The 125995-nt window shown below is 51.5% G+C and overlaps 3 protein-coding genes across 9 annotated transcripts; 1 reads left to right on the top strand and 2 right to left on the bottom strand.

The window, feature by feature from the left end:
- Nucleotides 1-11632: 11632 nt before the first annotated feature.
- Nucleotides 11633-53812, bottom strand: UBE3B (ubiquitin protein ligase E3B). 6 transcript variants are annotated; one of them, XM_041003489.1, is made up of 27 exons: nucleotides 50615-50961; nucleotides 48360-48540; nucleotides 48100-48220; nucleotides 46618-46677; nucleotides 46129-46233; nucleotides 42354-42450; nucleotides 40890-40975; nucleotides 39892-39974; nucleotides 37078-37183; nucleotides 36637-36757; nucleotides 35451-35628; nucleotides 32810-32988; nucleotides 31345-31512; nucleotides 29752-29923; nucleotides 28915-29033; nucleotides 27884-27998; nucleotides 27101-27200; nucleotides 25426-25545; nucleotides 22462-22638; nucleotides 22237-22347; nucleotides 20941-21078; nucleotides 20638-20703; nucleotides 19878-19936; nucleotides 16722-16904; nucleotides 16196-16307; nucleotides 14199-14291; nucleotides 11633-13462 (listed from the first exon to the last, which is right to left on the bottom strand). In XM_041003489.1, exons 2-27 carry the CDS (start codon nucleotides 48518-48520, stop codon nucleotides 13271-13273), a joined length of 3222 nt encoding a protein of 1073 aa, XP_040859423.1. In that variant the 5' UTR covers nucleotides 48521-48540; nucleotides 50615-50961; the 3' UTR covers nucleotides 11633-13270. The 6 variants fall into 6 exon arrangements, with proteins under 6 accessions (XP_040859423.1, XP_040859425.1, XP_040859420.1 ...); XM_041003486.1 differs by lacking the exon at nucleotides 11633-13462 and adding an exon at nucleotides 53370-53812 and having other exon boundaries at nucleotides 13487-14291; nucleotides 50615-50836; XM_041003487.1 differs by lacking the exon at nucleotides 11633-13462 and adding an exon at nucleotides 53370-53812 and having other exon boundaries at nucleotides 13487-14291; nucleotides 50615-50690.
- Nucleotides 53813-54071: 259 nt separating this feature from the next.
- Nucleotides 54072-78339, top strand: KCTD10 (potassium channel tetramerization domain containing 10). Of its 2 annotated transcripts, none has more exons than XM_041003599.1 (7): nucleotides 54072-54195; nucleotides 59695-59908; nucleotides 66872-67041; nucleotides 69752-69838; nucleotides 70129-70181; nucleotides 71277-71472; nucleotides 75697-78339. In XM_041003599.1, the coding sequence occupies exons 1-7, from the start codon at nucleotides 54193-54195 to the stop codon at nucleotides 75919-75921; spliced, it is 948 nt and encodes a 315-aa protein (XP_040859533.1). In that variant the 5' UTR covers nucleotides 54072-54192; the 3' UTR covers nucleotides 75922-78339. The 2 variants fall into 2 exon arrangements, with proteins under 2 accessions (XP_040859533.1, XP_040859532.1); XM_041003598.1 differs by having other exon boundaries at nucleotides 54162-54195; nucleotides 69749-69838.
- A 568-nt stretch (nucleotides 78340-78907) lies between these two features.
- On the bottom strand, nucleotides 78908-122148 carry MYO1H (myosin IH). The gene is made up of 31 exons (XM_041003596.1): nucleotides 122023-122148; nucleotides 120360-120475; nucleotides 117227-117425; nucleotides 116342-116422; nucleotides 112774-112953; nucleotides 110011-110109; nucleotides 108907-109020; nucleotides 108544-108615; nucleotides 108049-108168; nucleotides 105608-105675; nucleotides 104389-104494; nucleotides 103089-103169; nucleotides 101411-101502; nucleotides 99323-99417; nucleotides 97674-97720; nucleotides 95817-95897; nucleotides 95116-95221; nucleotides 93162-93279; nucleotides 88110-88223; nucleotides 87104-87180; nucleotides 85512-85580; nucleotides 84596-84680; nucleotides 83903-84062; nucleotides 82826-82909; nucleotides 81708-81801; nucleotides 81462-81517; nucleotides 80822-80957; nucleotides 80461-80531; nucleotides 80205-80302; nucleotides 79256-79379; nucleotides 78908-78931 (listed from the first exon to the last, which is right to left on the bottom strand). The coding sequence occupies exons 1-31, from the start codon at nucleotides 122146-122148 to the stop codon at nucleotides 78908-78910; spliced, it is 3093 nt and encodes a 1030-aa protein (XP_040859530.1).
- Nucleotides 122149-125995: the final 3847 nt, after the last annotated feature.

Genomic DNA, 125995 nt, shown 5'->3' with positions numbered 1-125995 from the left:
CTCATGGCCCGCGGTAGGGAATGTGGGGCCAGGGGAGCTCACCATGGCCATAGCTCACTGTGTATCTGCTTAGCTGTTATTATTAATTTTATTAGAAAGTCAGATATACAGAAAGGAGGAGAGACAGAGAAGAAGATCTTCTGTCGCTTATTACACAAGTGGCTGCAATGGCCAGAGCTGCGCTAATCCAAAGCCAGGAGCCAAGAGCCTCTTCCTGATCTCCAATGTGAGTGCAGGGTCCCAAGGCTTTGGGCCGTCCTCAACTGCTTTCCCAGGCCACAAGCAGGGAGCTAGCTGGGAAGTGGAGCTGCCAGGATTAGAACCGGCACTCATATGGGATCCCAGCGCATGCAAGGTGAGGACATTAGCTGCAAGCTACCGTATCCGGTCTAAGTGTTATTATTTTTTAATGATTTTTTTTAAAAGAGAAGGGCAGATTTTTTTAATAGAAGAGAGAAGGAGACACAGAAAGATCTTCCATCTGCTGGTTCACTTGCCAATGACAGCTGGAGCTGAGCCGATCTAAAGCCAGGCGTGCAGGTTACTTTTGGCACTCGAACACTATAACCATCAAGTGCCTCATTGCCCCACCCTTGTCCCTAGCAGGCTTCCCAGAACAGACAAGATCTCACAACACTGATGCCCTCAGCCAGTGTTGACCCAAGCTCCAGTCCCTGAGCTGCCTGCTCCCCAGGCTTCATCTCGTTTGAATCTCCCCACCACCCCAGAGGAGGCATCTACCTGCCTTGCTTCCCACAAGGCTCAGAGAGGGGGCCAGGACATGGCCTTGAGACTGCTGGCCAAGTGCTCCTTGCTTCCCACCCCTCCGCCACTTGACAGTCATTTTCATCACATCCTTGGCTGCTGTGATCAGCGCCAGCCACTAATAGATCCTGCTGTCACATTCCTCAGCCTAGTTTCCCTTAACTGATACTTCATGGCTATTGTTAATGTGCATTTTTCACTGAGTAATTTCCACAGCCCGAACTTGTAACACTTCCCAGTGACAAACGTCTCCCCATTCCAAGTCCTCCCCCACCCCCCGCCTCACCCCCGTCAGGCACAATGTCACCCTCACGTCCCGCCCAGCCCCTTCCCACAGCCCATCCGGCTTTATGACTGCAGCGTCCCAGGAATCACTGCTGAACCTGTAAGGATCCGGATGCATTTCAAGTTTAATTGAATAAGAGTCTTTGTATAATAAATTCCCCGTGACTGCTACATAAATCAGCACTTGGAAGGATTTGTGGCGCATCCGTTCCCTCTCACGGCACCCCATGGATTTGTGCTGTTGATGCAGGACCTGGGCTGGCCCTGGCTTGATGACTGCAAGGAGGGCTAAACTCACGTCTGCAGTCCAGCTGTGGGCAGCGGCTGGAGTGGGAGAGCGGGACAGACTTCATGGCCTTGGCCTGCAAGATGTGTGTGCTAAGCCCAAGTAGAGGCAGGGGACAGGCAGCTGGGGCCGAGCCAGGAGCTTTGGAATCCAGCCTTGGATTCTGGCACTCTGCAGATCTGAAGGCGTCTGAAGCCATGCTTGGTTGTCTTTGGGATGTGGGTAGAAGTTCTGTGCATGCTCTTCCCCAGATTAATCCAGGTGTGCACCTGCTCATGGGCGTGTAAACTTCCCGAGGAAGTCCAGGGGACACCTAGAGAGGGATCTCTCACTGAACACAACCCAGGCAGGCTGGACATGTGGGGACTCTGTAAGCAGTTATCAGCATCTGTTCCATGGTAGCAGTGGAGGCACAGGGAGGCAGCTCTTTAACCAGTGTCACACAATGCCAGACTCGGATTGAACCTGGACTTGCCTAGCCCTGGCTCATTCCTCCCTTTATCCCCGGTAAGGGGTGGGGCCCATGACCTGCCGACGTTTCCCTGTGGGCAGCCAGCAGAGACAAGATGAGAACCTTGATCTTCAGACTCCCATGGGGTGGCCGTCCTGGGATGGCAAGGCAATGAGGCAGGACTTCTTTCTTCGGGGGACAGAAGAGGGTGCCATAAGCCTGGGAGGATGCCAGCCAGCTATGGTTGTAGGTAACAGCCTTGCAAGGAAGGCAGAGAAACAGGTGCCGGCTCAGGGCAGCACAGGGGTGAAGGCAGACTAGAAAATGGACTAAATAAACAGATATGAAGGTGTCCAGCCCACTCAGGTCCCAGGGGTCGGCAAGGTGACTTCTGTCTCCCACCAGCCCCGCAGGTCCTTGGGCCCTCGTCCCCAGCCATCTGCAGCAACCTCCAGGGCCTCCCCCAGGTGGCACGTGCCTTTATTTATGATCACCTTGGAAGGGTCGAGCAGACATATGTTGCTAAGGGTCGTTTATTCTTGTTCCTAGAATTTATGACTTCACCTCGATTACACACTGTCAAAACGGGAAGGATCGGCCCCAAAGTCTCTTCCCGCATGACCGCCTCCGACGGGCATACATCTGTTAACTCCGTAGGAGCTGTACAGGGAAATCAGCCCCGTGATAACTCAGGAGCGCACGGGCCCCGCCACGAGCTGGGAGCGGCGGGGCCTTGAGAAGAGACAGCCAGGCAAGACCGGAGCACAGGGAGGGGGCTGGGATCCGCATGCTTGGTGGCCTCAGGACCGGGCCAAGTCTGGCCACTGGCCTCTCACCACCTGCCTGGGAGTTGGGGAACAACTTCTTCAATTTCCACAGCCCACAGGGGGTCCAGCCACAGATTCCAGCAGCTGGGGAGTGGGCCAAGCCTGCGGCTCTGCACCTGGCAAGGTTAGCGGGTACAGGGGTGTTAGGGATAACGGCGACAGGGCTGAACTTTCAGAAGGGCAGTCTGGTCACGGGGATGAAATGTGTGTCTCTAACCGTCCTGCAGTCCTGGGTCTGTGACATTCTTGCAAGGAAAGACATACATGGGTGGCACTGTAAACGTTTCTTGCCTTGCAGTGTTGCTCATTAGAGTGGAAAACTGGAATCCAACATCTAACGGGAAGCTAGATAATTGAATAATTAAAAAAAATTTACTAATAAGGGGTTATATGAGATAGGAAGCTGTTGAAAATGATGGATCCTGTGTAGTTAGTACTATGGAAAATTGTTCACTATTGTTAACTGCGGGAAGTGGGGAGGGAAGCACAACATAACCAGGGATAAGTAAACTTCAAAAAGTTCATGGAAAATGAAATAAAAAGATAAACTGTGGGCCCAGTGCAATAGCCCAGTGGCTAAATCCTTGCCTTGCATGTGTCAGGATCCCACATGGGTGCCTGTTCATGTCCTAGCTGCTCTACTTCCCATCCAACTCCATACTTGTGGCTTGGAAAAGCAGTGGAGGATGGTCCAAAGCCTTGGGACCTTGTACCTACATGGGAGACCCGAAAGAAGTTCCTGGCTTCTGGTTTCAGATCAGCTCAGCTCTAGCCATTGCATGCTAGATTCACTTGAGGAGTGAATCAACGGACAGACGATCTGCCTTTCTGTCTCTCCTCTTCTCTGTATATCTGACTTTCCAATAAAAAAAATTAAATACCTCTTTGAAAACATTTATTTATTTATTTAATTGGAAAGATAGACTTACAGAAAGAAGGAGAAAGAAAGATCTTCCATCCATGGCAGGAGCTGTATTGATCCGAAGCCAGGAGCCAGGAGCTTCTTCCAAGTCTTCCATATAGTTGCAGAGTCCCAAGGCTTCAGGTCATCCTCTACTGCTTTCCCAGGACACAAACAGGGAACTGGGTTGGGAAGTGGAGTAGCCGGGACATGAACTGGTGCCCATATGGGTTGCAGGTGCTTGGAGGTGGTGGATTAGCCAATTGAACCATTCTGCTCATCTCAAGTAGGCACCCAACTACTCACGGTGACACCTGCTACCTTCCTGGGGCTGCCTTGCCAGGGATTTGGACTTGAAATCCAGAGCTGGGACTTGAACCCCAGGCACTCTAGTGTGGGGGGGCTAGGGCAGGGCTGGGACATGAACCTCCTAATCAGTGGGGTTTAGCACCTGCCTGGGGAGTTTGGATCGAGTCTGACAAAGGCCTGTATAACAAATATGCATTGAAATAGAAAAGGAACTGAAGGCTGTTGTCTCAGCTGTAGGTTCCATCCCCACTTCCTCTGGGAAGGTTGTGGACAAGAGAGAAGCCCCTTGGACCCTGGAGTCCCCATGCCACCCCAGCCACGTTCCTACCACCCGTGGGGAAGCTGCCCTCCAACAGGCCTAGCTGTGGAGTCCCTGAGGTCCAGGAGCTTAGAGAGCATGCTCTGTGTGTAGCCTCTGCCAGGAATCCAGTCTGCATCAGAATGCTTGGCTCCTGTTGAATGGCCATCCAGGCCTGCTCCGGGGCACGTGGCCAGCTTTTCACCACACTGCTGAGCATCCTGGCTCCTTCTTTCTCTTTCGGGGATTGCAGCAACTTCCTCTCACTCAGGGTTTTGGGAGTAGACAAAGGAGCATCCTTTTGCTTACGCTGTGCAGATTCTCAACCTAGCTTGTCACCATCGCTTTCTTTGGACATCCCGGGACCCCCTGAGGACAGAGTGATGAGCCCAGTGTTTCGCTGTGAGCAAGTGGCAAAGCCAGCACTCAGTTTTGGTTTTCCATATCCAGATCCTACTCCTTCCTCACCTCCTTGGTTCTGTTGAGTGCAGAGAAAGGCTGAGGAGGTGCCAATTCCAGCAGATTGTCTGCCAGGTTGTGTTTAGGAGAAACCCGGAGGCTGGGGTCCAGATTCTACAGGGAAGGGGCTTGGTAATCCATTAGTAATGTCTGCCACGGCCTTAGAGGCAGGTGATGAAATGAGTGGCATGCATCTGACATTTTTGGTATCCTAGGACACAGCACTTAGAGATCTCATAGGGAATGGGGCTGTGGGGAAAGTGAGGGACTCCAATCAGTCTGAGAAGGGGCACACAATTTTCCCCAAACCCAACAGCAGCTCTCCCAGCCTTCCCCACCCCACCCTGCTGCAGGAGAATCTGCAGAAGGATTTCTCAGAGCTTCCAGGTGGCACATCAGGGTTATAAGTTTTTGAGAGCCAAAGCCATATAAATCTTGCTAATTCATTGGTCCACCCTGATGAGCTCAGCACCATAAGTCAGCATCTGTAATTAACATCCCGCATTGAAGCACATAGAGCTAAGACAAATGGCAATGAGACAAGACAGCCATCCCGGCTGCACCCCTCCAGCCCCCTCCCCTCTGAGAAGCTGTGGTCCCAGGAGCTGCTTCCTGCTGACAGACTGTCGCCCTTCATGCCTGCAACAGCTGGAAACAGGAGCCAGGAACTCCACTGGTGTCTCCCACATGGGTGGCAGGGACTCAGGCCCTTGCGCTCCTGTGCTCCCTTTCAGGTGATGTATTGGCAGGGAGCTGGACCAGAGGTTCAGTGGACTCCAACCAGGTACTCTGACACCAGATGTAGGTGTCCCAAGTGGTGGTTTATGCCCCTCCACCACAACACCCACCCACAGAAATGACCTACTGGCCTTCCCATCTGCCTTCTGTCTTTCCCCAAGACAGACTGAATCCCAGTGCCTGCATCAGGGCTTGGCATACAGTACCTGCTCAACCAAGCGTCTTGACTGTAAGATGTCACTGCTTTACTCGGGCCCCTTTCCCTCCTCAGGTCCTCTGTGAAATTCCTGGAAACTGTGCACTGAGCCAGGAGGGCATGTGACTGGTCAGAGTGGGTTAATTCGGTGTCTGGAAGAGCCCCGACTTCAGTCCTTGCCTCTCAGGTCCCTGAACTGTCCTGGCTCTCATTCTGCGTGTGCTTCCAGCCCGTGACACCTGCCCATGGATTCTTCTTCTGTCTAAATGACATCGAGCTGGCTTCTGTTGCTTGCCATTCAAACACCACGGCCGGTAAAGATGACCCCGGATGGCAGTTGTAGTCAGGCAATCCCCAACTATCCAACTTTGAAGCCTGAAGACTACTGGGACGAGCCACGAGGGACGAGTATTAGGGCAAAGAAGACAGGAGGCAGAAACATACTCCATCACGTTCAGGGTCATTTTTAAGATGTTTGGGGGCTAAGTCGCAAGGCATCCATAATGGTGACACTTGTGCCCATCTGCCTGTCTGTCCTCTCTCTGCCATGGGCCAGGATGGAACAGGTTCTCAGGTGTAAGGAAGCAGCCAGGCTGGAGCTGGGAGTGGGCACAGACCTGCTGGGCCTCAGCTGGGGAGAGATTCTAGTGATGAACTGAAAAGGTGGGGGAAGGAGGGAGGAGGAAAGGAAGGGGCAGAGTCCCTGAGCTTCCTGCCGCCTCCCACCTTCCTTGACCTGTTGGGGACTGCCAAAGGATCAGGGAGGGGCTTGGGGTTCAGGCATGCCCCCAAGCCTAGCCTTGCCTTTGAGCAAAGTCACTGGGGCCTGCCTGGCTGTGGCTATGTCACCTCTCGTGGACTGCCAGGAGTCTGGGAGGCCAGAGAACTAGGGTTCTCAACAAGTCCTTTAAAATCCTCTGTGTGTGTGTGTGCGTGAGCTGGGGGAGCAGGTGTATGGAGAAGCAGTCAAGATGCCCCTTGGGATGCTCGCCTCGCACATTAAAATGCCTGGGTTCAAGTCCCAGCTGCTCTCCTGATTCCAGGGCACACCACGGGCAGGTAAGGGCTCCAGTGCCTGGATCCCTGCCAGTCGTGTGGGAGGTCGGGGTGGAGCTCCTGGCTTCTGGCTTTGGCCTTGCCCAGCCCTGGCTTATGTGGACATCTGGGGAGTGAACCAACAGATAGGAGATCTCAATCTCTTCTCTTCCTCTCTGCTGTGTATCTTTCCAATAAAACAGAATAAATCAAAATGAACAAATCTTTTATTTTTAAATAACACGGGGACATTGGTAATATGGGTGGAAGGTTATCAGTTTTGAGCAGCCCCCAGCAAGGGCCACCTGGGTGGGGTTGAACCGAAGGTGTGGCAGACTGGGGACAGGGACACAGCCGTCCCCATGGTTTCGTTCAGGCCCAGGAGCCTCTCCTACTCACCCCTGCATCCTCACACCATGTGAGGGATTTGGAGGGAGGCCAACGAGTGTGTGTGACTCCTGGTCCTGCCACTGACTGCCTCGGGACGTTGGGCAAGTAGAAAACTGCCTCTGAGCCTTCATTTTCCTGCCTGTAAAGTGGGCGCAATGGGGTGGCCCAAGACATGGAGAACAGAGACCACAGCAGGGTCTGTGCCCTTTCTCCCAGCATCAGTAATGACTCCTTCCCCATCAGATAGTGAGCGCTGGGGCGCGGGGTGGTCCATCTTGCTCCATCCAGGGACACTTGCCTAGCCAGTTGCACAGGAAATGCCTGGCATCTGTCCATTGGGTGAATGAGTGTAAACTTCCTGGCATTCTGCCTTCTCGGGCTGGCTCCCAGCTGGGACACCTGTCAGCTGCCCAGCCCATCTGGCACCATCTGCATGTGATGGTGACAGATCACCTGGCAACTGCCATGCTGAGCCTCTTACTGTCCCACACAATTGTCCTTCATGGGATGGGGGCAGGCCAGGGAGGGTGAACACGGCCAGCCCCTGGAGTGAGAGGGCCATGCAGCTGGTGTTAGCTCAAGTGCTCAGAGCAGGCAATGCTGTCCTGCTCACAAAGTGCCACTATGTCCCCAACCAGGCTCTCAGTGCCCCCAACTCCAAGACCTTCCTCCTGCAACCCTATTCTGTCCTTCTGTTTTAAAGATTTATTTATTTATTTTAAGATTTATTTATTTTTATTGGAAAGTCAGATTTACAGAGAGAAGGAAAAACAAAGAGAAAGATCTTCCTCCTGCTGGTTCATTCCCCAACAGCCGGAGCTAAGCTGATCTGAGGCCAGGAGCCAGGAGCTTCTTCTGGGTCTCCCACATGGGTACAGGGTCCCAAGGCTTTGGGCCGACCTCCACTGCTTTCCCAGGCCACAAGCAGGGAGCAGGAAGGGAAGTAGAGCAGCCAGGTTACAAACCGGTACCCATATGGGATCCTGGTGTATCCAAGATGAGAACTTTAGCCACTAGGCTACTGCACTGAGCCCTTACTTATTTAAAGGGCAACATTACAGAAGAGAGGAAGTGACTGAGAGAAGGAAATCTTCTAGCTTGGCACTTCATCCTGGTCTCCCAAGTGGAGCAGGGGCCCACGTACCTGGTCCATTCTCCGCTGCTTCTCAGGTGCATCCTCAGGGAACCGGATTGGAAGTGGGGCGTCCAGAACTTGAACCGGTGCTCTGGTGCAGGATACTTGAGTGGCAGGCCATTCCTTACTCTGCAGCGCTGCTGTGTGGGCCACTGTGAGCCCTTCCTTTGCCCCTAAGCACTGTTTGGCCTATGCCAATGAAGATGCTGGTTAAGGTTTGGTTCATAATGCCAAAGTTAGGCCAGGCCAAAGCCAGGAGAGACAGAGGGAGAGAAATCTTCTGGCCTGGAACTCCATCTAGGCCTCCTACATGAATGCAGAGGCCCATCTTGTGCTGCTGTGCTAGGCATATTAGCATGGAGCTGGACGGGAAGTAGAGCAGCTGGGCCTAGGACTGATGTCCACATGGGCTGTCCGGCTCTACAAGTGGAAGCTTAACCTACTATCCCACAGCGCCAGCCCCATAAATAAGTAAATCTTAAGGGAGGTGAGCAAGTTCTAACCCCAGTACCTGTGCCTGTGACTGAAAACAAGTCTTTACAGATGTGATTATGGGGAAGATCTCAAGATGAGATAATCTGGATGAGTCTGGGCCTGACAGCCAGCACAGGAAAACACAAGGAAGCACAGCAAGGCAGGAGGTCAAGTGCGGACGGAAGCTGAGAAGGGAGGGATGCAACTCTGAGCTGAGCCATGCCAGGAACCATCAGAAACTGGCGGGACAGGGCAGTGCCTTGCCTGGACTCCTTTCTAGTAGCTTCCCTTCCTATACTGGTGGGCTGAAGGCCAAGAACACGGAGCTTCCAGAATATTGAGATATTATATTTTTTAAAAGATTTATTTATTTTTATGGGAAAGGCAGATTTACAGAGAGAAGGATCTTTTATTCATTGGTTCACTCCCCAAGTGGCCGCAACAGCCAGAGCTGAGCCAATCCAAAGCCAGGAGCCAGGAGCTTCTTCTGGGTCTCCCATGCAGGTGCAGGGTCCCAAGACTTTGGGCCATCCTCGACTGCCTTTCCAGGCCATAATCAGGGAGCTGGATGGGAAGTGGAGCAGTCAGCACAGGAACTGGCTCCTATATGGGATCCTGGTGTTTATAGGGGTGGACTAGTCGGTTGAGCTATTGCACTGGGCCCAATATTGAGGTTTTCAACAACTGCCTGACATCCAGACAAATGTTTGGCTTTATTCAACGGCCACTGAACCTTGCCCCCAAAGGGCCAAACTTAGAAAGGGAGATGAGGAGCAGGCAGTTGGCTGGGTGACCCTAACTGAAGTAAGGCTGACACACCCCTAGTTACAGAGCTGGGCAGAGTCAAGGAGCAGAAGCCCTCAGCCACAGGTTCTGTTGGGGTGAGAAACGCGGGGTGCATCTTCACAAGGTTTCCCTGCACGTCCAGCAGCAGGCTCCCACAGTCTGTAAAGTGATACATCTTGCCAAAGTGCATGCTGCCTGAGCCTCTGAGTAGACAAACTGGAAGGAAACAGCTGCTAGGCTGCCCCTGGCAGAAGATGCTGCAATGTTTATGGAACAGAGCAAGGCTGCAATTTGGGGCCATAGATGCCTGTAAGAGATGGCTTATAAAGTGTCTATGACGCCCCCAGGCAAGGACCTTGACTGACAGAGTTAAGTCCAGAGAGAATGTCAAGTTGGTCCGAGAGACAGAGTGATGTCAGTTATGCCAGCCACAAGTGTAAGCGAGCCACGGTTTTCAAGGTCAAATTCCTGCTGCTCATGGCAACACTGGGGAGGGCTGCCACCCCAATCTCACAGCAGAGGACACCATGGTTCCAGGAAGCTAGGGCAGAGCTGGGACAGGAACTCCTGCACCCCGGGAACCTGCTGGACTCAGGCGCCATCTGTCAAGCACGGGCTCTCAACTAACATCAGGTGCAACAGATGGCAGGCCCCACCTGAGCTAACCCTCTGCCTGGAGCCCTCCATTCCCCCTGGACAACCGCCACAGTTAGTGCTGGAGAGGGCTGTTGGAAGGCCATGCTCTGCAGACAGCCTGGCCACACTGGCCCAACCCAGGCTTCTTACAGCAGTCCTGGATTTAACAGGTTAACCGAGTTTAAAGACAACCCGTCTGTTTATGCCCTTTCACACACTCTCAGCTGTGAGACACCTGCACACAGCCAGGCTGGAAGCCTCGCTGCTGCCAGCAAGCAGCACAGGAGACCAGCGCTCGCTTGACTGTGCACCACAGACATTCCCAGGCACGTGCCAGTTCTGTCAGCACAGTCCTGTCAGGGCCAGGTGCATAGCCAGCCAGCAGCACAGCCACAGCAGATAGAGTGGGTCTAACGCCAAGCTCAGACTCCCGACCAGCTTCCTGTACATGCAGACCCTGGGAGGCACAGGCAACTGTGCTGAGTGGTCAGGTTCCTCCCATCCATCCAAGAGACTTGGGTTGAGGTCCTGGCTTTGGAATGGCTGCTGTGGGCATTTGGAGGAAATAAATCAGTGGTTGGAAGCCAGCTCTTGTCTCTTTCCCTTTCAAAACAAAAACCTGTATTTTCATTCTAATCATTTTAGAAAAGCTCTAATTATTTTTCCCACTTAGGTATGCTTTTGGGCCTGATGTGAAGGCTTAATTAGCTAACCTTCTGCCTCCAAGTGCTGGGATCCCATATGGGCATGTCAAAGCTCCAGTTTTCTTTCAGCTCCCTGATTGCGGCCTAGGAAAGCAGCAGAAGATGGTTCAAAGACTTGGGACCCTGCACCTGCATGGGAGACCCAGAAGAAGCTCCTGGTTCCTTTAGGTTGGCACAGCTGCCAATCTTTCTCTTTCCTTCTCTCTGTAAATCTACCTTTTGCATAAAAATAAATAAATAAATCTTTAAAAAAAAGGCACACTTTTTCTGCAGTGATCACTGGTAAGTAGAAGCCAGATGCCACAGACCAAGGCTTTCTTTGTCCAGATGGATGGCGCCACACTGGAGGTTCCCAAAGCACACGGTGCGGGGCTTGAGGGGTGGGGTTTGGCAGTGTTTTCCCTTCAGGGTGCTAACCCCTCACGTGAGGAAGCCCACCAGCACAGACTCCTGCATGCCACGGAGTGTCCGTGGTCTGGATTTTCCCAGGGACAGGTCATGCTCTGGTCTACAGGTGCTCCACTCTGGGAGAAGGAAAGCCACGGGGAGCAGAATTGGAAGGAATGGCAGGTGTGGGACAGGTGGGCTCTTGAGGGCAACTGGGGCTGGTAGGACAGAGCGAGGGGGCTGCATGTCCTGTGACAAAGGCGGCAGGCAAGGTCCTCACTCGGGTGAATTACCTGGCTTTTTCTCTCCAGCAGATGCTGATCACTTTCTGTTGACTGTCCAACAGGGACTGCAGAGACACACGCCCCGGCTGGGGGTGCTTCTGTGGGGAAAGCATGAGGGAGCCCCCAGAGTGCTTCTCTGTCAGGTGCTGCTTCTGGATGCACCCATAACCCCAGGGTCAGCAACTGTAGCCTCTAGCTGGAGAGGTGTGGCTGCCTGGCATGTGGCCCTGTGCCAGGCCCTCGAGCCACCCAGGCGACATGTCAAGACAAGAAGCTAAACAGTCACTGGTGCCAAAGTACAAATTTAATCAAGCCGCTGACCGCACCTCCAGCAGGAAGACAGGGAGACGGAGGATCCTGCGACTCTTCTGAGCCATCAAGAGCCACTGTGGTGTCAGCGAACACCAGCTACCAAAGCACAGATTCAGCACAGGATCTCTCTGCTGTTGGAAAGAAGTCCTGGGCAAGAAGACAGCAGGGGTGGGGTCGTGGGGGAGATGCTGGGGCTTGTGAGCCACCCTCCCTGGACCTGCGCTGGCTCCTGTTGTCAGGGGATACACACATTAGGACGGGACCCCTTGCCCCTCCACCCTGACCCTGTGTAGGTCCCAGCATTTATGTACAAACTAGCTCAGTGCACACACATCTGGAAGAAGTCTTCAAAGGCGTCAAGGGGTTAGAGAAAGTGCAAAGTCCACAGATCAGAGGTACTGGCAGATCTTAAATAATTAGCAAATTCCTGTCTTGTAGTTGCTCACCAGCTTTGTGTCTGAGTCCTCCCTGCCCCAAGAAGGCTCAGGCCCAGACCTGGCTGAATCTATCCAGAGGAGGCTGTGCAGGGATGGATGGGTCTTGCCTGCTTTGCTGCCAACATGCAGGTTCTTGGTGGATGGTACGCTGTGGTTTTGAAGAAAGCTGTGGGCCTGAAGCTGGCACCACCAGGTAAAGGTGTGGCCAGGCACCCCTATCCTGGTGTGGTGGGTGTGGGGTGCACACAGGGGCATGAGGACATGGCATGGAGTGGATGGCCATCAGTGCTGGCTGCTGGGAGAGTCTCAAGAGAAAGGTCTCCTGAGCAAGGGAAAGAAGGAGGGCACAAATCCCATTTCCTCAGCCTCAGGAGCCTCTTCGGACAAAGAGCTCCTGGGTTCCCAGTGCTGGGGCAGGCTTGGCAGCTAGACCTGTGGAGTCATTGCCACGCAGGACAGGGAGCCCAGCCGAGTGCATGTTTTCTCGGGAGACCCCAAGAAGGATAAGGGGCAGCTGCCACCACATTGTGCACACAGAGCTATTCTGCTGGCTGCATGAAGGCCCAAGAGGGGACCCAGCCAGGGAGAGCTCCAAAGAGAGAGGACAGGGAATGTAGGGCAGGCCTCATGGCTTCAAGATCTCCTGGCATCTGTCTGTGCGGCCCAGGATGGAGGCAGAGGCTGCCGGCTGCATAGAGGTTTGGCAAGGCCTGACCTGAGTGAAGCAGTTTCAGAAACAGAAGAAAGGGGTTGCATGTGGAGGGCATATTGGGTGTGTGCATGGCCTGTTGTCACAGCCTCTTGGGGAGCCTGGAGTCCCTGGACTTGGCTCTCTCACTCAGAGGGCTGAGGGTGGACACACTCTCAGAAGTCCCAGCCATCCAAAAAGGCAGCCTCTCTGCTGTGGCTGGGCCTAGCTCCAGGGGCCCTCCGACCGGTGGGTGGGGTGGTGGTGGTTGCAGGAACAGGGGACCAGTGTGGGTGGAACCTGGAGCTTTATTTTCAGCAGCCCCTGCCTGTGGGCACCACCTGGAGGGTGTGGGTAGTGTCGGCACCTGCGTACAAACTTCTGCAGGCCAATAGGAGAGTCTCATGGCTGTAGAGAGGGGGTCGGGCACTGAGGCCACCTGGCCTGATGGTTGCACCACCACCAGGAGCCCTGCAGGGGCCGGGTGCTAGGAGAGCTCAAAGCCCGTGTTCATGCTGATGGCATAGCGCAGCTTCTCCCGGAGCACGCTCTTCTTGCTGTAGTTGGGCAGCTTGAGCAGGTTGAAGCAGGTGGAGGAGGTGGGCAGCCGGCCACCCGGCTCCCGCTTGCGGATAGTGAAGAAGCCCCGAAGGACGCTGCCCAGGGTGTCCCCAGTGTCCTGAAAACACACGCGGCAGCCTTGGGTTGGGAGAGCCCGGTCCTCTGAGCATGTGATGCCCAAGGGCATCCCTTGCTCATGACCAAGGGCCTGGCAGCTGGAACAGAGAGCAGCCTCTGCTCCCAAGCTGGCCACAGGTGGCATGTCGAGGCAGCTCCATCCGGGTCACAGCTGGTGCAGGGCTAAGCAGTGTTTTAGGGGCAGGGAACTGTCAGGCTCTTCTAGGCACCAAACATGGTGTGGTACCTCACCAGTACCACAGATGTGGCAAAGAAAATGGGTCACTGTCCCTGTCTGGATGGAGGCTGATGACCGGTTGTGTCCTGCATGACCAGCTCAGGCTGGTGGGGTGAGAGGAAACCATGCCCAGAGGCCCAGGGTTTGTGTGGGGGTTGGGGATGGGTCGCTCGTGCACCTGCAATGGGTCTGCCAGGCAATTACATCCCTGAGCCATCCAAGCTGCACTCTCCTCTCTGTCCTCCCTTCCCCAAACCTCAGACCTGAAGCTCAGACCTGGATGGCCCAGCAGCTTCTAAAAACAGCACATCCGTGTCCCCATTCCTATCAAGTGACTCTGTCCAGAGGAGGTCAAGAGGAATGGGCCTCCCCAAGACAGGGCAGCACAGTCATGGGGCTGGAGGGAGCCCAGCTGCACCCCTTTGCTGAGACAAAAAGAGGGCATGGCTGCTGACAGCCCAGAGGGAAGTGGGACGCACTGCCCGAGCCCCGCAGGTACCTGATCATCCGATACTTCCACGCAGCGGATGGAGAAGGGAGGCTTGAGGTAGGCGAATCCCAGCAGTGGTGGCCTGGAGCAGCTCGTCACAAACTGCAAGGCAACCCGGGGTCAGCAGAAAGGGAACACACTCTGCTCCCACAGCTGCGCCAAACACTTCTGCTTTCTCAGGCCCCCAAGGGGGTTCGCATCTGGCCAGAGATGGAGCTGCTCTTAGCACACTGACAAAACCCAGGCCCCTTGGGCTAACCAGGGCAGAGGCAGCAGGCCACACTCCCTGGCTTTCTCTGGGAACTGCTGGTCTTCTCTGAACCTGCTGTTCTCCTAAGCATGCTAGCTTATGTCTGGGCAAGGGCATCTGATCAACCCAGATGTGCTTCCTTCCCTGGGAGAACCAGGGGTCTGCTACCTACACACTTAGTGACACTGTCTAAATTCAGCAGCCAGTGAAGGGAATGCTATTGGTTCTATGATGTTATCGTTGGCTCTGAGATTCCCGAGACCATCCTAAGATACGGTGCATGTATCAGGCTGCAGCAAAGTTCTCACAGAGAGTAGGGGCCCTAAGAGTCCCACTTGAATGGTCTTTATCACAGCTGCCCAGCAGCACTTATCTGGGTGCTTGCCCGGGTGAGAACTCCTGTTGGTCTAGCTTTCAGAGTGAGGAGAGGGCCATAGGTTCCCAGCTGGGCCACTTCAGGCCTGTGTCTGCTCTCAGCGTCCAGGGATGGGGAAGCAGAGGGCACAGGGAGCTCTCAGATGCTGCACCGTCCTTCCTGCCAGCAGTAGCAGCACACGAGGGCGGCCATGCTCCCCAGAGGCCAAGAGGCCCCCAACCTACCTCATAGTGCCTGAGTTTGAGAACAGGCACCAGCTTCCTGCTTATGCACACCCTGGTAGGCAGCAGATGATGGCTCAAGGAGCTGGATCCCTGCCACCTAGATGGAGGGCTTGGTCCAGTGGTGGGTGCTGTGAGCATTTTGGGAATGTATTAGGGAATGAAAGCTCTCTGTCTCATACATGAATGACAACAACTGACTAATGCAGCAGAGTCACACTCATTCCTGTGCAAGAGTTACCCACCCACCTGGTTGGGCCTGTCTGCAGCCAGAGAACAAGGTCAGGATGTGACAAGAGAGGCTCCCCAAAGGCGTGTGTGCATGTGCTGCACAGGATATACTCTGGCTTGCCTCTTCTTCTAGAGGTACGAGGGGGTTCACAGGTTGCAAAGCCTGGATGCATTCTCCCTAGATCTACTTCTGCTGGCCCACTCTGAACCCTGAGGGTGTCAAGAGCATTTCTGCACCTGCTGGACCGGAGCAGGGTGAAAAGACATGGAGAGGATAGACCAGCTGCCAGTTCAGTGGAGGTGACACTGTCCGTGCCATCTTGGCTGTGCAGAGCCACACCATTCAGGAAACCTCAGCGCCCAAAGGCAGGCATTTCAAGGCAACAAATTAGCCCCAAGCTGGTTAAGTATGAAACAGGTGGTGAAACACTGATTCTGGTCTTGTAGTGGACTGGGAGAATATTTACAACTCTAGAGCCCACACCAGGGGTCAGGCTAATGCTCGCTACTCTGTCCAACACTACAAGATGAACAAGCCAGTTTCACATCGAGGCAGGCTCTGGCAGGCAGGGAACGCAACACTCTAAACACAGGTTGTTTCATAGTGAAAGGGAAGAGAGGTGGCCAACTGGGCTGGCATTGGAGAGGGGTGGCTGGACTATGGTGCCCACGGGGCACACTTGCCTGTGCAGGGTTGGTCCTGCCATCAGCAGCACAGGCCAGGGGCTCAGCTTCTCCCTGTGCCTCTCTCTGGTTACTGCTCAGCCCACCAGGGAGGTCACCCATGGTGGAGGATTTGTAGAGGACATGAGGCCTTCCAGGTAATTTCATTCTCTCCAGTGTGAACTACCATATTGCCCGGCCGCTTAGGTCTATGGGAACGCCCACGCACCTGGCGGCGCATGTGCAGGTAACACACACACAGTACCTTCAGGAACATGGCTCTCTCGTTAGGCGTGAAGTCGGAGGCCAGGATATCCCAGAGCCAGATGATGACCCTGTGGCTCCCGTGAAAACCGCCGTAGTACACGGTGTGCTTCCTGAAAGCAAGGCAGATGGCAGGAGGAACAATGTGTGGATATGGGGTGCTCCAGCTGGCTCCCATGGGCCCCAGGGAGAGTAGGAGAGAGGGGCTGGGTGCTGCTCAAAATGTTCCTTCAGTCACACTCTGGCTTTAGTAACTGCATCTCCCCAGAAGCAACATGCGTGGACAGTCCAAGCGCTGGCCTTGTGGATTGCAAGCAGGGGCTGACACCGTGTCCTGTGACACCATTTCTCAGAGCTCCAACACCTGCTTCCACATGGCGCCTCTAGCTAGGCGAGTGGTGGGGCTTTGGTTCCAAGCCAACCAACCCAAAGTCGGGCAAGACAGAGCCCAATGCGGCCAAGCTACCCCAGGGAACCTGGCTGGGAGACCTAAGGGTTTTACCCTCCCTTCCCCACCTGGCCCTTACTTTAAATCTTCCAGGTCAATTTCAGCATTGTCGCCAGAGATGAGCCGCTGCAGCTCAGGGGTCGAGAACATTCGGATCCACTCGGGTCTGATGACAGAGCGGAACCCGCTAATGAGTGCAGCTGTCTGGTTTTTAATTTGAGTGTGCATTCGAAAATGAGCCATCAGATGGATGTAGCTAATTCTGTGATCAACAAAGAAGAGAAAACAACGGAAATGAGTGGGCTGAGGCCGGCAGCTACCATAGCACTGAGAAGCTCAGCCTCATTATTTCTGAACCATTTTGCTGAAAAAGAAAAAAAAAAAATCCCAAGTAGTATTTCATGGGGACAACAACGCCAGCTCCTGATGGCTGATGGTACCCTGTGAAACAGCCGGTGCTCCACAGCCCCGAGGAACAGCACCGGGATTGCGTCCCACACTGTCCCAGGAACGAAGGCGAGGCATTCTCTGGGGGAGGAAGCAGGCCTCCCTCTCAGCACATGTCCCGCTTTTCAGCTTTTCCTTCAGCTCATCCTTCTGGACATAAGCCAGTTAACAACTGATCCACTACACTAGGAGCTTAGATACTGCGCCCTGTGAACCTTCGATTAAAACCTTGCTCATCTGGACCAAGAGTTGGACACCTCGAGAGGCAGCCCAGGCAGATGTGTTTAACCATGTGGCTGGGCTCATGTTGGGCTTCCATGGGAAATCAGAGTCACCAATATGGGTTGTCAGCAGTGTGTCCACTCTGCTTGCAGGAACCCTGCATTCTCCTCCACAACCTGACCATAGTCAACACCTGTTGGAATCTAGCATTGCTAACACTGCTCACCTCTTTGTAAACCCACAGAAATGGAGCCTGGTTCTTACAGATTCTGAATTACTACAAATACCCCAGATGTTTTGATCTAAGTCACTAACCTTGACAAATTTCCCTTTTTAAGAAACATCCCATAGTCAATCTGGATATTAATATATTCAGACAGGAAATTTGCCGTTATTGCTATTCCTTTTCTGTGTTCTTTTAAAAAGGATTATTCATTTCTTTAAAAGGCAGTGACAGAGAGAAAGTGAGACAGAGAAATCTTCCAGTTGCTAATTCACTTCCCAAATGCTCCTAAGACTCAGCCAAGGCTGCGTGAGACTGCAGGTAAGAGCTTGGAATTCCATTCTGGTCTCCCACGCGGGTGGCAGGAACCCAGCTAGTGGGATTATCATCTGCTGCCTCCCAGACACATCAGAAGGAAGCTAGACAGAGGGGAAGAGCAGCAGCGGGGGTTCCAACAGGTGCCTGGATGCGGTCCAGGCTGCAGGTGTCCTGAGTGGTGGCTCAACCCTCCGCGTTGCAGCGTTTGTCCCTCCTGTGTTCTCAGCACCAACAATGCTCTCATTTTTAGTTTTTATGAGGTGAGGCAGAATGAAGGCACTTCCAAGAGGCAGGGAGGGAAAAAAGTGGGAAACTTCAGAATCCAGGAAGTTCATGCCTGTTCAACCAAGGTTCATGCCCTAAGGAAGGGAACAGGTGTTGCTAGGCCTGGGGTTGGTCTGCAGCCTGAGGACTTGGGTCCTCACACAAAGGTTTTATGCTAAGGACATCTGACAGTGTGTGGAATGCTAGGTGTTGAGGCAGGCAGGCCTCTCCCTCCAGCACCAGCCCACTTTCTTGGGCTGTTATCCACACAGAGCTCCTGCCATCACCGGCAGGCGGCAGCACATGGCAGAAGTGACCTCCCTGGGGTGGGAACAGCTATCAGACATGTCATGTACCCAATGATAACCATCACAGATCTCTTTTATGGAGCCTCATTCTGAGTTGAACAGTCCTGATGATGCCCACACTGCCCCATGTCTACCTGCTCTGGGAAGGGTCCCAGATCCTATGCCGGCTGTGCCAGGATGTGCCCTACCATCTCCAAGCCTGGCTACTCTCTACCGCCCAGGCAGCCTTGCCTAATTTGTGGACTTCTCAAACTAATGCCCTGCTGCCTAGGGGGAAAGCAGAGAGATTCTAACAAAGAGGAAAACAGGGTCTCCTCTCTGCAGACCACAGGCTTGCTGAACTCCCCGACCCGGGTGGGCCAGCCTTCTCAGGCATGCAGGATTGTAGCACATGGCTGATCCAAGCGACTCCCCAGTGGCACTGTGCCCTCTCTTGTCACTCGAGAAACCAATGCTCTCATGAACAGATCGGGGAGGCTCAGCCAAGCTCAGTGCCAGAAGACACACAGATGGACCAAAAAGAGCCACTGCCGTCTTCTCCTGTGAGCTGTCCTATAGCTTTCATCGGGAAAGGACAGAGCCGGGTGGAGCTGGGACACTGAAAAGTTCTGCTTTTAGGGATGGGAAAGGCTGAGAGAGTGCTAGAACTCGCTGTGCAAGCTGCTGGAGCCCCTGGCCTCCTCTGAACCCTCATACCTGCTGCTCCGAACTTCTGAACCTTCTCAAGAACAGTGCTTAAGAGAACTGTCCTGGGCTGGCACGGTGGCACAGCTTGCTAATCCACCTGTAGTACCAGCATCCCATTTGGGTGCTGGTCGTGTCCTGGTTTCTCCTTTTGATCCAGCTTCCTGCTGACAGACTGGGAAAGCAGCCAATGCTTGGGTCCCTTCACCCATGTGGGAGATCTGGAAGAAGCTGCAGGTTCTCAGCTTCAGACTGGCCCAGTTCTGCCTGTTACAGAAACTGGGGAATGAACAAGCCTATGGAAGATCTCTCTCTGTCTCTCCCTCTCTCTCTGTCATTCTGACAAGCAAAAGAAGTCTAAAAAAAGAAAAAAGCAGCCAGACAACTGTCAGGTGCCATCACACTAGTGATTGGCCCTTCCAAGGTGTCTCTTCACCACTGTGCCCTTGACCTTCAGGATAGTGGATCTGCAATTATGGCTGTTGTGACATCCCAAGAACACTACAGCATGGGGGCCTGTGACCTCGGAAGTGTTACTGCAAACCACCACCCCACCAACCACCACCACCAACAAAAAAATTTCTAAATTGTCAATTCTTATTTTGCAAATTGAAATTGATGCCATTTCAGTCTCTGAATTATTACTAGTCAATTCCATTACTCTGTGGCCTCTACTTCAGTCTGTCTTAATCAGTGCCCCACGCAGGCCTGCAGGGATGGACAAAGTCTCCTCAGGCAGTGACCTTAAGAACCGAATGGCTGTACTCACTTATTTTCATTTGTGACAGGGATGGTTTTTCCTCCAGGAATCAGTTCATGACACACAAGCTGGTGGGGGAGAGGGGGCATCATTAAGCACAGAAGATCGGGGTGGCAGGGGGTTGGGGGTAACAGAGCTTCCTATAGAGGCGAGGGCCCAGCACCCATCAACCTGACATGGAGGGAACCAAGAGGGACTGTGTTCTGGAATCATAATTCCTCATGACAAAACTGAGGCGGGAGCGGCAACAAGCCCATCTTGGACCATCCATTTGAAGGGTTTCTTCTCAGCCCTTTTTTCCCAGAGATTTGTTATTCAGGCTCTGGGATGCCATCGGGGAGGAGTGGGCAGGGCATTAGCATGGAGGGCAATGGCAGGTAGCGAAGGCAGCGCTGCTACGCTCACCACGTGACCTGGTGCATGGAAGACTGTGGTGACCTGTGAGTTACTGAGAAGTGAGAATAGGCAGCTGACTGCCCTTCCAAGTTCCAGGATGGCCCTCAGAACCCATTAGTACTGCTGGGGCAGTGGTGGAGGGCAGATGAGAGAAGAGCCAGGAAGGAATGGGGCTCCATGCTCCCAGGGGCTCTCCTGCCTGCTCCACCCTGAGGGCCGTGGGCATAAGTGCAGGACTCCAAGGAATCAAGGGTCCTGAGGACAGCAGTGACACGGACAGACTCTCAGTGCGCAGCTCAGTCCCTCTCGGCGGGCAGCACAAGAGCTCCTTGGTGGTGTGGGAGAAGCAGAAAGGGCTCAGGTGGAGACCTACCTGGCCCATAACGTCCTCGTCGTAAGACAGCGTCAGGCCCAGGTCAGAGATGTCTCCGTCGTAGCGCTGATGGACAGAGAAGGGGGAGAAGTTGGAGCGCGGGAGCGCCATAACCTCAGAGGTGGCCTTTGGCGGGGTGCTGTGTGGGCAGGGCTGATAATGGGCTGACTGGGTGGTTGAGGGGTGGGTCAGAGTGCCCAGAAGGGATGGTGGGAAGGGAGAGGGCAGATCCATTCAGGGTGCCACGGAGCTCCCCAGCTGCCCATGGCTCCGAGTTCACACCTGTACTCCGGCCACACTGACCTTGATGGAGGTGAGGTTTTTATAGAACTCCGAGTCCAGAGAAGGAAGCTCGTCCACGGAGCTGTAGAAGACACTGTGGTGGTGCCCGAGCAGCTGGCTCAGGAAGAAGGAGGCGAAGGGCACGTCCACTACGATGCCCTGCAGCAGGAGAGGTAATGCTGGCAATCCCGCTGTCTGGGGTCTGGGCTGCAGTGCTGGCACCAAGTGCCCCCTAACCCCAGCCCCAAGAGTCCCGAGACATGTCTTAAGGCTCATGCTGTCACCTGCTGCCTCCCAGGGTGTAAACAGACCGGAAGCTGGAATCAGCAGAGCCTGGACACAAACCCAGGCTCTCTGACGGGAGGCATCCAAAGTGGCTGCTGACAGCCCCTGGTCTTGCAAGAACGAGAGGGGCTGAGAAAGTATCTCTAACTTGTAGACAAGAAACAGAGGCACAGAATATGAGCCCAGGCCACACAACACACAGGGCAGAAGCAGCACTGGGGAGCATGTGGGCAGGGACTGAGGGTACATCTGATGTCACCAGGGCTTGGGACTGAGGCCAGAGAGAGACCACAGTGGATTAGTCCAGAGGCAAAGCAGTTGCCCTGTGAACCCACGCTGTCTTAGCAGCCCAGGTGCTGACATTTTCTGCTGGGAGGGCCCCCTGGGGGTAGGCTGTTCAGGCACCACACTTGGGGAGTCTCTTCTGGCTTGTGATGGTGTGCCTCACTGTAGGGCGTGGCAGAGACCAAAGAACAGCAGCTCAGATACTCAACAATGGTGAGGATGAGGGCTCCGATTCACCCAGGGTGGGCAGCTACCAGGCCCCGGAGCCCACTTACCACCCACAGCTACCCAGTCCCTCACACACAGGAGAGAATAGGACCCATGGGAATGTGCAAATTGCATGGCTGCCCAGGGAGGTATCTGTCCTGGCCTCCCTGCTCTGATCAGTGAAGCAGCAGGTGCCTTCAACTTCCCCAGGAGCCCTTGCTCAGGTAACAAGACATTCTGAGACTACCAGAGCCCAAAGGTCATTACTGTCCTACAATAGGGACCAAGCTCCAGTGTGGTCAGCTTCTAGCACTTAACAATCAAGCCCATGGGACAAGTGATTGCTCCCAGCCTCTCCCATCCTTGAACAACCATGTCACAGGGCTGAGAGCCCTAAGGGAGGAGACCCAGGCCAGGCATCTAGCATCAATGTCTAACATGGCCTGGGTGCTGTCCCTGTCACAGGTCATCCCACGCTGGAATGATCACACCCTCTAAGGCGTCACTTCCAAGTCAGGAAGCTCTGTGCGGCATGCATACCTCATACACAGCCTTCCCCAGCATCTTGCCCACAAACTCAAAGAGCTGCAGGTAATTCTCATGGACGTAGGACGTGGGTGAAGGGTACAGTCTCTCGTCCCCACTGGTTGTCTGCAAGACAAACGGTGGGCAGAGGCACAGGGGTTATTAGGCCTTGCACTGTGCAGCCCTGGGCTCACCTGGAATGTGGTGGCCATTGGCCCCACTCTGGGCTCCTCGGACTACCTTGAACAGGTTGAGTGCTGGGTCAAAGACCCTCTTGATAATCTCCTCCAAGAACTCCTTGAAGACGCCGTCTTGGTCGATACCCGCCTCGTCCACCCCAAGGTCACTGACAAACTTGACGCGGATCACACCTTTCATGGCGTGCTGGGACAGCTGTCGAAGCTGCTCATAGCCGTCCTGCCCGAGACAGAGGATGAAGAGCTGGAGCTTCCTGTGTGACTCAACATGCCCTCCTTGTGGTGCCCTCTCCCCTGCCCCAGGATTCCCCAGGGGAACTGCTACATGTGCACGTTGGGACATGGGGATATATGAGAGCAGTTCTCACTGGCTGCCACGCGAGAGACATCCCGAGGATGGGGCTGCATGGATCTCTGGCGTGGGGAGACTTCCTCCTGCCTCCTGGCTCTGGACCAGGCTAGCTCCGGCTGTTGTAGCCATTTGGGGAGATTTATCTGTAAATCTGTCTCTCAGATAAAATAAATCTTAGAAAAAAAAAAAGTGTTAGGTAGTTGTTAAAAAAAATCACAGACATTAGGAAGTAGAGAAAAGGACCCCTCCGTCCCCAGAGCATGGTGTGGAGGAATGTGGGCTCCCCAGGAGAATCAAGGCAGGGAGCAGTGTGGCAAGCCTGCTGTCAGCGTAGCAGAAATCAGACAGGGACCAAGGCAGCAGGCAGAGGGGCTGAGGCGATGGAAGTGCGCCTGGCCAGGGTGGGGGCAGGGGAAGCCTCCTGCAGCTTCTCCCCGCCCAGGACCACTGCCTGCCTCTGTAGCAGACATACCCAGTCTGGCAGTCCACACACACAGCCTCAGGACACAGCTCAAAAGGTATTATATTGAAGCATCTTGCTTAGTTTTTCTTGGTTCTTATCTGTCAGGGTCTTCCTGGCTTTCATTCCTGCCCCCCAGTGTACTCCGGCTTTTGAAAGGCACATGGACAAGCTGCTGAGGCTTTGATTTTGGAACAATAACCAAAACAATCCATGAAGGGTCAAAGATGGTGGGGCTCAGGAGTGGTCCTCTGAGCTGATGCGGGAGGCCTCATCATTCGGGTGAAACTCATATCTTTCCAGCCAGGCCAGAACCCCTGCAGAGGCCACGAGACATCTCCTGCCAGCCACAGCTGCAGCATTGCCAGGTCGCGTCCAGTCCCTCAAAAGCTGGGTGACTCACTCTGAGAATTTCAGGTCTGCCCAAGATGGGGTGAGAGCAAAGGGTTGGTCAAGGGAATGCCTGAGGCTTCTAGTTCTCAAAGACCAGCCTCTGGCCCAGTTCAACCTGAGAAAAAGACCTTCACAGCAGGCTTGAAGAGAGGAAGTCAAAGAACCTGGCCCTGGCTTCTTGACGCCCTCTTGTGGCCCAGACCAGCAAAGACCACTGGGTTCTGGTGCTCCATTAACCAGACCACCTGTTCAGAGAAGGGATGGGCATATAAATGCCACTCTCTTCCCTAACTCCGTGCCTGACAAAGCATGCTGTTAGGGGAAAAGGAACCAGAAAGCAGACTGCCCAAATCTCCAGACAGATGCTTTCTGAGTCCCCCAAAAGGTGTTTTAAAAGCAGCCCCAGCAACAACACTCGAGGAGGATGTGGAGGGGCTGTCCAAGTAGGCACCACTGCCAACACCACCCTGGACTCTGCAGGCCAGTGGGTCCAAGTAGGCACGTCCCAAGGTCTTGCAGAGACGGGAACTGTGTCCCGGGTTGGTGAGGAGGGTGCTGCTGAAGGGAGTAGTTTCAGCATAATGGGGCCTTCTCTTTGAGTCAGAGCAGCGACTGACCTAGACTGAGCTGGGTGGAAGGCGGATGATAGCTGGCCTCCCAGGTGTATTAAAAAAAGCAAGTCTAACTAATGCACTGGGGAATCCACACAAAGGCTCAATTTTGGCCTTAGCAATTCAGAACTCCATGGGGCCTTCATGGCCACATGGCAAGTCAGAGGGTGCTGAGAGGAGGCTGCCTCTTGTCGGGGAGGGAGCAGCAGCAGTGCAGGGTAATGCTCCCTGCTGGGAGCCGCCCCTGGTAGCTGGCTCCTGCATGTGGCCTGCAGGGTCCCTGTGGGGCTTCCTTCTGTCTCCGAGCATCACATGTCTCCCCATGCTGCCTTATCCAGCAGCTCTAGGAGCCCAGTAGCAACTGCAGATGTGGGGGCAGCGAGGGCTGTGGCCCAGAGCCCTGGGCTGGTGGCCGGCCATATGGCTGTGTGAGGCCACAGGCTCCTAGTCTTCCCTCCCAGGAAAGAATAGGCTAATGAGGAAGAGGCCTTGTGTGATAAAAGGACAGCAGATCAAATGATGTGAGCACAACACACTCTGCCATCAATTAATCCCAGGGCTGATGAGATGGGCACATCTGGGCCTTGGGGAGGGCAGGGAGGTCAGAGAGCTCCATTCATTATACTCCTATTCTAGGAGACTACTGCAGAGTCTTGCTTTAACAAAATCAATGTTAAGACAATCTGCTGACATTTGGAGGCCAAGTGCTTCAGGGCAAGGTTCCTATTGCTAATTTGTATGTGAGCCACTTGCCTTCCATCTCCCAAGTCCCCATCCACACACAACCTCAGGCCCTGGGATGAATGTGCTTTCTGAATGGCTCAGGAACCCTAAGGGCTCTCTTCTTACCCACCCCCCCACTCACAATCAGGAGTCTGGACGGAGTGCCTGGGGGACACACAAACGGGGATGCCATAGAAGAGATGGTGGCAGTATGGCCTCATGGCCTCATTTCCCAAGAGGCACCACCAAGTGTGGTTCTGTGGCCTAGGGGTCCGCACCGGGTGCAGGTCTGCCATGCCCAAGACTAGTTGAGCAGCCATAGAGAGCTGCTGGCAGGAGAGCGCAGTCCTTCCTGCTCCTGGAGCTCAGCCAGACCCAGGAGGGACATAAGCAGTCTAGAGGCCAGCTGCCAACTGATCGTGTCCCATGTCCAACAGACACGCCTCTCTGCGACAGGGCTGTACTCACCTCCAGCATCCGGGACCGGCGGATAGTGATGTGAGTGACGTGTGGGGAGGCAGAGCTGGTTTCCACAAGCCCCAGCTTCTCCTTCTCCTTGGTAACCATGTTGCGGAACAAGAGGACTCTCTGAAATGACAGAAGCGGCTGAGGACTGACTATGTTGTAAAAATGACGTTCAAAAGAGGCCTGCAATCAGAGCCCTGAGACACACTAGTAGTGTGGGCCGCCCGGTTAAGGGCTGCTAGTTACAGTGGAGGACAGTGGGCTTGCTCCAAGATAGTCATGGGAAATAGAAATTAGCTGAGTACATGCCCAGGAAGAATGTTCTGGAAGGAGTGGCCTGCTCACAGTGAGAGTCTGGCAGGAAAGGGGCCAGGGTCAATAAACCCCTATAAGGCCCCAGTGGCCACATTACAAAGGCTGTTCTACAGCTGGACTTGCTTTAAAGGAAATCAATATGATTGGTTTAAAGTCCAGAAACAACTCAAAAGTAATTTTTCCCCTGCCAGATATGTTACAATGCTGTTGCAGTGTGCAGGTGCCTGAGGGCCACAGTGCCAGTGGTCACAGCTTGTTCTGTGCACCACGAACCCTCTCTTTTTCCTTGTCAGATGGCAGAGCCCAGTCTCTGCCCAGTTTGGGGCTAGGGGCCCCCACCCCCAAAGCCGAGAGCCTGACAAAGCACCACCAAGAAGGGAAGGAAAAGCAGAATTAACCCCATGGCGGAGGGCCTGTGCATCTGCATTTAATCATTATGCTGACCACAGAGTCCAGAATTCTACACAGAAGTAAAACTTCCAGCCTCCGGAGACATGCAAGGGAGGGGTTGCTGCTCAGGCACCTGGCCTATGAGCCTGGCATTTTGAGTCCATCCAGAACTCTGGAGTCTTGGGGCCACATGGAAAGCAGCATGTGGCTGAAAACCTAGCAAGGTGGCTGCTGGTGTGGGGGAAGGGTGCTTCCACTGCAACCTTCTTTCTGGCAAGACTCTGGGAGGCAGGAACATGGGGGCCATGTGACATCTGCCACTCTTGAGCATGGCCACCTGGTTGGGAGGAGGGAGTGCGGGGTGCCAGTGCTCTGCAGAACATGAGACCACAGGCAGCACCCTGTATGTGGCGGACAGAGTCGGCCTCCCTGTGACCACAGCAAGGTTGGACTGGGTGAGGCCTGGAAGCAGGGTCAGCTTTTGAGGGAGGGAGGCTGGAAACCCTGGGTGGCTGCAGTGGGCCTATGGTGAGCAGCCCTGGCTATGCTGTGCCCACAAGCAAACAGACACCCACAGTCACCCCGCTAGTGAGTGGGAAGGCACAACAATATCGGAGTTCACACACTGACTGCCACACTCCACTCCACGCCACCTGTGTGTTCTAGGCTCAGGGACCTTAAGTCCCAATCGGAAGATAAGTGGTGCGTCAAGGTGGAAAAGCCACAGGGAAGAGCTCAGAGATGGAGGTGCTGTGGGTGAGAGGCAGCAGGCTTGGGCTCCCACAGTACCAAGTCACCATGTACACCTCCCACTCCACCAGTGTCGCCCACTCACATGGTCCTCCCTGCCTCTGTCCCCAGCACTCAGTGCAGCATCTGCTCTTGCCCAGTCTTGCCCAGTGGCTGCCCAACAGCAATGGGAGGCCTGGGACTGCAGGGAGCCCCAGGAGCCCAGCTCCTGTGTATAACTCACGTTCTTGTGAGGAATGACGTGAGGGATGTACTGCAGGATCAGCTGGGCCCGCTTCCTGTCCTTGTCGAGTTCCTGGTAGAGCACACTGGGTTTGAGATCCCTGGAGAAGACAAGGGTTTGAGGGGAGAGAATTACAACAAGAACGCCTACATTTAGTGCAGGGTTGGTTAACGACAGCCTATGGGTCAAATCCAGCCTACTGATCAGCTGCTCAAGTTTTAGTGGAGCATGTGTCACACTTGTTCCTGTGTCTGTTATCAGCAGTTACTTTCATGTCCAACAGCAGAGCTTCAGTGGCTGTGGTAGACCAGCTGGTCCACAACAGCAGCCACCATGGGCCCCTAACACACAGAGTGGGCCAGGCTGTGTTTTAGGGCTGCAGCATCAAGACCTACGGAACTGGTGTATCCCTGGGGAAATGCTGGTAGACTCTCTTACATCTAAGAGTTGCAGGGGGTCTCCACCCACTCCCTCCAAAATTTAAAAGCAGTTTTTACCCTGGTAATTTTGTTAAACCTAAGGTTTAACTTTCTACACTCTGTTGCTCAGCTCAACTACAAAAACTTCTCTTGCCAGTGTGGGTGAGAAACAGCTGCTAAATGTAAGGACCTGAATGAAGTTGGCCACTATTAATGAGCTTGAATCAAACCCAGCCTAAGCATCTCATAGAAGTGCATGCTAGGGAGGCATCTGGACAGGAGAACGTGAGCACTGAGCAGTCGGCCAGCGCTGAGCTGACTCTAGCCTTAATGAGGCCCCCTGGTCCCAAGCCCCACTGCTCACTTGCGCAGCCAGTGGTCCTCGGGGGCGAAGCGCCGCCGGCAGTCCCGCTCGTAGAGCACCATCAGCCACCCGTGGACAGAGTGGAACAGCTCCAGGGTCTCACCTTTGGCGGTCTCTGTGGGAGAAAACCAGGGTGACTGCCCTGCAGAGGGGTAAGGGGAAGGGCTCCCACCACCTGAGGCCCATGTTAAGCCTTGACCCTCCACACTCTGAAGACTCCTGGGTGTCCCAGGTGTCTGCAGGGCCTAAGCAACTCTTGAACACAATCACTCATGCTCCCTCTCAGAAGTGCCTTGTCCAGGGGATCTTTCTAACCCAAGGAGGTTTGTGCTGGGCAACTGGAAACACTTCAGGAGAGGGCTCCTAGTTCAAGTGGGAACTGACGCATGTGTAGTCGCCATGGAAATTAACTTGCAAAGTCAATTAAGGTGACTCAGGGCAAAGTGAACCACTGTCAGGAATCTGGACATACACATGTAACAGGAAGGATGCAAGAGAGAGTGAGGTGTCTGTGACCACACTACTGTCTGAAGAGGTCCCTGGGGGTGGAGTGGGCATGGACAGACATTTGGACTAGCGATGCAATGTGGGGTGCCTGCATTCCAGACTGGAGCACTGGGGGTTGAGTCCCGGCTCCATTCCCAATTCTAACTTCCTGCTAATGCATCCTCTAGGAGGCAGCAGGTGATGGCTCAAGCAGTTGGGCCTCCGTCACCCGTGCAGGAGACCTGGATGGAGTTCCCAGCTCCTGTCTGTGGCCGACTCAGCCCAGCGTGGTTGTGGCAGGCATTTGGAGGAGTGAACCAGTAGATGGGAGAGCCTGGTCTTATTTACTTATTTATGACTGAAAAAAAAAGAAAAGAAAAGAAAAAGAGGTCCTCGGGAGTGAGGGGATAAAATTTCCGGTGAGGTGGCTCCGTGTGCATTATCAGCTCTTGACAGATACCACCAAAGCTGGGCATCAACCGACGCTAAGAACTCTTGGCCTCCCAGGGTGTAACTTCAATCAAGGGTAGACACCTCCCTCTTACCTACGATGCCATCCCAGATCATCTTAAAGACAAAGGAATTCAGGAAAGAGGAGATGGTGACCAGCTCTTCCAGTTTGAACGAGATCTGCTCTTCATAAACTTCAATGTCATCGAGGATCCTAAACCAAACAGAAATGGACTCAGAGTCTCATCATGAGAATAGGTCAACCGAGGGGACCTAAGTCTGTGACCTTCCAACAAAGAGATAAGTCCTATGCTCTGGAGACGATTACAGAAGAGTTTTCACAGTCGAAAGGAGAGGCTGGCTAGGATACGCTTCAGAACAATGTGGCAGAGGGCAGGTGGCGGTTCAGATGAAGCAAATCTGGCCACGGGTGGGTAGCTGCTGAGCTAGTGAGGATGAGGAGGGTTCATTCTGCTCCCTGCCACCACCCCATTCTTTCTATTTATTTGAAGCCATTCTAAGTAAGATGTTTACAAGAATTTTTTTTTCTTATTCCTAAGGATCTGAGTGTAACACTTTGCTCATCCTTGGCCTTGCTTATGCTGCAGGAACAAGGCCTCCTGACTGTGTCCACGTTTGCTGAGTAGAGCTGAGGAATCTCCTTCAGCACCCTAGAGAGGCACTCCCGTCTCCTGCTAGGTACTTGAATGGATGAATGAATTGCTTACAAGCTCGAGAGTACAGCCCGCTCTCGGGCTACCCTTTTCCAGGCGTGAATGGCGCCTCCGTTCCAGTGGCTCCATATCTCTGCTCTGGCTCCAGCTGCTTGCTGAGCCCAGCCCTACAGTGCTCTCTCTACCACCTGCTGCTTCCAAGTCCCTGGTCCCTCTGGATTCCAGCAAACATGTTCAGCCCCACGGTAGTCTACCTACGTGATGAGGTGCCGGGAACAGTCACAGAACAGCATCAGCATGGACAAAAGTGGCTTGGAGTCCTCGGTGTCCGTGTTTAGGCATTCCAGGAAGAGCCTGAGCCCTCCGTGGGGCCCCAGCTCACAGATGAATGCCCACAGTTTGGGCAGCAGGTCATCGAGGTAAGTGAGACCTAGAAAAGCAGAGAGAAGCCCACACTGCAGGGGAGACTCCACATGCTTGGTGATTTCTCCTGCTCACTGAAAAAAGAAAAAGCTGACATCTCTCAGTGAACATGCAGTGACTGAGAAGAAGGAACAATGAAGAGAAGCATTATCAACAAGTGAATAGCAAGTGTTTAGTGAGAGTTCATCACATGCTGGGCACCAGATATTGGAAACATGTGGTCGTGGCCCTTCGGCCGGGTGAAGCCCAACACTAGCCTTGTTTAAAAAGGAAGGAACTGACACACAGAGTTTTTAAATAAGGGGCCCCAAAGCACACAGCCAGTGTGTGTCAGAGTGGTCAGTATGACATACCATTTACATTTTAAATCTGAGACAGCACAGTTTTCCTGGAAAAGGCCAGAGACTATTTTTGAACCTCATAGGCTAGATGGTCTTGCTGTTATCAAAAACCTTAGACAAACTAACCTGGGCAGTCTCAGCAAACAATAATGTGCAATTCAGGCAGCCCTCAGACCAGGCTAGGCTTGGAGAGCTGCGCCTGGCAGTGTGGACAGGCAGCAACTGAGGACATAAAAGTGGAAGCGAGGTGTAGAAACAGTTTGGCATTGGCCTTATCTGAACTTGAGCTGGCCAGCTGCCCATCTGTAACTGACTGGACACAGAAGCTGTGATTGGCTAGGACTCGGCTATCTTACCCACCTATATGATGCTCTCGGTCAAACTATGGAGGCCTCCTCAGGCCAAATTTCATTAACACTGTCACAACCACTCTGTGCATAGCTCTGGCTGTGTTTTAATAACAGTAGTAAGTTGTACTTGGCCTATGGGCAGTAGTTTGCTGATCCCTGCCTTAAATCAAGTTGTAGGCTCACTCACATTCAACAAACTTCCTTATTCTACTCTTGCTTAGAATTGAAAGGCAGTGAATGATCATAGCAGACAGCAGCATTCTGAATTATTATACAAAACTCAGCCCTGGGTTGGAGCCATTGGTGTGGAGGAGGTTAAGCAGTTGCCTGGGATGCTGGTATCCCATAATGGCACCAGTTTGAGTCCTGGCTGCTTTACTTTAGACATAGCTTTCAACTAAGGTGCCTGGGAAAGCAGCCCTTAAAGTCTCTCTCAATTTATATGGTACTCTCTGAATTAGCTGTCCTCTTTAAGAAAAAAATGATGGAGAGGATATAGAAGACAGAAGATAGAGCTTTGCTGGTTTTTCTAGCTTTCTATTCAAAGTAAGAACTTCTTCAGAGCTGCATTTTAGAGTAAGGGCCACGACAGGGATGTGGCCAGCAGCTGATTCACTGAGGTGTACCAGTCAGCTCCTACTAGGCTCCCTCACAGCTGACTTCCTGAGAGCCAAGGAAGCTGGAAGATCAGCCTTGCCACAGAAGAAGCCTGCTGATTCTGAGAGGTGAGTCCAAACCTGTGAGGATCTGCAGGCGGATCTGGGTGAGCGTCGTCAGCGAGGTCTGGTAGAGGACACAGATGTTACAGACCTTCTGTACCTCGGCAGAGTCGACACGCTTGCCCCCAACAGGCCTGAGGATGTTGCGAACTGACGCAGACTTCTGAAATGCACGCTTCAGGAGGCCTGGTACGGAGAAAAGGGGGATGCAAACAGAGGGTCAGTTATCTGCTGAGCTCTATCCTGCTGAGGGCAGGGCATGGAAGTGAGACACTGTTAGGGACAGAGGAGCCTAGGGAGGGGAGCTCTGTTGTCTCAATTCTTCGTGCTTTTAAAAGGAAATGAGACCAGATAAATATCAATACTTGGGGTTTCTGGTTTAATTATTTGAAAGGCAGGGTGAGTAAGTGAGATCAATCAAGATTTCCATCGCTCGTTCACTCCCCAAACACCCACACCGGTCGGGACAAGGACAGGTCAAAGCCAGAAGCCAGGAATTCCCTGCAGGTCTTTCTCAAAGGTGGCAGGATCCCAGTGCTTGAGCCATCATCTACAGCTCCCCAACGTGAGCAGCAGAAGGCAGCTGGACAGAAAGTGGCAGGAGGACTTGATCCTGGGCACTCCAACACGGGAGCCAAGCGTTACAAGTGGTGGCTTAACTGCCGTGCCACAGTGCCTGACCCCGAACCTGGGTTTTTACTGGGGTTTTCTTTTAGCTACTAAGCCTTCTCATTCATGGCCTGCTGGGCCCATGTTCACGGCTAGCTACAGACAGAGTTTTACAATACACAGAAGAGTAGGAGAAAATCCAGCTGAATTGGAATCTGCCATAGGCAGCTCACTGTAGTGTCCTGGGTGGCAGTGGCAGTTCCTCAAATTCAATCAGAGTGGGCAACAAAAAGCCTGTCCAGAGGGCTTGTTCCTGACCCTGTGGAGGGGATGCTGCCGAGCTGGTAGAGTGGCCTGTGCTTCGGGCCTCTGTAGGAAGAGCCCATCGTGGACGTTGACGTTAGGAACGCCCAGCTTCCTGTGACTACGCCTAGGCTGTGGCACCCAAACGGGAGACCTGGATGGAGTTCCTGGCTCCTGACTTCAGATTGGCCCAGTCCTGGCTGTTGTGGACTTTTGGGGTGTGAAATCAGTGAATAAAAGATCTTTTTGTCCCTCTACCTTTCAAATAAGTCAATATAAAATTTTAAAACACGAACAAATGAAATTCATAACTAAAGTGAAGTTCAGCGGTCATCTGAGGGGCCCTCAGACAACATGGATTGGCTGACATTTCTCTACATACGGAATCCTCCCTTGGTTCATGTATTTATACATACTCGGTCCTTGTTTCCCAAGTCCTATGGCTTGTTTATCCCTGTGCTGTTAAACACGAACCTGAGTTCAGCGACCTCAGACTTTCAGAGCACCCCACCATCAGTGGTGCACATGGTTAGGAAGAGTCCGGGGTAGCCCCTCGGCCCTGGCCACTCACTCTTCATCGGAAGCACGTTCTGCGGGGATGTTGTCGCAGCTGGCGGTGGCTGTGTGTGGGCAGGTTCCTGGTTCTCCAGCAGTTTCTTGCTCAGGATGTCTTTGAAGAAGATGCGGATGAGGGGCACCCCCCACAAGAACTGCAGTTGTTTGGTGATCAAGTGCATCGACTCGTTGAGGCTAGGAGAGAGCAGGAGATGCGCCTGTCAGTTCCCCTGAGGCTTGCCCCGGCTGAAGGCGCCAACTCTCCACCTGGCCTGCTGCCCTACCCAAACTCGCCATCAGTGTGACTGTTATCCACAGGCTTGACACATCAGGGGCATGTCAGAGACCTTCCCTGTCACCCAGCAGATCCAAGTTAGCGCATGTCTGCTTTGCTGCTCTCCTCTTGGCTAGCCTGCAACTGGAGTCCCCACATCCAGTGACTCAATGGCCTTCTCAGCATTTCCTTTCACAATGAAATCCGAGGCACTGCCTGCCTTTGGAAGAGGCCCACGCTGGCTGGACCACTGTGGTGGGAATAGCCATCAGCCCTTGAGCTTGGACCAGGTCACTTGGGCACTGTCTTAGTCCTGAGAAAACCCTAACAGATAACTCCGTATTTCAGAGGGGGAAATGGGAGACAAAGTGAGCTGCCACCTAAAGGGTCGGGGGAGCTGAAACTGGCTGCCTGTGGAGGTGTTCTGCCCAACCTGCCCCGGGACATGCTCACGCTACCCCTTTCCATCATCAGGCTGGGCTGTCCACTGCAGAGTGCCGTCAACTGGCAACGAGGCCCATGGATGATGGGGAGCAACTTCCTTTCCTTCTGGACCTGAGGGCTCTGGGACCCCATGCCTCACGCAGGAATGAACAGACACCAAGCTGGCAGCCTAGCTGCCTGGGCTTTCTCGTGGCCCAGCACACAGGCTTCCCGTCTGAGACACTACCTTATCCCCCTCTTGTGTTTCCACTGCTATCCAGCTCCTAAGGGAAGTTTTGAAAGTTCACGTTGTAGTGTCTCAAAGGAAAAAGATCTAAGGTAATTTCCACTCCCTTCCCTTTGTCATTTTTCTTACTGACATCTCCAACCTATGGCGGTCTGCTCAATCAAGAAAAGACATTGAAAAATGACTGATATAATACATAATTTATTAATGAAAAGAACAAATTACAAAATAATGATCTCTGGGGTGGGCATTGGGTACATCCCATACAGAGGGTCAGCTCCTATCAGAGCACCACGTCAAGTCCTGGTTATTCCACTTTTTTTAAATTTGCTTTTATTGGAAAAGCAGATATATATATACAGAGGAGAGAGAGGAAGATCTTCCATCTGGTGGTTCACTCCCCAAGTGGCCGCAATGGCTGGAGCTGAGCCAATCTGAAGCCAGGAGCTTCTTCCGGGTCACCCACATGGGTACAGGGTCCCAAGGCTTTGAGCCATACTCCACTGCTTTCCCAGGCCACAAGCAGGGAGCTGGATGGGAAGTGGGGCTGCTGGATTTAGAACCGGCGCCCATACGGGATCCCAGTGTGTTCAAAGTAAGGACTTCAGCTGCTACGCTATTGCGCTGGGCCGAGTTACTCCACTTCTGATTCAGTTTCCTGTTAACATGTCTGGTAGGTGGCAGATAATGGCGTGGGTACTTGTAACCCATAGGGAGTTTCTGGCTCTTGGCTTTGGTCTGGTCCAGCCTTGGCTGTTGCAGGCATTTGGGGAGTGAGCCAGTGGACAGAGATCTCTTTTTCTCTATTATTCTGACTTTTAAATAAGTAAATAAATAAAACTCATGGGGCTGGCATTGTGGTGTAGTGGATAAAGCCACTGGCATTCCATATGAACACTAGTTTCAGTACAAGGTGCTCCATTTCTTCTTTCTTTATTTTTTTGAAAAGATTTATTTACTTTTATTGGAAAGTCAGATTTACAGAGTGAAGAGGCAGAAAGAAAGATCTTCTATCCGCTGGTCCACTCCCCAAGAAGCTACAGTGGCCAGAGCTGAGCCTATCTGAAGCAAGGAGCCTGGAGCTTTTTCCAGGTCTCCCAGGTGGGTGCAGGATCCCAAGATTCTGGGCTGTCCTCTACCGCTTTCCCAGGCCACAAGAGGGAGCTGGAAGGGAAGAACTGCTGGAATATGAACCGGTGCCCATATGGGATGCTGGGCATGCAAGGTGAAGACTTTAGCCACTAGGCTACCACACTGGGTCCTAGGTGTCCCACTTCTGACCCTGCCTCCTGCTATTGGCCTGAGAAAAGCAGTGGAGGAGGGCCCAAGTGTGTGGACATCTGCATTCGTATTGGAGATCTGGATGAAGCTCCTCATTTTGGCCTGTGCTAGCCTTGGCTGGTGCAGCCACATGGGGAATAAACCAGAAGATGGAAGATCTCTCTTTCTCTCTGCAACTCTTTCAAATAAATAGTAAATCTTTAAAGCCCCATAAATCTCATTGTTTTTAAATCTACTGACAGAAAGGGATGTTCACTCAGTCTCAGGGTACTGGGATTATGGGATGACTTTCATTCTTGTTGGTCTTATGTATATTTTATACAACTACTATATGTAACAGAAGCTGGAAGGAAGAACAAAGGAAGGAGGGGATGCTGGAGGGGGGACATGCAGGTGGAGCAGAAGAGACACCAGCTTGTCTCGGGGCCTCACCCGTAATCCACAGACTGGGAGAACCAGCCAAGGACGGGGTGCCAATGCGTCAGGTTGGACTTCTTCTGTGACACATACTTCTGGCAGTAGCACAGCATCTGGGTGAGCACACTCACAAACCCGTCCGTCTCCTCCTCCAGCACGCGGGGGTTGAGTGAGCCCAGCTGCAGGAGGTTGCCTGCCGAGACAGAGGTGAGGGTGATAGGCCCAGCCACTTCGCAGTCCTGTTCTTTACCCACGGTGCCGGAGGCTGCCGAGCAGGGGCAAGACACAGCGGGGTGACAGTGAACAGCCCAGCTCTGCCACTGAAGACTCCTGTGGTCCTTCCTGACTCCCACCAGGCCCCCCAAGCCTAATTCCTCACTAGATGATCAGAAGAACAATTCTCATTTTCCACTTGAGGTTGCAGGCAGGCCCACATGGAGTGGCAGGCACACAGCGGTGCATGATCTCTAGTCAGACTCACAAGTGACACAAATAAAAACCAAGGGTGTTCTTAACGACCACCATTTTCCCAGTGAAAGCAGTTTCCACATATAGAGATGCAAATAATTTCACCAGGTTGTTTTTAACAAATGAAAGCAACTGATTTTTACCATAAAAAAAAAAAAATCAAGAGGGAAACCTAAGAAAAATGCCCTGGGAAACTGCCTTGACACCACGCTCCCTGGGTTATTTTGTATTCCTGGTGTTAAGGTATGTTTTGGACCCTCCCCATAAAACACAGCTCCAGGAACCTTTTTCTGTCTAATGCCAGTTTCTTAATAGGCAGTGAGAGTAAGTGCCTCCAACTGTGTGCAAAGGCTTCTGTCCACAGTCTGTCCTCTGGTCTTCCTTCGCCGACAATGGAAACCTTGTCAAACCAGCAAGGCAGGTACCAGCTGCTTCGAGCCCCACCCAGCTCTCTGGGTGCTCACTGTGCTGTCCTGTCTCCCTTAGCTGCAGGAAGCCTAGGGCTGACATCCAATGTTTCACATTTACGGTTGCTTTGCTAGCTTACCAGCTTATTGCACCTCCTGAGGGATTTCCAATTCTATGCAACTACTTTAACTGCCTCTTAGAATACAAGCTCTTTCTGATCAGTACTCACAATCATTACTACAAACATCTCTAATGAGATGTTCAAACATTTGGGTTTCCCTTGCCACCCAGAACACCCCGTGGGTTCCCAGCCGCCGACACTCACCCATTAGACAAAGGGTATGGCATCCCTCTAAACTTTCACATACATCACGGCACCGATCCTTGTCTCTTAGGAACAGGATGAACTTACGAAACATGTCATGAGATTCTAAAACGGTGAGACGCTGCAAACAATAGCACACCATTAGAGTAGAAACAGACTGGGAGGAATTTCCCACCAGAGCATGAACTTGTCTGTTTGCAGATCACCCCTTATGGTGTGGAACACACTATCAGGCGCAAGAAGAAAATGGACTAAGAGGAGAATGGCTTCTCGAGGCTGCTCAACACCAGTGTGTCTTCAGTGGCTTATTAGCTTTAGAGAAAAATCAGGGCCAAGGATGGGAATCAGCAGGCATGACGTTTGACTTTCTCATTTCTAACAAGACAAGATAAAATGGGATTATTTTAGGGGTTCAGGGGGATGCTCAGAGAGCCCACTTACCTCAGGGGTCACTGTGCTGAGGTGGGTGATGAGAGCAGGCACAGCCATGATGTGGATGAGGAATGGTTGAAGTAGATTGTCCGAAAACTGGGCAGCAATCACAGGGCTGGACACGGACAGAATGGCACACACACATCAGCTTGTTCTGATGGGTCTATGTGTGCCCCTGGATTAAGGACCAACCCATCAGCGCCTGCCAAATCCCTTAAATTACCCTTCATGGGAATTCCAGAAAAAACTTCAAGTAGTTCATGGAAAAATGGCATCAAATGTATGCTTATTCGGGGGTTAAAAAAATGAAATTCATTTTTAAAAATTTAATATATATTTTCACGAACTTTTAAAGGGCCCTGACAGGCACAGATTTCTATTTTTTTTGAGGCACCAACATAAACTGTTTTTAAGTCCCCTTTTCCATGAACTTATTTTTAAAAATGATTATTGAGAAAGAATCATACAGCTGGAGAGCTCTCACTGGTTAGCTCACTCTGCAGCGCTGGAACTAGGCAGGGTTGAAGGCCCTAACCACCCGGGCCATAAAGCGCTGCCTCTCAGGGGCTGCATTAGCAGGAAGCTGGATTCAGGATGTGGTAGCAGGGATTGAACCCATGCACTTTGATGTTGTCTTACCTAAGTGTTTAAACCACTATGCCAAATAGCTGCTCCCATGAACAAGGGGCATGGTTGAGACTGTGAAAGTGCAATACTGTGCAGGCAGGGGAAAAAAAAAATCATTTTTTCAAGTTTCCCTGACATGAGAGGATGCTCATGATGCAGTTAAGGCTTTAGAAACAGCAGGATAAAAAGACAGGCAGGGGAGAGGTGAGAGAAGGACATGGGGTGAGGAAGAAGAAGGGGCTCTCGGAGTGCTGGGCCAGCTCAGCTCTCCACTGGGGGGTACCTGCCCAGATACATCTGCTACGTGGTAACTCACCAATAACTCGACTTCAGGGCAGCATTTTATTCAACAAGCATATATGCAAAATGATGCGAATACTTAAAAATATTGACAAACATGTAAATGCAAACATTGCAAAAAGCACATGGAAAAAACACAATGACAAGATTCATTTATTTTGGTGTGAAACTTTTTTTTTTTTAATTTGTGCATAGAATTTTTCATAATAGGTGCTTCCCATGAATTTTTTGAGGTTTCCGTGAACATAAAATACTGAAGATGGGGAAGACTGAGAGAACGTGATAATTTATGACTGGATTGTAGAGTCATGAGAAATCTCTCTTCTTTATTATATTTTACTGTTTTACCTAGACTTTCTTTTACAGATTTATTTCACTTTTATTAGAAAGGCAGATTTTACAAACAGAAAGAACCAGAGAAGTCTTCCACCCACTGCTTCACTCTTCCAATGGTTAAGCCGATCCAAAGCCAGGAGCTTCTTTCTGGGTCTCCCCTGTGGGTTCAGGGGCCCAGGGATCTGGGCCAGAACCAGGGAGCTGGATCAGAAGTGGAGCAGCCCAGACACAAACTGGCCCCCGTATGGAAGGCTGGCACCAAAAGTGGAGGATTAGCCCCAGCATTTTACGTTCTATGAAAAAGCCACTTCAAGCTGCCAGCTCTACTTCTGATCCAGCTTTCTACTAATCACTTGGAAAAGTGGGACCCTACACCTGCAGGGGAGACCTGGAAGAAATTCCTGGCTCCTGGCTCTGGATCGGCTCAGCTCCAGCCACTGTGGCCATTTGGGAAGTGAACCAGAGATGGCAGATCTTTCTTTCTGAATCTCCTTTTCTGTGAAGATCTGCCTTTCCAATAAAAATAATCTTTTTTTTTTTTTTTTAGATCTTTCTCTCTAAATCTGCCTTTCCAACAAAAACAAATAAACCTTTTAAAAAAGTATACTTCTGAGATCAATTTTGTTGGCATAAGAGAACCTTATAACATATAAGGCTGAAATGTACAGAATATCCATGCTCACGCCGAGTACTTGTTCAGACAGTGCTGACCAACCAAGCTAATCTCACTGAATCCAAACTAAAGAGAGCCCACATTTTCCCACAAGTCAGAAGGAATTTGTTCATAATGGGACTGAACAGTTCTCTACACAGGAGAAGCAGATGGGACAGAGTGCCTTCTTTGGGGGCTCTCTTGAGAACTTAAGGATTCCCATTCCCCAAGCAACTAGGATGAGGGACTCCATGTACGTGGCACATCCTGTCTGGTCCCTCAACGTTCTAATGGTTGAAACCCATGTCCCTAACATCAGGCCATTTACACTTTCCCCCTGTCCTTGGTGGCCTCCCCCAGCTCTTGGGTTTCTTTCACTTTGCCAGAAATAAAAAGTGGATCGAGGGCAGGTGCTTAACCTAGCAGTTCAGATGCCAGCCAAGATGCCCACATCCAGCATCAGCCGCTGGCTCCAGCTCCTGTCTCCAGCTCCCTGAGAATGCAGAGCCTCGGAGGCAGCAGTGAATTCCTGCCTCCTGGCTCCAGCCCAGCCCAATAATGGCTGCTGTGGGCACCTGCGGAGTGAAACCCGTGGATGGCTGTGCTCTGGCTCCCAAGTTTTAGCTAAGATTTACAAGAAAGGCCTGCCTCTAGGTCCCTGGCAGGATGTAGGCGGTTCATGTTGGACATTCTCCTGTGGGGGTCACCCTGCAGGGACATTCAGGGCACCAAGGAAGACTGGAATAACGGCAGCCGTCACAGCTCTGTTGATTTCCCCAAGAACAACTCCCCCTGTCAAAGCCGACAGGTGGGCAGGTCTGTCTCCATCACTGAGAATGAGAGGAGAGGGAAGCGCAAGGACCCGGCGCTGGAGCGTGCTCACCCTTCGGCCGGCGTGTCTCACTCACCGTAGTGCCAGGGAGAAGGCCGCTGTCAACATGCCTGTGGACAGGCAAGGCCGTGGTCTCGCCAGGCCTCGTGTTAACAACACCTGAAGAGAACATGTGAACTGCTCAGGGTGGGCACCAGCTTTATTTGATTGAACACTAAAAAGCAGCAAGGAAGTCAAAGGTAGTGCTTCAATTAAAAAAAAAAAAAAAACTGTACTTAAATATTTTTTAAAAGGACAAGGGAAGAAAAGGATTACACACAGAAGTGCCTTCTACCTCTCACTCTCTATTTCAAATTATGCTACATTTAAAAATAATAATAAACAGCTGGAAATACGCAGTTAATAGAGAGCATACCAGACTTGACATTTCCAGTGACTGGATCATTTTGGAGGCAGTTCAGAATCGGGCTGCTGGGGAGAGGGATCCTCCGCCTAGACCCACTGCTCACCACCCCACCTTGTGGCTTCACACCATCTCAGGGGGTGTGGAGATCAGAACGTTAAACAGGATCAGAAAGCAGCCCATGACAGCGCCAGGCAGACGGGAAGGGATAAATCAATTTTCCCCAGTGTTAGTCTCCCTGTTCCCTGTATTTCTACACAGCAAGTATACTTCTCACAATGCCTGGAGGTGCAGACTGGCATGAGGCAGGTGGAGTGGACAGAGGGTGTTTGAGGACACATGGCTAGAAATCTAATTCCTGATCACCAGCCAACAAGGAACCCGAGGGAATGAGCCCAAGGCTCCTGCCTGAGTTTCAGTGTTAAGAGACCGATTACCCCTGGGGCGAGAAGTGCCTAGAAGGATTGTGGTGCCACTGTCCTCCCTTGACCCGAACCGCAGGTGATCCAAGGCAGGGGGAGGGAGGAGAGAATACAAGGCATTCAAGTCTTCTGCAAAAGGCTGCTTTCTCGGAGGAAGGCATTGGGTAGGCTGAAGCAAAAGGCAAAATTCCAAGCTTGGGCAACTGGAGTGTGTGGGGAGCTTGCATTTGAGGGCTTGGGGTCACACACCTGCAGCACAGGGTAAAACCCACGCTGGTTGAGGTGTCCCATTATATTTGCACACATGTGGTTCATGGCTGGCCGAAGGCTCTCGCCTAAATAAAGAAAAAAAGGTTCAGGAAAAAAACCTCTCTCTTACAGGTGACAATGCTGCCCTGCATCAAGGCCAGGCGAGAACCTGATGCTATCTGGCTTGCCTTTCAGCTCCTTAGGTTGGTGGCCCTGTGCAACTGGAATTGTCCCTCTGGGACAGCCTGGTTCAGGTGTCACCTGTGGCTTCTCCCAGCTGGAAGCAACATCTGACCCCACAGCAACCCCTGTCCCCCAAGTGTCTTGTCTAACCCCTCCTAGGCCTGGTAAATTTCAGTTCCCAGGGTCACCTCCTCTCCACCCAGGGACAGAAGCTTCCAGATGGAAGTCAGTGTTACCTCTGAGAGGCGAGAATAACGTCTACCTGCTGGCCCAGGGCCAGTGCTTTCACAGCCCTCGCTGCTCCCAAACCTTCTTTCGGGGGAGGCAAGGTTCCCAATTGTCCCTTCAGCTCTTGGCTCAGACACCACTTCTTCAGGATAGCCTGAGCCCAGGACCAAGAGTCTCCCCTGGCCCCACTGCCCTGAACACCCTGTCTCGTCTTCCAAGCACCAATGACACCATGGCCATTTTACATACACACGGGTGACGGCTATTCAGTGTCCCCAGCCTAGCAGACTCCAGCCTATGAGGCAGGGAGTGTCTGTGGCCAGCCCCCAAAACTGGCTCGGCACAGTGGCTGGCACACAGCAGGTGATTTGGTGGCTGGATGAGTGAATTAAATATGCGAAATCTGAGATGCTAAGCACATGTTTCAGGAAAGGCGGCGATGCAATGCACATTTTATGAGCTAAAAGGAACAACAGGAGTCCTCTGCCAGGGCACCTGTGGATTTTGCATCCACAGATACAACCACTCATGGCTTGAAGACATTGTGGAGAAAAGCTGCATCTCCAGCAGACATGTGCAGGCATTGGTTTTCTTGAGGTTGCACTAAGTGCACAGTGTAACAACTATTCACAGAGCCTTTCTAGTGTATCAGGAAGTCTAAGCAGCCTAGGGAGAGTGTGCCTCAGCTGGGGCAAGCGTGCCATGTGCTCTAAGCGACTCATGCGCCTGTGGCTTTAATGTCTGCAGACATCCCGTAGCAAGCCACACAGACCCAGAGAAACCACCGTGTTCACCAGGGTGTCCTGCAGAGGAACCACACAGATTAAATGACTAAGCATTCAGAGGCTAAGGAGCTACAGATATCATGAAAATGAAGGCAGATCAAATGTGGGGCAACTGGGGTGGGGAAGAATACACAGAACCAAACATCCTGGACAGGATGATGCAGTCTGGTGGAGGGCGGCGGGGACCAAAATACCAATGACAAAGCAAAGAGGACCCCGGGCTGTGCAGGGAAACACCAGGGAGGAATCTGAAATGAGTCCCACAGACCTTTTCCCCGCAGAATTTTCCACGTTGCGGTGTCAGTGAAGGTGACGAGCATGGTGAGGTACAGGGTGATGAGTTTGGAGTCTTGCAAGATTTCAGGCTGGAAACAATAGGGGAGCAAAAGTGAGACAAGACCCACGCCCTCTGGGCCAGACTGCGCAGTGCCCACTGGGCTGCTTTTCTCAACTCTATTAACTGCATCAGGAGTTAAGTCCAAGCTGCGTCTTCATCATTCCCTCCATCTCAATCCCCACGCCCTGGGCCAGCACAATGACCACTTTAGGAGTTGAATGACAAGAAGTCAATGATGGTTGCTTGACCATGGAAGTAAACACTCCTAGGAATGGAGAACTGGACATTCCTAGAGAGTGAGATGACCCGCTCTGCCTGCGACCCTGCAGTCAGCCAGACAGCACAGCTGCAATGGAGCATAAAGGGTACTTTGGAGTTGGCCTTTGGGGCTCGGCTGTGTCTTGGTTGTGTGATGTTGGCTGTTTTTCCATCTCCCTGTACCTTTGTTTCCTCTGTGGTTGATTAGAGAGAGTAACCCTGCTTTCCTCACAGGGCTGCCAGGGAAGTAAATGGACCACAAAGCACCGAGAACAGAAAATGCACACAAAGCACCGAGAACAGAGCCTGGCAATTGGTGCTGTCTAATGTGCTAATGTTGATGATGGCTCCCTGTTTCACAGTGAGCTGGGCAAGAAACCTGTCTGGCCATCCTACAGCACATGTGCCTGGAGGGAACCCAGGGGGCACTGGGCTCTAAGCAGTAAGGTCTGGAATGAAATCCTGCCATCTGCAGTGACATGGATGAGAGAGGAGTACGCTAGGTGAAGCGAACCATCAGGGGCAGAAAGATGAGCACTGCACATTCTCACACACGGATGCCCAAACAGCCGACCTCACAGAAGCACAAAGTTGTTACAGAGGCTGGGAAGGGTGCCGAGTGCAGGAAGATGGAAAGGGGAGAGTTAATGGGTTTAGCAGAGCAGGAGTATTTCTTAGTGTTCTGTAAGCATAACTACAAATTATAACAATAAACACTGCATATTGAAGAATCAGGAGACAGGGTGTTTGGGGTAGTGGTTAAAAGGCTACCAGAGAGATGTATATCCCACAATGGAGTGTCTGGGTTGAAGTATTGGCTGGCTGGCTGGCTGGCTTCCTTCCTACTGGAAAGGCAGGTTTTACAGAGAGAAGGAGAGACAAAGATCTTCCAACTGTTGGTTTCACTCCCCAAATGGCCAGAGCTGAGCTGAGCCAATCTGAAGCCAGGAGCTAGGCATCTCTTCTGGCTCTCCCACATGGTGGCAGGGTCCCAAAGGCTTTGGGTTTACTGCTACTCTTGGCCATAGCAGAGAGAGATAGATTGCAAGTGGAGCAGTATGGAATGCTGGCGCTTGCAAGTACAAAATTAACCTGTTTTTTTCCTTAGGATTAGCCTGTTGAGCTACAACACCGGCCCCTGGCTCCATTCTCGATCATAGTTTCCTCCTAATGCAGATCCCAAAAGGTATCAGGTGATGGGTTCCTGCTACTCCCCATGGTGACCTGGATGGAGTTCCTAGTTGCTGGCTTCAACTTGGCTTTTGCTAGCATTTAGAGAGTGAACCAGCAGAGGTCTGTCTGCCTTTCAGATAAATAAAATTAATAATGGAAGAAAAAAAAAAAGCTAGGAGAGGGCTCTGAATATTTCTAACACAAAGAAATAATGAGTGTTTGAGATGATGGATACCAGTTACCTGATGTGATCATTACATGTTGTATACATGGATCAAAATGACATACTGTACCTCATAAATACGTATCAATTAAAATGACAAAATAAACTTATAGACACACACACCCAAGGACATGGAGTAAAGGAGGGGCTGTAACTTGCTCAAGAGCACATGAGAAGGCCTGGTGTGGCAGTCTAGTGGCTAAAGTCCTTGCCTTGAACATGCTAGGATCACATATGGACACTGTTTCTAATTCCTGCAGCCCCACTTCCCATCAGCTCCATACTTGTAGCCTGGGAAAGCAGTCAAGGATGGCTCAAAGCCTTGGGACGCTGCACCCCTGAGGGAGAGGCTCCTGGCTTCGGATCAGCTTAGCTCTGGCCATTGCTGTCACTTGGGGAGTGAATTATTGGATGGAAGATCTTCCTCTCTGTCTCTCCTCCTCTCTGTATATCTGACTTAGCAATAAAAATAAATAAATCTTAAAAAAAGGGAGAGGCACATGGGAAATGAATAGCACAACTGAGATGAAATTTGGATCTCCCTGGCTCCAGAACTAGTGACTTCTGGTTATGTCTATTCTCCCACATACATTTACTGTTTCAAAGCAGAAGAGCCTCTTCTCCAAGAGAAATGTGTTGGATGTAGACAGAAGGCAGAGCACAGATGTGTCCGCCTCACAGGAGGGTACACGTGACTGCCTGGTACGAAACAAATTGTTGCCTGGTAGAGTAACTGCCAAGTTGGCTGCGAGGCACTTGGGTGAGACCCTTGAACTCCAAAGAACAGGTCTGAGGAGTGCTGCTCAGCCTCCACTGCCTCACCGGACAGGCCACAAGAGGACTGCTGCTGCCTCACTGCCATGCTTGGGCACAGGGGTGGCCAAGAGCTATTCCTGAGTACCCCGTGATGCTTGGGTAAGGGTCATAGGGTGGGGAGAGGGTTGGGGGTTCTGGGGCCATGTACCTCATCCCTCAGCTGCTTCCTGAGTCCCTGCCTGGTCCGTCCCTCCCACAGGCAAAGTGAGAGTAGCTGCTTTGTCTGTCCACACCCACCCTTTCCTGACACAAGGGTGGCCATGGGACCCGGCTCAGCCAGTGGCAGTAACTCGTCTTCTCTCTACTGTGATCCGTCCAGCCCAGGAGCCCAATGAGACTTCAAGAGTCTGCCCAGACTCTGTCAACTGACATGTGAGGCAGGCCCCTCTCCGTTCTGTTCACTCAAGACTAAGCAAAGGGAGCAGGGATTTAGGACAGCAGTTAAGGTGCCACTTGGGATGGTAACTTCCTACTTTGCAGTCCCTAGGTTCTGATTCCAGCTTCCTGCTAACGCACACCTTGGGAGGCGGAAGGGGAACACTCAATTACTTGGGTCCCTGCCACTGATGTGGGAGACTTGGACTGAGCTTCCAGCTTCTGGCTTCAGTCTGGCCTAGGCCTGGGTACTGCAGGTATTTGGGGAACAAACCAGCAGAGATATTTCTTTGTATCTGCCTTTCAAATGAATAAAATAGTTTTAAAAAGGAGAGATTGTGAAGACAATAATGCTGGCTGCCATGACGACAGCAGGAAAGAATACACTGACACCCGAGGGAGAGCAGGGATGAGACATAAAAAATGAAAGGCAGAATTCAGACGAACCCAATGCAGATCGTCCCAGCTGCCACGCCAGGCAGTTTTCTGGAACAAGATGCTCTTTCTTGCCTAGCCTCTGTGTTAGGACGAGTTGTGTTCAAAACAGGTTTCTGTATGTAACAAGAGGCATCTCTAGTCACCAGACCATGAAGTGTCCATTACATGAAAAGCAAGCAAAGAACAACAACAGGCTCCCTGACATGGACAGGGCAGCAAGAGCACCCAAAGTTCAGCCTTATGTGTTCATTAAGTGTGCTTACAGACCTGTTCTCCCAGAATAGGAACTCAACCAATCAGGCTATGGCTGGTGGACCCCCACAGGTATAACCCTGGAGGGCGTGACGGGAATGCGGGACACAAGGAAGAAGGGCCCCAGATGAGGGTGATGCATTTAGTCTGCTTTTTCTTTCTTTCTTTTACCTTGAGCTGCTCAAGAAACATACAGCAATACCACAGAATGTCCTTGATCTGTTTGATCCACAGGAGGGTGAGATCCTTGGAAAGAGCCAAAGACACGTACCACGCCTGCAAGCAGAAGCAAGAGGGAGGTTACTGCACATCACGTCGTGGATCCTGGCTACTGGAGTGAGATCTCCCAGAAGGGAGGTCTTACTGAAGCAGGAAGGGAGTGGACAAAAAGGCAGCACCCAGGACTTCTCTGAACATGGAAGGTCAAGATCAACTGGACAAGTAAGGGAATCTCGCATGCCGACTAAGGTGAGAGCAGTACAAGGCTCCCCGGACAAGGTGCTAAGGGTCTGGCCACACCTCCTTAAGCCTTCCACCCATCACTCAGTTGTATGAGGAAGGGAACTAGGCTCGATGGGGGTAGGGGGAGAAGGAGAGGGTTTCAGAAGGAACTCTTGGTCAGTCAGGCTGGCTGGCAAGAGCTGGCAGTGTCTTCCTCACCTTGGGTTCGCTCTCGGCATCCATGCTGCTCAGGATGCTGCGACACAACTTCTCAAATCTCTGCAAGAGGCAGAATGGGGTTATAAACGATCAAGACTCACTCATGCTCGCCGTGCTCCTGGTAAGTGCACCCCAGCTGCCGGGGCGTCACCTGGGTGATGGGATTTCACGCCCTCCTACGGTTGTGGGGCCTGAGTTCCTGAAGGGCCAGAGGCAACTGTCAGACAGATGGCCCAGGGACAGGATGTTTTATAAAGTGGTATATACTGTACATAAAATTCCAGGTGGACTTTCCCTTTTTTCCCCAAAGGGGACAAAGAATCAAACTGGTAAATTGGACTTGGATTCCTGCAGAGACCCAAGCTGCTTCCTCAACTGTGCTTCCCCATTTGTGATTTTGTTAGCACCACAAACACTGGCTTTTATATCACGATCATCAGATGGTTGCATCACCCTGTTTAAGTGATACCTGGGAAGCAGGTCACACACGCAGAGGTATCCATCCTGGATGGGGCATCTGAGACAGTGTTGCCCTGAGCAGGCTGAGCAATGACAAAACGGCTCACAGCTGCCAAGGGGGTGGCCTGCTTCCATGGCGGCATCCCCACCACTAGTACAGCTACCTTGCTGCTTTCCTGGGATTGTGCTCATGCGGAAGGTGTAAACTGCCATGTTTTGTTTGGTTGGCAGGATATAAAAAAACATGTATCAGTGAGTTACCAACTGTACAAAGTAGAACAATGAATGTGAAGATACAGTTTGTGGGTAACACTTAAAAAAAGAAAAAAGATAAGAGCTTGGGTCCACCACTAGCTGGAGTGGAGCCCTTGTAGCCAGTTAGTTAGGGTTTGTTTTGATTCATACTTCATATTATATTTTGTCTCATGGGGGTGGGGGGGTTCTTCTACCAAGTTTCCTAGTTTGCCTTGCCCCATATGCATCAGAGTCCAATGTGTGTTCCTAACAGTCAGTGTAAAAAGATTCTGAGAACTGGGTGTAGTCCTTACAAAACAGGGGCCAGCACTGCAGTGTAATGGGCTAAGCTCCTGCTTAGGCCATACTGGAGCACTGGTTTGAGACCCAGATCCTTGGCTTCCAATCCAGCTCCCTGCTAGCACACTGGTAAGCTGGCACTGGGTAAGCTAAGCGCTTGAGCCTCTGCCACCCACATGGGAGACCTGATTGGAGCCTCTGGCTTCAGCCTGGTCCAGCCCCAGCCCTCATGGCCAACTGATGGAAGATGGATTTGTCTCTCCCTCTCTGTCACTCAGGCTTTCTGACAAACAACAAAACAAAGTATTTTCAAGGATTCCTTACAATACAGCTCTCATGGACATGAGAGGTGGGACTTGGGGGTAAGGGGAGACAGTGCATCGCTCACCCAGTTACTCTAAGGATAGAACAGGTTCATCTCTGTAAACTACTTGTAAGAAAATGACCTGCCATGTGGGAGGACTGTGTAAGTCTGGGATGATCATTTACCTCGTTATCCTCTTTAATTCTGAACAAGAACAGCAGCTTCCTGGCAACCTTAAAAATACAAAGTGCACTTCTTTTACTGCTCCCAGCATCATCTGCTTTAAAAAACTCATCGATCTCTCTCCTAGGAAGGGTGGGGAAAAAAAAAGTTTTCAATTGGGAGCTCAGAGTATTTGAATTCTCTTAAGAACATTAAGCATGAACTCCCTTTCCATGGCTGAAGACCCAGAGTCAAACAGGCCAAGGGGCTCTTGGTGCCTAACCTGATGTCTTTATGCAGGCGACGCCGGCAGAGGAAACTCCGCACGTGAGCTTGGATCGCTAGGATGGCGCGTTCCCGCTCCTTCTGCACCAGCCGTTCCTCTCGTGCCTGTCGGGCCCGGTCGATGAACCATGCTCTTGAGGTCTGAGACACGGTGAACATGTTTGCAACTCGCACGAACCCTGCAGGGACAACGGAGAGCAAGCTGTTGCAGGTCACTGTGGGAAATGGACACACATACGGAAAGGCCTCACGAGCGTAGGATGGGCAGTGATGGCAGGAGGATGCTCAGGGCCCCCTGGGGTGTTCCCAGCTCTCCTGGCACAACCTCCTATGGTTCCTTTCATGCAGCTCTCCTAGGACAGGGATGCTGATCTAGTAATAAATGGTTACATTTGGGATGGGTGGTTGGCCTAGCAGTAAAGACACTGACTGGGGGTGTCTGAGTCCCCAGCTTTGATACCTGCCTCCTCATTCTAGCTTTCTGCACATCTTGGGAGGCGGCCATGATGTTCTCAAGAACTAGCATACTGTTACTGAACCTGGACTGAATTCCTGGTTCCCAGCTTGGACCCAAGTCCTGGCCCTTGTGGGCATCTGGGGAGTAAACCACTGTACAGGAGACATTTCTGTCCACATATTAGTAAGTAAACACACACACAGTTTATCATACCACAGTGGTTCCAGCTCTGGCACTTCTGCCTTGGATCCAGTATCCTGCTGATGTGCCTGGGAAGCTGCAGAAGTTGGCTTACGTACTTGGAACTCTGTCACCCACGCGGGAGATATTTCTGGCTTCTGGTTGTGGCAGGCCATCGGGAAGTGAACCAGTAGATGAAAAAAAAATCGGTGTTTCTTCCTATCAGTCTGCTTTTCGAGTACATGAATGAATTTTTTAAGGAGCAAAAATAGTGACTTTTAGTACTCACTACAGTTCATAAAATTGAATGTGTTCAGTTGTGGGAGCCACTTATTCTGCTATCTACAAAGTGGCAATGAAGCCTCTCTAGCAGATGTAATAAGACTGTTTAAGACAGACATTACAAATTTACATTCCCGGGCCCGGCGTGATAGCTTAGTGTCTAAAACTTTTGTTGATGTTTAAGATTTATTTTTACTGGAAAGGCAGATCAGATTTACAGAGAGGAGAGACACGGGAAGCTGGGCGGAGTGGCAGGCAGAGCTGCGCATAGAACGCAGGCCCTCTGCTATGAACACTGGCTCTTTTAGGCTATGTGCCCACTCCATTTACCATGACGTCATGGTCACGGCAGACCAGCGCCTCTCTTCTAGTTCTTCTGAAATGTACTGCATTGCTAACTGTATTCTCCCTGCCGTGTAATTAGAACAGTTTATGCCTCTAGTCGGCCTGTACTCACCTGTCTCCCTCCCCATGATTCCCTGTCTCCAGCAGCCACTAATCTGCTCTCTGCCTCTACGCGTCAATGCTGCAGGATTCCACAGGAATGACGGCACAGACTGGCTGTGTGTCTGCGTCTGCCTCGTTTCCCCTGACAGAACGTCTTCAGGCCGGCCGTGCAGCCACAAGTGTCAGGTGTCTATTATGTTCTGCGTACAATGGGATTCCATGGCATCTATGTTACCCTGCCCTCCAACCTGTTTATTCATTGTTGAATACTTAGGCTGATTCCAAACCAGAACTGGAATCGACATGGGTCTGAAAACAGCTTTGTGACAAACCCATCTCATTTCCCTTGGCTTTATGTCTTGCAGTGGCCACAGGGTCATAAGGTGAATCTATTTCTATTTTTTTTTTTTTTATTGGAAAGTCAGATCTAGAGAGAGGAGGAGAGAAAGATTTTCCATCTGTTGATTCACTCCACAAGTGGTTGCAACAGCCAGAGCTGAGCTGATCCAAAGCCAGGAGCTAGGAGGTTCTTGTGGGTCTCCCATGTAGGTGTAGGGTCCCAAGGCTTTGGGCCATCTTCGACTGCTTTCCCAGGATACAAGCAGGGCGCTGGACGGGAAGTGGAGCAGTCGAGACATGAACTGGCGTTCATATGGGATCTTGGCGCATGCAATGTGAAGACTTTAGCCACCAGGCTACTGTGCTGGGACCTTTTTTTTTTTTTTGGAGGTATCTCCATACTGCCTGGGGCAGTGGTTGTCATCAGCAACTCTTGAGACAGGGACAAGGCCTGCCTGACTTGGGATGGCTTGTGAGAAGCTGGGGGAGAGAAAGGCTCTCCCACCTCCTGGGCTGTCCGAGCGTGTGTGTGTGTCTATAGCGCTTACCTGTGGACCTCGCAGAAACGTCAGGTAGTCATGAGGGATGCTGCTCAAGCCTCACAGCTGCGGACAGTCTTGCTCTCTGGGGGAAGCAGGAGAGAGAGTTCTCGACTCAGGGTTCTAGGCTTCACTGGGATGGTGTCAAACACGCTCCTTGCTGGGCATAGTCTTTCACACACAGTCCAGACTTAAACAAACACCCCTGGGGTCCTCTTCTGTTCATATCTCCTACAAATGCAAAGACCATCTCTCCAGTCCTCACAATTTAAAGAGGTATAACCCCTGGGGCCGGCATTGTGGTGTAGCGGGTTTGTGTCTCAGCTGCTCCGCCTCCCATCCAGTTGCCTGCTTGTGGCCTGGGAAAGCAGTGGAGGATGGCCCAAGTGCTTTGACCCCTGCCATCCATGTGGGGAACCTGGAAGAAGCTCCTGGTTCCTAGCTTCCACCTGGCCTAATCAACACCATGGCAGCCATCTGGGGAGTGATCCTTCAGACGGAAGATCTCTGCCTTTCATCAACAGGTAAATCTTAAAAAACAAATACTGAATCAAAGTTTGTGCTCTGTGATGGTGATGACAGAATACTAAAAAGCCATGGAAGTATGTGTGATTTTTTTTTCTTAAAACTTACTTTTACTTGAAAGTCACAGTTACAGAGTGACAGAGAGATCTTTCATCTGCTGGTTCACTCCCCATATGGCCGCCAACAGTCAGCGCTGAGCAGATCCAAGGCTGAAAGCTGGGAGCTGCCTCTGGGTCTACATCATGGGCAGTCCAGCTATGATCGTTGTGGCTATTTGGAGAGTGAGCCAGTGGATGGAATATCCCTCTCTCACCGTAAATCTTAAAAAAGAAATTATATATATATATCTCGGAGCACAAGCCTGACCACAATGCTATGGCCTCTCCATACCCTGGAGACAAAGACAGCCCCTCCTTGGCAGAAGTGGAGTAAGGGTTAGGGAGGGGGAGGGACACAGGAGGGAGACTCTTCTTAATGAACCTCACAGGAAGGGTCAAGGCAATTCGTGCCAGGACAAGAGCCCTTCCTGGAGGTTATCATCCCTCAGCCAGGTTTCCTGCTGCTTTCCACATGCACCACAGCACAACAGCCAACTCTAGCAGTTTCTCTCTGAGCTCCGGTACCTCCTCCACCTGCACACAGTGCACCAGAGGTCATCAGGCCCATGCAATACAGAGGCATCTAGTAAGCTCTGTTACACGTGAGGAGAGCCAGCCAGAAGGCTGTATGGAGCAGGGAAATGCCTTGCTCTGGCTTCTTGTCAGTCCTGAGCCCACCTCTCACTTGGGTTGTTAACTGATACCTCCCTGGATCTTAATTTCCTCATTGGTAAATTGAGAAAAATAATAGCACCTACTCCCAGGGCTACCTAAGCAGTCCCCCTTCTTGTTACCTTCAATGACTCATTGCTGAGAACAGAAAAGTAACACTTAGGAATAACCAGAGGCCTGTGGCATAAGAGTGTGCTGTTCTGTCTTGTCCCTAAGAAGCTTGTAACAAGGCCTGGTGCGATGGCTCAGTGACTAATCCTCCACCCCTAAGCACGGGCATCCCATCATGGGCACTGGTTCGTGTCCCAGCTGCTCCATGTTCCATCCAACTCCCTGGTTGTGGCCTGGGAAAACAGTTGAGGTTGGTCCAAAGCCTTGGGACTGTGCACCCAGATGGGAGACCTAGAAGCTCCCGGCTCTGTGTCAGCTCACATTCGGCCACAGTGGCCATCTGTGGAGTGAACCAGCAGATGGAAAAATCCTTCTTTCTGAAAATCTGTGTTCCCAATAAAAATAATAACTTTTCTTTTTAAGGAAAATACTCTTAAAAGGGTGGGTGTTACATATGGTGGTTAGAGGGCACTGGAGATTCTCAGGTCCCGTATTCGAGTCCCCGAGGTTGTGCCCCAGTTCCACTTTCCATTCCAGCTTCCTGCTAAATAAATAAATCCTGGCTTCAGCCCAGCCCAGTCCCAGCCCTGGCAGGTATTGGGGGAGAGAACCAGTGGATGAGAACCCTCTGTTTCTGTGCTCTTGGGATAAATCTATCCCTAAACAAAAAAAGATTTTGGAAAATATTCAGTCTTTACTGAACATGGATACTCGCTTGTCAATCCCTAAACAATACATTTGTTTACATGGGAAGCCAAGAGGAGAAGGTACACAGGTTAGATGCAAATACTGTGCTATGTTATAACACTGAAGACTTTTGGCGTTTCTAACCGTAAGGGAGGTTGGGGAAGGGGGAGTCATTTCAATGACATCAACAGATGAATGGAATGAAATCAACCTTGTGTCTGGCAAGTCAAAATTCCTTCTTGGGAATTTACAAAAATATTAAATCTTGAAACTTCTTCAAGAATGATTTGAGAGAACAAATGATTTGTAATAACATTCCTATTGAAAGTTACAGCCTATCTAGGGAGGGGGACGTTGTTACAAACCCCAACCTTTCCCCAGGACGACGCAAGGCAGTGTGTGTGTGATGACTTGCTGGAGGCTGTTGGGTTCCTGAGCTGGAGCCCCTACCCTGCTTTTTAAAACGTCAAAGCAATGATTTATTGCTAATTAACACAGAATTCAAGGCTCCTCCATGCAGCAGAGAGAAGCTTAGAACGCAAGGCTGCAGTGGGACTCTGTGGGAGTGGAACTTCGGGTTTTCCTGCTCGGTGTCAGGCATCGCGCTGAGACCTAAGACCCCCTCGTAGGACGAACCAACCACTCCATTTCACAGAGGTGAGGGAACTCACCCGAGGTCACACAGCGAGCGAACACAATTCGACTCCCAGCCGGGGCGATTCCTGAAGCCCGCTGCTTTTCTTTCGCATCAACAAGAACAGGTCTTTTCCTCCCAGCATTAGTCCTCTAGTGAAGACTGTCACCCCAGGTTGGGAACGAAATGGGAAGAGCGGAGGAGGGTCTCTCCTGCTTCCCAAAAGCCAGCCAGCTCCCCAGCACCTGAACTCTCCGACTCGGCCTTCTTCAAACTCCCCAGTCCCACCGCCCCCGGAAAGCCGACGACTCTTCCCACTCGCTACCCACAGGCCGAGGACCCTTATCTGCTGGAAGCCCTCCCGGGCTCGGAATCGGGGCCGCAGCTACTACCGCTTCAGCCCGATACCCCCGAATTTGGCCAGACCCGGGGCAGGGACCCAGCCCGGACAGCCATCTTGCCCCGGGGTGTTCGCTTTTCCAACTCCGCCTAAGAAGCAGATATTCAGTTCCGGGAAACGACAGTTCCGCGGCCAGACTTCACCCTGGAAGGAAGGCCTTCCCGCACCTCGTCTTCCTTTCTGGCGGCTGAAAAGGCGAAGCATTTAGGGGACGGCATAGATATTTGACCTAACCGAAGCGGAGCGGAATCGATGCTTGCCGTGAAGCTTGAAAACGAAAGCTGTCGACGCCTAGGGCTGCGACGGATGTTTTAAGGAGGTGCCCTCTGCGGGGCGGAAGTGGCGGGCGTGCAGCGGAAGTCCCCGCCCAGGCCCCGCCTCCGCCCGTGGCTCGCGTGAGCTGGGTGTTTCCTGCCTCTCAGTCTGCGGGTGTGGACAGTCCGGCGTTCTCCGGCTTTTCATGGTAAGGAGGGCGGTGCCCCCAATTGGGAGCTTTTGGGGGGCCGCCAGAGACGGAAAGCGGCTGAGTGGAGGGCAAGGGAGCCTAGACGGGGGCAGTCGCGGTAGTCGAGCGACACTCGGTTAGGGGGGAATTGGGAAACGAGAGGGGGCGAGGTCCGGGTGGGGGAAGGGCTTTGGGTGTCCCTGGCTTTTGGGGATGGGGGAAAACCACTTGGGCGTGCCGAGTACTGAAGGGTGAGTGGGGAGGGGGTTTGCGAGGGTCGAAGCGGTGTCTGTTGCGAACAAAGAGATGTCCCTGACAGTGGGCATTCGGCGGGGAAAGGTGAGGGTGAAGGTGGGGGGTGCGGAGGGGAGTCGTGAAGCAGTGAACGGGTAGAGGAAGATGAGCCGGGGCGGAGCGGCTGGGATCCCGCGGTCACCTGGCAGGGAAGCACGTTCCAGGTGTGGCTGAGCACGGGATGATTGGAGGAGGGTGAAGAGGGGAGCCCTCAGGCTGTGTGTGTGTGTGTGTGTCCGTCCGTCCGTGTCCGAGGCTTGGGGTTCAGGGGAGGGCTGTGTGTGTTTGCGTCCAAGGCTTGGGGTTCAGGGGAGGGGTGTGTGTGCCCCTGTTCAAGGCTTGGGGTTCAGGGGAGGGATGTGTGTGTTCGCGTCCAAGGCTTGGGGTTCAGGGGAGGGATGTGTGTGTCTGCGTCCAAGGCTTGGGGTTCAGGGGAGGGCTGTGTGTCCAAGGCCTGGGGTTCAGGGCAGGGATGCCAGAGGCCTGAGGTCAAGGGGCCTGGCCTGCCCTCCTGGGTCCCCGTGTAGTCACTTCCTTTGTGGTGGCCACACCTGGGCATCCCGACTTGTCTCTCCTGCTGCCTCTCAGCTGTGGGCTTGAGATCCTCACAGGTCTTTTTGGTGAGTGTCTCTTTGTCCGTGGGTGGGGGTGGCCCGGAACACAGCTCAGATCCTCTTTGTCCCTGTTGTCACTGGCTCGGGGGGCGGGGTAGGGTCTAGCACAAGGCCATGGGCAGAAGAAAGCGAGTCCAGGTGTTTCTGATTATGATCTCCACTTTGTACAGAGCAGGCTAGCCAAGGGGAAGGTGGGTGGCACAGGTGGGCCTCGGATTCCCTCCCAGCCCAGCAGCATCACCTGGGATTTGTTTCTGCTGCTGTCCCAGCCCTGGTAGTCGTGGGATGGAGCTTCAGTAAGCGATTTATGGCTGCCTGTTAGAATTGGCGGCAGAGGGGCCCTTAGAACTCTAACTCCTAGTCTCCTCTGCATTCCACGCCTTGCTTTGCCAGACTTTCGAGCGAAATAGGCCGATAGTTTGTTTGCTACACACCAGAAGACAGTGCCGCCTGGTGGGACGTGTGGAATTCACCCGTTTGGGATGCCGGGGACTGATTGGGTTCAGCTTGGCTGGAATGGAGTGGCGGACTGCTCCGCGTGGAGGAAATGCTTTCCATCTGGGGAAGCTTCGGACGGTTTCGCCGTGCTCCCCTGGTGTTTCTTAGAACCGGCTTGCTTAAACACCTGAGCTCCACGACACTGAGGCTGGGGCAAGCTCAGAATGCCCTGAAGAGCCCATCAAGGGTGGGCCCTGAGCCTCCCCCACCCCAGGACCCCAGTGAGCCCAGCAGGCCACTCTGGTCTTTAGCTCTGGGAGCTGTGGGGCTTGGAACTTCAGGCACAGAGTGGAAACCACACTAAGGATGAATGGGATATCCTTCCCTGAGGATAATTTTTAAAAAAATTTATTATTATTGGAAAGGCAGATTTACGGAGAGAGGAGAGACAGAGAAAGCTCTTCCACCTACTGGGTCACCCCCAAGTGGCCACAGTGGTCAGAGCTGATCTGAGTCAGGAGCTGCTTCTGGGTCTCCCATGCTGGTGCAGGGTCCCTAGGCTTTGGACCCTCCTCAACTGCTTTCCCAGGCTACAAGCAGGAAGCTGGATGGGAAGTGCAGTAGCTGGGGGGCACGCATATGGTATTCCGGGTTGCAGAGGGCAGGATTGGCTAATTGAGCCATTGAACTGGACCCCCTGAGGGTCATTTTAACAATTATAGCTATGAAGATTCCATTTTATGAAGCGGGAGGCTGACTGAGTGTTGCGCTGGAAGGGGGTGGAGTTATTGTAGTGCACATTTCCTGTCTGGTAATCCAGTTATACACAGAACTGTAGGGATGTGGTGCCTGTTTGCAAACCGTGCTTGCCTGGGTTTCCTTTCCAATGGAGGAATTGTCCCTCTCAGCTGCACCCCATGGTTCCTTGGGTGTGTACAGTTGGTCGCTTCCTGCCTGTGGCGCTGAAACTCTGAGCTGGCGGCTTGGCTTTTGTTCTTGTGTTTTTAGTTTTTCAGGAATGAGCCAGGCCTATGGTGCTGGAGGTCTGGGTGCTTCTCCCCAGTCCTCGACTGAGCTGTAGCTGAATTCAGAGGAACTGAACTCTTTGGAGCAGTACGTTGGAATCTTGGTATTAGGTTCTCCTGGGGGAAGTGTTGGGCGTTTCGTCACAGCCCAGCCCAGTTATACCAGAATTTTCAAAGGGTAAGCTGAGGCAGCAGTGTTTTTTCAAGCTGCATAGATGATTTTATTGTGTGGCTGAAGGAGAACCACTGTTCAGATGTGACAGCCATACCCCAGGAGGGGATGTTGGAAGGGTGGGCGCCTTAACCATCTGTGTTAGGTGGTGGTGGTTTTAGTGAGCTAGAAGCTATAGCCGGCACCTCAGGTGTGTTCTCTTTAGCCGCTAGGCCCTGCCGCCGGGCCCCTCAGGTGTGTTCTCATCCTGCCTCTCCCTCGCGGTGTCTCCATGCTCACTGGTAATGAATTCCACCCTGTGAAAGAAGTGAAACAGCAGATCCCTGCCCAGCGGCCCAGGAGAGCACTCCCCAGACAGGTTTACTCATGTCCCCTGCTGTGTCCTCAGTTCACCCCCCACTTTTTCTCCAGCGGGGCCTCAGCCTCTGCTGGCCTGGCTGAGCCCTGGCATCCGCAGGCTCTGGGAAAGGGTAGGATAGGTGATATTCAACCTGCGGTCTCCAGTGGAAGCAGGCCGATTCCTTGTTGCTCTGTAATCAGGTCTGCTGAAGGGTGCCAGCAGTGCTGAGAGAGGAGCTCATTTGAGACTCGGAGAGTGTTAGCTGATGTTTCCTGGTGGGGCGTTTGCTTAGAAGGAGAGTCTGCGCTGAGTCCCGTTCATGTCAGCTCTCTGAAGGGGACATGGCTGTGGGACAGATAGGACTGCGGAGGGATGTGTTGCTGGAGTTCCCATAGCGCCTGAGCGCCAGGACCAGGGACCCGACACTGGTCTGGCTGCCATGCGTGGTCCCTTAGCCACACATTGCCTCCAGCCTTTGGGGGGGAGCTTTGGACTTTGTCAGCATAGATGTTCTAGCTCCAAACAGCTGTTGCTAAAGCAGGAGGGAACCTAACCGTGCTTGCCACCGCCGCCCCTCCAGCTTTGGGGATTGACTGTCCTCCCTGGGGGGTGCTATCTGCATCCTCACTGGAAATAATGGTAGCTGTCTTCCAGCGGTGTTTGTGTTTACAAAGTTGGATGTGGTGGTAGAAGTTAACTAGTGGAGAATCATGCAGGAGCTTTCTGGAGCCATGGAAATGTGTCCTGTTGCCGCTGGGGTGGGGGCTGTGCAGCTGATCAAAGCCTGTCAGACTGGCACCAGCATTTGTACGTAGAACAGGTATCAGAAAACCAAAGGAGGTACAGAAGTGCACGGTCTCTTTCATAGTGGGCATAAAAGCTTAGCTGAAGCCCATGAACACAGTTACTGCCTGCTAAGTCTAGATCTCAGCAGGGTACTGGAAAAAGTAAAAGCGTTTTCATTTTGGGGGCAGATTTCCTTAATACCATCTTGCTTCCCCCGGAAAAAACAAAAACTGATGCACACTACTGTAAGCCCCAGTAACCCCACCACCCCTTCTTCAAAGTCTGCCCTCCCGCTGGCAGGCAGCGCGGCCTGAGTGCTCCTGAGGGAAGTGCTAGGGCAGCCTGGGCCTGATTCCAAAGGACAGCAGCTGCTTCCTTTTGACCTGTTCCCCTTCATACCCGACCTGGGGCCTCAGAGATGCCGGGAGCCGTGCCTGAGCTGTTGCACACCTGCCTTCTTGTGCTGTTCCCCTAATGCTGGAAGACACGTGTGTAGCGCCTGACCCAGGCTCCCTGGGTGAGGGGGTGGGTGGAAAGCCGTATAGCTTTGAATGACATGTAGCCTGCTGCCAAGCCTTGCCTTCCTCTCTATGCAGACAGGGTTGCCAGTCCCAGCCCATGTTCCCTGGGAAAGTTGGGTGCATGTGTGTCTCGTTGGTTAATAAACCTGTGTGCATTGTGGACAATCTGGAGGAGGGAGAAAGACACACAGAACTGGGAAGAAGGCCTGTTCAGTATCAGGGACTGATCAGGAAAGTTGTGTGCTGCCATATCTGTGCATTCACCACCAGAGGTTCGCTTGTGTTCATGCGTGGACACAAACTGTCCTTGTGGCCTCCAGGGACAGTGTGGGCTGGGTCCATACAAAAGCCCTGGGCACCACTGACAAGCAGCGCCGATTCTTTGACCTGGGCCCTGAGTGGATCCAGGCCAAACTCCAGCTGGACGAATAAACAGCAGCCACTTGAGTTAGCCAGGACAGGGGAGGTGTTTCGATCGCATGTCCTGCATCATGTCTGTGTTTGTGTGCAGACATGACTGGGGGATGGCCTCATTTTGGTCATACTGCGTCACAATCACAGAGTGGCCTAGTCTGTTGGTGATGTGCTATGAAGTCATCCACATTCACGTGGAGTGCCAGGGCCTTGCTATGAGGCTGGGGCTAGCTCTCGGCCAGCAGGGCTGCCTTGTCCTGTCTGGGGCTGTGCCCCACGCTCAGGGAAGATGGGTGCCCCCCAGGGCTATCTTCTCCATCTCTCACTGAGGCAGTGTTGGTTGGGAGTCCCTTTCCTAGGCCTCCTGATGGCATCATGGCCAGAAGTTTTTGCAGCAGTATACAGCTGTTGTTAGGCCGGGGAGACACTTTCTCTCCACAGGAACTGTGAGGCGTGGGATCTGGAATTCCAGCAGTCACATAAAGGCAAATTTTGTGTGTAATTCAGCTAAAAGATGGCACTTAGGGCTATTCAGTGAGGAAACAGAGAGGCCCGGGCAGTGCACAGCCTACTATAGAAGACAGCCAGGGCGCCCATTCCCAGGGTTGCTGGGCAAGGAGGAAGTCCCTGCAATAGGAGTCAGCAGGTGTCCTGGCTGCCTGAGTGGGCAGTCTCCAGGGGCCAGTTGGTTTCCAGCCTGCACCAGTTGTTGATCTCTTGCCCACTGACCTCAGGAGAAGCCAGAAATGCAGACTTTTCTTCTCTGGCCAGAGTTGTCCATGCTGGGAGCGGGCTCTAAGAGCAGCGTGTGCACATGTGTGCACAGCAGAACACACTGAGGCCAGATTCAGCACACCAACTGCAAGGGGGCAAACTCACCCCATGCTATGCCCTGTGTCTTCTCTACTGGCAGGAAGAGATGTCAGGAGAAAGTGTGGTGAGCTCAGCGGTGCCAGCGGCTGCCACCCGCACCACTTCCTTCAAGGGCGCGAGTCCCAGCTCCAAGTACGTGAAGCTGAATGTGGGTGGGGCTCTCTACTACACCACCATGCAGACGCTGACCAAGCAGGACACCATGCTGAAAGCCATGTTCAGTGGGCGCATGGAGGTGCTCACCGACAGCGAAGGTAAGCCGCCCCCACTTATCTGCGTTGGCTTGCATGTCTGACCACAAGCTGCCAGTCTCCAGCTGAGCTCAGTGTTGCTACGTGTCCCAGAGAGACAAGATGCAGCCTGAGGGCTGTGGCAGGGAGGGCTTCCCGGAGGAAGTGGTATTTAAGCTGAGGCCTGACGACATGCAGGGTGTAGATGCGGATTGATTGGCTGTGTGATTGGGAGATGGTTCTTGCTGCACTCTAGCCTCAGCCTGTTCATCTGAAACATGGAGGCTGAGCCAGCTGTTCTCGTTGGTCACTTGTAAGCTGCCCTGTCCTCTGACTCTGACCCTATGGTGTCAGCTTTCAGTGGCATGGAACTGTTTTGAGGTGGTCTTGGCAAAAGTAGCTCCTTTTTTCCCTTACATAGAGAACTTTATAAAGTACGGTCCATTGTTTTCTATAGGACAGTGATTGGAAAGAGAAATTTCCAAGAATGGATGGCTCTGGGAGATGAATTAACTTTTGTAAGGTTATAGTGTTTACAAGGCATGGATGCTGACATAGTACAAAAAAGACTGCCAGAACTGCTGGAGGATGTGTCCCATGTGGAGCAGTCAGTGAGCACCTGCAGGGACTACATGCTTATCTACCTGGCTTAGAGGGCTGCTCCCTGGGGCTCAAGTATATCCCCGTTCCTTGGTGTGGCTGGATCTTGCCTTTGCTCATTTTTTTAAAAAAAGAGATTTACTTATTTTTATTGGAAAGTCAGATTTACAGAGAGAAAGATCTCCCTTCCGCTGATTCACTCCCCAAGTGACTGCTACAGCCAGAGCTGAGTTGATCTGAAGCCTGGAGCTGGGTCTCCCATGTGGTGCAGGGTCCCAGTGCCTTGGGCCATCCTCGACTGCTTTCCCAAGCCACAACCAGGGAGCTGGATGGGAAGCAGGGTGGCTGGGATACGAACTGGTGCCCATATGGGATCTTAGCACGTGCAAGGCAAGGACTGTAGCCACCAGGCCACTGCGCCAGGCCCACTGCCTTTGCTCTTTCAAGACTGGCATTCTGCACTGATGCCCTCACCTTGCCAGGGACACGCATGTGCAAGGGTGGGCGAGTTTTGACTCAAGCCAAGTGAAGTTGGGGGCCAAAGCCTGCTGTGTAATACCTCACTCTGTGATCCTCAGCAGGCTGAAGGTGGAACTGCCGGCCGGTTTGGGTGTGGCTTGCTTTGTCCTAGGTGGGACTCGAGGTCCCGCTTCCCTGGACTTCCTGTGCACCCTGGTTGTAGGCCAAGCTGCAGTTCAGTGAGGGCGGAGCCCCAGAGCTGTCATCCGTGTCTCACCCAGAAGTTCTCTTAGCATTTTATGAGTGGAGGAGCCCAGTTGCTGTGCCACACCCCACAATGCCCTGGAGTATTAGCAGAAATGAAGACAGTAGCACCCCAGGTACAGGAGGAAATGGACATCAGCCGAGAAGCCAGGATTGCTCGGGTTTTTCTGTCTCTGGGCAGGGGAAAGCCGCTGGGAGGCTTAGGAGGCCTGGAAAGCCTGGTAGAAGGAAGCCTTTGTTCCTAGGAAGCCCTTGGGTCCCACAGTGCCCCTTTGCAAATGAGACGCAATCTTCACATGCCATCCCCCGGCTGGACATGATGGGCATGTGGAGTCAACGGCACTGCCTACATTCTGAGTGCCAAGGGATGGTTTTCACCTGGTGCTGCCTGATAAACCCAGCACCTCTGATCCCCCTACCCCCTGACCTTGGCAGCATCACATCCCTTGAGCTCCTTGCCCTCCTCACTGTAGAAGCGCCCTGCCCGGAGGTTTGTAGCCTCCAGGACTCTGTGTAGGTGGGGACTGTTGACCGCACTCTGTGGGAGGGCTGGGCAGAGCAAGAACGGCTGCACTTTCGTGCTTTCTCAGATACTGCAGGGCTGGGAAAGGTGCTCCTGAACTCCGGGCTCGCTGGCTCCCACCTTCCATCCAAGGGTTGCTTGGCCCATCAGTTAAGTCAGTGGTTGGGACACCACACCCGGTGTTGTTGGAGTCCTGGCTATTCTTCCAATCCAGCACACCGAGGTGCACCATGGGAGGCAGCAGATGATGGCTAAGTTCTTGCTTCCCTGCCACCCATATAGGAAACCTGGACTCTGGGTTCCTGGCTTCTGCCTAGCTTAGCCCTCTCTCTCGCAGGCTTTTAGGGAGTGACCCAGCTGATGGAATCTGTTTTTTGTACCCTTCATATAAACAAATAACAAACTTTTTTTTTTTAAAAGATTTATTTTTTATTATTTTCTCATTGGAAAGGCAGATATACAGAGAGGAGAGACAGAGAGGAAGATCTTCCGTCCGATGATTCACTCCCCAAGTGAGTGCAATGGTCGATGCTATGCTGATCCGAAGCCAGGAGCCTCTTCTGGGTCTCCCACGCGGGTGCAGGGTCCCAAAGCTTTGGGCCGTCCTCGACTGCTTTCCCGGGCCACAGGCAGGGAGCTGGAAGGGAAGCAGAGCTGCCGGGATTAGAACCGGCGCCCATATGGGATCCCGGGCGTGCAAGGTAAGGACCTTAACCACTTGCGCCACCGCGCCGGGCCCAAATAACCTAATTTTTAAGAGATGATGTATTTATTTGATCTTTGTCCACTGGTTCACTCCCCAGAAGGTTGCAGCATCCTTGCGGACACGTTTATTGCTTCACAGAGCTTATGCTCAGCATCCTATGTCTTTGTGGTTCTATATTGGCCTTCTCCCAGTCTGACTTGTCCCGACAGTTTTTTTTTCTTGTTTTAAAGATTTATTTATTTCTACTTAAAAGGCAGATTTACAGAGACAGAGAAATCTTCATTTGCTGCTTCACTCCCCAAGTGGCCACAACAGCCATACCAGGGCTGGGCTGAAGCTTCTTCCAGGTTGCCCATGTGGTTGCAGGAGCCCATCTACTTTGGCCATCTTTGGCTGTTTTCCCAGGCACCTTTGAGGGGAGCTGGGTGGGAATGGAGCTGCCACAACACAAACCAGTGCCAGTGCGGGGTGAGTGCCAGCGCTGCAGGTAGAGGCTTAGTGCTGACCCTAGCAATTTTTTCTTTCAACTTAATATTTTTATTTCTATTTATTTGAAAGAGCTACCGATCTTCTATCTGCTGGTTCATTCCGCAGATGTGTGCAGTAGCTGAAGCTAAGAACCATGTGGGCAGCAGGGACCCAAGGTGCTTGAAACATCATCTGCTGCCTCCCGGGTCCAGCAGGAAGTACAGGTGGGACTTGGTCTCAAGCATTCTGATACGGGATGTGGGCACCCCTGCTGGGGCTACAGTCACATCACTGCCCTCTGTGTGTTTTTAAGATTTATTTGAATCTTTAAAAAAAAAAAAGAGTTATAGAGAAAGGGAGAGGATCTTTGATTTGCTGTTTCTCTTCCCAAATGCTCTCAGGAATGAGGCTGGTTCCTAGACTCAGAATTTGTAACAAGTATCTTTTTTTTTTTTTTTTTAACTTATTCTTATTGGAAAGAAAGCAGATTTAGAAAGAGGAGAGATAGAAAGATCTTCCATCCGTTGCTTCATTCCTCAAATGGCCGGAGTTGAGCTGATCTGGAACCAGAAGCCTCTTTCAGGTTTCACACACAAGTGCAGATTCCCAAGGTTTTGAGGCATCCTCCACTGCTTTCCCAGACCACAAGCAGGGAGCTGGATGGAAAGTGGAGCAGCTGATACATAAACCAGTGCCCACATGGGATGCTGGTGCTTTCAAGTGGTGAATTAGCCAATTGAGCTCTTGCGCCAGCCCCTTTCACAGAAACCGTGAATGAAATTCATCATCAGGCAAGTTTGGGAACCACCAATGCACTTAATATGGCCAGGAGAAATCAGCGAAGGCTCCCTGGAAGAGGTATGGAAATTAAAAGAGAAGGCCAGTCACCCCCAGAGACACAGTGTGTGTTACACCTTTGGGACTGGGGAGGAAGTGAGCCTATTGACCCAATCAAGCCCCAACCCACAGAGCCCCAGGGATTCCCTCCTGGGCTGGGGCTTGTGCCTCTTTTCTGTCTTTGAACAGTAATGATGAGTTAGGTGAAGAGTTCAGTGTCAAAGACTTATAGCTGGGCTAGTGTTGTGGCACAGCATGCTAAGGTGCTGCTTGAGATTTTGTATTGAGATACTGAGTATCCCGTGTCTGGGTACCAGTTTGAGGCCCAGCTTGCAAGCTGCCAGCCTTCCAGGGAAGGCAGCTGATGGTGGCACAAGTGCCTGGGTCCCTGCCACCCATGTGTGAGCCTGGCACAGAGCTCCTGGCTCCAACCTGGCACAACTTTATTGTGGCTCTTTGGGGAGTGGACTGGCAGCTAAGAAGATATCTGTCTCTGTTGTTCTGCCTTTAAAACAAAACAAAATAAAACCCCCCTGTGGCTGATTTAGGGTGCTGCCAGTAAAGCCAGCCAGCCTTGTACTGCGTGTTTGGTGTTTGTTCTCCTGTCTTGTCTTTGTGCCAGCCTCATGCGATGCCAGTTTTAGAAGATCCTGCTGCTTAGAGACAACATTAAGCGTGTCGGCACCCAACATCAGCCCATGATCTGGTGTGGGAGGCACCCTAGGTCCCAGCCTGCCCTGGCTCCAGCCTGGCCCTGACAGGACAGCGTCCGTGAATTGCTCCCACACATCCAGGTGGCAGGAAAGAGCCTCTCCTCGTTTCGCCCCAGCAAGGAGCCCCTGGACTTGGCTTTTGCTTTTCCAATGCTCTGCATTGTGAGCATGCATGGGGCAGGGTCCCTGCTTCAAAAGCAGCTGAAAGGTTCCTGAGTCAGGATGCTAATTGGAACCTCATGGAGCGCGTGCCTGGCCTCTTTGCCCTTATTTGTCCAAAGTATGATTCCTTCGCCACAAGCATTTCCTGGCGGCATTCTTGAGCCAGAGCCCGCGTCAAGCTCCGCCTGTTCATCTGTGGAAACTGGCTGGGCCCCGGGGGATGGCTTTGGGGGCGCTGCTCTCGGTGCACACTGCAGTGAGCAGGCAGTGTGCTCTGCCCTCAGCAGCTGACTGCTTGGTTGCCATTTTCTTCAAGGCTGAGGTTCTACTTCAAAAAATCCCCCTGCCATCATTCCCCCCCCGCCCCTTTTTTTTTTTGAAAGGCAGAGAGAATCTTTTTTCCTGTGATTTATCTCTGTCACAGGCAGGGCTGACCCAGGAGCCTGGGTTCTGAGATGGGGACGTGGCATCCCTGACTGCATCTCAGCTGCCAGGACAGGAGCCTGGATGTGCAGTCCGTCCTTGTTCTTGCTGGCTTGCCCTGCCCTGCTCTCTGTGTTCTGCAAGGCTGCTGAGCCTCCCCTTGTCTGGGAGAACTCGAGGGTGAGTCTGCCTCTCTGAGACCCCTGCGAGGGGCTTCAGTATTTGCACACATTGTCTGCTTTGGCAAAGCCAAGCGCTGCCTCGGGTGGCACAGATCACGCTGCACAGCTGTGGGTTTGCCCTGTAATGGGCTGGTGGCAGCTTTGTCATTTTTAATAAGTTTATTATCCTATAATAACCAGGAGAGTCACAAGGCAATGTGGATTTCTGGCACTACTTGCAACATGTGAGTTTTGGCAGCCCTGGGCCCAGGTCGCTGGTTGGCCCCTGGGCTGGAGTGGGAAGAGGTGACCTGCCCGTGGTTTGGGATGCATGCTCTGCTTGGCCTGAGCTAAGCCTCCTCCTCCCCCCTCCCCCTGTAGGCATCTACACCTCCCTCCCCAGCCCCCAAGCATGCAAGTTGCAAAAGAAGCCAAGTGGTGTTTGTGTATGGTACGGACTGTCTGTGGGAGAACATGGGAAGACATTTGGCTGCTGCGGCAGGGAGGTGTGATGGGCCGCCGGCAGGGCCTCTTCCTTCCGGGCAGCCGGGGCCTGATTGCAAACCCCACCTTTGCTTGTGGTTGCCCTCCGTGGGGGCCCATGTTTCTCTGTCCTCTAGAAGCCACTGCCTGCCATGTGGGAGGGCCAAGTGGAAGGCAGGGGGAGGGGTGAGTAGAGACTGAACAGGCTAGCTGAATTGCAAGAAGGGAGCATAGAAATAGCCTTGTTATTAAACTCCCAGCAGGTTGCTGAGAGCAGTCGTGAATTGCTCCCCCAACAGGGAGGGGCCCTCACTTGGGGCAGTGGGCACAACAGCGGTGGGCGGGGCATATTGCTGCTGGATTGTCTCCTCCTTGCTCAAGGCACAGAGATGGGGGCCTTTCTGCAGAGCTGGTGGAGGGTCACTGGTGGGGGCATCACAGATGCCTACCTAAGCCCCTGTGGCCTTGGGGAAGGGACAGGAAGGCTGGAGGGTGAGACATAGCCACTGTGTGGCCACCTGTCAGTGCTTGGCCTTTCTCTTCCGGGGTCCCTGGTCTCTGCTCCAGCACCCCTTCTTCCAGGCCTCAGACACCCCCTAGGGCCTGCTCATTGCCACTTGGGGATTCAGAATGCCCTGGAGCTCTTAGTGCAGGTTGGAGCAGTATGACAGAGGGGGAAGCTCCCTTGCCCAGCCCAGGAGGTTTTCATTGTATCTGCTTGTCTCCATGTCTGCCTAAAGCAGGGCACACCTTTCCATGGTGATATTGAGCTGCTGACCCTGCTGGTCTGCGCTTCTTGCAGGAAGTTACGGAGAAGACTTCCTGTGCTGGAGGTGGGAGTGTGTAGGGTCACTGTGGGTGTCAGAGATCACACACTGGAGCTGTGGCTATCCTCCCTGGAAAGCTGCCCATTACTTAAGTGTCTAAAACACAGAAAGGGAGGAGCAGGAAGAGGTAGGCCTTTCTTCTCCAGAAGTGCTTCTTTCACTGGGAGGTGCTCCTCTTGGGCTGCAGAAATTCCCTACAGGCCCCCAACAGAGCCTCAGGCCCTGAGGAGTCTGGGTTGGGGTGGTGGCAGGAGCCTGCCCCCTGAGGTAGGCAGATGAGGCCACACCCCTCCCTGTAGGCCAGCTGTCCCTTAGGACCTGCTGGGTAAGCACCTTCCCTTCCACTGCTTTCTGGCTGCAGGCTGGATCCTCATCGACCGCTGTGGGAAGCACTTTGGGACCATCCTCAACTACCTTCGCGATGGGGCAGTCCCCCTGCCCGAGAGCCGTCGGGAGATGGAGGAGCTGCTTGCAGAGGCCAAGTACTACCTGGTCCAGGGCCTGCTGGAGGAGTGCCAGGCCGCCCTACAAGTAGGCATCATCCTGTCTTCCTACTCCTGCCTTCTAGCTTCCCTGTTCTCTCTGTGTGGAATAGGGCTGATTGAGTTTTGCTGCACTGGTACAAGTTCCCTCCTAGCGCTTGCTCATTGCAGGCCCACAGTGTTGGACACCCATGTGGATGAGTATACAGTGAATCGGAGGACAGGCAGACCTGGGCCACTTTTCTAGACCCATTTTGGGGACTTTGGCCCCATGGGTCATTGTTGCTAGTCCAGCCTAGTTTTTATAGGTGCCCTTCCTCAGCTGGACTGGGACAGGACCTTTGGGGTCCAGGGTAACATAAATCCCATCATCCCAGCGTGCTTCTGAATGTAGCCAGCAAAGTTCCAGCAGGGTGGAGACCAGGAGAGTCACTGGGCTGTTCAGCGGTAGGGCATCTGCATACATGCAGCTCTGTGCCTCCCCTAAGCCACATGTCTGTGATGACTGGCTCTAACCCGGAGCAGTGCCCACAATGCCTTGCTCCTCCAGGAACTGTTGCTGCCACCCCAGAGCCCACTGTGACTCTTAACTGCGTGTTACAGCATTTGCTTTCTCATTGTTTTTTCATTCCTAATGTTTGCTAAAGCAGTGCGTGCCCATCACTAAAGCAGTACCCGAGGGGTGTCACCCAGAGCGCCACCCTTCACTGTCACCTGCGCACCCTCCCCCGCAGGGCTGCTGCTGAGTCGTCTTTGCACGTTTCTGCTTGCTTTCATGCGGTCACATAAGGTGCTCACACTGTTATCTGGTGACTCTCTGGTTTTCCACTGTAGCAGATTAGAGTTTAGGCTCCCACCCCTCTCCCCAGACAACCACCCCAAGGTGTCTGCACATACCTCTCCCGTTCGCCAGGGCAGCTCATCCCAGTGGTCACCCCAGTCCCGTCGGGGACCGGAGTCTGCAGGGTGACATTTGGACTGAGATGACAGGGCTGGCGCTGTTTCCAGTGGAGCTGCACTTAACAGAATTAGCCATGGTCTTGTTTGTTTTGATGAGCCCGGTTCAGCCCCAGGCTCTCAGACAGATGGTCAGTCTCTGGTCAGTGGAGCCACCTTGGAGACCCTGGCGGCTGTTTGCTCTTGGCAGCTCCGGTTTCCCTGTCTGGTTTCTGTTAGCCTGCGGTAACACTTCTGTGACTGGGGCCCCACTTTCTTTCCTGCCAGTTCCTTTCTCCCTTTTAATTCTTTATGACTGATTTCCCCCCCCGCCCCAGGTTTTGTCTTTTCTGTCCTCCTATTGCATCTCTGATTCCTGCTCTGAGTTCTGACTCCTGAGCGCTTCCCCGCGTTCTGCCGGGTGGAGCATGCGGTCACGTTGGTGAAGGTGCCCTGGCTGGCGCTTCTCGGCCACCTGCTGATCCTCTCCCAGTTTTCTTTCTGCCCCTGTACCTGTCTGGCTTCGCCCCTCTTCTTTTTTTTTTTTTTTTTTAAGATTTATTTATTTATTGGAAAGTCAGATATACAGAGGGGGAGAGGCAGAGAGGAAGATCTTCCGTCCGATGATTCGCTCCCCAAGTGAGTGCAACGGCCGATGCTATGCCGATCCGAAGCCAGGATCCAGGAGCTTCCTCCAGATCTCCCACGCGGGTGCAGGGTCCTAAGGCCTTGGGCCGTCCTCAACTGCTTTCCCAGGCCACAAGCAGGGAGCTGGATGGGAAGTGGAGCTGCCGGGATTAGAACCGGCACCCATATGGGATCCCGGCGTATTCAAGGCGAGGACTTCAGCCACTAGGCCACGCAGCCGGGCCCTCGCCCCTCTTCTTTGTGTTGTGGTTTCCATCTCATGTTTAGGCTTCCTACCCACCATCCAGTGGGCTTCGGAGGTCAGGGCAGGGCTGCCTGGCAGACACCAGAGCTGCTGTATTCAGTGTAGAAAGACCCCAGGTGGTAGACCCAGCGAGCCTTTTTGTGGAGGTCCTCTGTCTTGTGTGCTGTGGGTCCAGTCTTGCCCTGCTGCCAGTGCCAAGTGAATGGACAGTGGCAGCCCCCTCAGAGTGGAAGCTCGGCTCCATCATTTGCTGTGCAATCTGCTCCGGGACAGAGCAGCCCCTTCTGGGAACAGGCTAGATCTGGAGGTTTTCCGGAGGCTGGAGCCCTCCCTGCTTGCCCTCAGTCCACCAGCCCCAGAGCTGTTCTCTCCGTAGTCCCCTGTCTTCTGTCTGCCGCCCACCTCTCCCTTTCCATGTCTCCTTGATGTTCGCCAGGCAGCCATCTGCCTCCTCACCTTGAAATGTTGACCCTCTTTGTCTGCTGACCTCACTTCTGCTATTTTGTTCCTTCTGGATGTATTCTCTTTCTGTGCCTCCGCAGCCATTACAGTGGAGTTTTAGGACCTTGGGGTTAAAAACTGAGTTCCACTTGCCATGTTGGGGGTTTCTTTTTGAGTGACTTCTTGAGTGAAAAACGTGTCACCGTTGGTAGCGTCTTCCGAGCACTGCTGCCCATGACAGCCCTAACCGAAGAGCAGACCTACTGGAAAATTCAACTCTCACTTTTGCCCGTCTTAATTAATGGCTGTTGAGTGTAGCCCTGTCCCCCCTCGCTGGAGCCACCTCCTCCCCCTCGCTGGAGCTGCCCCGTCCCCCCTCGCTGGAGCCGCCCCGTCCCCCAGGCTGGAGCCTGCCTCTGCCCAGTGGCCAACAGTGCATTCAGCACAAGGCTGACTCTCCAGGCTGACAGTATCTGTTTTGTTCCAGCAGAACAAAGACACTTATGAGCCTTTCTGCAAGGTTCCTGTCATCACTTCATCCAAGGAAGAGCAAAAACTTATAGCGACTTCAAATAAGGTATGTGAGAGGCGCCTGAAGTTACAGCAGTGCTTTGGAACAAGCTGTGAGTTAAAAGTGTGCCCTTGTCCTCACAAGGCCCGAGCAGGAGTTGAGGACGGGGGCAGCGGCTCCTCTGTGTGCCCACTGCTGTGGGGGCATGCAGGCTCCCCCAGTCAGCCAGCAAGCTCTGTTTGTCTGCAGCTACCTCTGCTGCCTCCTGGCGGGTCCCCAACCCCGAGGGAAGCTGGTGGCTCATTGCACCTACACACCAAGTAACTGTCTTCTTTCTCTTTTGAAACATTCCACAGCCAGCTGTGAAGTTGCTCTACAATAGAAGTAACAACAAATACTCCTACACCAGGTAAGGTGGCAGCCAGCCAAGGCGTCGGCCCTCGCTGGGCTAAGCTCCTCTGCTCCTGTCAGCCAGGCCCGGCTCCTCTTGTCTGTCCAGAGAGCTGACTGCCCTGCGCCTCTGAAAGGCTCGGGGAAACAGGAAAGGAGAGCTTCAGAGAGAACTGCACACGCCGTCCAGCTCACCTCTCTAAGGTGCAGCCCTCAGAGGTGTGAGGCCGTCACCATGAAGTCTAGAACACTTTCATTGCCCCACCAGGAACTCCTGGACCCCTTAGTGGCCACTCATCCACTTTCTGTCTCAATGGATTTGCATTTCCCGCTCGTCTCATATGACTGGAATCCATGTTGCTTTTGCATAGTGTTTTCAAGCTTGAGTCACATTGCAGCATTCTTTTTCTCCATCATGTTTTGTTTGTCCATATCCGTTATTCGCTGGGCATCTGGGTTGTTTCCACTGCTTGGCTGATGTGTGGAGTGCTGCTGTGAACATTCATGTACAAGGCTTTGTGTGGATTCCGAGAAGCATAGTTGCTGGGTTACGTGGTAGCTCCAGGCTTAGTCATTTGAAGACCTGTCAGACTCCCCCACAGTGGCTATACCTTTGTGCCTTCCCTGTGGGGGTTCTAGAATGCCTTGTGGTGCTAAACATGGGAACATGGGGTGCTAAATCGAGAACTTAAGGGAGAAGTTAGTGAGGCTGTAAACTGACAGAAGGTTGACAGTCTCCCTTGGCACTGCCCACTGCTGCTAGCGTGGCTCAGTGGTGCTCTTGTCCCACATCTGGAGACCCTGCATCTGCAGTGTCATCTGACTCCCAGAGCAGCTGGGGAGGGTCGCAGGCTTAGGGTCAGGCCTGGCTGGTTTGGAGGCCTGGCTTCTGCCAATTCTTAGTTTTTGGCCTCCAACAGTTGCCTGGCTTCTCTGACCCTGAATTTCTTTTTCTGACTGCAGAGACTGTAGTGCCATTCACGGGTGATTGTGGTCACACTGAAATGAGACTGTGGAGAGAAGGGACCCTGCAGGGCCTTGCGTGTAGAAGGGCTCCACAAAGGATGCCTGTTGCTGTGGGCCGGTGGTCACCCTGTGTGATGCTGTCTTGCAGCAATTCTGACGACAACATGTTGAAGAACATCGAGCTGTTTGACAAGCTGTCCCTGCGCTTCAATGGGAGGGTCCTCTTCATCAAGGACGTCATCGGGGATGAAATCTGCTGCTGGTCCTTCTATGGGCAGGGCCGCAAGATCGCAGAAGTCTGTTGCACCTCCATCGTCTACGCCACGGAGAAGAAGCAGACCAAGGTGAGGGCCGCAGCCCCGTTGACCTTGGTTTTCTAGTCATTAGCTACTGCTTCCCATCTGTCTGACCTCCTCTTGTCCACCAGCTTCCCTGGGCCTGTTCCACTTTCCTTGGCTCCCATGTTTGGGCTTCCTTCTATGCTTCCTCAGCTGCCTGGCTGGACTAGGCTCTGAGGGTCTGTCTGCACATTGACCCCTCTGCACTGGTAGACCTCTTTACCCCTGGCTGCCTGACTTCTGCAGAGCCAGATCACCCCACAGAGTGCTACTATACACCCTATACACAGCTCGGCTGTCTATCTGTCTTTCACTTTTCCACCCCTGCTTGGTACGTGTGCTGCCAAGGAGAGCACACTCCCCACCCTCCTTGGGCTATGCAAGTGGGTTTTCTTTCCTTTTTCGCCTGTAGTAATGCATAGTTATTTCCTTTTCAGTCTGTCCTGGGAGGAATTTCTGATTGTAGTGGCAGACAGTGGGCCTGGCAGCCTGTCCCACCCCTGGACATCATGGGCAGTGTGTCGGTCACCTGCCCAGATCGCTGTTGCCCTTCCAGTGTTAGAACAGTTCTGTAGGATTTTGGAGCTGGCCTCTAGCAGAAACCAATGAGAGAAAAATGACCATAAAGTACAAAGCATCTTTTTCTTTCAAACTTACTTTGGGAAATTGAAATCATTTCCAGAATGAGAACAGCACAGTGACCTGTGTACCCATTCTCTGGCCACTGAGGTCTGGTCACTCTTGCTCCATCCATGTCTGCTGCTCTTCACCTGTTTTATTCTGAACATTCAGGATAGAACTTCAAATACACATAGTGTCTTCAAGGTACTCAAGAAGGGAGAAACACTGAGGTCCTTTTTGTTTTTTCAAAGTTAGTGGGTGTGAGACAGGATGGGGGCACTTTGACTTGTGGTTGAGATGTCTTTGTCCCTATTGCAGTGTTGGGTTTGAATCCCCACTTCGTCTCCCGACTCCTGCTTCCCGCCTGTGCAGACCCTAGAGGCAGCACATGGTGACTCTGGGTGAGTCCCTTCTGCCAGGTGAGAGACTTGGACTGAGTTCCTGGCTCCTGGATCTGACCTGGGCCCAGCCATCGTGGGCATTGAAAGCACATGGGAGTGTATCTCTCTGCCTCTCAAATTTACTTATTTAAAGTTTTTTTTTTTTATTTTAAAAAGGCAAATTTATAGAGGGAAGGAGAGAGAAAAAGATTGAGAGATCCTCCATCTACTGGTTCACTCCCCAAATGACTGTAACAACCAGAACTGGGCTGTTACAAAGCCAGGAGCCAGGAGCTAGGAGCATCTTCCAGGTCTCCCACATGGGTGCAGGGGCCCAAGGACCTGAGCCTTCATCTGCTGCTTTCCAGGCCACATACAGGAAGTTGGATGGAAGTGCAGTAGCCGGGACACTGAACTGGTACCCACATGGGATGCCAGTGTCAAGGCGGAGGCTTTGCCTACTATATCACAGTGCCAGCCCTGTGTAAACCAGTTTTTATTAGAGCTGTGAATTCCTTGTGTAACTAGGTTCCCATTGTGTCATGATTTTGTTTTTAGTACATACTAGGGTTACCTCTGTGATACTAAAAGGATACTCATCCTGCTGATTAAGCTGCAGAATATGGAGCAGTCTCCTTTTGAGAGCTTGGTAGGAAGCAGAGGCATTTTGAGACCCTGTAGCCTGAGCCAGCTTTGTATAGATGAGAAGCCAGGGTCCAGAGAGGGTGTGTTCTGTCTGTGGCAGAGCCTGGATGGGAGGTTGGGACTCTCCTGCACCCCCGCCATCCCTGCCTGCTTTTGCCCTGTTATCCTAGCCTTGATGGCTGCCTCAGGGAAGTGTGAGAATTTGATGCCAGAGATGGCTACCCTCCTAGGAACAGGATACTTCTGGGAGATGGACCCTGGAACTGACAGGCTTTGCTGTCTCAGAGGGGTGCCCAGTGGCTGCGTTTGGACTTGTCTTGAATGTTTGGCATCTTAACAGGTTGTACTATTAACGTCATCCAACTGCCTCCCGTAGTTCACTTGGCAAGCGTGTGCTTGCTAAACTTAAAGCTGATACTGTCCGTTTGTTCCTTTGTTCTGATTCACTGAGGACTCGGTGATGATCAAATCCAGAATCCCGCCCTTTATTGGTCTGTGTTCTCGGTGGTTCTCCTGTGTGGCCACTTTGCTCTTTTTTTTTTTTAAGTTGAAAAGTCAGAGGGGAAGATCTTCCATCTGATGATTCACTCCCCAAGTGACCACAATGGCCAGTGCTACACCAATATGAAGCCAGGAGTCTCTTCTGGGTACTCCATATGGGTGCAGGGCCCCAAGGCTTTGGGCCGTCCTTTACTGCTTTCCCAGGCCACAGACAGGGAGCTGGATGGAAAGTGGGGCCGCTGAGATTAGAACTGGTGCCCATATGAGATCCTGGTGTGTTCAAGGCAAGGACTTAAGCTGTTAGGCCACTGTGCCAGGCCCAGCCACTCTGCTCTTGAACCCTCCCAGTTAGGTGGCTGTGGTTTAGCTGGTAGCTGGAGCGGTGTTTTCTAGTTACAAAATGTTCATGATCTCTTTGTCAAGACTGTGCGTGCTGCTCTTTGCTTTACAAGCAGGTACCCTGACTTGCTGGGACGTCCAGTTAATGGCAGCATTCAGGTCTCAATCAGACATTCCTAGTGTCATCTGTCCTCTTGGCACAAGCACCTGTTGGTTCCTCTTCCCATGGGGGGTTGCAATTTTCAAGGTCATGTGTGTTCTAAGAAGTTGTAAACTGTCCTGTGTGGTTGGAATGCGGTAACAGGAGTCTAGGTTTTGGTTAATGCCTAGGGAGAATGGTAGCACTTGCATTTAACAGGCAGCTGACCCTGTTAAGCTCAGCCTTCCATGGGTTGCGGATCTAGAACAGTGTGGTTTGCAAAGCCCCCAGATCCGTCCTGTGCTATAGCCAGTCTGTCTGGTGGTGACTGCGTGCTGTTTGGTTCTCGCAGCCCTGTGTGCTGGTTAGGGGTGGTGGTGTCCCTGCAGGGAGCCCAGAGCTCAGGCTCCTTTCTCAGGCCTCCCCTTCCTCTACAATCTTTGCAGTACTTCCTGCCTCATAGGGCTCTTCTTTTTCAGTGACCTTGCCAGAAAGCTGGCCCTTGGGGCACCCCACTTGCTGTGAGCTCTGCTTATGTCTGAGGCCAGACAATGCGAAGCCAGGGGAGCAGAGCAGCAGGGATTCGGGCCTTGCTGGCAGACACACAGGAGCCTGCCTCAGGGCGGAGACTCCTGTGGCCTTCCCGTGTGGCCCTGAGATTGCTTGCAGGTGAGGGCAGGAAACTAGAGGCAAGACTGGCCGCTGCAGATCCGCAGAGCTGTGGCTTGGTGCTCATTTTGGCGTTTCGTGACATTTTGGTGTTGAGTAGAGTGGGTGATTATGGCTAGATGTGGAGCTGTGTCTGTGCCTGGAATTGGTCCCCCTCATCAGACAGGGCAGTAAGTTCGTTGCTGGTCAGCTGTTCATATTCAAGTCTTCCTTCCCAGGCCACCTGTGTCTGTGACTTTGCAGGTCCTCACTTGGTTAGATGTGCATCTCTTTCTGATCTTGAAGCTTCTCTGAGCAAGCCCAGTAGGCATGTGCTTACTCTGTTTCTGCAAGGCCAGAGCCTCAGAATGCTGTCCCTTAAAGCAGTCTAGACTGTGAGTCGGGTGTCTGGGAGGCCCCTGGCTTCAGGGTGCCTCAGCATGAGGGGCAGCATGCAACAGCACCTTGCCACCCAGGAGGAATCCTGTCACCTGGGTAAGAAGAAAAGAGCTGTAAAGACTGCTTGCTGCTGGGGAGGGTGTGGGCACAGGGCCTATTGGGCTGCATGTCCATCAGCATGAGCTGCTGGATCATGGCTGCTGGGCCAAGGTCTCCAGGTTAAGATGGGGACAGGAGGCAGGGGGATTTGAATCTAGGTGTTGAGTAGAGTGGGTGATTATGGCTAGATGTGGAGCTGTGTCTGTGCCTGGAATTGGTCCCCCTCATCCCCAGGCCCCCACCCAGGTAGGGAAACGACCTCACCAGGTCCCTTTGGTCTGTGGTGGACCCAGCACTGTGTGTACATGTTACTAATAGAACATGACAGTGGCAGTCTTCAGTGGAACCCAGGGACTGCCTCAGCCTGCTGGCCCTGTTCCAGAATGAGTGTGCATGTGTATGTGCAAGCTCTGCACTGCCTTACCTGCTGTGTATTCTGTGTATTCTGTGGGGTCACAGGTTGAGTTTCCTGAAGCTCGGATTTATGAGGAGACCCTGAATATCTTGCTGTACGAGGCCCAGGATGGCCGGGGACCTGACAATGCGCTCCTGGAGGCCACAGGCGGGGCGGCCGGGCGCTCCCACCATTTGGACGAGGATGAGGAGCGGGAGCGGGAACGGATCGAGCGCGTGCGACGGATCCACATCAAGCGCCCTGACGACCGGGCCCACCTCCACCAGTGAGCAGACAAGCACCCCAGACCTCCCTGCGCCCTCCTCGCCTCCGCCCTCCCAGCCAGCCCCATGCAGATTCCCACAGGCAGGCTCCGGGGGCTCCTGCTTCCAGCACGCCTGGAGTCTGCAGATAACTTTTGTAACAAGCCAGATGATATTTGGTATCTTTCCACTTTTATAATAAGCCAGATGATACTTCACCACCAGGCAACCTGATTGTCTTAACCAGGTGTCTACGCCCTTACTGTTGAACAGCCTGTGTGTAACGTCCCGACTTTTGCTGAGAATCTGAGCCAGGCTCTATTTGGTGATCATGGGAAGAGAAGATGAATGAGTGTGCTGTGTAAGAACTCTTGTTTGCAGTATTTATTTTTATGGTGTTGATGACCTCTTGTGAGTTTCCTGGGGGCCACCCAGTGAAGGGTTTAGTTTGACTGTTCTGAGAGGGTCTGCAGTTGGTGATGCCAGAGGTGTCTTGCCTGCAGCCCTTGGGTCCTGGCTGCTGGTTCCTGTGTGTTTGGACCAAGCCTAGTCTGCATTGCTTTGCTATAAACCTGTCCTGCAGTGTGGGGGGTGACTGGAGTTTAGGGCTGTGGAGACAGGACCATAGGGGCATCATGAGCCTGCACTGTCATAAGCGGTGTAGCTTTGAGTGCAAAGCTTGGTGTAAGAGGCAAACCTTTTGCTGCCCAGACCTCTGGTGATTTCTGGGAGTCCCAGCCTAGTGTGGCCGGAAGCTGAGCTTTCCCTCACACTGTGGGCTAAACTCCCTCCCTGGCTACTGGCAGGCACTTTCCTGTCAACCCTCACAGTCCAAGCCAGCCCCCTGTTTCTGGTGGCCTGCAGAGCTCCAAATTGCTGCTCCAGTGAATCCACTCCATGCCTGTAGCCTTCCTGCTTCAGCTGGGCTTTAAGCCCACTGCTGCTCCAAGGAATCCACTCCATACCTTTGACCTTTTCTGAGCCCCGAATGGATGCTCTGTCCTTTGCTTGGAGATGAAATGTAGCCTCCCAGTGATTGACGGCTCACAGTGCCTGCCCCAAGGGAGCTGGCCAGGTGCTATGCATGCTGCTGGCCCTTGGGCAGTCCTTGCAGAAGAGTGACTGTCAGGGAGTAGGCTGAGAGGTTGTGCAGGTGCCCTTGGGTCTGGGTCATGTCCACGTTTGTGTCTGTTGAGGGGATGTGTATGACCGTGGGGGGATGTGTGCTCGCTGGCGTCATGTCAGGCAGATGTTGGCAGTTACCTCCCTCCCTCTGCGCCACTGGGCCGGCGGGGGGGCGGAAATGCGCTGTGACTGGTGTGAGTGGTTGAGAGTAGATGAGGTAGTGCAGTTAGAAGGCTATGGAAGTGTGTTCCAGGTGGCGAATGGGTGTTTGCTTCTCAAGGGACTCTTACTATTTTATATACCAAAGGTATTGGCGGGGCAGCCTTTACACACAGTATTCCCCAACCTGAGTTTATATTTGAAGCGTTTTTCACAGCTTAAGACAGTTTGGTACTGGCCTCCCAGTGACAGGAGTATGCCTCTATTTTGTATGCCGCAGCATAGCCTGTGCTCATGCTGCCCTAGCAATCACACTTGGGGTAGATGCTTTTTAACCTGTCCTGGGGGAAACTTTTATACCAGGCCATTTGGATTTTGTTAAGGAAAGGGGGGGCTTACAAAATAACGTTTCGTAAATATTTTCTACTCTTTGAGTTCTGAAGACCAACCCTGCCATGAGGGTTGAATTTTTGTAGAAAATCAAAATGACTTTCCATTCTGTTTTCTGTAAGAAAGGAAAAGCCATTGTAGACATTGTTTCTTAAACGTTTGTGTCAAGATGACGTTTGTGGACAATCAGCCTTGCTTGCCTTTCCCTCCCTGGGACTTGTCACTTGAGGCAGCTCGCTGAACCTTCTCTGCTCCGGTTCTGCCCCGGTGTTGTGAGTCCTGCCTCCCTAGGATGTCGACAGGGTTGTGAAACATTCCAGTGAGTGATGCTGCAAAGCTGCTGCTGGCCTGGAGCCACACTGTTGCCCAGCATACCGTAAAAGGATCTGCTTTTCCTCATGCCAGCATGAAAGCAGAAGTTAAATATGAACAGTTAAGAATGGTCCAAGTAAAACACGGGCCTAAGAGTGGATAAAGAGTAAGCCTTTATTGCATTGTACTAGCTTCTAGTTTAAGAAGAAAAAAACAAAAACAGACTTTGGTATGCTATCAACGAGTTGAGTTTGTTTTGCATAACTCTGGCTGAGCTTGGGCTGCGCAGTCCAGTGTGTTGCAGTGTGTGCTGTCTCCCCCTAGCATCCCTGTCATGCGCGGTAGTGTCATTTCCCTTGTCTCTGCACTATGACAAGACATCCCAGGTCTTGGCAGCTGTCCCTGTCTGTCGTGTAAGCATTTGTGGAATATGTAAAATAAAGGTATGTCTTGCTTCCATTGAGGTCTGTCCTCGGGGTCTTTTCGGAAATGCCCAGTGGGGTCAAGCCCCTAGAGTGTGATGCGGGGGTGGCCTGCACTTGGTGGCAGCTGCTCGAGTGGCACGGGGTGGAGAGCAGACCTGAGGCCTTCCAGCCGTGCACCGACACCAGGTGAGCTGCTGCTCTTACCCTTATGGACTCCATTCACCTGCTGAGTGTCTTAGGAGAATCTTCAGTCCAACCTTTGGAACTTTGTAAGAGCTCGCTTGCTTCCCCACGTGATGTGTCACAGCAGTGCCTGGGGCAGCCTGACGCAGGCAGAGGATCCATCACTCACACTCCATGGTAAGGCCGTCCACCCCCACGACCGATAGGACCAGCTTCTGGCAGCAGATTGGAGGCAGAGCCAGAGAGGCCGGCCCAGGGCTGCGCTTGAGACACCACCCTGCCGCCTCAGCTGCCATCCTTCTCCTCCAGTAAGTTTCCTTGGAGACACAGCTGACTGGATCCAAGTCCCACTGTCCTGGCACCTTCCTCCAGCGGAGCCAAAATGGCAATGGCTGGGGGCAGATGCCACGCTTGCTTGATCAGGACTTGCTCCGCACCGACACCTAGGGGAGAGGCACCACAGTGTTGGAGACCTGCTGAGCCGCCACACCTAGTCCTGCCATCTCTGCGTCAGCACAGTGGGCACGCACAGGCTGTGAGGAACTGGCCGCAGTACCCTGAGGCAAGGCAGGGACTTGGGAGGTGCTGAGGAACTCAGCAGTCTCCTTGGCATTAGATGCCAGTGGGTTCCCTGAGCACATGTGGCATGCACTGCTGAGGGACACGGTGTGAGGGGAAGACTGCCCTGGCTCACGCGTCCAGTGGCCATGCAGCACTGGCATGCCTAGACTGCACCCCTGGTTCCTCTAGTGCTGTGCGCTGCCTACCTCTCCCCAAGCCCAGCCACTCACCACTGTTAACTGTCCGTTTTTATCTTTATAGATTTGTTCTTCTGGTCCCGTGTCGAAAACTATTGTGCCTTCTTTTCCAGGACTGATATAAAACTGTAAACTTGAAAGACAGAGCGACCTGTTACTGGCATACTCCTCACTAGTTTCATATTTGAATTCTTTCTGTATTGCAGAGTTGAGCAGTTGGTGGGGGGGAAGCCTATTTCCATTAGCCATGTAACTAATGGCAGTTCCTCTAAAACCAGGATGGCACATGCAGGTGTTCTCAGGGCCAGCCGCCCATGCCTCTTCCTGCTGAATTCACAGTGGATTAAGTGTTCCCCCAGCAAGGCAGAAACAACTCCACATTCTTACATCAGGCCGTAAAGGCAGCCTCCCGCTTGCTTGGCAGGAATTACTGGGCAGGCTGGAACAGCAGAAGCGAGGAGGAAGAAGCCCCAGTCCTGCCTCGGAGCAGCCAGCTCCGGTGGGCTGTGCGGGAGAATCCCCGCGGGCCCCTCAGCTCTGCGGCTTGGTGTCCTTGCGCTTCACCTGCCGCCCATGTAACACTGAAAAGGTGGCAGTTGCCTCAGAGTTACTGAGAAAATTCAGTAACACTATTCAATTCTGTGGGCCAGTTTTTTGCTTGTTTTTATACCCTTGAGAAATTGTAGCGCTTTTTCAGATCAATAAACAGACCCCACGTGGCAGTCCTGTGGGCTCAAACTGCTGTTCCACCAGTACCCAGAACCAAGGCATGGCCGCACCCTGCCCTGGCCTAGGGACAGGAGTCTGGAGTGTCTGCCCTCTCCACCCCATGCTGGGAGCCAGCAGGGTCTGCCTGTAGATGTGGGTGGAAAGACAAAATTACAGTTTGCAACCCCCACATTGCCCTGTGTTGCCCTATGTCAGAACGGCTTTCCCAGCTGAGGCTGGAATCGCCCACCTTCCTTGGACGATGTTGACAAGGTTCTCATTCTTAACCAGCATGACGAGCTTAGTGACGGCCTCGAACACGTGCTCGCACTGCAGGATGACATCGCCCTGCAGCAGGCAGGAGAAGACCACGCAGCAGGTCAGTGCCTAAAGCTCCAAGGGAGAACACCCAAAGGTGGAGGTTTCACAATGGCCACCCTCACATCATGGCACTGTCTGACCTTCCCTATTCCCCATCAGAGCATTGTGTGGTGGCCGCCATCTACCTTGTGCCTGCTGTCCTCAGGCAAGACGTGGATAACTAAGATTCCGTCACTCAGGTTGCTGGTGGAGATGCCTGAAGGCAGATCCGGAGTTAGGGACCAGGAAGGGAACAGCTGGGCCCAGGGAAATAAAGGCCTCTTCCCACCACCTCCTTCCTGAAATTCGCCCACGTGAGTGTGTGCATGCTGAGTAAAATGCTACCCAGGCCATTGTGCAAGGCTGTTATTGTCCCTCTTGGATGCCAGAGGGAAGCAGGTGCCAGCCTTGATACTTGTGCTAGGAGAAGGGCAGCCGTGAGCACAGAGGCCTGCCCCCTGTGCTTAATGTCCACCACTGGAGGCTTCTTCACCACCTGCTGAGTACCTTTGAGTGCTGAGTAATGGATTTTCTGCTTGATTTTGGCGAGTTCCACCACGTAAGCCGTCCTCTGAGTCAGGAGGAGCTGCCGCTGGCGCGCCTTGAAGCCTTTCCTGTCATATTTAATGACTGGGATACCGTACTGCAAGGAGGTCACCATCACCATGGGGGCAGTGGAGCCCCCGGGTGATCAGAGACGCACAAACTGTTTCTGCACCCAGCTCTGGCTGCAGAGGAAGCCTGAACCATGCTGCCCTGCCTCAGGGGTCTGTCCCAAGAGGCCGGCAGGCATGAGAACTGCCTAGCAGGGACTGTAACCCAGGTCCAAGGGGACAGTGACCTGTGGAGCACACGGAGAAGGTCATGGGCACTGCCTCTTGGTCAGCCCCTGGCACCTCTCCCTAATCGGGGACATCCTGTGATGGGATGCAGGGTGTTTTTTAGAATTGTACCTTAATTTCTAGGGTGAGGGAAGAAGACTAATAAGAGCAGCAGCAGGTATGTGGTGGGCAATACTTGGCACCTTGCCCTGAGCATCGGAGCTCTGGTCCCCCAGCTCGTCGCTGTGTCACAGCACACACACCCCCCCTGTTCTCACAGTGCAGCGGGGAGTACTGGTTGAGGCAGGGGATGCACGCTGCCATACCTGGATGTTCTCGTTGCTAATTTGCTGAAGCACCTTGGGGTTAATGTCTCCTTCATCTAAGGTGGGGGGGAACCAGACCAGCCCAAGTCAGGGCTGGAGCCCGGCCCTGCAGAAAAGCCGCAGCTGGCTGCTGGCTCTTGTGGGGTCCCCACATGTGCTGAGAACAGCCCGGGAACCAGGAATCAATACCCCCAAAGGTAGATTTGGGAAAGTGAGCAGCCATCTGTAGGCTGGGGAAGCATTTACCTATCCGGCTGTCGGCGAAAGGCTGACTCAAGCTTTCTGCATAGCCTTCTTTCTTGCCCCTGAATATCTCACTGGTGATCACCTTCTGCTGCATCTAGGAGACAGAAGGATGGTGGCCCAGGAGCCTCCCGGGAGAAACTTTAACATGTATTTGAAAGGCCTCCTGACTACTAGTTCTCACACCGCCCCAACACCTGCCAAATGGCTACAACAGCCAGATGAAAGCAGCCAGAAACTTCGCTTGGTGTGATGCTTAACGATAGCAAGATCTAAATCTCTTCATTTTCATCATTATTTGAGAGAGGGATCTCTGCCCCAGCCCCAACCACTGCCCACTCCCCCCAGTGTCTACAACCACCAAGGCTGCAACGGGCCAAAGCTGGGAGCCAGGAGCTCCAGCCAGTTGTCTTGTGTGAGAGGCAGTGCCTCTAGTACGTGAGCCATCACTACTCGCCTCCCTCCTGGCCTGCAAGAACAGGAAACTGGAGTCACTGACGGACACAGGACTAACACCCAGGTACTATGGCAGAGGATGCGGGATCCCAGGAGGCAGTTTTACTGCTTCTCTGACACCCTCTCTGGGCTGGGGAGCTGCAGGTCTACCGGCAGTGTCCCACACACATCATGGGTGTTACAGGAGCTGTGTGCTCCTGCAGGGGAGTCACAGCAAATTCTTGGTTTGGGCCATGGTACCCTGGGCATGCCCCTGGTAGCTGCTGGGGTTGGCACCTTTGCTTGCATTGTTGGCCAAATACAGCCTGCTGCCTACTTGTGTAACTTTAATGTGACACGTGGCTGGGCTGCCCACGTTCATGCTACACATTCCAGGCCTGAAACCCCAACCGTGTTGTCATTTATAGAAACCTGTGGCAGAAGGGGTCCTGCTCTCTTGGTGGAGCAGGGGCCATTTGGAGTGGGTACCCATGGTAACAGCATAGACGGTAACCATAGCAACAACCAGGCAACCCTCCTCAGGGTCTGTACCTTCATCCTCAGCTGCAAGACCCGCCTGGGACCAGTGTCTGTGGTCAACAGGGCGGACAAGAACTCGTGACACTGAAGATCTGGCTGAGGTACCCACACCCCCATGCACTGCCCTCCTGATGCCCCATCCCTACCATCGCTCTCCACTCTGCTGTGACACCATGGCAGTACTTCCGCACCAGGTTCCTCATGCACATCTTTCTGAGCAAAGTGGAAGCCTGTGTGTGTGGAGAACACACTTGTTGAACACCGGGGCTAGGGCAGCCGAACCAGAGATGCTTATGAGTACAGTTGAGGGGCTGGCGTTGTCACATAGGTCAGGCTTCTTGGCATCCTACATGAGCATAGGTTCATGTCCCAGCTCCCTGCTTGAGAAGCTGGTCCAAGTCCTTGGGGCCCTACACCCAGGTGGGAGGTCTGGAAGAAGCTCCTGACTCCTGGCTGGCTGGGGGAGTGAATCAGTGAATGGAAGCTCTCTATTGGGTTTCAAGGGCTCCAGAACTCTGGTGTTTTAGAACAAGCAGCTAACCGTGCAGTCTCTGTCCTGTGTTGGTTAACGAGGCCCCCCCGCTTGGGTATGCTCCATAAGGGGTCATCGTGGAGCCGGCTCTAAGGAGCTCCGGCTCCACGGGGCCAGTGTGGAGGCAGGAATCTCCCCACAGCCTCCACTGTCTGAGGCCAGAGTCTGTAAACCCTGCTGGGAGGTGAGATCCAGGAAAGCCACCGTTAGAAGTGCTTCAAGCACATTGCCCTTGGCTTTGTGGTGCTTACTGGGAGGCTGTTACCAAGCCTGGGGGCTTCCTCTCATAGTTTATATTATTAATGGCAGTGGAGCTTCCCAGATGTCCACAAGGGCCACAGTCAGGCCAAAGCACAGCTAAGAACTCCCTCAGGTCTCCTGTGTGCTGTCAAAGTCTTGGCTACTCAATCCTCCATCTGTGAGGGCATCTATTGGCAGGAAGGAGGAATCGTGGGCTGGGACTAAAACATCCTGCTTATGGCCATTGCACCCAGAAGGCCTCTGATTCTCATCTTGGAAGCTAAGCAGGGTCAGGCTGAGTAAGTCCTTGGCAAGGTAGACATGGGAGCCTTAACCTCCAGGCCAGATGCCTGGTGTGGTCCTTTTGCAAGGTCATACCGTGCTAAGGGAGCCCACAGAAAGAAAGGCGGATATGCAGGGGGTGGCCCCCAAGGCCCAGATGGGTCCTCACATTTTCCAGAATGCCCGGAGGTCTCAGCCAGCTCTTGTCCAGCACGGTCTTGGGGATGTGATAGCGCAGATTCAAGATGTAATTCTTGCGTACAAGCACGACGAACTGCTCGTTGTCAGGGCACAGGGGCCGGTGGCGGTGGATGAAGCCCTTGATGAATCTGCAGAGCATGCTGGAGTCGGACTGAGGCAAGGCCAGCATGGGAGAGGTTCTGTGGGTGAGACCTCTCCCCCATCACGCCCCGGGACGGGGGGTGAGCTTAATCTACCCCACAGATAGACCTCGGGTCAAGTCACTGAATGACTTGCCAAGCAAAAATACATGAGTGCTATGTGCTTATTTGCCTAAAAGCCAGGGTTCTGCTTTCCTTGAAAGACCAAGCCATCTCGCAGTGCCAGCCTGGCCTTTCTTCCAAGTGGCAGCTGACTGGAATGGAACGGTCTACTGCCCTTGGGTGGGGATGGAGCCCCAGCCCTCCCCTGCTGTGTTGCCCTGGCTTAAGAGAGCTGGTCAGCCACTCGGCCTGCCTGGCTTGACTCAAGCGAGAGTGACAAAATACAAATGTTCTGAGCCTTGGGGGCACCACCCAACCCAGGAGCTAAGGGCAGACAGACCAAGTTTTTAAAGACCCCTCAGGGCATGTGCAGAAGGCCCCCATGCTGCGCCTCGCCCGTAGCAGACGCAAGGACTCACTTTCTGACAACCTGTACGGCCCACTTTCTCCTGTGGGTCTCCATCCGGGCCAGGGCTCCGCGCCAGTATGCTTCCAGTTTGATGGCTGAAAGAGTTGGGTCCTGGTGTCAGAAGGCATGCCCAGCCGTGTGTGAACACACAGCAGGCCTTCTGTGCCCTCAGCACACCTCTGTGCCCCCTGCCAGCCCGGGAGATGCAAGCGCGGATCGTGGAGTCTGGGAACACCTGGACAGACAAGTGGATGGGAGGTGGCGACAGGGGCAGAAGGACAGGAGGTGCCCTGGGCAGCCCTGAGCTTTCAGGGAGAGGGCCACGCCCTCGGGCAGGAGTGGCTGCTGTGACAGCTGAGGTGATCTTGTCACTGCTTTTGGTCAGTCCCTAGCCGTGACTCCTAGGACATGAAAACCAGGTGCCCTTTTGTCTCCTGGTTTTTAAGAGCTTTCATTTCTCACAGGAGTAAGCTAAATGCTAGAAGTGACACAGGCACCTCTCGGTGCCACACCCCCTCCAGGGTGACACATGTACGTACAGTGATGCTGCCTTAGTGTGATCCTGCTTCCTGCTGATGGCCTGGGCAGAGCAGTCCAAGACGGCCCCAGCATCCACATGCGAGATGCAGAAAAAGCTCCTAGCTTCATTCTGGCCCAGTCCCTGACTTTTGTGATCCTTTTTGGGATTGAACTAGCAGATGGGAAATCTCTTTCCCTCTCTCTAACTATGGTTTTCAAATAAATATGTCTTTTAAAAAGTTATTCTTTCACTGTGTGCATATTGTAGATCTCACAGGACAGCAGGGTCTGAGCAAGCAGTGCCTCCAGAACAGGACCCCAAGGCAGCCCCCTTGACCTGCAGTTTCCAGGCTGGAGTGGGGAGAGAACCCCAGGGGGTGGGGTTGGGCACTCGGCTGAACTCTTACCTGCTTGTCGTTTCTTCACATATTCTCTCCTTTCCAAGCAGCCTTTATATGTGGCTTGGATTCTGGCAACTTAGAAGAAAAAAATTAAAGTCAAAGGACTTTGTGTGTTTGTCCAGGTGGTTGCGAGAGCCACAGGGGGACATCAGACACGGCTCTCAGTGCAGCGATGCCCTTGGTTCAGCATCACTGTTGGGAGTGTGGCACGTGATACTGCACCTGCTGCCGGCTGGAGTTTCACTTCCCTTTCCACAGGTGAGGAAGAGGTCCAGGATCCTCAGGTCCAGGCCAGGTACCTGCTTTCGTCCTGCCCACCTACACGAGGGCTTCACCCCTCCATCATCACTTGGCACCCAGGCACACAGGGTGGAGAGCCCTTCTGTGGCCGCACAGCTACCAAGGTCCCTACCACAGGCCACAGTCATTAAGCGCCTTCAACAGTGTCAGTCCCTGGGAGTGGATCTGGTGCCGACTGAGGCTCCCTGCAGCCTGGCTGAGCCTGCACCTGCCCTCATACTCAGCAGCTACCTGCTGCTACAGAGCTCCAAATCCAGCGGCAGGAATGGGCTTTGTGGCACAGTGGGTGAGGCCGTGGCTTGGGAGGCTCCTCATCCCATTGGAGTATTGGTGCTTGTCCTGTCTCCACTTCGCAAATTAGCTCCCTGCTACCGCAAGAGCTAAGAGACAGCAAATGGCCCAGGCATTTGGGTTCCCTGGCAGCCACCTAGGAGACCAGGATGGAGCTCCTGGCTTTGGCTTGGCCCAGCTGCACATGGTGGGGTCTTTTGGGGGGTGAGGAAGTATACCAGCTGATGGAAGGCCTCTGTCTCTCAAATAACCAAATTTCGAAACAAAACTGGAACAGCACCAACATTAAAAATCAGACCCAGCAGGTGTGATGATGACACAAGTAGACTTAGAAACCAGAGCATCTTCAGCCCCCGGCCCAGCTGCTTACAGGCAGTGCAGCCTTCAGGAAGCTGCCCACACCTGGGCCTCAATTTCCCCATGTAGAAAGCAGAGATGGCCACAGGGTTGAGAGTAAGGTGTGAAGAGCACCAGGCCTGCAGCAGACCCCACGTCACTCAGGGGCAGATGCTGGAGGCTCCTCCACCGGCTGGGGGCTCCAAGGACAAGCCTCCCCCCACCTCAGTACAATGATTCTGCATGACTTTCCCCCATCTGAACATTCCTTGTTCATCATTCAGAACCAACAGCCTGGCTGCAGACAGGGAAACTACACCTTCTAACACCAGCCATTCATGCATACAAACTTCCTAAAAAAGACATTAATGGGGATGGGGTGGGTGGGCTCACCTGGTTTTAGGACCTAACAAGGCACAACAGCATGGGAGTTTGTGCATGCATCCAAGCCCACCTTCGTCCCAACGTGCGCAGACGATGCTGCTTGCATCTGACGTGCCCAAGCCTTAAAATCCGTATGAGCCTAATTGTCCCGTCTGGTTCATTCCTTGCATTCCAAACAAATGCTTCTAAACATGCTATCAGATGCCCATGTTTAAGATTTACCTCTTCCCCCATCTAAATGTGTTTGTCTCAATCAGTGTGTGACAACCAAGGCAGGAAAACCATACCTAACTGATGTTTACTGAATTCAAAGGCGTCTTCAGTAGCAAACAGAGTTCTGGGAAACCGAATAAATATTTTGGTTCTAGAAGTGGGAAAAAAAGAGTAGGTTTTAATTACTAATTGTTAATTAAGATCCTTGGTGGGCTGAGACTTGGAGCTCAGTAAAGAGGGTGTCTGCTCATGGCAGGGCGAGAGATGTTGGGGTGAGTCCCAAATATAGTCAGAGTGTCCTTGCAAGAACAGGCAGGGGAGAAGGCAGCAGGAAGAGGAAGGCAGAACTCTAAGGGAGAGGCAGCTCCAAGCCAAGCTATGGCAGGAGCTGTCGGAAGCTGCCAGAGGCAGAGAGGATCCTTCTAGAGCCTCCCAAGGGGGCATGGCCACCCCTCAACACATCAGAAACCTGAATAAGTATCCGAGTACGTAAATGAACAAGTAAGATTGCTGTAATCTCTCTGCACTCCCCCAACCCCTAACCGTCAGCGACATTACATCTCCTGATCCCCATCTGCCAGTCCCACCCACATATCTACACATCCACGGTGTGAGAACTTCTCAGGTCAACCACTGGAGGGCAGCAGCGCACCACAGCCATGCTCCTACCTCACACCAACATGATGGCACAACTGTGACCTCTTAGCTCAGGGATCCGGACTGCCCACCCCACCTCCCAGAAGAGGGCTCTACAGGAGTGGACAGATGGAGCCCTGTCCTGACCCATGTGACTGACCCAATGCCCCACATGTATACAGGTCCCCGGCTCAGACAACCCCCCTTCTGCAGTAATGACGACCTAGGAACACAAGGGGGCCATGTGGCCTGCCTGGTCCCCTCTTTATTTCCGTAGCCCAGCCAGCGAGTGGGGTTTCAAAGGGTTCTGTACCATCTCCTCCTAAGCACCCAGAATTGTGCTTAAATTGAGTGACTGGCAGCATTTGAACCTCCAGGCTATAGGCACACACAGATCTGTACCAGAAACATTTGAGGAAAAAACCAGCGGGCGGGGCTGCTTACCTCCCTAACTTGTACTCCTCGGGTTTGTAGCCGATGTACTTGATCAGGCGTTCTACGCCTTCTGCCGGAGGCCCGTGCCAGTGCGGCCAGGTGTCTGGGCACAGGGACTTGTACCTGGCATGGACAGGAAACAGATACTAGAAGCAGTGGCTCTACCTTCCTCCATCTGCCCTCCTGGCCGGAGGTCTGCTGAGCTTGGCTGTGGTGACTCAGTGTAGAACGCAGCCCGGTGATCACCAGAGCTTCCTCGAGTCCGACAACTCACGCCTGGCGAGGAAAAAGCAGGAACTCCCAGCCAACTGGGTGGGTTAGCTTATCTGCATACAACCGTGATTTCATCAGACACTCGGTCCTCTGTACCCATGGATTCCACTTCTGGGCAAAGAAGGCACTTGGAAAAGCTCGTGGTTGTCCTATACATGTGTGGACAGAATATTCTGGTCTCAATGCCCTGAACAACACAGTGTGAATAACAAAACTCTTCAGGTTTCATAAACCATCTGCTTACAGGCGGCTGAGCATACAGCATCTGTGCCAGTATGACATCATTTTACATAATGGATCTGGGACATCTAGGAATGTTAGTCCCACAAGCAATCCACTCTGGGAACAGAGCTGGGAGTTAACCCCAATCTCACTCCCAGGTGGAGGAGGCTGCTGCACAAAGTTCTTTGCAGAGGTGGAATGAAAAGGCAGTGTAATCTCAGTAAACGCTCTGAAGATCCCTTCAACAGTCAAGAATGATGAAAACGTGGACCCGTGCAAAAACAGACAAATGAACAGTTGCGCGAGAATGCTCATGGCAGAGGCCTGTGTGGCACAGCAGGTTAAACCAGAATCCCGCATCAGCACTAGTTCAGGGTCCAGCTGCTCCACTTCCAATCCAGCTCCCTGCTAATGTGCCTGGGAAAGCTATGGAAGATGGTCCAAGTGTTTGCACTCATGTGGAAGACCTGGAAGAAGCTCCTGGCTGCAGCCTGGCCTTTTGGTGAACGAACCAGTAGGTGGAAGACACACCTCCTCCCTTCCCCTCTCTCCCTCTATGTAACTGCCTAATGTAGTTGTTAAGGAAACAGTGTTCATAGCAGCCTCATTCAAAGATCTAGTTTTCTTTAAAAGGCAGATTTAGAGCGAGATCTTCCCTCTACTGGATCACTCCCCAAAGGGTCACAAGGGCTGGCGCTGAGCCGATCCAAAGCCAGGAGCCAGGAGCTTCCTCTGGTCTCACATGTGGGTGCAGGGTCCCAAGGACTCCGGCCATCCTCCACTGCCCTTTCAGGCCACAAGCAGGGAGCTGGATGGAAAGTGGAGCAGCCAGGACTTGAACCAGTGTCCAAGTGGGATGCCAGTTGAAAGGCAGATTTAGAGAGAGGATTCAGAGAAAGAGGTAAAAAAAAAAAAGCCTCATTCATCATAGCCACAAAAGCCAGCTGAACAGGCAACTTAATGTCCCATGCTCGGGAAGAGACTTAAGAACTTGGTTCCAGCATGTCAGTCCTTGCTAATGTACCTGTACTGCAAAGATCACCACAAGGCAGCAGGTGGTGGTGTTAGGAGGTGGGGCTTGCAGGAGGTGATAGGTCAGTGGGCGGAGCCTTTGTGAGTAGGAAGCCAGGGAGGGGCGGGAGGGAAGGTGGAGCCCACACCAGCCACCCCATCTGCCCCCCCCCCCCCCCCGCACCTTGATTTTGTACTTCCCATTCTGCAGTGTGTGAGCCACTAAGTTTACAGCAGCCACTTGGCCACGTAATGCTCAGGGCTGTCTCCCAACTGGGGTCCTCCCCGCTCCCCTCAGCCAACAAAGACACCCCTTCTGTCCTTCCCCTCCTCGGAAAGCAAATGGCCTCTCCCAGGAGGAAGTGAACTCCACGGGGTTGCATGTGGGGATTCTGTCTTGCTCCCTGCTGTCACCCCAGCACCGGCCCAGAGGAAGCGCTCACTAGGACTGACTGGCAACCACACTGAGCAGACGTGGCTCAAGTTCAAACACACACAGGAGGATGGTGACACCAAGTGTGTGTGTGTGTGTGTGTGTGTATGACAGGGGGGCTCCTAGCTGCAGCTGACATGTCAGCTACCCTCAGAACACTGGAGGGGATGAGGGTACAAGAATGACAAATCCTTGATGACAAAAGCAGTGGCCATAAAGACGTGCGTCCAGAAAGAAGAAAGAAGAAAAGAATCATTTAACAATTGCCAGGATGGCGACATGTGAAGGAATCCCAATATGAAGCCAAACCAGATAGAACTGGGATGACACAATCTTTCAGACCTGCAGAAATGACCATTTTAATTATGCCTCTAGGGAAGGCATTGCTGATAAAAAATAAAAAACAAAACTTGTGTTAGATGTGGAGGAGGGACTGACTGTGCAATGGCTCAACTGGCTGATCCTTTTCTTGCAAGTGCCAACATCTCGTATGGACGCCAGTTTGTGTCCTGGCTGTTTTACTTCCTATCCAGCTCCCTGCTGTGGCCTGGGAAAGCACTAGAGGACGGCCCAAAGTTTTGGGATGCTGTACCCTATGGGAGACCTGGAAGAAGCTCCTGGCTTCAGATTGGCTCAGCTTCGGCCATTGCAGCCATTTGTGGGGGTGGGGTGGGGAGCTGGTGAACCAGTGGATGGAAGATCTTTCTCTCTGTCTCTCGCTCTCTGTAAATCTGCCTTTCCAATAAAATAAATCAGTCTTTAAAAGAGCATATTTGAAAGGCAGAGTATGAGAGAGGGAGAGACAGAGCAGGGGAGGGAGTATAAAGAGACAGAAAGTGATTCTATCATCAATTCACTCCTCAGATGATTGCAACAGCTAGGACTGTGCCAGGCGGAAGCCCGGGGCCTGAGCTTCCATCCGTGTCTCCCACAGGGGTGGCAGGGTTCCCAGCCCTCGGGTCATCCATCCCCTGCCACCTTGGCAGGCACCTGCACCTGCAGCTGGGAAAGCCGCCGTCCAAGTGGTGGCCATGTCACAGTGCTGCCCCCTCGTGGCTATTTTGGTATAACCAGTTCATCAGATAAGTGTTGGTGTGTAAGCAACCGGAGGAACGTGGGTGGGTGTATCTCACGAAGCCACTATAACTTCCTGGGAGCAGACCACACAGCCCTCACGGTGCAGGCTAGGAAACAGGGCACGCCTCTGAAAGACGGGATTTGGACCTCCAGCCCTACACCCCCTGTGAACACCATCCCGTGAGGCCAATTCCCTCCAGCAGGCAGCTGCAGTCACTAGTGAAATCTTCCCAGTCAAGTCAAACCCAAGACAGATCCTGCTCACATCTGCCCCCTGGTGGCAGTTCTGTGCACTTGGCCTTGTGCTTCCTTGAAGGCTGAGTTAGTTAGGCCTTCAATGCAATGTGATTGTTTTGTTTGAACTGATCACAGCTATAGTGCTGAACAGACTGAGTTCCCTGAGGGATGCCATTTTATTTATTAGCCTATCCAAGAGACTTTTATATGGCATGAAGATATTTCAACAAGTGCCCAGAATAACAGAATTTCAAGATCAGTTTTGGTGGAGCTGGCATGGCAGCTCAACAGGCTAATCCTGTCTGCTAATGCCAGCATCCCATATGGAGGTAGATTCATGTTCAGGCTGCTTCACTTACCTTCCAATTCCCTTCTTTTTTTTAAGATTTATTTTATTTGAAAGTCACATATTCAGAGAAGAGGAGAGACAGAGAGGAAGATCTTCCGTCCGATGGTTCACTCTCCAAGTGGCTGCAATGGCCAGAACTGAGCTAATTCGAAGCCAGGAGCAAGGAGCCTCTTCCAGGTCTCCCATGAGGGTGCAGGGTCCCAAGGCTTTGGGCCGTCCTCAACTGCTTTCCCAGGCCACAAGCAGGGAGCTGGATGGGAAGCAGGGCTGCCAGTATTTGAATCGGTGGCCGTACGGTGGCCTAGTGATTAGCGTTCTTGTCTTGCATGCTCCGGGATCCCATATGGGCACTGGTTCTAGTCCTGGCAGTTCCACCTCCCATCCAGTTCTCTGCTTGTGACCTGGGAAAGCAGTCGAGGACGACTCAAAGCCTTGGATCCTGGCACCAGCATGGGAGACCTGGAGGAAGTTCCTGGCTCCTGGCTTTGGATTGGCACAGCACCAGCTGTTGAAGCCACTTGGGGAGTGAACAATCGGACGGAGGATCTTCCTCTCTGCCTCTCCTCTTCTCTGTACATCTGCATTTCCAATAAAAATAAAATAAACCTTTAAAAAATAACCCATATGGGATCCTGACACATGCAAGACAAGGACTTTAGTCTTTAAGCCACCGCACCAGGCCCTCCAGTTTCCTTCTTATGGACCAATGAAGGCAGAAGAGAATGGTTCAAGTCTTTGGGACCCTGCACCCACATGAGAGACCTAGAAGAAGCTCCTGGCCCCTGGCTTTGGATTGGCTCAGCTCTGGCAGTTGCAACCATTTGAGGAGTGAACCAGCAGATGAAAATTCTCTGTCTCTCCTCCCTGAAGATCTGCCTTTCCAATAACAATACACAAATTAAAAAAAATCATTTTTGGTGTACAAATGTTTAAAATACATGCACACATGAGGTGTTCAAAAAGTTCATGGAAAATACGAAAAATTCTGTGCATAGATTTCAAAATTTCCTACACACACACACACACAAATTCCACACCAAAAGGTGTATTTATTTGAAAGGCAGAGTGACAGAGAGAGGGAGAGAAATAAACAGGTTTTCCAACTAACTGGTATACTCCCCACATGGCTGCAAAACCAGGGTTGGATGAAGTGTCAGGCCAGGCCAAATCCAGGATCCTGGAACTCACCCAAGGTCTCCTCTGTGGGTGGCAGGGGTTCAAGTTCTTGAGCCGTCTCCTGCGGCTTTCCCAGGCATGCTGGTTGGGCACTGGATCAGAAGTGGCACAGCTGGGATGACATTCCGACACAGGAAGCCGGCACTGCAGGCAGCGGCTTTACCTGCCGAACCACAATGCCGGCCTCAAAGCTTCCTATAGATTCTGTTATTCCCAAAACTTGGTCGAGGACCCTGGCAGGTGCTCGAGCTCGTTGGCTTCAGACACGCACAAAGACCTTTACCTTTGCAAGAAGTGCTCGTACTTGCGACGGTACGCGAAGCCGGCCCGCCTCACCCGCAGGTGCTCCATGAGGCCCAGGTATTTGATCTGATGTCTTATGAGAAGATCATCAAACTTGCCTTCGGGGAAACAGAGGTGAGAATGACAGTGAAGCGCCCCAGTGGCTCCATTTCAGCCAAGACAGACCATGCGCTGCAAGCCGAGAGTCTAATTCTGTTTCTAAAACAGTGTTCGCCAACGTCATCTATCTTCACTCTGTTTGTACAAGGCAGAACGAGGGCTCTGCGTGATGGCTCAATGGTTAAATCCTCACCTTGCAGGCACCAGCATCCCATATGGGCACCAGTTCATGTCCTGGCTGCTTTACTTCCCATCCAGCTCCCTGCTTGTGGCCTGGGAAAGCAGTGCAGGATGGCTCAAAGTCTTGGGACCCTGCACCTATGAGGGGGACCTGGAATAAGCTCCTGGCTTCAGCTCAGCTCAGCTCCAGTCATTGCAGCCATTTGGGGAATGAACCAGCAGATGGAAAATCTGTGTCTCTCCTGCTCTTTATAAATCTAATCTGCCTTTTCAATAAAAATAAGTACATCTTTTTTTAAAAAGAAAATAAGTAAGGCAAAGAGAAAGAGAACTCCTGGTTTGTCTCCCCAAAACTTTTGATAGCCAGGAGCTTGGAGCTCCATCCGGGTCTCCCACATGAGTGGAAGGGATCCAAGGCCTTGAGCTGCCACCTGCTGCCTCCCGGTATGCACTTTGGTAGGAGGCTAGAGGGGAAGCAGAGTAACTGAGACTTGAACCAGGCACTCTGGTAGGTAGGCGTTACGAACAGCGACTTAACCACTCTACCCAACGTTTAACCCTTTGTGTTTTTCCAAAGAGTGAATTTTATAGGGGTTAAAAAAAAGTATGGATTTTTAAAATTTCCTTAGAAAACACTGTGAGATTCAGCTATCCTGGGCCTGGAGTCTCACATGGTAGCTTCTGCCTGGAAGGGACTCGGGTGGCTTGCCATATAGACCAGCTATCCAGTTTGTTGCAGTCTCCTCCACTCCCTATTGCCTTCCACCCAACCTGCTTTATGCATCTGCTATTCCTACCCAGCTCCTACAAGCCTTGGAGTGTATGACGTCATTCATCTCCATGGCAACAGCTGAGCAAACATCCACATCACGGACCATCCTAGGAAGCAGTTCAACAGCTGGAAAGGAGTATTATGGCTCCTTCCCACCGCCTGCTCCTGTCCAGCTGAGCTGTGCTGCTCCTCAGGCTGCAGTGCCTGGGGTCTGGAACCCCACCCAGGTTCTCCCACAGAGAAATCAGGGACGCAAGCGCCTGGGCCATCCTCTACTGCTTTCCCAAGGGAGCTGGATTGGAAGCAGAGCAACTGGGACTCAAACTGGTGTTCTGATGTGGGATACCAGCACGGCAGGTGGTAGCTTAACTTGCTACTCCACAATGCACCTGTTCTCTACTATTTCCAATGGACAATGGAAAACCGTAGGGGAGGGGAGGGGACAGGCATTTGGTACAGTGGTTAAACTATTTGTGATTCTACCAGCACCCTACCCTGGGTGCTTGGATTTCAGCCTCTGCTCTGCATCCGATTCCAGCTTCCTGCTAAATGCACACCCCAGGAGACAGCTGGGATGGCTCAAGTAGTTGGGTTCCAGCCCACCCATGTGGGACATCTGGATGGAGGTCTCAGCCCCTGACTTCGGCCTGACTCAGGCCTAGCTGTCGCAGGCATTTGGGGAAATGAATCAGCAAGTGGGAAATCTCTCTCTCCTTTCAAATAAGATAGATTTAAAGGCAACATTCAAATATCTTTTAAAAAAAAATGCAACGCATTCCCACGCATGGGACCAGAAGCAAGCCTTTTCGCCCGCACCCTCTTGGCTGGCCTCACTTGGCCATTTTTTCTCCGAGCTCAGTGCCCAGAACGAGTCGTAACTCACTAGGTTCTTTCCTCTCGTTGGGCTTGATGCAGCGGATATATGAGGGCTCCTTTGAGATAAGAATTTCCAGGAGGCTGCTCAAGCTGTTCTTAAACTGCGTCCCCACCTGCCCAGAGAGAAAGAGAGAGAACAGGAGCTGAGTTGGCACCGCAGCTCCCCGGGACAATACAGAGAAGATGGCTGGGGCACAGGGCCCTGCTCACTTGGCAGGTCACCTGCTCACCTGGCCTCCTGGCCTAAGAAGTAGAGAAAAGCAGCCTTGCATCAAGGGGGGAAGTTGGACAAGCCATTCATGCAGGACATGTCAGCATGTCCGCGAGGATTGCTCGGCGGAACCTGCATTATCGCTGAAGCTGCCACTCAGCATCACTGCCCCGAGTCAGGCCTCTTTCAGGACATCTTCCGAGGCCCTCCCCCTGACCCCATGATCATCAGCCTGAGGAGGGAGAAGAGCTTGGCTGACTAACCCCTGAGCCCTGCACAGTGCCTGGCCTGTAGCAGGTGCATCAGGGAACACCTTCACGTTCATAAACTGGTGCGAACCTTGCAATAAGTACATGCTTAGTAGATCCCAGTAGAGAGGGTTGCCTTGGGAATGGAGGAGAGTGGCATCCAAGGTGCAGGGGGCTCGTGGCCAACACCCCTGCCGGGGAACTCTCTGATCCCACTTCCGGTCCTTCCTGGGCATCTCATCCACTCACCGTGGGTGGCCTCCGGCGATTCTCCAGCTCGGCCGCCAGGAAGCATTCCTTGAGGATGCTGTTCTTAGACCTGCACAGCACCTGCAAGGGAAACAAAGGAGTGTTCTTCCCCTTGGGCCAGCAATAGCCAAAGCACCTGCAGGCAGGTTGCAGAAGTACGCACTGGGCAACAGCCACCTGCGTCATGGGTGCCAGAAGATGCTTCAACTGGGACAGAGGGGAAGACGCAGGTGCCATAGAATGGGGTGCATATTGGGTGCTGCTATCAACAGGTCCCTTAGGATGCCCATATCAGTGGAGTGCTGGTTTTGAGTCCTGGCTCCACTTCTGATTCCTGCTTCCTGCTAACATGCACCCTGGGAGGCAGCAGCTCACACAGTCATGTTGCTGTCACCCCAGCCATGGGGGAAACCTGAACTGAATTCCCAGCTTCAGCCTGGCCCAGCCCCAGTTGTTACGGGCATGTGGGGAGTGAACCTTTCAAAGGAATATTTAAAAAAAAAAACTATAAAAGGAAAGCTTCACCCTACTGTATCCACTGCATTCTCTTCTTGCCAAGGCTATTTTTCTTCTGCTAAGACTCAACAAGCATTTCCCCAGTTGAATTCAGCCACTACAGAGTGAACTGGCTCTTTGCAAAGTTTTGACATGAAGTGACAAGAGGAAGGTGCAGATGTGCACGGTGTGTGGAGAGTGAAAGCGAGAGATCTTCCTTTTGTGGGGACTTCTACCAATGGCTGCAGTGGTCAGGGCTGGGCCAGGCTGCAGCCAGGATCCTGGAGCTCCGTCTGGGTCTCCCATGTGGGTGGCCAGAACCCAAGCACATAGGCCATCCCTGCTGCATCAGCAGAGAGCTAGATGAGAAAAGGAGCAGCTGGGACTCGAACCAGTGCTCCGATATGGGATGCCAGCATCACAAGCAGTGGCTTATCCTGCAGGGTTGCAATGTGAGTCCTTATTCTGTCTTAGAGGTCAATTCTGATCCAAGCTCCAACACAGAGGAACCTTGACAATGTTCTGCCAAGTGCCAATGAGCCAAAAAGAAATGATGACTGCCGGTGGTATGCGGACTGCAGACACAGACGGAAGGACGGTGCTGGCCGGGGCCAGGCCTGAGGGAAGGGCAAGTTGTTGGGTAAAGGGGATCGAATCTGGGGCTGGCACCATGGCTCAACAGGCTAACCCTCCAACTTCAAACATCAGCACCCATGTAGGTACTGCTTCATGTCCTGGCTGCTCCACTTCCTTTCCAGCTCCCTGTCTGTGGCCTGGGAAAGCAGCAGAGGATGGCCCAAAGCCTTGGGACCCTGCACCTGTGTGGGAGACCCGGAAGAAGCTCACTCCTGGCTTTGAACTGATTCAGATCCCACCATTGTGGCCATTTGGGAAGTGAACCAGCAGATGGAAGATCTTTCTCTGTCTCTCCTCTATAAAATTTCCTTTTAAATAAATCTTCTTTTTAAAGGGGGTTGCATTTAACTTTTGCAAGAAGAGTTATGGAGATTCATCTCAAGGTGAATGTGCTTTAATGTTGCTGAACTGCAGGCGGCAGCTTTACCCACTGCACCAGTCCCCTCCCCCCCCGCCCTCCATTCCATCTGGGAGCCTCGTAAGGACTAGGACCCGGTCTTATCCACCACTGAAATCACAGGGCTGCCCGCCCGGGGGTCCCACACACTTGAGCCTGGTTGCCAAGCGAAGGGCTCACACAGAGGTCCGTGAATGTGTGGCCCGGCCATGACACTAACGACAGAGTTCTAACTCCACAGTGCACAGCTGAGAAAACACAACAAATCCAAAGCTGTTCCCAAACTAGGTCCCCAGGTGGCACCCCGAGCCCATCACAGACCCACTTACTTCTTTCAGATGTCTGTAGAGGAGGTCGTTGTTTTTTTCCAGGAATCCTGTAAAACATCCAATTTAAAAAATCATGAAAAAAAAAAAATCAGTGGTGACCATGAAAAAAAAAAAGCCTTTAAATCTTTAGCTTTTCTTCTAAAAAATCATAATTCAGATGGCAGAGGGAAACCCTAAAAGTAATTTCTTAGGGTTAGAACCCAGCTTCCCAACCTCGGCACCCTGATTACTTGGGGCCATGTGATGGCCTGGTAGGATGCTGGGTCACATTGCTGGTGGCTGCTCACACTGGATGCCAGTAGCACTTTCGCCATGTGGGACAACCAAGAGGCTCTCCAGGTCCCCGCCGACAGCCCCGGGCTCATATGGGCAACAGCCGAGAAAGTAGGTCCTTGGAACTGAGCTTAGGACGCGTGGTAGACGCAACCCTGACACTGCACACCCATCACAGCCTTCGTGCCGAGACTTGTGCGCATGTCACAGTCCAGTAGCAGTGAGATACAAATGAGGACCATCCAAAAATAATGGTGGAGGGGTTGGAAGGGTAGAGGGGTGGAGTGGTAGAAGGGTGGAGGGGTGGAGGGAGTAAAGTGGTTTGACATCATCAGTTGAGACGCCCATATCCAAGTGCCTTAGGAGTGGGTCTCCCGTCCTGCTCCCTGCTAATGTGTACCACGGGAGACAGCAGGTGTTGGCTCAGATTGTTGAGAGCCCAAATTTGAACTCTAGTTCTGTCACTTACCGGCTGTGTGACCTTAGATATGTCATTCAACTTCTCTGAGCTCACTTTCCTCATGGATTGAAAGGAGGATACTAATTCAGGCCACATCACAGAGATGAAAGAATTTAGGATGGGGGTGGGGAGGGTGGTGGTACAATGGCTCAATTTGCTAATCCTCTGCCTGCAAGTGCTGGCATCCTATATGGATATTAGTTCATGTCCCAGCAGCTCCACTTCCCATCTAGTTTCCTGCTTATAACCTGGAAAAACAGTAGAGGATGGCCCAAAGCCTTGGGACCCTGCATCTATGTGGAAGATCCATAAGAAACTCCTGGCTCCTGGCTTGCGACTAGCTCAGTTCTGACCCTTGTCATTTGGTGAGTTAAGCAGCAGATGAAAGATCTTTCTCTGTGTCACTCCTTCTCTCTGTAAATCTGCCTTTCAAATAACAAAACAATCTTTTCAAAGGCAGTGTCTGGAAGAAGCACGGGTATAGAAAGCAGGTGAGTTTGTGGCCTGAGGCTATAGTGGTTGCTCAGGGAGGCAGGATAGGGGGAATGGTGGGAACTGGGAACAGGGCTTCCATTCTGGCTGCTGAAATGTGTAAGTGTAACTGCAGCAAGGGCTGGGCAGATGGCTGAAATGCAGGTGGATACGGATGGTGCACAAAGTCCATCTCCACAAGGGGCTAGAGGGGCCTTCAACAGAGTTCACAGAAAATGCAGTTTTGGGGGCTATTTTGAAAACCACACATACCTATTTTTATAGTACACACTTCCCCTGAAACTTTCAGAAACCGCTCGGATATAAAATTATCAAGGAAATGAGAAAGTCTTTTCCAACGGCACAGGTGAGTGTGCGGTCGGGGTCCTTTGGGACGGCCACGAGCTGCTTCTCCGGAGCAGCTGCTGCAGCCCCGGCCACTCACCCTTGGTACAGTACGTGACCTCCCCTGCGTAGTGCAGGAGCCGGAACTCCATCCAACCAATCCTCTTGCGGCCCTTGGGACCGGCCAGCTTCCGGCTGCAAGAGACACACAGATGGGTGCAAAAGATTTCTTCTTCTGAGAATTAAAAATTCCTAAGTGAGCCACAGAAATGCATGCATATTAAAGATGAAATAAAAATAACTAACCTGATTCAGACTCTGATTAGTCACAAAACTTTATACATGAATACAAAAGTGGTTCAAAAAGTTCAGAGCAAATGGAATAAAAGTGGGATATTTTTTGGTGCAAAGAAATTGAAATGGCACGCACCATTCGGAAGACTCTTGGTAAGCAGAAATTTCATGGAGAATATATCATTATAAAACTAAGCATGGGGCCCTGCGTGGTAGCCTAGTGGCTAAATCCTCACCTTGCATGCACCAGGATCCCATTTGGGTGCCAGTTTGTGTCCCAGCTGTTTCACTTCCCATCCAGCTCCCTGCTTGTGACCTGGGAAAGCAGTAGAGGACGGCCCAACATTTTGGGATGCTGTAACACATAGAAGACCTAGAAGAAACTCCTAGCTCCTGGCTTTGGATTGGCTCAGCTGCAGCTGTTGCATCCACTTGGGGAGTGAATCAGCAGATGGGGGATCTTTCTCTCTGTATCTCCTTCTCTCTGTGAATCTGACTTTCCAATAAAAATAAGTAAAAAAAAAATTATGCATGAACTTCAATTTTTAAAATTTATTTGAAAGAGACAGACATACATACAGAGCTTTCACCTACTAATTCACTCCCCAGACACCCACCATAGCTGGGACTGGGTCAGGCAAAGCTGGAAACCAGGAGCTGAATTCCAGTCTCTCACGTGGGTGGCAGGAGCCCAACTACTTAGGTCCTTGAGCCGTCACTTGCTGCCTCCCAGGGTGCACATTAGCAGGAAGCTGGAGTCAGAAGCGGAGCCTGGACTTGGACCCAGGTGCTTCAAAATGGGATGGCCCAAGCAGAAGGTTAACTAACTTGTGTGCTCCAGGCCCATGATGGATTTCAATTTATATTTGCACCCCCCCCCCAAAAAAAAAACCTTTTTGCTAAGTTCCATTTTCCCGTGAACCTTTTGAAAGTGTGTTCACGTGTATCCTGACAGCACACGTATTCTCAAGCGCACGAGGCAATGGCGTTCTTGCATCCAGACGAAAAGACAGAACATTGTGAGGCTCCTAAGCATTCTGACCCTGAACCCTCTCCGCTCACAACCTGACCTCTAGTTGCCCCAGTTGCTTTGGCAAACTTCTGTAATCTCTGCAGTGGGGTCATCTCGTGTGTCTCAATGGACGCAGTTACAGGTGAGTCTGCTGAACGAGGACCTGTGCGTTCCTTTGTCGGTGTATGTCTGCTTTGTCCTCCATCCTGGCTTTTATGCGACTTCATTTACTTAACCTTTTGGTAATCTATAACAAGTCTGCGAAAAAGCCACTCTCACCTGTCGAGTCTCTACCACAGCCAGAAATTGCGTGAGGCTATTTATGATGCTATTTATGATGCTATATTATCACCCCTGTCTTGTAGAAGGGCAACACAAATGCAGCAGTAAGGTGCTGGTTCAAGTCACATATCTAGAAAATGGCCAAGCGGGGATGAGGTCTTTGGGATTTCAGAACATACACCCTTCAGTTCTTCTCTCCTGGTCTCTAAGTTGGTTTCCGGTTGATTTGAGTACTCAGTACTGTGTCTCTTTCATCTGCACCTGTGGTTATACAGGTACAAATGAAAAAACCATGGGGTTATATATTTCAGGTCTACGTACATCACTGCATTTTTAAAAGAGAGAGAGACTATCTCACATACGTGGTATGTATGTCCAGAATACAGCAATTGTCCGGAATAAAGCAACTTGTAGAATCGTCTCTACGTGTGACTCATCTGCGTTGGATCTCTCCTGACGAAGGTGGGGACGTGTGTGAGTTGGGGGGGGGGGGTCACACGAGAAATCCATGAAAACGGCAGCTGTACTCGGGGGAGCCTAGGCACTCGCCCAAGACAACAGACACACGACACGCAACTGCTCATCCAATAAAGAACATACGTTTGGAAGTGTGCGTGCTTGCCCACTTTCTCCTCCAACTTCTCCAGGAAACTCAAGTCTGTAGCATGACCAGGGCGAATGCATTCCTCATCCTTCCAAAGAAAAAGAGAAACCTCAGTCCACAGCATTGCACACCAGCGACTCCACATGTAAAGGCTTTCACCAGCCTTGGCAGGACATTCTAGAACAGACTGTTGGGGCACACCGGGCTAACCTGCCCCTTCTGACACTGGCATCCTATGTTAGAATACTGGATCAAATTTGGATTGCTCTATCTCAGCTTCAGCTCCCTGTTAAAGTACCCCAGAAGGCAGCAGAAGATGGCCCAAGTCCTTGGGCCCCCACTCTCCACGTAGGAGACCAAGATGGACTTCTGGGCTCCTGGATTTGGTCTGGACCAGCTCCATGGCGGGTATTTGCAGGGAGTAAACCAGTATATGGAAGGAATCTTTTTGGCTCTTTCTCCTTTTCCATCCTCCACTTTTCAAATAACTTTTTTCTTTTTTTTTTTTTTTTAGCAAAAAAGCTCTAAGACCAGTTGGGCTTACCCTTTCCTGTCTCTCAAGCCCTCCTGTTCCTAGATTCTGTCCTCAAGAGTAACAACAGGTCATGGGTCATCTCAGTCACTGACACACGATTCAACCCAATCTGGGTTAAAGTCAGGGAGCTAACTATTACAAGTTAGCATTCTAACACTTTCTAATTCCATCTGGAAAACCAACTACAAGCAAGCAATAATTACTAAGCTCTTTACAAGTATCAGTCCAGCGACCCATGCCAACACTGCGCAGAAACCTGGATGGTGAATTCCCCTTGCCCTGGTGTCTACACGGCACAACCCCTCACCTCACTAAGGTCTTTGCTCAAATGGCCCCTTCCCACTGATGCTCCCTCTTCACCCCCAATTTATATTACCCCAGAATGAGATCCTTCCCGCTGCCAGCACACTTGTCCTTCCTTTTCCAGTTTTTTTTCTCTGTGATGTCTACTTTGAGCATGAAGCTGTTGGCTCCATCTTTCAAGGCTAAAACCCCAAGCAGGGGTGCTGAGCTGTTCCATTCCCTGCTGAGTTCCACAGCACAAGGCATTCTCTCGGCTCCAAGGAAGCACTCAATATATGCGTGCTATACGAATAGAGTCTGAATGCTTACCATAATCAGCATGCATTACCTCAATGAACTTGACCTTACCCTTTCACTGTACCTCTGGAGCTCTGAGGCATGCAAGACACCTGCCTAACATGACACAGCAGACCCAGGTGACCCCAGACACTACCAGTTGTACTTTAGAATGCTGGGTCCCCAAACAGTTGGTGGCAGCATGAATGAGGGCAATAGAAGCGACCCATGGCTACCCAAGCACTGCCTATACCAGTTCTGTGGTTCTCTCACTCCTGCCCCACCCCTGTGGAAGGTATGCAGGCACACTTTCATTTTAAAGGTCTTTGCTAGCAAGTTCTAAAAGCCCAAAGATTTCAACACATGGACCTCAGCGCACAGCTCCAAGCAGGAAATCAGTATGTAAGCTCAACTTGAACGCTTCAATAACCCAGTGGATTCCACCTGCAACCCTTTGTCATGAAGCCTGAGAAGGATTCTACTAGCAACTCCGTTGTGAAGCCAGCACCCATGCTGTAGATGCCAGAGGTGGGGGCGCCATGCCCACCAGCTTTCCTCACCAGAATGGATATGATTCCTTTGTGTCTCTCTTCTACCAAGTCACAGATGATCTTGTTGTTGAAGTACTGGATCGGCTCCCACTGAAACGACCAACAAGAAAGAATTCTCTGACATGTATTTACGACAACAACAATGACAAAAGTATATTGGATTTAAAGTGATTTTCCAAATTGTTTTTCTGATTTTCATACACTCTCTTGGGCCTGGTGCAATGGCTCAATCGACAAGTCCTCCCCTTCCAGCACCGGCATCTCATCTAGGTGCTAATTCATGTCCTGGCCGCTCTGCTTCGCATCCAGCTCCCTGCCTGGGACCTGGGAAAGCAGTGGAGCATGGCCCAAGTCCTTGGGACCCTGCACCTGCCTGGGAGAGGAAGCTACTGGCTCCTGGCTCCAGATTGGCTTAATTTCAGCCACTGTGGCCACTTGTGGAGTGAATCTGTGAATGGAAGATCTTTTTCTTTCTCCTCCTCTCCATACATCTGATCTGCCTTTCCAATAAAAATAAATACATCTTTAAAAAAAAACCCAAAAATATTCTCTTAAGGAAATGTTACTTGATGATACATTCATGCTTTGTGCATGTGTTGAAATATTGCACTGCTCAGATACATGAAGGAAACAATATGGAAATAATAGTCTTACCCACTTTCCTGTAGCCCTTGAACATTTTTACCCTAATTAACTATGTAAAGATTGTCAAAAATAGGGCCCAATGTCGTGGCCTAGTGGGTAAAGTCCTTGCCTTGAACACGCCGGGATCCCATATGGGTACCGGTTCTAATCCCGGCAGCTCCACTTCCCATCCAGCTCTCTGATTGTGGCCTGGGAAAGCAGTCGAGGACGGCCCAAAGCCTTGGAACCCTGCACCCGCGTGGGAGACCTATAGGAAGTTTCTGGCTCCTGGCTTCGGATCAGCGCAGCACCAGCCATTGCGCTCACTTGGGGAGTGAATCATCAGACGGAAGATCTTCCTCTCTCTCTCTCCTCCTCTCTGTATATCTGACTTTGTAATAAAAATAAATAAAACCTTAAAGAAGAGATTGTCAAAAATACAGCAAAAAGATGGAAAAAGTTAAAAAAAAATATTGTACTGTGTCCTCTAATGTGTAAGGGTTACACGTTCACTAAAACTTGAAAACGTAAGGCTTTGTGAATAGCTTCTCAGGAAATATGCAGAGTCGGAGTGAAGAATCATCCTTAACAGACATTAGGATAATTTCCAATGACATAGCATTTCTCAGAGCCATGCTTTTAGCTAGGTGAAGAAAACCCAACAAGAAAGCATTGCAGCGTTCACCTCGATGCCTTCTGCCTCATACTCCGCCTGCTCCGCTTTCAGCGTTCTCTCTATTAACAGCTGCTGGAGCTTCTCATTGCAGTAATTGATGCAGAACTGTTCAAAGCTGGAGAGGCAAAGGGTCTAGGTCACTACTGTTACATAAAAATGACTCATTTTCCCAAAACATTAACACTTTTTCAAAAAAAAAAAACATTTATTATTTTTATTGGAAAGTCAGATGTACAGAGAGGAGGAGATTTTCGGACTGAAAATCATAACATTTTAAAGGAGGGTTTTGAATAGAGAGGAAGGAAAACAAAAAGAAATCTTTTAAAAAATAAAACAATTGGGCCCGGCGCGGTGGCGCAAGTGGTTAAAGGTCCTCGCCTTGCATGCCCGGGATCCCATATGGGCGCCAGTTCTAATCCCGGCAGCCCCGCTTCCCATCCAGCTCCCTGCCTGTGGCCTGGGAAAGCAGTCGAGGACGGCCCAAAGCCTCGGGACCCTGCACCCGTGTGGGAGACCCGGAGGAGGCTCCTGGCTTCGGATCGGCATAGCATCGACCCATTGCGCTCACTTGGGGAGTGAATCATCGGACGGAAGATCTTCCTCTCTGTCTCTCCTCTCTGTATATCCGCCTTTCCAATGAAAAAATAATAAAAATAAATCTTTAAAAAAATAATAAAAAAAATAAAACAATTTACTCAACAGATCATAGGATACGAGGTAAACATGTTTTCATGTTAGGAGCTACACAAACACAGCGCCCTAGAAATGACTTGGACCAACCGATGCTATCAACAGGCTGAAGGACGGGCGGGTGGGTACTGCGAAGTGGACATGAACCTAAAAGGCTCGTGTGTTGGAGGTTTGGTTCTCAGTAAGAGGTGCTGTCTTAGTGGGAGGTGAGCAGACCACTGAAGGGTTGAGGCTGGTCCTGTGGAACCAGTTCTTGAAAGAGAAAACTGTCTTGGAAGCTGAACAGCGCTTTGAGTCTCTCTAATCACACACTCCGTTCCGCACGTGCCCTGACTGGTGCCATGCCGCCCCCAGCCTCGTTATGGAGCCAACAAGGCTCTCATCGGAGACTGAGTGAGTGGGCACCACCTGACCTCAGCCCTCCAGCCTCCCCAACCATGGGCTCCATAGACCTGCTTGCTCTATCAAGGACCCATCCTCTCGTATGCTGTTATTGCAACAGAAAAGAGTATCAATTATAGCCAATCACCAAACTCACCCATTCTTATCGAAGACTTCAAACCCATAGATATCCAACAAGCCGATCACGGTTTTCCTGGTGAAATCCTAGTCAAAACAATACATACTATTTATTAGTGCTTGGGACTTGCACCTTGCGCCGCACCCCTATGCCCCGCACACTGCCCCAAGCCCTATTGTTGAACCCCAAAGCTGGGAAGTGGTTTCCAACAGGGGCTCACAGTATGGATAATTTTCTCAATTCATTCTTCCTAATTTACTACCTACCTGGAGCCCATCACAGCCTCTGTACCTGGCCCCCACCCCAGGGATGATGAAAACATCCCCTTGAGATCTATTGCTTTGTGTCAGCTCCCTTCATCTCTCAATTCACCTTCAATCCAGAGTCATGCAGTCAACAAGATGCTACCCAAGTGAGGGGACACATGGCATGGCGTTTGACACAGAACCCCATGTTATCAGGCCAGGATGGCTATTTCAAGACAATGCCCCCCAAATCCCATGGGTGGGAAGCTACTCCCCCAGTTCCCAGGTGGCTGAGGTCCAGATGAAAGCCTGCGTACAATGAGGCAGTCGTAGCTTTTGAAGGAAAGGAAGACATCTGAGTTATCCCCTCACTCAGTCTTACTATCAGATGCCCTCTGCCATCTTTCTCTTTCTGTCTTTTTAAATTCTTCCATTCACTTGTTGACTCCAGAAGTGACCACAATGGCCAGAGCTGAGCCAACATGGAGCCAGGAGCTTCTTCCTGGTCTCCCATGTGGGTTCAGCGTTTCAAGAACTTGCAAAATCCTCCACTACTTTCTTTGTCCATCAAGCAGGGAGCTGCATGGGAAGTGGACCAGCTAGGATCGAATCAGTGCCCATATGGGATACTGGTGTCAGCAGAGAGAAGATTGGCACGCTGAACCACAGTGTTGGCCCTGGCTCTCTGTGTGTGTGTGTGTGTGTGTGTGTGTGTGTGTGTGTGTGTGTATGTGTGTACATGCTGTGCTTTGTTTTGTTTTGCAGCAGGAAGTCCTCACAAAACATTTGGATTTCTCAGTCTCTTCTTTATCCACTGCCGGCTCTTAAGTATTACATTGTAGCAACAGAAAATGGGCTCATTATTCACGCTGCACTCTCCCTGCTAACGGGACGGGACGCTGTGACCGCTCCCAGTGTGTGTCCTTTGCTCCCAGTGTGTGTCCTTTGCTCCCAGTGTGTGTCCTTTGCGCTGTCTCCTCAGCCTCTCTTTTACAACCTCCGCTGGCATCACTCACCCTACGCCCTACATGCCTCTCCTCCTTGGCTAGCTTTAGATAAACTCCCTTTTATTTAAATAACTCCATTTAAGTAGGAAGCATGATCTTAGGGTGAATTTGAAGGATAGTTCTAACTTTCCTAGACCCATGAGGATATTTGAGCATACTTCAAAAACTTCCTGGCAAAGTGAAATAAAAGTTTATTTTGGGGGCCCAGTGCAGTGGCTCAATTAGCTAATCCTCCCATTTTTTTATGGGTACCAGTTCTTGTCCCAGATGTCCACTTCCCATCTAGCTCCCTGCTTGTGGCCTGGGAAAGCAGCACAGGATGGCCCAAAGCCTTGGGACCCTGTACCTGCATGGGAGACCTGGAAGAAGCTCCTGGCTCCTGGCCTCAGATCCGCTCAGCTCCAGCTGTTGCGGCCACTGGTGGAATGAACCAGTGGATAGAAGATTTTTCTGTCCCCTCTGCAAATCTACCTTTCCAATGAAAATAAATAAACCATTAAAAGTTTATTTTGGTAGTCAAAATATTTGAAATCCATGCATCTCAGGGGGCCTTCAAAAATTCACAGATATGCACAGAGGAAAAATCTAGGCATGAAATTTGAAAGTTTTTTTTTTTTAGTACCAAAATAAGTGTTTCTATTTTCCATGGCTTTTTGAAGTACATTGCACTATTGGTGATATTAACCATTTCTATCTATCCCTGGAGCTACCCAGTGAACCAAATGCTGTTTATTTGCAAGGCAGACCAACAGAGACAGAGAAAGAGACAGAGAAATCTGCCATTTGCTGGTTCAATCACCAAATCACAAGAAATAAAGCTGGGCAGGGCTGGAGCCATGAGACACAAATCAAAATCAGTATCCCACATGGGTGCATGGGCCTAAACAATTGTTTCTTTTTTCTACCATCTTTCCAAGCACATTCGTAGGAAGTTGAATCGGAAGTGGAACAGCTGGGACTTGAACCATGTTCCACTAAAGGAAGCCAGCATTGCAGGTGATAACCTAATCACTGTACTATGCAGGCCCTTTGGACTGTGCTTTGGGACAGGCCACCAAAGTCATCTGCTTGCTGTACGCTGACCCACTGAAAGTGTGAACATGACAAGACGCTGTGTCTGCCCACATGCTTCCAGTTTTCCTATAAACACAATGGTGAAATCCCATCACATTAGTGAGAGCACGCGATGGGACACATGTTGCCCAACCTTGTTTACTAAGGAGGAATTAATCTTGTTGACCAGCCATGTAAATGTCCGTCCATAGACAGCCTTCGCCATCGCGTCTCTGGCATAGATAGAGAGCTCCAGGGTCAGGGGGCAGATCACCTGACAAAAAGAAAGACATCCAGGAGGTCCCTGAGTTTGCACATGAGTCTCCAAAGGGCACAGCCATCCCACTGCTCTTGTTCATGCAGTAGCTATGCTAAGGATGAAGAGTCAGCTAGATGAAGTGCAGGGAACAGCATTCAAGCGGAAGAGACCGCACAAGCAAAGTGAGGGTGTGGCAAGGACAGGGCAGGCATGGAGCGTGGTGTGTGGTGGTGATGGTGAGGCAGGAAACACTGGCAGGAGCCGGATCATGCAGGGCCTGACGGGCTACTTTCAAGGGCTTGACCCTTCTGGGGGCCACACCCCATCAACACATAAGGGACTCAGCCCCAGAGAAGAGTGCAGAGGCATGCCTGCCAAGAGCCATTTTACCTCCTCTGTTTTGGCTTCAATCTTTCTGTGGGTGAGAGCTTCCAGAAGGACTGATGGGTAGACGCCCAGGAGCTGAGCAGAAGGAACCCAAAGCCCATCAGTGATCAGCTAAAGTTCCAAACTTAGTTAAGAGTCTACGGAATCCCAGGTCCAGGGTGACCAACCCTGCCCTGTCAGTATGCTGGGTCATTCTGATCCCACAGCCCACCAGCCACTCCCCTGCCCTGCCTCACTCTTTCAACCTCCAATAGGTTTCCTAAAAGGTGGTGTCAGCTGTCCAGCCAGGAGCTGCCAGCAAGCCCCGTCTCTCCTCTCACCCCACCCTGGACCAACCTCTGCCTTCCTCCAGTAGTATAGCCCCACCTTGGCAATCCACTTGATCTCATGTGTGTCTGGGATGGCGGCACAGCCCTGGGCGTCTTCTTCAAAACAAACGTTGCCCAGGTGCAGAACGCTGGCAAGGATCCCAAAGAGATTCTAGGAGGTGGGAAGGGCCAGGGAGGAAACAGGAGCTGCCCCATCGATCCAGGACATCGACAGAGGCCCCCCGAGGCCATCACCCACCATCTGATGCCAGCCCCGAGCTGGTGGAACCCAAGCCTGCTCCTCCTCCCCCAGCTGAAATCAGCCTTTATGTCTTGGGTTGTTCAGCAGAGCTGGCTCTGTCTCCAGCCCAGGGCCTCGGCCATCTCTGTGACAAGCTCCGTAAAAAGAAGTCAACTTACTCTTAACAAAAAGAGATCATATGCTTAAAACCTTTTACCAAAAGTGCTTCTCAAACAAAGCCCATGAATAAATGCCCTAACTTACAAATGCCATGGTCTCAGATTAAAAAACAAAACCAAAAAACTCCACTAAAAACAAAATAGATTAAAAAAAAAACCACGGTGGTTCTTGAAAGATAATTTAAATCAAAACGGGGGTGGGGGTGGGGGAAGACGCAAAGATGTAAACACAGGATGTTTTATAAATCTCATATTTTCAGTCAATGTAGAAACTTTCGCAAGTGAAAACCCTGCAAACTCTATGAAATCTCAGTCATTGAGATTGGATTTCATCTAGGCAAAGGTGAACATTGTCTCCACCACGCCAATGCTGGGAGAATGGAGTTGTCAGACAAAACACAGACTACCCAGCTATAGTTTCAAAGTTTCAAAAAAGTAACTAAATTTTTTACATACACACATATGTACACGCCCCCAAAAGTACTTCTCTATTTATCCGTCATGGGTATCCTCAAGGGGACTGTCAACAATTCAAGGGAAAGGCCCCTAATGAAAAAACAGGGCATGGATTTTAATCTTTTTGCACCCAAATACATTTATCTTTTTATTCAAAAAAAATTTTTTTTTTGCAAACTTACAGAAATGTAAGTTTTCCTTTGTAGTTTTCCTTGTGGAATTTGGCAGCCCAGCCCCTTTGGCTCCAGGAAAGCAAGGTTGATTTCCTTAACCCCAGGGTCCGTACCTCAAGGTCAGCTTCAGTGAAGTCAATGACAGAAAAGGCATTGGAAACAGTGGCCCAGTCATTCTTGTCATTAATAGATGACTCTTTGGCACAACGACCCTGGGACAAAATCAGGTCACTTAATAGCATCCTCTCGCAAGGACAGTGAAGTGCACAACATTTAAACTAAAATGGCTTTCTCGCCAAGCATGCAAGAGTCAGTTCCCTAATGTACTGGACTGAGAAAAAAAATTGTTTTTACTCTATTTACCTGTCTCCTGGCTAGAGGGCAGGGGTTGGAATCTCAAAGTTACATATGTAAAAATGTTTTGAAAAGTATTTATTTATAGGTTTGAAAGAGAGAGAATTTCTTCCATCCATTGGTTCCAACCAAAGGCATCTTACTATGAAAATGAGTACTAGTGAAGGATCCGGTACACAGCATGCCACCTCACAACCACAACTCTTTTAATCTGTGGGCCCTGCACCTGTGTGCTTAACCAATCACAGACCAAAAATATTGAAGGACCTAGCATTGTGGCTCAATAGGTTGGACTGCTACTTTCAGTGCCAGGATCCCTATCCAAGAACCAGTTCAAATCCCTGGCTGTTCTGCTCCTGATCCAGGTCCCTGCTAATGCGCCTGGGAAAGCAGTGGAAGATGGCCTAGGTGCTTGGGCCCCTGCTGCCCATGTGGGAGACCAGGATAGAGTTTTTAGTTCTTGACTTTTGGGACTATTTTGGGGAGAACAGTGGATGGAGGACCCCCCATTCTCCTATCATACCTTTCAAAGAAAAATGGCTTTAAAAATACATTTGGGGAAAAAATGTGTGTGTCCTGAGTATAGACATTTCCCCTTATCATTCACTCCCTTAAATGATACAATATCGCAGCTACTGTAAGTAGCTAAAAAAAAATTTATTTTTATTGGAAAGGCAGAAATACAGAGTGAGGGAGATACAGAAAGATTGTTCATCTGCTAGTTCATTTCCCAAGTGGGGGACCCAGACTCCTGGTTCCTGACTCCAGCTCAGCTCAGCTTTGGCCGTTGCAGTCACTTGGGGAGTGAACCCTTGGATGGAAAATCTTACTCTGTAGCTCCTCCTGTCTGTATAACTACCTTTCCAATAAAACTGAAAGAATCTTTAACCAAAAAAAAAAAAAAAAAAAAAAACCACGAAGTTTGATTTCTTCTTTGTCCAAAGACTTAATTAAAAAATTGTTAAATATCCAATGAGAATATAAGATTCCTTTATCATCTTACATCACTTATTTTTATTTGAAAGGTAGAGTTACAGAGGCTGGTGGGGGTTGGGAGGAGAGACTGGCATGCACTCCCCAAACAACAAGGCCAGAGTAGGGGCTGGCCAAAGCCAGAAGCCTGGAATTCCATCTTGGTCCCTCATGTGGGTGGCAGGGGCCCAAGCATTTGGGCCACCTTTCACTGCGTTTCCAAGCACATTAGCAGGAGCTAGACTGGAAGTGGAGCAGCCAGAACCCAAAACAGCATTCCCACAGGATGCTGGTGCCAGAAGTGGTGGCTTAACTCATCATGCCAACAAGTGGATCCCTCATTTCATTTTTAAACACCAACTGCAGTCGAGCCTTCTTTCCTTTCACAATCTGTACAAAATATCCATCCTCCTTCTATGAAATTCACTTTAGAAGGTTATATTCTCTCTCTCCTTGCACCTTGCCAAGTAACCTTAGGACAAAGGTAGGATCAATGAGAAACCAAATACCTTGGTATCTGAAAAAAAAATCTGTGGAAAGGTGCAGTTAAAAGACTAATTTATTTTGGTTCAAGTACACTGTGAAATCTAAGCATTGTTTTTATAGTTTGTCTTTTCCATAACCTTGTTGATTTCCTCTCCCAGCATAGATTTCACCAGTGTAAGCTTCTCTTCAACAAGCATTTTGAAGCACTCTCCTATTCAGGGTGCTGTACAATTGAATCATTCTGGAACCCCAGCACAGACTGCAGAAAAATGAGTGCATAAAATTCACTTTTGGAAGAGGATTTCTCAATACTCTAGTCCAAATTTTCTTGGGGTGGGTTGTTGGCTTAGTGGCTAAGGTGTTTAAGAGGCCTGCATTCCACAAAGTTTTGGGGTGCTGGTTCTGCTCCTGAGTCCAGCTTCCTGTCTACCCAGACCCTGGGAAGCAGCAGTGAGGGCTCGGGTGGGTTCCTGCCAAAAACTTGGGAGACTCCAGTCTTCAGTCCTAGGCTCCTAGCTTCAGCCCAGCCCAGCCTCGGCTGTTGCTGGCATTTGGTAAACGGAACCAGTAAATGGAAACTCACACTCCATCTCTCTGTCTCTCTCTCCCTTCATTCACAAAAATAAAAAGGAGTTTGAAGGCAGAATCAGCACGGATTGTAGACACACAGAAGGATGGAGGTGGCAGCTCCCACCTCCAGCTATGCATTCAACCACCAGAGATCATTTACAATAGCCCGATGTCTAAACCCAGACCAAATAAAGACGAGTCTCTGGAGGTAGGGCCCCCAGGCAGGTGGTGTGTTTGTTCATGACTTTTCCCAACGATTCTAATCTCAGCCAAAGCTGAGAACCACCTGCCTGGTCTTGGGGCTCTTTTGCCAAGATGATGAGCAGTGAGTCATAAAATGACCTGCATGAGCTTGCTCCTGACAGGTAGGAAATCCATCCACAGGAGAAGCCTAGAATGGCGCTGAGAGTCCTGCAGCATCCTACAGCAGCCCCTGCCAACACTCCTGGAGCCCCTCCTCCAGAGCCATCAAAGCCCAGTCCTGTCCTTCCAACCTGTGAGAGGTACTTGTACAGCTGGGGGTCTCGCTCGAGCCCCAGGTAAGCCAGACGCTCCGCTTCACCACCTGCCAGCAGCTGGTAGAAGATGTGGAAGTTCCGCTCCCCCAGGTTTTGATACACAACACGAGACTTCTCTATCAGGTAACTGATGATGTGGCCGCCTACAGGAACACCCTTCAAAACAAAACAGACACGGGTCACTGACGGCGGCGACCAAGCCCACCCATCTGCTGGCGTCTTCTGAAGACCAGAAATCCTTCCCCTGCATGAGTCATCGCTTTGGTATTTGTGCTTTCTGGGTTCTGTTTAACAAGATTTTTGCCCACCCCACGATCGTGACGATCTTTGCTGCCGTTGCTTAGAAGTGATTGTTTCACTGTTTATAACGATGATAAATCACTATTTAATACATGGAGCGGGCGAGGGATCAAAGGTCTTCTTACACATACTGGTATGCAGCTGATCAACACCATTGATTGGAGAATATTTTATCCCTGCTGAATCACAATGGTGTATACTTCTATCTTAAGACAGGTAACTTGCGTATGTGGGGGTCTTGTGGACTCACTTCTGGTCCATTGATTTCTTACCCCCCACTTCAATGTCAGACTTAATAATTATTTTCAATACTATATCTAGTAAGGGCTTTTATGCAGCAATAACAAAGAATAAAATGCCCAATTAAAACTGGTTTAAAGCCTGGTGTGGTAGCCTAGCGGCTAAAGTCCCTGCTTTGCACACACTGGATCCCATATGGGTGCTGGTTCTAACTATAGCAGTTCCACTTCTGCTCCCTGCGTGTGGAATGGGAAAGCAGCCAAGGATGGCCCAAAGCCTTGGGACCCTGTGCCTGTACAGCTCAGTTCAGCTATGGCTGTTGCGGCTGCTTGGGGAGTGAATCAATGGATGGAAAATCTTCCTCTCCATCTCTGCTCCTCTCTGTACTTCTGACTTCCCAACAAAAATTTTAGAAATCTTTCAAAAACTGGGTTTCAAAGACTTGCACAGAAAATCCTTTAAATGCTCCAAAAGCAAATCTTCACAAATTTCCAGGGATACACTAACTCAAATCACAGTAAAAAAAAAAAAACAGCCCACTTTACTCACCACCAGAATCTTGAAAATTAAAAGGATTAACCATAAAAATGTAGGGAAAGATGTGAAGCAGGTGGAACAGTCATGAGTTGTATGCACAACCACCCTCGGCGCTTACATCGAATGAAAGACACACATGAGGACATGCAGGAAACTAGCGGTAATGGTCCCTAATTCTGACAAGTCGAATGCCCATCAACAGGACAGATAAATTGTGATCTTGTGTTGCCATTATAAAAACGGACAACTGCTACATGGAACAACATGTGTGATTGTCAGATAGAATGAAAAGAAACTAGATATAAAGTAAAACAGGATGCCATCCCATGTGCGGGGTGCTCAAGAACCAGCAACGCACATCTTTGATGACAGAAGTCAGAACAGGGGGGGCTGTTTGTTCAGGAATCTAGTAAAATGCCAAGGGAGCCTGCATGCTAAGGCGGGGGCACGGACAAGGTTTAGGGCTGTCATCCGGTGATGGCCTTCATGCTGGGAGATTCATAAGATGGTGTGGAACATTCCATGGAGGGGACAGGAAGTAAGCAGGTCTGTGTGTGTTTCTCCTTCCGTGTTAAAGCCACCAGGATACCTTAGTCACCTCCTAGCAGCGCCATCCCCACAGCTGGATTAAATGTCTAACATCTTAATGCTTTACCGTGGGGATTCGATTTCAACACCTGAAACCTCAGGGAACTCTGAAACCACATCCAAACCCTGACAAGTGATAGCCTCTGGGAAGGGGAATACTGTTGGGGAGGAGCAGGAGAACCTTCTAGAAATGTTGACCTCTTTACGCAAGTGCCTGGTACCCATGTAGACATGCCTGTAAAGAACCATCAAGTTCCCTGCCTGTTAAGTGTCCTTCTCAGCTGCTGTGCTGAACTCACAGCTTTAAGATAAAAGCTTTAGGGCCCGATGCCATGGCCTAGCAGCTGAAGTCCTCGCCTTGAATGCACTGGTATCCTATATGGGTGCCAGTTCTAATCCTGGCAGCTCCACTTCCCATCCAGCTCCCTGCCTGTGGCCTGGGGAAGCAGTGGAGGATGGTCCAAAGCCCTGGGACCCTGCACCTACGTGGGAGACCTGGAGGAAGTTTCTGGCTCCTGGCTTCGGATCAGCATAGCACGGGCCATTGTGGTCACTTGGGGAGTGAACCATTGGACAGAAGATCTTCCTCTCTGTCTCTCCTTATGACTTTCCAATAAAAATAAACAAACCTTAAAAAAGAAGCTCTTTGTTTAAAAAAAAAAAAAAAGATAAAAGCTTTAGGTTAAGCCAACCTTAGGATAAACAAAGCTAGGGAATTTCCTTCAACTTTCCAAGCCCACTCCACCAGATGGCCCCCTAGCAGCCATTAGGAACTGTTAAGCCATTCTGTCCTTGCCATTGAACTTGGTGCTGGGAGAACCACTCTGCCCCAGTCTGTTACTTGCTGCTTGGGATTCTGTGTCCTTGACCCCCGTCTAAGCACTTGGCATTAGCCCCACTTAACCTCTGTGTTTACCACAGTCACCATCCTTGTTCACAACCGCCTTCTCCATGGCTGCTTTAATGTCACAACCATGAGTTGAACAGTTGCAACAGACGTCGTAGTTCTGTGACCTACAAGAGCCCAAACTCTTTACTATGTAGCTTTGTCTCAGTTTGTTGGATCCTTGCCCCTAAGCAGACATGCGCACCCAGGGTGGTGGTCACTTTTGCTTTCAAGCTTTATACAAACTGGTCTCAGGCCAGAAGCCTACATCTCACATTGGAGTGCCTGCTGCGTTTGGTTCCCGACTCTGCATTCTTGCTGCTGGGACCTGTGGGCAGAAGAGTGATGGCTCCAAAGAGCTGGGCTCTTTCCACCTACTCAGGCAGCTCCTAGCTTTTGGCCTTGCCAGGAGCCATTGTGGGAAGTTAGCGAGCGAACTAGAGGTTGGCAGTCCTGTAATTTTGCCATGTGGCATCACACTGGTATGAGCGTGGTCCCAAGAGTCGTACACCTGTGGGCAACTATAACTCATTTGCTCTTCATGTAATCTGCCCTTATGTGAACTGACTGCAGAAGTGACCAGCCATTCTCCTGTTGATGAACATGGAGTTCTTTTGGGGGTATGCTGGTGGTTTCCAGTCGTTTTTTTTTTAATCAACCTGACAAGTGCTTTGTGGACATGCTTTAGGGGGACCTTGGAGGATGGGATTTCAACTGGACAAGCAGATATCATAGTTTTGGTGCAACCTATTGCTTTTCCAGTGGAGTATATCAATGCATGCCCTACCAGCCTAATGAGCTACCTGTTTGCCAGGATCTGTTTCTGCCCATCTACAAGGTTTGAAATGCCTTCTCAGCATGGCTGCCATCCCCATGGCCTAAAACCATTCGAACCAATAAATGCTTCTTCCTCCAGTGCCGTGTCTTGGGTCAGGGTCCATCCCTGGCAAAATAAGGGGTCCCCTGGAACCAGCAAGAGGAGCTGGAGCGTACCTGAAAGTCAAACTGGATGTCCATGTATTTTCCAAACCGGCTGGAGTTGTCATTGCGGAGTGTCTTGGCATTTCCGAAAGCCTTGAAATACAAAGGGTCACTCGCTGTCGGTTAAGCCCACTGTGACCACCAAGCCCCTGACTCCCCCACTCGCAACAGACATGCTGTTCAAGAAAGAGGAGGAGGAACAGGGGTGGGAGGAGCACCCAACTCGATTTTCTCAAAAGGGCAGATCATGTGACCCACAGGCCATGTCCAATGCTAGAGTTAGACCCAGGGAGAAGGCAGCAAAAAACATCATCCCGTTGGAATCCCAGTCTGGGAACCTAGTAGAAGGGGTTAAATAGAGACAGGCCCCGCCCCACAGGCCCTGGATGTTCTAGAAAGTTCTCCATTGACAGTCCCCATCTGCAGACGCTGCTTTAGAGCCAATTGTGTCTCTTCAATAGTCAGTGAAAAAGCAAAAAAACACAAGGGAGGGGGAAAAAAAATTTGTTCAAGGTCAGCTGGTAAGGCAGTGGATTATAACAGAATTGAATTACGGTCAGTACATTAATTTTAATTGAGTGAAAGGCTCAATAAGTCATCAGGCATCATTTGTGTGCTTGCTAATGGGGCTGTGTAGCTTTTGTATGTTCATCTTCTACAAGACATGCGAGCGTGCACACACACACATACACCACCCTGTTCAAAGACAAGTACTAATGAGCCAGACCCAGTCTATACAACTCAGACTCTGAGATGCAGAGAGACTTGTCAAGATCGGAACCTGAGCCTGCCACATTGCCTTCAGGGTCAGGTCTTCCCCGGGATGCTGCTGATGCAACGGCTCATTCCCAGTGACCTGCTTGGTTCAGCCTCTTGCAGTGCTCGGCCTCCGCTTACCTCTAGCACGGGGTTGGAAAGCAGGAGCCGGTCGCGGGCTACCTGCAGGGACTCGGTCATGGGGCACATCACTGCAAAATACTGAAGGATCTTCTTGGAGGCTTCTGTTTTCCCGGCCCCACTCTCTCCAGAAATAAGGATGAAGTGGTTACTGAGCTCCGAGCACATCATGCGGTAGGCGTTGTCGGCGATGGCGTACCTGTGAGAGAAAGGGACCACGGTGAGCGGCTGCCAAGGCCACTGCCCTTGACCCAGGCCCATCAGGGCCGAGGCACAACGGGGCCTGCCTCCAGGAAGGGACGTCCACACGGTGTAGCAAGGACACTGACCTTCCACAGGGAGGTCCCCCACCACTCACGGACAAATGGGTCAGTGAACAAGATGAGAAAATTCCACAGTTTTAGGAGTTGAAGATTTGCAGCAGTAATAAAAATATTTTTCAAGATGTATCAAATTTATTTTTTAAAAAATCATTTTTAAACTTTTTTTTTAAAAAAGGTCTATTTATTTTTATTGGAAAGTCAGATACACAGAGAGGAAGATCTTCTGTCTGCTGATTCACTCTCCAAGTGGCCGCAACAGCCAAAGCTGAGCTGATTTGAAACCAGGAGCCCGAAGCTTCATCTGGGTCTCCCACATGGGTGCAGGGTCCCAAAGCTTTGGGCCGTCTTCGACTGCTTTCCCAGGCCACAAGCAGTGAGCTGGATGGGAAGTAGAGCAGCCGGGCTTAGAACCAATGCCCATATGGGATCCCAGTGCATGCAAGGTGAGGGCTTTAGCCTCTAGGCCATTCACACCAGGCCCATTCATCACTTAAAAAAAAAAAAAATCAGATTTCTTTATTTTTATTGGAAAGGCAGATCCACAAAGAGAAGGAGCGATAAAGATCTTCTATCTGCTGGTTCACTCCCTGGATAGCCACAGTAGCTGAGGCTGAGCCGATCCAAAGCCATGGACTTCCTCCATGTCTCCAATGTGGGTGCAGGGTCCCAAGGCCTTGTGCCATCCTCCACTTTTTTCCTCAGGCCACAAGCAGGGAGCTGGATGGGAAGTGAAGCAGTCGGGACATGAACCAGTGCCCATACGGAATCCTGGTGCTTGGAGGTGGAGGATTAGCCAATTGAGCCAGTGTTCTGGGTGCATCACTAATTCTTAATGACTAAATAAATAATCCAGGGGCTTGGGTAGTGAGAGCTTCCCCAGCGTCTGCTGGGGGTACCTGAGCCAGGTCGGTCACTGCTGCTGGGCGGTGAGTGCGTCCCAGGTTTGCTTGGACCTGAGAGGCTTCTCCCTTCATGAAGATCGGGCTGGAGGCAGAACTGCAACCACCAGCACATGCATAGGCTGACTGGGGTGGTGGTCTGTGCCGGACTCTGTGCCTCCTCAGAGGCTCAGATGGAGCAATGGACAGCACGTGGTGTACATGGAAGAAATGGCATTCCTTTGGAACCTGCAGAGGACACTTGGTACCATGACAGAGGGCAGAACAAATCAATCAACTACTCTAGCCAAGTGTTGCCAGTGAATATCTGGGAAAACGGAGATTCTAAGCTGGACTATGCCAGTCAGTGGGTTTTGGAGAGATTTCATGATGCTTGGAATGGCGAGCCTGGCAGCAATTCAGAATGGTTGAACTATCGAAAGCACTTGGGCAGTGCTCTCGGAGCATGCCCCACATCGGGGTCCCTGGGATGGTTGGGAGGCTGGGTGGGGCTTCTCCCTTTATCCCTCCCCTTTCCCCAGATACAGGAAGGGAAAAAGAGAATGTGGAAACAATGGTCTCACCCATTTTCCTGTAGCCCTTGACTCTTTGAGTTCTAATCAACCGTGTAAAGATCATTAGAATAAAATAATAATTAAAAAAAATCCAGGTACTGGAGCATTTGCCCAAGCAGTTAAGACATCACTTGGGTTGTCCGTGTCCACGATGAGAGGGCCTAGGTTTGAGACCCACCTCTGTTTATGACTCCAATTTCCTGCTAATGTGTAAGAGATGGTTCAAGTAATTGGGTTCCTGCACCCCCCCCCCAAGTGGGAGACCCAGAGCTCCTAGCTCCTGGCTTTGAACTGGCCCAGCCCCACCTGTGGCAGGCATGTGGGGAGTAAACCTTGTAGAGGCATTCACTTCCTCTCACTCCCTCTCTCCCCTCTCAAATAAAAGAAAAATGAAAAAAACAAACCCACAGATCGAGTCAGATACTCAAGTATTTCCCCCAAGAGATATCCTACTAGCTAATGGTAGAAATTTTGTCAAGATGTTAAATAACTCAATATGTACTAGGATCTCCTGTTTTCGGTTTCTCTCAAACCCTGAAGTACTAAGAACATACAAGCAAGAAGAAACCAAAGAGAATGAAATGCTTAGGTGATAACATCATTCTAAGCACTTTATCTCCAAGATGGGAAACTAAGGGCTGCTCTCATAGTTTAATAGGCTAAGGTAGTACCTGCAGTCAGCACCCCTTATGGCTACTGGTTCGTGTACCGGTGGCACCACTTCCCGTGCAGCTCCCTGCCTGTGGCCTGGGAAAGCAGAGGAGGGTGGCCCAAGTCCTTGGGCTCCTGCACCATGTGGGAAACCCAGAAGAAGCTTCTGACTTCTGATCACCTCAGCTCTGGCTGTTGTGGCTGTTTGGGGAATAAACCAGCAGATGGAAAATCTCTCTCTCCTTTTCTCTATAAATCTGATCTGCCTTTCCAATGACAATCTAAAAAAAAAAAAAAATGAGGGGTGTTCTGGGAGGAGCCCTGGGAGACTTAGCCTGCAGCCATCCATCTTCAAGTCCCACAGTCTGGCTATCTTGCTACTAACAAAGTTAGTGGAGTTTTTCCTTAATGGGCCTCCTCTTAGTGGCCCTGACAGCCATGTGCCAGTAGATGGCACTGTAGCCCTCCATTTGCCTGAGAAGACGCCTGTCTAGCCACCCTCTTCAGGCTCTCAGTCTTCACACAAAGCTCACCTGTCCTGACTTACTTCAAAGAAGGGTTAACCTAATGAACATACAATGTGCAGGTCTTACAGAATGGAGATGCTCCCATGGATTTGGAGAGATGGATGTGAGGGAAGGAAGGAAGAAGGGAACGAAGGAATGAGACAACACTCCTAGGAAGTGACTCGGTGGATGCTACTTACACATGTGGTGGCAGCTCAAAGAAATTGACTCCTTGGTAGAGCTCCATCTGGCTCACGGTGTAGATGCCGAGGTCCTGGTATGGGTTCACAGACACCAGCAGGGTCCCGATGTATGTCTAGGGTAGGGCAGGGGACCGGGAAGGACACAGGGCATGTGAAGGATTCTGGGATACAGAAGGCTGTCACTCATCATGATCCCCTAGGGGAGTTGTGCAAGCAAGTGCTTGGGTAGAGACCCTCAGGGGTCCAGTACAGAACAAGTAGGCAGATGGGCCTTTTGAAAGGAAGGGCCCAATGTGGCAGGCTGGTTGGCTGGCTGGCTGGCTGGCTGGCTGGCAGGCTGGCAGGCTGGCTAGGGGACCACTGTGGCAGAGAAGTGGGAGTCTCCAGAGTGAAAGTTTCTGAAAAGTATCAGTTCATGTCAGAAGTTTGAGCTCGGACAGGATGCACCTGTCATTTTACTTGTCTTTCTCTGTACACCCAATCCCCCCTCCGGAAACAGAACGGTAGTGTGGTGCTTCTCTCTCTATAATTGAGGTGGTCATTTTGAAAGTCATTCCGTGGCTTCCAAAAGAACTTAAAAAGGCCAGTTTAGTTTGGCACCTCTGTCCAAACAGAAAGCCTTGCAATTTTCCCTTAATCAACATTTTCCACAAACTATCTGAGGAGCCCTTCTATGCGTAGATTTTGAAATGCATTTTAGGCTCAAATTAATACTATTTTGAAAACTCTGTTTTCCACAGACTTTTTGAAGGACTCTAGTATATTCTCCAAGACACATCTTCCGATCGCCTTGACTGCGACAGATAAAGTCACAGGCAGCGTTACAGTAAAATAGCTATACGATATTTTCATGAAAACATTTGAAACTGCTTTGGCTTATTTACAGAGTAAAAGCTAACAAAATCTCCAAAACATTAAATGATTTTCATAGCGTCCTGTGACACACGCAGAGGCACTATGGAGTTTAGCTTCGGTGATACATGGAGGATTAAGGAGAATTCATATATAAAGACCACTACTCAATGCAACAGGTTCCATTTGAGAAGTTGATACAATGTTATGGTCTTGCTTTTGAAGAGTTAGGGAATAAGGTAGAGTTGTATTTTGCCCAACTGGCACCTCTTTCTCCTTCTCTCTCGGGGAATCCTGGGAGGAGTCCTCTGCCTCAGCTCTCAGTAAGGTTGGTGGGTTTGTAACTTCAACCCCCTTACCCCAAGGGTGGGCCTGGCTGATCCCGCCTGGCCAAGCCAAGGTAGGCACGTGACCCAAGATGGGCCAATCAGAGTTGAGCAGTGGTCAGTCAGCGCTCAGAGTTCAGTAGTAATGAGAGCTCCCATCGCAGTCACAACACACAGTCAATCAAATGAAACCTGCCCGCATCCACCTTGCCGGTGCTGGGAGACTATGGTGCAGAAGAAGGCGGGACAAAGAGATGAAGCTCTGAAGACAGCCTTGGGGGCCCCCATGGCTCTGTCTGGATCCTAACGCTGCCTGAGTCAGCCAAGCCCCCTTTGCTGGGTCTGTCTCAAGCGGCAGTCTAAAGGGGCCAAGTGCCCACCCCCCTCTGCTGGCCGACCCCATAGAGTGATATTGTTCAAGCCATCAGGGCTGCCAAGTCAGGGAAGGGGGACACACACTTGGAGAAAGGGCTGAACATTACGTATATGAGGTTCTCGCTGAAGCGCTTGCGAAGGTTTTCCACGAAGGCAGATTCGCTGGTGTAGGCGTCCAGGAGCACAAAATCCTGCACCCCAACCTTGTCCCTGGCAGTCAGCGCCCCTTCCATGTGCAGGCGGATGTGCCGTCTCCTCACCTCGTCTTTCTGCAGGAAAACAGGACATTCCCTGGTTGCTATCAATTGGTGATGTCTACTGTACATCTAGGACGCATGGAATTATCATCTTAGCCTGGTCTCTTACATGATCAGTGTGTGGGAAGGACAAGAAACCCTAGCAGGGTGGAGAGCCCGGGCTGAAGCATGCTGTCTTCACTTAGAGCTTATTACCTGGCTAGGGATATGAAATAATAGTGACGCAAGCATGTGTGTGTGTGTGTGTGTGTGCACGCACCACAACACACACACACACACACCATTGCACAATTATTTCAGTCAAGGACACTTCATACTTACAAGGCTGTGGTCCCACAAGATGGCAACAGATCTGGAAAATTCCTATTGCTTAGTAATTCTCCTGTACCTTTTCCATGCTCAGGTGTGTTTAGCCGCATGGTGTTCAGTGTGCTAAGACACTCTGTACTCTACGCTGCAGGCAGTGGCTGATGTCAAGTGCCTGGGTTCCCATCAGCCACATGGGATACCTGGCTGGGGTTCCTGGTACCTAACTTGGCCTGGTTCAGCCCTGGCTACTGGCATGATTCAGAGAGTAAATGAGTGAATGAAAACTCTTTCTCTTTGCCCACTCCCAGTCATTCTACCTTTCAAATAAAAGAATAAAATCTTGTTAAAAACATAGGCAAGCCACATATTGCATATACCTTGTAAAAGATTTGTATCCAGATAAAAGACACCCAGAACTCAACCGAATGCAATAAAAATTAGTGAAAAGTTGAAGACTTCATAAAAGAAGGCAAATGATCAAAAAGTACACCGTAATAAAAATGCTCGTTATCAGCATTCTTCATCATCAAGGGAAATGCAAATTAAACGTCACAGGGAGATAGCACCAGAATAGCTAAAAAAAAAAAAAAATTTACAAAGAACTGCAACTGTAACACACTGGCAAGGGCCCTGGGACAGACAGAGAACACTCAACTGACAGTAAGAAGGTGGAGGCATCGGATCCCCAGTAAGTAAAAGGCTGGCAGTTCCTAATAAAGTTAACTATGCCTCCAGCCTTTGATTCAGAAATTCAACTTCTAAGTTAGCTGTACAAGAGAAGTGTCAGCATCTGTCCAGAGAAAAAGACTTGAACATCAAGTTCCAGGGACGCTCAACTTGGTTGTCAACGACCCCCAGCTGGAAAGATTCCAAAGACTTGTCCGCTGGAGCGCGGGCCCTGGAGGAGCGCCTGCGCAATAGAAGCAGCGGCGGCACCCTCACGGGCAGCCCTGGTGCCCTTGACAATGGCTGGACGCGGCTCGCAACCACACAAGAGCCAGTACTGTATGATCGCGCTTCTGTGAAACTCTAGGACAACCAAGACTAATCGAGGGTGAAAACAAGTCACATTGGTCGCCTGGCTGGGGGGTTGTCAGTTCTCTGATTAGCCGGGACTGTGATTACACCCATGATTCCATTGGTCAGGCTGTGGTATGAAGATTTCAACATTTGTGAATTTTATTGGAAAAAAAAAATCATTGGAATAGAGAAAAGCTGGAGAAACTGTTGAAATGGGTTGCTAGGCAGGGGCCGAGGTTATAATCATACTGTTTACTTTGCATACGGTTGACATTCTCTGTAATCAAAAGTCCTAAAAAGAAAAAAAATCAGGAAATCCACCAGATGTTGCCCCACCCGGCCCACAGGGAGCTAAGATAAACAAAATCAGCATCAACCCAAGACTGAAAGCAAGGCTTTAGAAGCCCGTGATATCATGAAGGCTCCGGATGGTTCCAAACGGAGGCACAGCGGCCAACGCGGTGGCACAGCAAGCTAAGTCTCCCCTTGCAAAGCCAGCATTCTGAACAGGAGGCCTAGCTGCTCCACTTCCAAACCAGCTCCCTGTTGATGGCCTTGGAGAGTAGCAGATGGTGGCCCAAATCCTTGGGTCTCTATCTGTGTGGGAGACCCAAGAAGAAATTCTTGGCTTTAGACCCAGCCCCAGCCATCTCTGGCCAGAATGAGCCAGGAGACAGGAAAGAGATTCAATTAAAGATAAGAAAATTGAATTCTGTCCAATTAAATTATACCAAAGGGGGGAGCCCATCTTGGTACAGGATGCTACTGTGGGTGGTCATAGAGCAGTGATCTGTGACTTCAGTACCCACAGGGTCCTGGCAGTTACAATGCCTGCCACATGCTGTGTACCAGGTTAGGTCAGAGAATGGACAATCCCCCCAGGGGCCCAACTACTGTGTTCCTCCAATTGGAAACCCAGAGCTGGGAGCCAGCCTCGCAGCTCCCTGTTCTATAACCTTAGCAGCAGGCATAAAGCCAACCTACTGTTTGCCTGGCTGCCCTGTACGTAGCACTCAACTGCAGGCAAGCAAAAGAGACTTTTTTTTGTAAAGTTGATAAAAATGAAATCATAAGATAATTTTATCTTAGTGCATACAGAGAAAACAAGAAAATTCCCTCCAAAATGTTTGTGGAAAATGTACGTCATAGAAAAAGCATGCATAGGTATACAGATTTGTTTTTCAAAGATATATTTACTAGAAAGGGAGAGAAAGAGGGAGGAAGAGAAGGAGGGAGGAAGGGAGGGAAGAAGGAAGGGAGAGAGAGAGGGAGGGAGAGAGAGAGAGAGGAAGGAGGGAGTAACACTTGACACACAGAGTAATAGAGAGTTCAATCTGAATGCAGGCAAGTGGGGGATGGCATTTGAGCCAGCCAGTGAGGTGTCCCACCCTATATCAAAGTAGCCAGGTTCCAGTCCCAGCACTAACTTTTTTTTCTTAAGATTTATTTTTTATTGAAAAGTCAGATTTACAGAGAGGAGAGACAGAGAAGATCTCCCCTCTGTTGATCCACTTCCCAAGTGGCTGCAATGGCTGGTGCCGAGCCAATCTGAAGACAGGCACCTGAAGCTTCTTTTGGGTCTCCTAGGTGGGCACAGGATCCCAAGGTTTTTGGTTGTCTTTGACTGCCTTCCCAGGCCACAAGCAGGGAGCTGAATGGGAAGTGGGGCCGCTGGGACATGAACCCGCATCACATCGGACCCCAGTGTGTGCAAGGTGAGGACTTTGGCTGCTGAGCTGGGTTCCCCGCATCAACTCTCGACTCCACTTTCTCGTTAATACACACCCTGGGAGGCAGTAGGTGACAGCTCAAGCACTTTTGTTCCTGCCAGCCACATGGAAGACCTGGATTGAATTCCCAGCTCCTGGCTGTGGCCTGCAGCCAATGGTGGCATTTGGAGTGTGAACCGGAAGGTGAGAGCTGCCCATCAATGTCCGCCTCTCATCTCAAAACAGACTCACACAAAAATAGTATTTCCTATCAGAGGCACTTTGGAAAGCTCAAAGAAAATGAAATTGAAAGTTCACTCTGGTACTAACTTACTAAAAAAATTTTTTTTAAGATTTATTTTTATTATTTTTTTTATTGGAAAGGTGGATATACAGAGAGGAGAGACAGAGAGGAAGATCTTCTGTCCGATGATTCACTCCCTAAGTGAGTGCAACGGCCGATGCTATGCCGATCCGAAGCCAGGAGCCTCTTCTGGGTCTCCCACACGGGTGCAGGGTCCCAAAGCTTTGGGCCGTCCTCGACTGCTTTCCCAGGCCACAGGCAGGGAGCTGGAAGGGAAGCGGGGCTGCCGGGATAGAACCGGCGCCCATATGGGATCCCGGGCGTGCAAGGCGAGGACCTTAACCACTTGCGCCCCTGCGCCGGGCCCTAAAAATTTTTGAGAGGCAATTTTAGAGAATGAGATGGAGAAAGAGAGAGAGATATTTCTTCCCTCTAGTTCACTCCCTACATGGCTACAACAGCCAAGACTGGGCCCAGGAGA

Source organism: Ochotona curzoniae, unplaced genomic scaffold (genome assembly GCF_017591425.1).
Source record: "Ochotona curzoniae isolate NIBS_2020 unplaced genomic scaffold, NIBS_Ocur_1.0 scaffold_274, whole genome shotgun sequence".
NCBI lineage: Eukaryota > Metazoa > Chordata > Mammalia > Lagomorpha > Ochotonidae > Ochotona > Ochotona curzoniae.
This window is presented reverse-complemented; position numbering and strand designations above follow the sequence as displayed.

What these genes read in the sequence shown, in the direction of transcription:
- MYO1H (XM_041003596.1), bottom strand. Translation starts at nt 122,148, where the DNA reads ATGGAAGGGGCGCTGACTGCCAGGGACAAGGTTGGGGTGCAGGATTTT. An exon ending in CAGCAGAGTGGAGAGCGATG is followed by an intron (nt 81,802 to 82,825) that starts GTAGGGATGGGG and finishes TCTGTCTCCTAG; the next exon opens with ATGCAGCAGAAGGTGATCAC. An exon ending in CTGAGGACAGCAGGCACAAG is followed by an intron (nt 80,303 to 80,460) that starts GTAGATGGCGGC and finishes TGCCTGCTGCAG; the next exon opens with GGCGATGTCATCCTGCAGTG.
- KCTD10 (XM_041003598.1), top strand. An exon ending in AGTGCCAGGCCGCCCTACAA is followed by an intron (nt 67,042 to 69,748) that starts GTAGGCATCATC and finishes GTTTTGTTCCAG; the next exon opens with CAGAACAAAGACACTTATGA. An exon ending in TTATAGCGACTTCAAATAAG is followed by an intron (nt 69,839 to 70,128) that starts GTATGTGAGAGG and finishes AACATTCCACAG; the next exon opens with CCAGCTGTGAAGTTGCTCTA.
- UBE3B (XM_041003486.1), bottom strand. Translation starts at nt 48,520, where the DNA reads ATGTTCACCGTGTCTCAGACCTCAAGAGCATGGTTCATCGACCGGGCC. An exon ending in GAACGTGCTTCCGATGAAGA is followed by an intron (nt 31,513 to 32,809) that starts GTGAGTGGCCAG and finishes TCTCCGTACCAG; the next exon opens with GCCTCCTGAAGCGTGCATTT. An exon ending in TGTTCCCGGCACCTCATCAC is followed by an intron (nt 29,034 to 29,751) that starts GTAGGTAGACTA and finishes TGTTTGGTTTAG; the next exon opens with GATCCTCGATGACATTGAAG.